Source organism: Lithobates pipiens, unplaced genomic scaffold (genome assembly GCF_037356315.1).
Source record: "Lithobates pipiens isolate NorthernLeopardFrog02 unplaced genomic scaffold, aLitPip1_a1.2 Scaffold_13, whole genome shotgun sequence".
In the NCBI taxonomy this organism is placed as follows: Eukaryota; Metazoa; Chordata; class Amphibia; order Anura; family Ranidae; genus Lithobates; species Lithobates pipiens.
In genome coordinates, this window is record NW_027507718.1 from 268,792,242 (window position 1) to 268,936,420 (window position 144,179).

At 46.4% G+C, this 144,179-nt stretch overlaps 1 protein-coding gene across 1 annotated transcript; it reads right to left on the minus strand.

Moving 5' to 3' along the window:
- Positions 1-15,305: 15,305 nt before the first annotated feature.
- On the minus strand, positions 15,306-101,962 carry LOC143974843 (alcohol dehydrogenase 1-like). Its single transcript, XM_077476598.1, has 9 exons — positions 101,878-101,962; positions 80,464-80,565; positions 62,520-62,661; positions 58,181-58,268; positions 57,104-57,323; positions 53,850-54,110; positions 20,846-20,981; positions 18,890-19,031; positions 15,306-15,481 (listed from the first exon to the last, which is right to left on the minus strand). The coding sequence occupies exons 1-9, from the start codon at positions 101,893-101,895 to the stop codon at positions 15,451-15,453; spliced, it is 1,140 nt and encodes a 379-aa protein (XP_077332724.1). The 5' UTR covers positions 101,896-101,962; the 3' UTR covers positions 15,306-15,450.
- Between the last annotated feature and the right edge of the window lie 42,217 nt (positions 101,963-144,179).

Consider the following 144,179-nt stretch of genomic DNA (forward strand, 5'->3'; position numbering starts at 1 on the left):
CTTCCGTGAGAAAAAGTGGCGTTTGGGGACCTGCCACTGAGGAACCGCACATTGTACAAACTCACGGAAGGGGGCCGAGTCTACCAACTGAAAAAGCAGCAGTTGAAGTGCTAGCAATTTAGCCAAGCTAGTATTCAACCGCTGGGCATGTGGATGGCTGGGAGTGAACTTCTTTCACCGGTCCAGCAGCTGGGGCAGGGACATTTGCCTGCTATAATCGGACGTGGGTGTACCGCTAGCAGAGTTCCCGGAAGCACTTGGCTGTGACACACCTAATTCTACACCTTCATTCCTCTCAGAGCAGGTTTCAGAGAGGACTGAAGGTCTAGTGGAGTTGGAGATGCCAGCTGATGAGGAGCAAGGAGAGGTCCGCTTTGTTCTTTGGTGTGGGTCTTTGAGGTACCCTTGCCAACGAGCTGCATGGCAGGTCAACATATGTCTGGTCAAGCATGTGGTGCCCAAGCGGCTGATGTTTTGGCCACATGAGATACGCTTGAGACATATGTTGCAAATAGCAGCGGTGCGATCTGATGCACTCGTCTCAAAAAAGGCCCACACCAAAGAACTTTTAGAATAACGCGCAGAGGCAGCGCTCTGCACAGGCGGAGCTCTGCGGTGTGATTCAGTCGGTGTGCTGCCCCTAAGCTGGCCCCCGGAGGGCATCCTGCCTCGTTGGACATGTGCCTCCTCCTCCTCCTCTCTCCTTCCAGGCACCCACGTGGAGTCAGTGCCCTCATCATCCCCTCCCTCTTCATCGCTGTAGCAAACCTGGCAGTATGCTGCAGCTTGTGGAACATGACTGCCAGATTGCTGTCCTTCTTGAGCATCCCCTCTCTCTGCGCTCACGCTACTGCCTTCCTCTAGCTGAGTGTCATCATCAGAGCCCATAAAACACTGGGCATCCTCCTGGAGCATGTACCCAACACTGTGCTCAAAGAGTTCAGGAGACTCCTCAGGAGGACGTGGTGGGTCTAGGGAAGGAGTCACTGATGATGACATTGAGAGGAGGGAAGACGATGCGTTGGCAGCTGCTTTGCTAGTACCCTGAGACTGGGTGAAAGAGGATGAGGAGGATGAAGAGGGCTTGGTCATCCACTCTACCAAGTCGTTGGCATGTTGCGGTTCAACATGTCCAGCTGCCGAAAAGAAGGACAAGCGTGTCCCATGGCCACGTGCTGATGACAATGCACCACGTCCACGACCAGCACTGTTGTCTCTAGACACAGAGCCTGCTTGCCCTCTTTTATCGGCTCGCGCCTGTCTGCCTCTCCTTGCTGGCCTTCCAGACATGGTAATGGCCTGAAGGGAGTTGGGTAAAAAAGCAGTTGGGTAGTGTATATTGTGCTAGAGGCACACAACACCCACTAACTCCTGCAGATGCCTTTATTATAGAACACCAGAGATAAAGGGGTATATACAGATGTATACTGTGCTGTGCTGGAGGCACACACAACTTCCAATAACTCCTGCAGATGGCAAGTGGGCTCAAATAGAGAAGAGCTATGTAGGTGGATATAGCGGTATGTACTAACACTACTGACTGCAAGCTCTATTATAAAAGATAGATCACTAGCTATATAGGTGAGGTGAATATAGCGGTGTATACTGCGGTCAGGGCATGCAGACAATAACCACTACACAACAGCAAGATCGAAAATCAGCCGAAAACGATCGGTGTGTACTGTGTTGAAGGTACACAGAACACCCACTGCTTCAGACGCCAACACACTACACAAGGCCGCCGCGCTGGCGGCCTTATATAGTGTGGGGCGTGCACTACAGCCTGAGCTATGATTGGCCACAGGCATCCTGCCTGTGGCCAATCATGGCTCTCCTCGTTGCTGGCGCTGCGATTGGCCAAGCATGCGGGATCACAGTGCATGCTTGGCCAATAATGAGCCAGCAATGCACTGCGCCATCGTAGTGCATTGTGGGCTGTGAGCGCCACGCGAATTTGGCGCGAACGGACCAAAATGTTCGGACTTCGCTGAACGGACGAACAGCCAATGTTCGAGTCGAACGTATGTTCGACTCGAACACGAAGCTCATCCCTATATGTGTGTGTATGTATGTATATATAGTATATGTGTGCGTATTATGTGTGTGTTTATATATATGTGTGTGTGTTTACATGTATGTATGCACATTTTATGTAAAATGCTGTTCCTCCGAAAAGCGATCCATGCTCAGATTGCTTTTCAGAGGCATTTGGCAGCTGGTAGAGAGGCAATATGTTGCCTACTGACCACCTGTATTAACCCCTTAAATGCATCATCACTATGCTGCAACTGCATGCAATGCACACAGTTGCAGGGGGGTTGCAGTGCAGCCCCATTCACCTAGGCATATACTTCAAGGGTGCCCAGACTGGAAAAAGAAACACAGACATAGAGGAACCGATCTCTCCATTTTCCTCCTGCAGCCGCTGAATGCCTGTGGGAGGGAGAGGAGGAGAAGCGGGGGGAGGGGGGGGGGGTGAAGAGAAGAAATCTGTTCCTTTATATGCAGCCACCCACTTGTGACTGGGCCCTGCTGTTCCACCATTGGGCTTGGAGAAAAGCGCTTTGTCCGGAGGTCGGGGGCATCCATGGTTTCTTGCATCGGGGCCCTGAGGGTTCTAGTTACGTCACTGCAATGTAGGAATTGCTCCAAGGACCGATTGGCTCGTTCTATGGCCCCATTAGACTGTGAGTGTTGCGCAAAAGAAAAAGCAAGCTAAATTCCCAACCATGCACAAAAGGCCTGCCAGAACCGGGATACAAACTGACTACCCCTGTCGGAGACAATCACCTTGGGTAGCCCATGTAAGCAAAAGATCTCCTGAGCAAAAATTTAAGCCAGTTCTTTAGAAGTGGGCAACTTCTTAAACAATGGTACATTTTCGAGAACTTGTCAACCACCATAAGGATAAGTGTGTTGCACTGGAAGTTGGGTAACTACACAATGCAATCTATAGACAGGTGGGTCCAGGGCCTCTCTCCGTTGGGTATGGGTTGTAGGAGGCCCACTGGAAAATGTTGCGGGGCCTTACTTAGAGCACACACGGAACAGGCAGCTACAAAGGCAGTTACATCAGCACGTAGACAAGGCCACCAGAATTGTTGGGAAATGGCCCAAAACAGTTGATTCTTCCCAGGGTGGCCAGCAGCCTTGGGAGAATGTCTGGAGCATGACAGTATGGAAAATCTCTGGGACAAAAGAGCGATCACAAGGTTTCTCAGTAGGAGCATGGACCTGAGCAGCAAGAATTTTGTCACCAAAAGGAGAAGCGAGACTGGTGAGAACCATAGCCTGAATACAATCAGGAGGAATCACAGGAACCGGAACCGACTCAATCTTGGAAGTGGGGGAAAATTGTTGTGACAAAGCGTCAGCCCTTACATTATTAGTACCAGGTAAGAATGAGACATTGTAATTGAAACTTGACAAGAAAAGAGCCCACTGCGCCCTACTGAGAGAGGGGCATTTAGCCTCAGACAAGAATGTGAGATTCTTATGGTCAGTAAGAATGAGAACCCACACAATGGTACCTTCGAGGAGATGTCTCCATTCTTCCAGGGCTAACACTCATTGAAAGTCATTGATAAAAAAATAAAAAAAAGCGTGGGGCTCCCCCAAATTCAATTACCAGGCCCTTCAGGTCTGGTTTGGATATTAAGGGGAACCCCACGTCAAATTTAAAAAAAAATTGACGTGGGGTTCCCCCTAAATATCCATACCAGACCCTTTATCCGAGCACGCAACCTGGCAGGTCACAGGAAAAAAGGGGAGGATGAGAGAGCGCCCCCCCTCCTCAACCGTACCAGGCCACATGCCCTCAACATTGGGAGGATGCTTTGGGGGTCTGTGACCCCTCAAAGCACCATGTCCCCATGTTGATGGGCACAAGGTCCTCATCCCCACAACCCTGGTCAATGGTTGTGGGGGTCTGCGGGTGGGGGGCTTATCAGAATCTGGAAGCCCCCTTTAACAAGGGGACCCCCAGATCCTGCCCCCCGTTTGAAATGGTTAGGGCCTACCATTTCACAAAGAAAGTGTAAAAAAGAATTAAATAAGACAAACACACTTTTGAAAAATTCCTTTATTAAAAATAAAAAAAATAAAAAAAAGATTCCAGCGGTGGTAATCCACTCTTGCTATCCAGAGATGGATGATCATCTCTCCGGGGTCCAGCGATGGCTGATCTGATCGAGCGATGGGTGATCTCTCCCTTCAGTCCAGCGCAGCGCAGGCCATCTGTGCATCCTCTGTCTCCACTGTCGGAGACACTGCGGGATGCCGGCGGCCTGATGTTTCTTACAGTATATGAGGAGGGCAGTGCCACCCGTCACCTGACCCCGCCCCACTCTGATGCTAGTGGGGAAAGCTGGGCTTCCCCAACGACATATGGGTGACCCTGCCCCCCTCTGATGTAACGGAAACCTGTGACTTTCAATGACTTTCAATGAGTGTTCTCTGTATTAAGGGAGTCGACAATTCATTATAGCCGTAAGTGATTTTAAAGGCCTTTTTTTCTGCAGAAATGACACTTTGTGCAGGGACAGTTCTAAGCACGGGAAACATGCGCCCCTTCACAGGCATACTATAGACACCCCCCAGGTACGAAATTTAAAGGAATATTACACTTTTATTGTTTCACTATTAATCATTATTAAAATCACTGCTCCCGAAAAAACTGCAGTTTTTAAAACTTTTTTTTGCATTGATCCATGTCCCCTGGGGCAGGACCCAGGTCCCCAAACACTTTTTTAGGACAGTAACTTGCATATTAGCCTTTAAAATTAGCACTTTAGATTTCTCCCATAGACTTGTACAGATTGTTCCGCGGCTTTTCGAATTTGCCGCGAGCACCCCAAATTATTCACTGTTCGCTGAACAGGCGAACAGGCAATGTTCGAGTCGAACATGAGTTCGACACCAACTCGAAGCTCATCCCTAATAAAAGGTAAAGTAGGATCAGCATGTGACAACACAAGAGCAGGAACAAAGGCAGCCTTGAGACACTCAAAGGCCTTAATGGACTCCGGAGACCAACTCTGTGGGTTACCGTTCTTTCTGGTCATATCAGTCAGGGGCTTGATCACGGACGAGAAGTTACGAATAAACTTCCGAAAACAATTGGCAAAGCCAAGAAAATGCTACAGAGGACTTAAAACCACAGGTTGGGGCCACTGTAGGACTGCTGAAAGTTTCTCTGGGTCCATCGAAAAACCAGCAGCGGAAATGACATAACCCAGGAATTTAACCTGTTCACAATGGAATTCGCACTTCTCCAATTTACAGTAGAGATTGTTCTCAGTTTCTGAAGCACACGACAGACATCTAAGTTGTGGCTCTCCAGGGACTTAGAAAATATGAGGATATCATTGAGATAAACTACCACACAACCACACATAACTGCAACAAATCTTGGAGAACACTGTTAACACATTTCTGGAAAACTGCCAGAGCGTTACAAAGGCCAAAAGGCATTACGAGGTACTCATAATGGTATTAAATGCAGTTTTCCACTGGTCAACCTCCTTTATCCTCACAAGATTGTATGCCCCTCTCATATCAAGCTTCCTGAAAACCGTTGCTCCCTTGAGGCGCTCAAATAACTCCGTAATCAATGGAATCGGATAGGCATTCCTTTTTTTTTTTCTTTTTAATCTAAAAATTTTTTATTTCGTTTGCAGATTCATTGCAATATGGTTCATTTCCATACATCTTATTCATAATGATAACCAACAGCATAAGCACCTCAACATTTTCATATTACTCCCTTTATTGCTTCTCTTAACCCATTGTTCACCCTGCATTTGTTCCTAGTAATCTGTCAGCCACTAGTTCCACCAGGGAAAGTCCCAGGAAATCCAGCCACAGTGCTCACAATTTCTCAAATGTATGCGCACTGCCCCTGTGCTGGTATATCAGCTTTCCCATTCTTAATACTGTACCAATATTGTCAGTTTATTCTTTTATGGTTGGGGGGGGGGGGGTCACAGACTTCCAGTGTGTCATAATCAATTTTCTGTCTTGAAATAGAACTCTATGTAAAGCCTCTCTGCCGTGCCCCTCCAATTTGTATTCTTCCAGAGTACCCAAAAGGCAAGCTCTCGGGTCCTGTGGAAGAGTAACTTTTAACACTGAATAAACAGTATTCACTTTGGGTCTCTGCAAATGTTCCAGTTTGATCCTAGGGGGTCTATTTTTCCAAGTGAGGCTGTGAAAAATGGTGTTTACTATACGGAATATCTTCAAGGGGATAACCATGGGGGTATTATGGAGGAAATACAGTAGTTGTGGCATGAGTATCATATTTATTAGATTCACTCTACCCGCAACTGACAGGAGGAGGGAGTTCCAAGTTTTAACTCTTTATCTAAACTGCTGGAGGAGGGGGGAGATATTTAAGTGAATATAGTCACTTGGCCTAGATGTGATCTGAATCTCCAGGTATTCCCTGTCTGTGTGTCATCCCCATCCAGTAGGAGCAGAGAGGATTTTGACCAGCTAACCAGAAAATCCACCGAATTTGGATATGGTCGACGTGACCTCCCGAAGGAAAAGTTCAATGTCTCCTAGCAGAAGCAAGGTGTCATCAGCATATAACATGACTTTTTCTTGCATGTTGTCATTGCAGAAACCTGTGATGCGCTGATTGGCCCTAATCTCAATTGCCAGTGGTTCAATAGCTAGCGCAAAGAGGAGGGGGGACAACGGACAGCCTTACCTAGTACTCCTCCTCAATGCAAAGCCCCTAGACAGGGAACAAAGAGCCTGAACAGCGGCCTGGGGCTGGCTGTAGAGAAGTTTTACCCATGAAATGTAATTTGGCCAAAACCCAAATTTCAGTACTATCGACCATAGATATTCCCAGTCTGTACTGTCAAGCACTTTGGTGGAGTCCAACGATAATAGCGCTCTACTGCCCATGTTATCTGTCTTTGACTGAATATTTAGAAACAGCCTTCTTAGATTAACGGCCGTGGATTTAATGGGCATGAAACCTGCCTGGTCATCAGGCACAATAGATGTGATCACACCATTCAGCCTGATCACACCTTAGCTAATATCTTGACGATGCTCTGTAGCAACGAGATCAGGGCGGTATGCCCCTGGATCCACTGAGTTCTTAGCCGGCTTAAGCAGTAAAACTATGTTCGCCTTGGACATTGAAGGTGGAGGAATCCCTTCCACCCATGATTCATTAAGGACTTTTAGTAAATGTGGCAATAGCTCTTCAGAATAATGTTTATACACCTCCATGGGGATCCCATCCTCCCCTGGAGCTTTACAATTAGAAAAGGTCTAGACTGGCACCTGTAACTCCTCTACTGTAAGTGGGGCCTCCAGCTCCGCTCGCTGACCTTCAGTCAATTTAGGGAAATCAACCTGTCTCAGGTACTGATCTAGGTCCTCTGGGGTGTATGCTGTGCCAGGGCTGTATAGATTCTTGTAAAAACTAGCAAGTTCCTGCATGATCATCTCAGGTTGGCGTAGTATGTTGCCCGCCCTGGCCCTAATAGCTCCTATGGCGGGCGACCTTTGATGAGAGTTCGCAATCCGTGGCAAAAAGCGGCCGGTTTTCTCATCCTCCTCAAAGAAAGCCTGTTTTGCAAAAAACCTCTTCTTTTTGGCCCAGGAGGAAAGCAAATGCTGATAGGAGGAAAGATCCACCTGCCAAGCCTCCCTTGCCGAATCTGAGGGGTCCGCATTAAACATTTGCTCCATTTCCTGAACCCTGGATTCCATCTCTGCTTTAGAGGAGGTGCGTTTAACTCTATTAATTTCAGCCACCAGAATTCACCTCAAGTATGACTTGAAGGCATACCATTCCATTGCAATTGAATCATTAGGATTCTGGGTGTCAGAGAACTCATGCATGCTCCCCACTATCCCCTCATGTGAGAGGAACAGTTTCAGCCAAAAGGCATTACATTTCCAGGGGGCTTTAAGTAACGTAGTCATTGGAGCTACTAGGATCCGTCTTACCAATGGAAAGTGGTCAGATACACTACGGGGCCTGTGTATTATGTCAGTCACAAATTGAGAATGCTCAAGTTACCAACCCCTGGGTCTATTCTAGATAAACAGCTGTGTGATTTGGAAAAACAGGTAAACTGTCTGAACTCGGATTGCGGTGCCTCCAGATATCCACCCAGACCACCTCTTGCAACAACTGTGCCAGGGGAGTTCCCCTGGAGAGGGCAGAGGGTCTAGGGCTCGGGTGTCTATCCTCGACTGGGTTTCAGACAGCAATTGAAATCTCCTGTCACTAGCAATGGCACATCAGGCCTGCCGTCCAAAAATGCAAGCAGGAGTCTGAGTACCGCTGCCGTGAATGGCGGAGGGATATAAATACATGTCCTTCTGTGTCTATGACACTGTCAAATTCCTGGTAGTTCAGGGCATCATGGATCAACACGTTCACCCCCCTGGAGTAGGAGGTATGCATGGAATGGTAGGCCTTCCCTACCTACAGGTACCTTAAAGAAGCTCACAGTCTCTGCTGTCAAGTGAGTTTGCTGGAAGCAAAGTACCCCAGAAATATATTTCTTCAGGCACATGAGAATCAGAGTGTGCTTCAAGGGGGAGTGCAGTCCTCTATTTTTCCAAGAAATTATTGGTACCCCCGCCATATACTCAAATTAAAAAATTCAGGTGGCAGGGTAAGTATGGATGTAAGTGTGCAAGGGTTCCCATGTGCCAGTGCAATATTGACTCCTGCATGGTTGGGTTCAGTAAGGGTAACTGGGTATGCACAAACTTGTTTCTTCTGCTGTGTTCCATTGTTGGTGAACTGTAAGGCCGCGTACACATGGGCGGACTGTTCGCCCAACTTTGTTCGTCAAACAGTTTGATAAACAGTCCGCTCAAAATTTGCATGAGCGGACTTGACTACACACGATGAACGAACAGTCCGCTGAAACCGTGCGCGATGACGTGAACGGCACGTACGACGGGACTAGAAAAACGACGTCCTATACACTGCAATGCAACCTTCGGCGTGTAAATTCTTTCTGAGCATGCGCGAGACTTAGTTTGACGAACAAGCCTACACACGAGCGGACTGTCCGCTCAAACCAAGTTTCAGCGGACAGTTTTACGGGATTTCCGAAAAACTTTGTTCGTCAGACTGTCCGCTGAAACTGTCCGCTGAAGCCCACACACGAGCGGACTGTCCGCTGAAACACTGTTCAGCGGACAAAGTTGGGCGAACAGTCTGCCCGTGTGTACGCGGCCTAACTGATAAAAGAAAGGCATTTCAAAACTGTAAACCTTCCTGTGCTGCAAACTTCGCACACTGCCAACAGGGCAGCTTTAACACTCTCTGGGACATTCGATCGCCCATTTTTGTCCAAGTTCAACTTCAAGTTGAAGGCAGAGATCATTTGGGCTGGACGGCTTAAGTAGTCATCAACAGATGAATCACTGTGGAGCGATAGGAGCTGGCAATTAGTAATTGACAGCTGAGTGGCCAGCTCAGAGAAGGAAGTGCTGAGCCCAGCCCTGACAGTATTGTGGCTGAAATGACAGAGAGCTGGAAGCATCCCAAGCTAAAGAGGGGATACCCAGAGCATTTACCTCTCACCTGATCTGCCAGCAGTGCAGAGGCCACCATGTGGCCCACATCTCTCATTTGCCATCATTCAACCATAGGCATTGTGTACTACTCCTCCTCTGTCTCCAGCCTCAGCCAGCCTGCAGGGACCATCATCAGGAGACAGATTGCGTTTTAGGACATCTGCCAAGCATTGTTGTGGTGAGAGACATTTGACCACCTTTATAAGTATTGAACTTGTTGCTGTCCTGAGGATTTGCTGCCACAAGTAGAGTTCTGCCTAAAGGGAACTGCATTGCTCTTCCTTTATTCTTGGATTACAAATACCTTCACTTGGAGGATGAGCACTACAAATTTTGGGTTCCCACCTCTGGAATGCTTTTGTATCTACAATCCCACTGACCAGTGGGTAGAAAATATGCCACTGATAAATGCATTTTTTTGTATCCTGCAATGCTTTACTGCTGTGGTTGTTTCATTAAACAGGATCCCCCCCCCCCCCTCATCTGCCCTGTGCAAGACCATACAAGAGCATTTAAAAGGGAATGAATGTTAAATACCTTGTTATAACTTTGCTTCTGTGTTGCTAATGGATTCACCTTGTCATTTTTTAAACTGTTTTATCAGCACTTCCCTTACAGGGGCAGTAGTGAATCTCTAGCGCTTACCTAGTGTTACTGACTAAAGTGAAGCTAAAATCTAAAATAAATAAATATTCTAAATGTAAATAAATAAAGGCTGAGATAGCAGCTCAATCTAAAGTGTACTGAAATTGAATAGTAAATAGTGATGAGCGCAACCTCAAAATGATGTGATGGTCACTAACAACAATACCAGTAAATGATAATAAACATTAATATATATAAGTGATGAATAAATCACAGGGTAATTGATGAAAAGTTCAAAATATTGAAATAAAACGTGGTCAATCAAAAAGGGAAAGATGCTGTGTATAATTCAAACCAAAAAATCCTAAATGTACACTAAGGCCGCGTACACACGCGCGGACTGTTGGCCCAACTTTGTCCGTCCAACAGTTTGAGCGAACAGTCCGCTCAAACTTAGCATGGACGGACATGGCCACACACGACGGACGAACAGTTTGCTGAAACCGTGCGCGATGACGTGAACGGCACGTACGACGGGACGAAAAATACGACGTCCTATACACTGCAATGCAACCTTCCGACGTGGAAATCCTTTCTGAGCATGCGCGAGACTTAGTTGGCCGAACAAGCCTACACACGAGCGAACAGTCCGCTGAAACAAGGTTTCAGCGGACAGTTTTTCGGAATTTCCGTAAGACCTTGTTCGGCCAACTGTCCGCTGAAACTGTCCGCTGAAGCCCCACACACGAGCGGACTGTCCGCCCAAACACTGTTCAGCGGACAAGGTTGGGCGAACAGTCCGCGCGTGTGTACGCGGCCTAAAGCTTGCAGTTCATATGTCAAGTAAAAAGCTTCTTATAAAGTGCCTTTTGCAGAGCTCTGCATCCTGGGGAGCAGACAGGTCTGGTGCGTTGGAGATAAAGACTTACAGTGCCTTGCGAAAGTATTCGGCCCCCTTGAACTTTTCAACCTTTTGCCACATTTCAGGCTTCAAACATAAAGATATAAAATTTTTATTTTTTGTGAAGAATCACCAACAAGTGCGACACAATTGTGAAGTGGAATAAAATCTATTTGATATTTTAAACTTTTTTAGCAAATAAAAAACTGAAAAGTGGTGCGTGCAAAATTATTCGGCCCCTTTACTTTCAGTGCAGCAAACTCACTCCAGAAGTTCAGTGAGGATCTCTGAATGATCCAATGTTGTCCTAAATGACTGATGGTGATAAATAGAATCCACCTGTGTGTAATCAAGTCTCTGTATAAATGCACCTACTCTGTGATAGTCTCAGGGTTCTGTTGAAAGTGCAGAGAGCATCATGAAGACCAAGGAACACACCAGGCAGGCCAGTAATACTGTTGTGGAGAAGTTTAAAGCCGGATTTGGATACAAAAAGATTTCCCAAGCTTTAAACATCCCAAGGAGCACTGTGCAAGCGATCATTTTGAAATGGAAGGAGTATCAGACCACTGCAAATCTACCAAGACCTGGCCGTCCCTCTAAACTTTCAGCTCAGACAAGGAGAAGACTGATCAGAGATGCAGCCAAGAGGTCCATGATCACTCTGGCTGAACTGCAGAGAACTACACCTGAGGTGGGAGAGTCTGTCCATAGGACAACAATCAGTCGTACACTGTACAAATCTGGCCTTTATGGAAGAGTGGCAAGAAGAAAGCCATTTCTCAAAAATATCCATAAAAAGTCTCGTCTAAAGTTTGCCACAAGCCACCTGGGAGACACACCAAACATGTGGAAGAAGGTGCTCTGGTCAGATGAAACCAAAATCGAACTTTTTGCCCACAATGCAAAACGATATGTTTGGCGTAAAAGCAACAGAGCTCATCACCCTCAACACACCATCCCCACTGTCAAACATGGTGGTGGCAGCATCATGGTTTGGGCCTGATTTTCTTCAGCAGGGACAGGGAAGATGGTTAAAATTGAGGGGAAGATGGATGCAGCCAAATACAGGACCATTCTGGATGAAAACCTGTTGGAGTCTGCAAAAGACCTGAAACTGGGACGGAGATTTATCTTCCAACAAGACAATGATCCCAAACATACAGCAAAATCTACAAAGAAATGGTTCACAAATAAACGTATCCAGGTGTTAGAATGGCCAAGTCAAAGTCCAGACCTGAATCCAATCGAGAATCTGTGGAAAGAGCTGAAAACTGCTGTTCACAAACGCTCTCCATCCAACCTCACTGAGCTTAAGCTGTTTTTCAAGGAAGAATGGGCAAGAATTTCAGTCTCTCAATGTGCAAAACTGATAGAGACATGCCCCAAGCGACTTGCAGCTGTAATCGCAGCAAAAGGTGGCTCTAAAAAGTATTAACCCAAGTGGCCGAATAATTTTGCACGCCCCACTTTTCATTTTTTTATTAGTTAAAAAAGTTTCAAAAATCCAATAGATTTTGTTCCACTTCACAATTGTGTCCCACTTGTTGGTGATTCTTCACAAAAAATAAAAATGTTATATCTTTATGTTTGAAACCTGAAATGTGGCAAAAGGTTGAAAAGTTCAAGGGGGCCGAATACTTTCGCAAAGCACTGTATCTTGCTGATGGACTTTTGGACCAATAAGAACAGATGGCAATATAAAAAGAAGTCACCAAACCAATTGCCTTTCCTTTTCTGCTTATTATATGTGCCACCGATATTTTGACTGATCATCATTACCATTGCTGCTTACCCCGCGGATCATTATTCGAGCCACCAATCGGATGAAAGGATGACTGGGTGGTTGTTATCAGGATATCTGAATGTCCAGGAGTTCGTTTTATGCTTTCTTCAGCTGCCGATGAGCCACCGATCGGATGGAGGCCTGACCGGACGATCGTATCTGGAGATCTGAATGCCTGGGAGTTTGTTTCATGCTGTTTTTAGCTGCCGATGAGGTAAGCGCTCTGTGAGCTCATTATTTAAGGATGATTTCATGAGAAGCACTTTGCAAGAACCACTTTACAAGAAGCACTTTATAATAAGCTTTTTACTTGACATATGAACTGCAAGCTTTATTGTACATATAGGATTTTTTTGGTTTGAATTATATACAGCATCTTTCCCTTTTTGATTGACCACGCTTTATTTCAATATTTTGAACTTTTTTACATTTACTTGGATCATCAATCACCATGTGATTTATTCATCACTCTTATATATATTAATATTTATTATCATTTACTGGTATTGTTGTTAGTGATCATCACATCATTCTGAGGTTGCGCTCATCACTATTTACTTATTCACTTCCCTTAAAGGGCTTATTCCTGCTTGAATGATTCCCATTTAATCACTACTGGTGTGTCTGTGAGTTGTCCAGTCCAGTTAAAGACAGGCCACCAATGGGAAAAGCAGGAAGAATCTAACAATCTAGCAGCCTCTTAACCGGTTCCTGACCAGCGCACGACGATGTACGTCGACAGAATGGCATGGATGCGCAAATTGATGTACCTGTACGTCCCTTTTAAATTGCTGCTGTGCCATCATGTGCGCACGCCGCCACGAGCTCCGTGAGTAGGGTCGTGGGTCCCACGAACTCGATGTCCATGTGGATACCTGTGATCGTCTCATGGAGAGGAAGAACGGGGAGATGCTAATGTAAACAAGCATTTCCCCGTTCTGCCTAGTGACACTGTCACTGATCACCGCTACCTGTAATCGTGAGCGGTGATCAGTCATGTTCCACACATAGCCCCTCCCCCCAGTTAGAATCACTCCTTAGGACACACTTAACCCCTGCAACGCCACCTAGTGTTAAACCCTCACTGCCAGGAATCAGTGCATTTATATAGCACTGATTGCTGTATAAATGACAATGGTCCCAAAAATGTGTCAAAATTTTCCTATTTGTCTGCCATAATGTCACAGTCCCAATAAAAATCGCTGATCGCTGCCATTACTAGTAAAAAAAAAATATTAATAAAAATGCCATAAAACTATCCCCTATTTTGTAGACGCTATAACTTTTGTGCACACCAATCAATAATATAAACGGTTATTGCCATTTTTTTTTACCAAAAATATGTAGAAGAGTATGTATCAGCCTAAACTGAGGAAAAAAAGAATCTTTTTTATATATTTTTGGGGGATATTTATTATAGTAAAAAGTAAAAAAAGAATGTGTTTTTTCAAAATTGACACCTTTTTTGTTTATAGCACAAAAAAGAAAAACCGCAGAGGTTATCAAATACCACCAAACAAAAGCTCTATTTGTAGGGAAAAAAGGATGTCAGTTTTATTTGGGAGCCACATGGCACGACCGCGCAATTGTCAGTTAAAGCGACGCAGTGCCAAATTGTAAAAAGGGCTCTGGTCTTTGGCCAGCCAACTGGTCTGGTGCTGAAGTGGTTAAGGAGTCAGCGTTGGTCCAGGATCCTCTCCAGACTATGACTGAAAAAGCAGCACAACACCACACATAAGGCCATTCGTATTTTCTCCCTTTCTTTGAATCCCAACTCCAGGTGCCCCCAGAGAGGACCACCTTTTACACCTCCCAGATTTTTTTCTTCCTCTTTGGTATTCTCTTTGCAGCAGGTGACCCTCGGCTGATGCAAAGAGCAGCGCCTAATAACATTGGCACCATTCTCTACATCAATACACTGTGAGTTCAAGGATCCGTGCTCTTCGGAGTTGATTGATAATGGACATCTGAAGACATCTTATGGCAGCTGAAGAGATACTGTGAGAATAGTGTGTGTTCTTTGCAAGCAAGGGCTCAGAGTACTATCCCCCCTTCCCAGCCTAGGTTCTGATGTGAGGGGTTCCAGGTGGCTGATATCAAGTCGAATTTGACTGCTTGAGGTGAACAAGTGCATATTTCCCTAAAATTCTGCAATAGGAGTGATTGGTAAACATGTTTCCCATTGTGGAAGTACAGCGTGTTTGTGTGTTTCTCTTTGCTCCTGGCAGCTGAATGTGGGGCAGGGTGGCAAATAAATGAACTTATATACATTTAATGAGTGTGTGGAATTCATCTTTCATTTTATTTTCAAATTTGCTTATTTATAATCTATTGTTCTAAAAGGCATACTTGGTAGCATAAAAACAGACACAATTAAGTTTAGTTCAAATTCATAAGCCTTATTTATTGTCAAAAGATAGCTTTATATCAAAGAATAAAATGATTTCATCTTGATTAGTACAGAATATTCACCAAATACCCTAGAAAAGTAGTATGAACCCAAAGATAAAAATAAAATTTTGGTGCTTCAATTAAATTTAAATGATGAGTAGATGACATTGTAGTTGTGAAGAATATCCACAGGACAGCAGGTGTTATAGTTCTTCCTCTACTTATCCATTATAAGGACTGTACGGATGCTGTAAGATAGTATTTTAATATTATATTAGCATACTTCATTTTGCCTTTAAATATTTAGTAAATGTTGTGTTCCTTCAAACAACCCAAAAGCTTACCTTTGTTACAGGTAGGTTCATTTTAACACAAGGTTTATTAAAATAAATTAATTTGAATTGATATTATTTATTGATTAACCACTTAAGGACAGAGCCTCGTTTTGAGATTTGGTGTTTAAAAGTTAAAACAGTGTTCCAACCGCAATTTTTTTTTAAAAGTCAGCAGCTACAAACATTGTAGCTGCTGACTTTTAACCTCCCTGGCGGTATGATTATTTCAGATTTTTGATGCTGAAAGCGGTACAATTATTTTGCATGGAAATAAGGCGTTTTATATTGTAGGCCTGTAATTCTTAGGAATAATTCACTTAAATCTGTCCAAACAAGAGTCTAGTAGACGTCCCAGGTATGATAAAGTTTTAAAAACAAAATCATAAATTATAATATAATAAATATAAATAATTATAACAAATAACAATATGATAATAATAATAATAATAAATATTCAATAATGTAATCAAATCAAAAACAATGAAATTTGCTTAGTTGCAGAATTGTCACTGTCATTACGTTAAGTGTTTGATGACGGATATCCCCACAAATCACTATCGCTCAATTCTGCAAGTGATTCTAATTTATTATTGCTATTTTCTAGCTGGTCTAAAACCACTTTTGATGTAAAGCAACGGTTTTGGTTGCTATGGATAATCTCCAGTTTCCAGGCAGAAAGAACAGTATTTATAATATAAAACTGCATGCAAGGCATTGGACAGACCATTAGGGACAAAAGATATGTGAAATAAATTGATACAGTAATGTAACCTGTAAGATTACAGTGTACTATATATGTATTGTGTGTTTTACTTTTTGAATGTGGCGCCCTTCTCCGTCCCCATGCATCGCAACGCTCGGAGAGAACGGAGCTCAGCTCCATGATAGATCGAGCGGAGGATGGCTCGTGCAGGGAGACATCGCAGGATCCTGGGGACAAGGTAAGTTTGCTGTACCTGGATCCTGCGATGCAATCCCGAGTGTGGCTCGGGGTTACCGCTTTTGGTGCTGAAAATCCACCCCAAGCCACACTCGGGAATACCGTCAGGGGGGTTAATAAGGACACTTACCTGTCCAGGGACCCCCTTGATGTCGGCCCCCTGAGGCTGATCCGTCCTTGCGGCTTCACTGCCCGTTTCCTACTGTGCATGCAGGAGTTGCGCAGCGCTTTGTAAATGGCCGGCTGTCTTTTGGGACACTCACATGGGGGCTCGCTGAAGAAGAGGATATGGCGTCCTGAGCCGTAGACCAGATGGATCATAAATACAGGCTGTGCTTAATAAAAAGGTAAGTTAGAAGAAAAAAAATGATTTTTAACTAGCCGTTTAATGAGCAGTGGAGAAGTGGTCATTCATTTAAGACCACCTTTCAAAAGTGGGTGGAACGCCGCTTTAAAATCATTTTTTTTCTACAAAATGACTAGAACCTCCAAACATTATATATTTTTTTTCTAACAGAGGAGGTCTAGGGCTAGAATTGTTGCTCTCGATCTAACAACCGCGGCGATACCTCAAATGCGTGGTTAGAACCTCACTTTCATATGCGGGAGCTGCTCATTTATGCGTTCGCTTCTGCACACAAGCTCGGTGGGAAGGGGAGCATTAAAAAATGTATTTCTCTTATTTATTTTATTTTTTACTTTTACACTGTTCTTTTTAACATCCCTTGTAATAGAAAAAAAGCATGACAGGACCTCTTAAATATGAGATCTGGGGTTAAAAAGACCTCAGATCTGATATTGCAATGGTATGGAGCCGAGCGGGGGCCATCTTCCCCTCAGTCAGCTGCATACCACAGACCGAGAAGGATCTGATCACCTCCACCCCTACCGACGGCTTAAGCAAGTGGCGGAGGGCACCGGAGCGCGGTGGGAGGGGGGGCCCTCTCCCGCCACCGATAAAAGTGATCTTGCGCCGAATCTGGGTTTATGGCAGCAAGCTGCTGCCATAACAGCGATTTTCCTCTTCAACCAGCCAACATATAACGACGGTTGGCAATCGGCAAGTGGTTAACTCAATAGACTGAAAGAATAATTGTTTAAAACATGCTAGACTATAACCACAGTGCATCAGACTTACTATACAGTAAAACCTTGGTTTGAGAGTAACTTGGTTTGAGAGCGTTTTGCAAGACAAGCTAAATTTTTTAATACATTTTGACTTGATAAAAGAGTGATGTCTTGATACAATTAGTGTCATGTCACAACTGAGTATAAAAGAGAAGAGAGGTGCCTCTAAGTGTAGCAATACGGTTACATTTAATGAAGGTACAACATTTAGCAACATATTGCTACACTTAGAGGCACTGCTCTTTCTTTTTTATACTCTGTAGCTCATGCTGGATATTGCCTCTAATAACCCTTGTGGGGGCTTCCATTTGTGGGTGGCCATTTTATGGTTACACAACCTGGTCACATTGCTATAATCTTTTTATATGGACTATAAACTGAAGGACTTATTAATAAATGGTTGTGGAACAAATCATTTGAGTTTCCATCATTTCTTATAGGAAAATTAGCTTTGATATACAAGTGCTTTGGATTACACGCATGTTTCTGAAACAAATTATGTTCACAATCCAAGGTTTTACTTTACCTCTCTATATCTCTCATTTCCTCTTTTTTTAAAAAATATAAACTTGAGTCTATTGTCATTTTAAGATACAATCAATGCAAAAATAAAATTCCAATGATTTTTTTACATTAAAGTGGCATTAAACCCAAACACTCAAAAATAATATATTGCAGTTTGCCAAACCTTAAAAATGTTGGCTGCCTTCATATTGTTTTTTAAGCTTTTTACTTTATTTTTTGCCTGACTGTAACACACTTTCTTTTTTTCGTGTCTCCAACTTAAGTGGAAGATTATACTTTCAGTTTTGTGCCTTTTGAGTTAAAGTTTTTACATAAATAAATTATTTCTGTAATGCTTTAACTGCCACTTTTGCTGGTCTATTGCAAAATAACTGATTTACTGGCAGGATCAACAGGTGAAAATAAAGGAAAGAAATCTAAAAAAGAAAACAAATGCAGTCCCAACTTCTAAGCATTAGTATGTTGACATATAATATTTTTATTTTTGGGTTTAATACCACTTTAGTTCTTTGACAATGGCAACTAAAACAAGACAGTACTATATTTGCATGAATAGTCGTAAAAAATCACTAGCTTACAGAGCTAAATAAAGTTCTTTTTGTTACCTCCTAAGCTGAGACAACTGAATTTAAGAGCCACAAAGGGATTAGTTTAATGTTAATTATTATTTGTACATATGATTGTCATGATTTCTAACAAGAAAAACTCCATATTAACAAACTGCTTACCATTTCCCCTGTCTCATGAGGTCAAAACCCTCATTGATCTTTTCAAAGGGCAACTTGCATGTCACCAGCTTGGAGAGGTCAAATTTCTTGGCATGTATGGCATCTTGTACTAAGCCTGGGAATTGCAAGGGGGCCTTAAAATCTGTAAATGAAAGAAGAAAAAGAAATTGCTAGAATTCAAGTCCAAGGTCTTCAGTGTGCATACAGTGATTCCTCGGTTAACAAACGCTCCTGTTCAGGAACAACTGGGTTCACGAACAGAAGAGTTCACAAAAATGTTCTTCGGTTCACGAACATGGGTACGGCTACCTGCCCTGCTCTAACACATTCATATTGAGAAGAGCAGTACAGGATGAGAGTCTTAGGAGAACCTGTCCACTCAGATAGGGGTTTCTGCCCCCTGACTACCATGAGGGTTGGCTCACTTGATTGGGAATCACGTAAAAACAGTTAATATGAATTCTACAACTTTATCACACCCTCAGATTATCTTTTCTTGGATTCACAGTGCTGTTTTCTGGCACCTAGATTAGTCGTTTAAATTGGGGTTTGGGATTGTTTCAAACAAGGATTAACCACTTGCCGACCAGCGCACGACGATGTACGTCGACAGAATGGCACAGGCAGGCAAATGGGTGTACATGTACGTCCCTTTAAATTTGCCGCCCTGCCATCGGGAGCGCGCCGCCGGCGGCGCGCTCCCGCGCTGGTTGGGACCCCCGTGAGTCCGGTCGCGGGACCTGCGGACTCGATCGCCGAGGGCATCCCCACGATCGTCTCACGGAGCGGCCGAATGGAGAAGTGCCGTTGTAAACAACATTTCTCCATTCTGCCTAGCAACTAGTGACGCTGATCTCTGCTCCATGTGATTGGAGCAGAGATCAGTGTTCACTAAATGAAAGCCCAACCCCCCACAGTTAGTAACACGCCCCTAGGAACACTTAACCCCTACACTGCCACCCACTGGTTAACCCCTTCACTGCCAGTGTCATTTACACAGGAATCACTGCAATTATATAGCAGTGATTGCTGTATAAATGACAATGGTCCCAAAAATGTGTCAAAAATGTCCGATGGGTCCCCCACAATGTCGCAGTCACAATAAAAATTGCTGATCGCCGCCATTACTAGTAAAAAATTAAATAATAAAAAATTATTAATAAAAATGCTATAAAACTATCCCTATTTTGTAAACGCTATAACTTTTGCGCAAAGCAATCAATAATCGCTTATTGCGTTTTTTTTACCAAAAATATGTAGAAGAATACGTATCGGCCTAAACTGAGGGAAAAAAATTTGTTTTTTTAGATATTTTTGGGGGATATTTATTATAACAAAAAGTAAAAAATAATGCGTTTTTTTCAAAATTGTCGCTCTATTTTTGTTTATAGCGCAAAAAATAAAAACCGCAGGGGTGATCAAATACCACCAAAAGAGAGCTCTATTTGTGGGGAAAAAAGGACGTCAATTTTGTTTGGGAGCCACGTTGCACGACCGCGAAATTGTCAGTTAAAGCGACGCAGTGCCGAATCGCAAAAAGTGGTCTGGTCTTTGACCAGCAAAATGGTCCAGTCTGAAAGTGGTTAAATTGGGGTTTGGGATTGTTTCAAACAAGGATTAAAGAGGGGCTATATCTTTTTTTTTTTCTTTCTTTTTAAATGTACACATGAAAGAGGTCAGCTTAATGTAAAAGACTATGTAATATATGCTTAAAATCCTTTTTTTTGTACATTCATTTCGTAATTTTACTGTATATATAGAAAAAAAAAGTTCAGACTGGAGTAAACTGATTTGCATTGAACCCTATGGAAAAATTTGCCTTGGTTCACAACCAATTTGATCCACGACCGATGGTGAGTCGTTTCACAAATTAAGTTTGCGAATCGAGGTACCACTGTATATATTTTAACACACAGTAAACTGTATTCAGAATGTTGTAAAGGGTAAGTGTTTTACCTCCCAAGAAGGCTCCTTGTAGTGAACGTCCAGTTAGCAGCCACATTACATCTACAACAAGCCTATCTGTGGATTTGGGAACTCCAATGATATTCGCAGATCCATAAGAACATTGAGTGGACAGAATCATAGATTCCTAAAAAAAAGTGCCCCAGTTAGTTACACTCTTTATTAGCTTATTATTAGTTCATTATTTAAATGTATTAATAATTGGCTAATTATTAGATCATTTATTATTTGAACCTGAACATTTTTTCTACTTATATTTTGCCTTTCCTGCTAGTACATTTTTTTAAATAAACCTTTGCTTTCATGACATACCTTATTTTGAACCCATTGATATGATCACTTGGTCTCTTTGCTTTTCTATGCTATGCAGGTAGATCATGGTTGGTGGGAGGGGTCAACAGGGTGCTATAGCTAGCTTCCTGAAAAGATCACAGCACCATGTGTCAGTACTTCTCTCTCAAGTGCCTCAACTCAGATGCATGCATTGGGTTGGCAATGGAGTTAGACAAAGGTAAAATTCCTTGATGGGTGGATGTCAGTGAGTGTTCAGTGAGAAGTGAGTGTTCCTAGGCAGACTGCAATACATACAGACACACACTGACCCTATTATATGCACTTTTAAACATCTTTACCAACTAAAACTGCATATATAATAGTTTGTCTGTAATTCTGTAATTGCATTTTAACCACTTGACCACTGGGCACTTAAACACCCTTAATAACCAGACCAATTTTCAGCTTTTGGTGCTCTCACATTTTGAATGACAATTACTCAGTCATGCAACACTGTACCCATATGAATTTTTTGTCCTTTTTTTCACACAAATAGAGCTTTCTTTTGATGGTATTTAATCACTGCTCGTTTTTTTTATTTTTGGTGCTATAAAAGAACAAAAATTCTGTAAAAAAATGAATTTTTCTTCGTTTCTGTTATAAAATTTTGCAGATTAGTAATTTTTCTTCATAAATTTTGTCCAAAATTTATACCACTACATATCTTTGGTAAAAATAAGTACAAATTGGTGGATATTATTTGTGAAAGTTATAAAGTCCACAAGCTATGGTGCCAATATCTGAAAATTGATCACACCTGAAGTACTGAGGGCCTATTTCAATTTTTGAGACCCTAACATGCCATAAAATTACAAATACCCCCCAAATGACCCCTTTTTGGAAAGAAGACATTCCAAGGTATTTAGTAAGAGGCATGATGAGTTTTTTGAAGTTGTCATTTTTTCCCACAATTCTTTGCAAAATCAAGATTTTTTTTCCTTTTTTTTATTCCACAAAATTGTCATATTATCAGTTTATTTCTCACACACAGCATATGCATACCACAAATTACACCCCAAAACACATTCTGCTATTACTCCCGAGTATGGCGATACCACATGTATGAGATTTTTACACAGCGTGACCACATACAGAGGCCCAAAATGCAGGGAGCGCCATCAGGCGTTCTGGAGCACCCAGGCTAATTCTGACATTTCTCTCCTACATGTAAAAATCATCATTTATTTGCTAGAAAATTACATAGAACCCCAAAACATTATATATATATATATATATATATATATATATATATATATATATATATATATATATATTTATTTTTTTTAGCAAAGACTCTAGAGAATACAATGGTGGTCGTTGCAAATTTTTATCTCACACGGTATTTGCGCAGCAATTTTTCAAACGCGTTTTTTTGGGGAAAAAACAGTTTTGTGCTTTAAAAAAAACAAAACAGTAAAGTTAGCCCAATTTTTGCATAAAGTGAAAGATGAAGTTATGCTGAGTAAATAGATACCTAACATGTCACTCTTCAAAATTGCACATGCCCGTGGAATGGCGCCAAATGTCGCTACTTAAAAATCCCCATAGGCGATGCATTCCTTTTTTTTTACTGGTTACATGTTTTGAGTTACAGAGGAGGTCTAGGGCTAGAATTATTGCTCTCACTCTAACGTTCACAATTATGCAAAAAAAGCCGCGCTTATGGGATAGGCCACAATCGAACAGTGATATATATGAATATTTATATACCCCCAAAACCTTTTTCTCTTAATAATTTGTTATTAATTACGCAAAATATAGAAATGTAATTATTTTTATGAGGTTGCTGCCTCCCTGAAGACCACAGGCTGCATTGACCAACCTGGGTTTGAAAGTTAAATGATTGTTGTGGGCTGCTGGCGCTACCTCAGACTGGTATTAAATCCGAACCTGCCTTAACCATTTATTATACCTAAGGGCTATATATATATTGCACCCGTGTTTAATATTATATCCCTATTATTGTGATTAAACCAAAAAAAGGTTTTTTTTTTCCTATATCCTTGATCCAACCAAATGTGACTATACACTACTTATGTTAATTACCATAGATAAATTCACTAGGTTCATCACTTATTTCAATAAAGAGCTAAACACAAAAACCATAACCAAAACACAAAAAATCAAAAAGACCAAAATAATATTCAAACTATTCTGTGATGGTGAAACAAATCCCCATATATGGGAAGTATAACATCTATACCTCCACCGCACGTGCACAATCCTTGTGCTAATTATTATTTATACTGTAGAGACCCCCAAACCTTAATAACTAGATTTAGGTGTACCACCAAAAGAAATCATAAAAAATGCAACCTTATTCAAAACGACAAAGGTTATAAATAAAAAACAGAAAATGTGTAAAAATAAATGTGAGTAAAGACGTGCACAATCCTTGTGCTAATTATTATTTATACTGTAGAGACCCCCAAACCTTAATAACTAGATTTAGGTGTACCACCAAAAGAAATCATAAAAAATGCAACCTTATTCAAAACGACAAAGGTTATAAATAAAAAACAGAAAATGTGTAAAAATAAATGTGAGTAAAAACATATAAAAATATATAAAAAATCATATATATAGTCCAAAGATAGTCTTTTTTCAGGTATTCCCAGATGTACAATTATTTCACTTCAGGAAACAGAAAGGTAACTTTTGTGATTATGCCTGCTTATTGGTGACTTCCGTGCTCTTTCCCCCTCAAGGGTCCCCACTCACCGAATCCACTCACCCCCTAGGGGGTTACACGCCTGTAATCTGTATTCCACTTAATTGAGGATCCCACTGCTTGGCTCTGTCTTCAACAGGTCCTCTCCAGGTTTTTTAGAGGAGATGGGAGAAAAAATCCTTTTGTCCGCCGGTAGTTCCTGTGCGGTGGAGGTATAGATGTTATACTTCCCATATATGGGGATTTGTTTCACCATCACAGAATAGTTTGAATATTATTTTGGTCTTTTTGATTTTTTGTGTTTTGGTTATGGTTTTTGTGTTTAGCTCTTTATTGAAATAAGTGATGAACCTAGTGAATTTATCTATGGTAATTAACATAAGTAGTGTATAGTCACAAAAAAAAACCTTTTTTTGGTTTAATCACAATAATAGGGATATAATATTAAACACGGGTGCAATATATATATAGCCCTTAGGTATAATAAATGGTTAAGGCAGGTTCGGATTTAATACCAGTCTGAGGTAGCGCCAGCAGCCCACAACAATCATTTCACTCTAACGTTCACGGCGATACCTCACATGTGTGGTTTGAACACCGTTTCATATGTGGGTGGGGGCTTACATATGCGTTTGCTTCTGCGTGCGAGCACATGGGGACAGGGGCACTTTACATTTTTATTTTTAATTTTTATTGTTCATTTTACTTTATTTATTTTAGTTTGAATTTTTTTTCCCCAAAAATACATTTTTGATCACTTTTATTCCTATTACAAGGAACGTAAACATCCCTTGTAATAGGAATATGGCATGACAGGTCCTCTTTACAGTGAGACCCCACATCTCACCTCTGGGCTGGGAAGCCTGAAATAAAAATAAAAAAAAAATAAAAAGATTATGGCTTTGATCATATTGCAGGGTATCACCGAGTATGGCTGGGTATCTCCGAGTATGGCTGGGTATTGCAGGGTATCTCCAAGTATGGCTGGGTATGGCAATTTATGGCAGGGTATTGCAGAGTATTGGCGGGGTATTGAAGAGTATTGGCAGGGTATTGCAGAGTATTGGCGGGTATTGGCTGGTATTGCCGAGTATTGGCGGGTACTGGCTGGTATTGCAGAGTATTGGCGGGTATTGGCTGGTATTGCAGAGTATTGGCGGGTATTGCAGAGTATTTGCGGGTATTGCAGAGTATTGACTAGTATTGCAGAGTATTGGCTAGTATTGCAGAGTATTGGTGGGCATTGCAGAGTATTAGTGGGTATTGCAGAGTATTGGCTGGTATTGCAGAGTATTGCCAGGGTATGGAGGGGTTAAATTCGGTGAGCAGTGATGTGGGCACTGCAGATGCAGCCCACAGCGCTGCTGACACCGATCTCTTTCCCCTCCGTAACATGACGGTTTGTTTACAAGTGATCACTCCGTCATTTGATGGAGGGAATACCTGTCAAACGGCCGCGATGAGTGGCCGTTTACCGTGATCCTTGATGTGCCGGGTCCACTGGACCCTGCGGTCACGGATGCCCTCGTGTGCGCACCCCAGGGTGCGCGCGAGAGCAGAATTCTGGGAGGCTGTTAATTAACGGCCTCTCAGAGTTAAACAACCTCCCTGAAGCCATTAATCGGCTATGGGCGGTTGTTAAGTGGTTAATTGCTCTCTCCCAAACAGCCAAAATACCATCCCCTTTCCTCTCCCATCACTCCATTAGCTACTGTATCAGGACTGAAGAAGATACCAGGTACATCCAGGTAGGGAGGAGCATGTGACTCACACGCATTCTGCACTGGCCTCTTTATAGTCGCGTCGTACATGGTTTACGTCACCTCGTTCTGAACCATCGGATTTTTCGACAACTTTGTGCGACCGTGTGTATGCAAGACAATTTTGGGCCAAAATTTGTCGGCAAAACTCCAACGAATTTTGGCATCGGAATGTCCGACCATGTGTACAGGGCATAAGTGTGTGCCGCTGGGAAGAGGGTCATCAAGGTGAGCCCATGTTACGCCCTACACAGGCAAAACATAGGTTCACCTTAAATGGTCAATCATCTGAACCTGATATTTCAGAGAAAAGTCACCTAATAGTTTTCTTTTTTACACTTCTATGGTGTTCAGATCATGACTATAGTATGACTGATGTACCTCAGCTGCTGTACCAACCACCCAACTCCATACCTTGCCCCTTCCCATTAAATGAGACCACACCTTCCTTTTTGGAGTATTTAGTGGCCGTAGCAGCCTCTTTATTAATCAAAATAATAATTTAACATGTAACAAAAATATCAACAAAACATAATTTAACTTCAAAACCCCGAGCGCGTTGGTCATCTGCAGGAAATTCCCCCTCCCCACCCCATTAGCATATCGATCCAAAACAAGCACTGCAGTAATATTCCTTTAACTAGGCCTCAAGCTGACATGCTAGCTCAAAGACACCCAACTCTTACCGCAGTGCACCCATTCACCATCTGCCATATCAACCCTCACTATATGGCATATCATCAACGAGCCCATATCTCCAATGGGTCCCGCATCAACTTCTCTGTGGGGAGGGGTTATCTTCCTGTACCTGCATCGACCAACACCCGCCAACCGATACGACATCCAACACCGTAAACCTGAAAAAGAAAATGAGTTAGCCTGTCCTCCCCCCCTAAAGTCTCCACTATAACCACTCCGTCCAATGTAAGGGAGGGAGGGTGGGAACTTCCTTTCACCAACTGAACGCTGGGGCGTAGAGCGCGCACGCATCCTCGCACTGACTCCGCCCCCCAGCTGTGTCAGCCAATCGATGCCAGTCCACTCTTCTCATGCCAGCCCTGCTCCTACACTTCGTTCGTATACGGGCTGTGATTGACTATAGTATGACTGATGTACCTCAGCTGCTGTACCAACCACCCAACTCCATACCTTGCCCCTTCCCATTAAATGAGACCACACCTTCCTTTTTGGAGTATTTAGTGGCCGTAGCAGCCTCTTTATTAATCAAAATAATAATTTAACATGTAACAAAAATATTAACAACACATAATTTAACTTCAAAACCCAGAGCACGTTGGTCATCTGCAGGAAATTCCCCCTCCCCAACCCATTAGTATATCGATCCAAAACAAGCTCTGCGGTAATATTCATTTAACTAGGTCTCAAGCTGACATGCTAGCTCAAAGACACCCAACTCTTTTACCACAGTGCACCCATTCACCATCTGCCATATCAACCCTCACTATATGGCATATCATCAACGAGCCCATATCTCCAATGGGTCCCGCATCAACTTCTCTGTGGGGAGGGGTTATCTTCCTGTACCTGCATCGACCACCGCAAGCAAGGATAACACCTTATCCTTGTGAGTACCGCCACATCTTCAAGGCATGCTCCACCCCATCCTGTATGCCCAAAGCCCAAAAATCAGTGCCCACATCAGTGAGGTGCACACCATCCTCTTTTAGGTACCGCCACGTCTCCACCTCCAACTCCAAATGCCAACCCCCCATTGCGTACCACAAAACGACTGACCTCCTGATTAATCTTTCTGCGGGCCTTGTTAATTTTGTCCACAGACCTGGCAAACCGCCACTTGGTTCTGGCTATAATGTCAGATCACACTATAATCATGTTGGGGAAGGCCGCCCTAAGTCGCAAGAAATCATATTTGATGTCCCGCGTAACATTCAACTTGGTGCGGAGGCCCAAATCATTGCCCCCTGCATGTAACACTAAAACTTCCGGGGCCCTGTCAAACCCCGCAAAAGGCACACTTCGTGCAACATTTTGCTCCATAGCATGCCTGGAAACCCAAACCATTTTACACATGCCTCAAGTCTGGATATCCCCAACTGTCTGCCCTCTGGCCTAACATCACCCCTCCTGGCTCCCCAGCAGACGTATGAATGGCCCAAAATCTAGACCAATCCTGGCGCTGCATCTGAAAGAAAGTAAAAACACATACCCAAATCACAGTAACTGCACATGTGTAACACAGACCCATGCCAACACGTCCCCTAGCTCCCCCGGCTAAACATTCACCAACTCAGGCCGCACATAAGATTTAAACCTCCGAGACTCCCAGCAGCCAATCCTCTTAACTGCCTCCTCGTCCAAACCCCACCTTACAGCCTCCGTCGCAGCCCCAATCTGGAAAGAGTGTGAGGAAAACTTTTCCCCTTCCAAACCCAATGGCATTTCCGAAAGACCCCTATGAACTGGTATCTCGATAAAAACTCCCCATTCCCATGTGTCAACAATGGGCCCGGACAATCCGGCCGAGCGTTCAAAAATTCCCTCAAAACCAAGACCGGGCAAAGCTTGCACTCAGGAATCGCGAACACCATGACCTCCTTTCCTTTGCCCTCCTGATCCGTCTTTGATCTCCGTATCCGCATGCGCACCCGGTCATCCCCGCAGTACACCTCATCAAAAAACAAACCCCCCAGCCCCTTCTTAGAAGGGCTGACCAATTCCCCTATATGAAAAGCACCAAAAAACGCCAACACAAACGCGGCCCTGAATAACACTCTCTCATAAACCGAAAAACACACCACCCCCAACCGACTACAAAGTCTACCCAACAACTCAAAGGACACCGGTCTCCTGTCATCCTTCACCTGTCTCCCCTTCCGATAGCCCTTCAGAGCCTGCCTTACCCAAAAGTCTTTGGTGAAGTCCTGCTCCCCTCTCAGCTTGAACCAAAAAGCCAAACCGGCCAATTTCTGCCCCATTCGGGAAACTGAAACCCCCTGCTCCATGTTCCGGGATACAAAATAGATCACCATCAGCCGCCTGTCCCGCACGTTCGCTCCCAGCTGTAACCCCAACGCCTCCCATTCCGCCCATGTTTTCTCATACGCCGACCAAGTGCCCCCACTCACCGACCGTCTGATCCAGTCGGAGGTTCGTCCAATGCAATCTTCCACAACTCCTCTGGGCAGGGTGACCCATGAACGTCCGCCGACGGCGCTAGCTCCCGGAATCTGTCCCACTGAAAGCGAGACAGTGCGTCAGCCACAACATTCTCCACCCCAGGTAAGTGCACCACATGTATAAAGATGTTCAATTGCATGCATCGCAGTACCAAATGTCTCAGCAGTCTAACCACCGGCGGCGGCGCCGCCGACACCCGGTTGAGGACCTGCACCACACCCAAATTGTCCACATGGAAGCGAACCTTCCGATCCCGGAAGGATTCCCCCCAAAGTTCCACTGCCAGTTTCACTGGAAAGAGCTCCAACAGCACCATGTTCCGCAGCAACCCCCCATCTTTCCATGCAGTGGGCCATGGGCCCGCGCTCCATTTTCCTTGGAAATAGGCCCCGAAACCCGTGGACTCCGCCACATCCGTGTAAAGCTCCAAATCAAAGTTACTCACCGGCCCGGCCATCCATAGTGCCCGACCGTTAAAACGTTCCAGGAACACGGAAAACACATGCCAAATCCATAGATCCTCCCGATGATCCTTCGACAGACTCACAAAGTGTCTCGGAGAATCCACCCCCCCCCCGTACTGGCCGCTAGCCTCCTACTGAAGACCCTACCCATGGGTATTATTCTGCATGCGAAATTCAATTTTCCCAGCACAGACTGAAGAGTCCTGAGCTGCACCTTCCGCAAGCCCACCAACCCCCTAATCTCCGCCTTCAGCGCTTCCAACTTGTCTGCCGGCAAGCGACACTCCATTCCCTCTGAGTCCAATACAATGCCTAAAAAACTGATCACCGTCGTCGGCCTTTCGGTCTTCTCTGGGGCCAGAGGGATACCGAAACTCCGTGCCACCTGTTCCAGCGTTGTCAAAAGTACTGCGCAAAGTGCCGACAAGGCCGGACCCACGCACAGGAAATCAGATAGTGGATGACCGAATTCACTCCCGCGATGTCTCTGACCACCCATTCCACAAAGGAACTGAATTTTTCAAACAGCGCACACGAGATGGAGCATCCCATGGGCAGGCACCGGTCCACATAGTATTCCTCCCGCCACCGGAAGCCCAAAAGCCAAAAACTCTCGGGGTGCACCGGAAGCAATCGAAAAGCCGCCTCAATATCCGTTTTAGCCATCAACGCCCCCCGGCCATAACGCCTCACCCAAAACACAGCCGCATCAAAAGACATGTAGGAAACCGCGCTCAGCCGGGGGTCGATGGCATCATTCACCGAACCCCCTTTCGGGTAGGATAGATGGTGGATTAAGCGATACTTACCCGGTTCCTTCTTAGGAACCACCCCCAAGGGCGATACCACAAGGTCCGGCATGGGTACATCCGAGAAAGGGCTCGCGATCCTCCCCAATGACACCTCCTTCCGCAGTTTCTCCGAAACCACTTCAGGATGTAGCATGGCATCTTTCTATCGGCCGATTGACTGGAAGCCCCTGGTCCACCGGCCCCTCCCTGTAAAAACTGACTCGTAGTCCTCGCCGACGACATAAGGCGCATCCACAAACTGATATCCTTATGATCCCAGCGAAGAGCAGGTCGAATCGCCCTCCTTTGCTGAAACTGCTCATCATACCGCAGCCAAGCCAATCCCCCGTAGACTCTGTGTGCCTCCCCTATCGCACCCAAGTAGCAAAACAGAGCTGAACAATGCTCCGGATTCTTCTCTCCTATCACGCTGGCGAGAATCGCAAATGCCTGCAGCCAATTCGGGAAGGTCTGAGGGATCAACCGGTACCGTCTGTTCTCCTCGTCCTCCTTCTTGTTGTCCTCCGGCTTGACCCTATCGAGGTTGAACTTTTCCAGGGGCAGCAGAGAAAATATCTCCACGTATTCCCCTTTCCATATTTTTTCCCTGACCTCCTGTTTCAAATGCGCACCCAGCGGCCCCTCAAAACACACATACACCTCGCATCTCGCTGCATCCGCTAACCTGACTAGGTCCTGTTTTTTGCCCGCGTCCCCTGCTTTTTCCCCCGTGGCGCCAGCTGGTGCCCCATGCCTGGAGCCGTGACCACCCCGGCCGCAGCCGGTGGGGTCGTCCCAGCTGCCACCCCCCATCCACTGGCGGTGCCGCACCCGCAGCCCCTGACCCGCCCGCAGGCCCCGCCGTACCCCGGGCACGGTCCCCCGGAGCGGTCCACGCCGTCCCCGGATGGCCCCCCCCCCCAGCCTCCAGTCTGCCGACTAGTTCCTTAAGTCCCGCCAGGAGGCCCGCTAGCCCCCCATCCGCCGGAATGCTGTCTCTCTCTCACTGTGCCAGATGCGGGGCAAACGGGGCAGCATCCCCCCGCCGCGGGCAATCCCCAGTGCACCCTCCTCCCCCTCACTACCCGACCCCCCCAACCAACCCGCCCCAATGACCCCTGAATAAAATCTGACTTACCGGGCCGCCTGGAAGAATCGCCTCCAGCCGCCGAACCTTCACCGACCGCTGACGGAACGCCACTCGGTCCCTCCTCCGCTGACGACGACAGTTCGCCTTCCGACCGGTCCTGGTTAGCCGCTCCATCCCTTGGCGACATCCGTCCACAGGGCCCCGCCTGGGCTGCTGACGAGGTGCGCTTGGGCCGTCCTCTGCTCTGCCCCGCCACCGACTTCTGCACCGCTTTCCCCCAGCCTCTTGGTCCCACTTCCGCAGCTGCTGGCAGACTGTGGTGCGGCGGCCGCCGCCCCACAGGAATCATGTCATCCACCACGTGCGCATTCCTCGAAGCCGCTGTGTACTGCCTCCGACGGAGTGGCCCCATCCCCACAGCTGCGCTACGAGAAGGGCCCAGAGCATCTTCGCAGCGGACCGCCGCGCTGGTGGAGGCCATCGCCAGACCGGCCACCGGCCTAACTGAGCTGCGCCCACCCTCCCATCTGCGCCCAGAGGCCTCCTCTGCCCTCCGGGCTGGCCGTTTTGCGGGCGGCTCGTGGGGGGCGGGGCCAGTGTTCCCCGCATGGCGAATGGGTGGAGCCCTGGGGGAATCAGGGGAGAATCGGGCCGGCGGTCGGAAACGCTGCGCCCAGGCTGATCCATCCCCCTCCATCCTCGTTCCGTCCCGGACCTCCCCGAGAGCCGCCGCCACCTGTTCGTGGAGCCACCGCTCCCCGTTCGCCGCCGCCGCGGCCCGCAGCTGATGGACAAGCTCCCCTAGAGACGACGCCACCCTGCCTGGTGAACTTCCTTTCACCAACTGAACGCTGGGGCGTAGAGCGCGCACGCATCCTCGCGCTGACTCCGCCCCCCAGCTGTGTCAGCCAATCGATGCCAGTCTGCTCTTCTCATGCCAGCCCTGCTCCTACACTTCGTTCGTATACGGGCTGTGCTTTACAATTCTGAGGTCTGTACTCATGCCACAGCCATTATGTGAGGTACTACCTTACTTGATAGAACCAGAACTTCCAAAACTCCAAGGTATATGGATAGATCCTGAAAGTATTGGAAGGAGCCATAGGGTTGATTTACTAAAGGAAAATAGACTGTTCACTTTGCAAAGGTGATTGGGTCTTCCTTGCGAAGTGAAATTTCACTATGTTTACTAAGCTTTGAGAGAGTTTTCCTTGCAAAGTACAATTTCCTTAGCAAAGTGAACAGCCTTTTTGCTTTTAGTAAATCAATCCTATGGCTTTAGGAGCTCTCAAGCCACATACAGTGACTCAGCACACTGCACTCAGTCTTTATACTTTTAAGTTAGCCAATCCTTTAATATAAACAAATATGGAAGCAATTTAAATATATGCCTGCAATATAGACCCTGTATAGTAATTCCCAGTGTAATCTTTGTCCTTGTGAAAATCCTTTGTAATAGATTTCACTCATTCTGCAACTTTTATTTTTAAATATCAAGTGGGTCTAAGTACATAGCTACAGCAAAAAATAATTTGTGCAAATTTCTAGAAAAGGGTTTAAATAGCTTTTCATAGTTAAGATAAATAAGTATTATTGTATTGTGTTCTTCCTCTACAGTAATTATACTATAGTCATATAATAACTACTGCAGTAGCATTTATCAAAATCGAACATTTAGACAACTTCTTTGTCTTCAACAATCCAAGACGTCTTTTGCAGTGACAACCTGCCCATAGGGGGCAGAGGGGCGCAGCCCCCCCCCCCAAAAAAAACTACTCGTCATAAAAAAATAAAAAATAATAAATAAAAAAAATAAAATAAATAATGGTACTTTAAGTGTGCATGACATGCTGCAATCACAAAAAAATACAAAAATAAATAAATAATGTGTATGCAGGGAGCTGGACACACCACTGCTATGGGAAACATGACGTGTTTCCAATCACGTGATTGCAAACAAGAGGCTTTATTGGCTTCCTTTAGAAAGTCCTCGGAGCGCTGAGATCTGCACCCAGAACACTCCTATAGCATTGTTCTCCGCAGTGGTTAGTGACTGGTGGGTTTTGTGCCTTTGCATTCGGTTTTTCTGACTCATCCCGGCTGTCTGAATATGGATGACAGGCGACTTGCTGTGAGAGCTGTGAATATAAGAAGGGGGGAGAAGGGGGACATCTGTTGTAAAGGAGGACCCTGATGGGGACATCTGCTGTAAAGGGGGACTCTGATGGGGACATTTGCTGTAAAGGGGGGCTCTGATGGTGACATCTGATGCAAAGGGGTGCTCTGATGACATCTGCTGTAAAGAGGGCTCTCATGACATCTGCTGTAAAGGGGGCTCTGATGGGGGCATCTGCTGTAATGGGGTGCTCTGATGGCAACATCTGCTGTAAAGAGGGGGTCTGATGGTGACATCTGATGTAAAGTGTGCTCTGATGACATCTGCTGTAAAGAGGGCTCTGATGACATCTGCTGTAAAGGGGGCTCTGATTGTGACATCTGATGTAAAGGGACACTCTGATGGGGACATCTGCTGTAAAGGGGGACTCTGATGGGGGCATTTGCTGTAAATGGGGGTTCTGATGGTGACATCTGATGTAAAAGGGGCTCTGATGGTGATATCTGCTGTAAAGGGGGGCTCTGATGAGGGCATCTGCTGTAAAGGTTGACTCTGATGGGGACATCAGCTGTAAAAGGGAACTCTGATGGGGACATCTGCTGTAAAGGGGCATACCTGCTGTAAAGAGGACTCTTATGGGGACATCTGCTGTAAAGGGGGACTCTGATGGGGACACCTGCTGTAAAGGAGGACTCTGATGGCGACATCTGATGTAAAGGGGTGCTCTGATGACATCTGCTGTAAAGGGTGGTCTGATGGTGACATCTGATGTAAAAGGGGCTCTGATGGTGATATCTGTTGTAAAGGGGGGCTCTGATGGGGGCATCTGCTGTAATGGGGTGCTCTGATGGTAACATCTGCTGTAAAGGGGGGCTTTGATGGTGGCATCTGCTGTAAAGGGGGCTCTGATGGTGACATCTGATGTAAAGGGGTGCTCTGATGACATCTGCTGTAAAGGGGGCTCTGATGACATCTGCTGTAAAGGGGGCTCTGATGGCATCTGCTGTAAAGGGGGCTCTGATGGGGACATCAGCTGTAAAAGGGAACTCTGATGGGGACATCTGCTGTAAAGGGGCATACCTGCTGTAAAGAGGACTCTTATGGGGACATCTGCTGTAAAGGGGGACTCTGATGGGGACACCTGCTGTAAAGGAGGACTCTGATGGCGACATCTGATGTAAAGGGGTGCTCTGATGACATCTGCTGTAAAGGGTGGTCTGATGGTGACATCTGATGTAAAAGGGGCTCTGATGGTGATATCTGTTGTAAAGGGGGGCTCTGATGGGGGCATCTGCTGTAATGGGGTGCTCTGATGGTAACATCTGCTGTAAAGGGGGGCTCTGATGGTGGCATCTGCTGTAAAGGGGGCTCTGATGGTGACATCTGATGTAAAGGGGTGCTCTGATGACATCTGCTTTAAAGGGGGCTCTGATGACATCTGCTGTAAAGGGGGCTCTGATGGCATCTGCTGTAAAGGGGGCTCTGATGACATCTGCTGTAAAGGGGGCTCTGATGACATCTGCTGTAAAGGGGGCTCTGATAGCATCTGCTGTAAAGGGGGCTCTGATGGTGACATCTAATCTAAAGGGGACTCTGATGGTGACATCTGCTGTAAAAGGGGGCTCTGATGGGGACATTTGCTGTAAAGGGGAGTTCTGATGGTGACATCTGATGTAAAAGGGGCTCTGATGGTAACATCTGCTGTAAAGGGGGGCTCTGATGGGGACATCTGCTGTAATGGGGTGCTCTGATGGTAACATCTGTTTTAAGGGGGGCTTTGATGGTGACATCTGATGTAAAGGGGTGCTCTGATGACATCTGCTGTAAACGGGGGTCTGATAGTGACATCTGGTGTAAAAGGGGCTCTGATGGTGATATTTGCTGTAAAGGGGGGGGCTCTGATGGCAACATCTGCTGTAAAGGGGGGCTTTGATGGTGACATCTGCTGTAAAGGGGTGCTCTGATGACATCTGCTGTAAAGGGGTGCTCTGTTGGTGACATCTGCTGTAAAGGGATGCTCTGATGACATCTGCTGTAAAGGGGGGCTTTGATGACATCTGCTGTAAAGGGGGCTCTCATGGTGACATCTGATGTAAAGGGGGGCTCTGATGGGGACATCTGCTGTAAAGGGGTGCTCTGATGGCATCTGCTGTAAAGGGGGCTCTGATGACATCTGCTGTAAAGGGGGCTCTGATGGTGAGATCTGATGTAAAGAGGGACTCTGATGGAGACATTTGCTGCAAAGGGGGGGCTCTGATGTGACATCTGATATAAAGAGTGGCATTAATGGGGACACCTGCTGTAAAGGGGGACTCTGATGGTGACACTTTCTGTAAAAGAGGACTCTTATGGGGACATCTGCTGTAAAGGGGGGCTCTGATGGGGACACCTGCTGTAAAGGGGGACTCTAATAGGGACATCTGCTGTAAAGGTTGACACTGATGGGGACATCAGCTGTAAAGGGGAACTCTGATGGGGACATCTGCTGTAAAGGGGCATACCTGCTGTAAAGAGAGACTCTGATTGGGACACCTGATGTAAATGGGAACTCTGATGGGAACACCTGCTGTAAAGGAGGACTCTGATGTTGACATCTGATGTAAAGGGGTGCTCTGATGACATCTGCTGTAAATTGGGGTCTGATGGTAACATCTGATGTAAAAGGGGCCCTGATGGTGATATCTGTTGTAAAGGGGGGCTCTGATGGGGGCATCTGCTGTAATGGGGTGCTCTGATGGTAACATCTGCTGTAAAGGGGGGCTTTGATGGTGACATCTGATGTAAAGGGGTGCACTGATGACATCTGCTGTAAAGGGGGCTCTGATGATGACATCTGATGTAAAGGGGTGCTCTGATGACATCTGCTGTAAAGGGGACTCTGATGACATCTGCTGTAAAGGGGCTCTGATGGTGACATCTGATGTAAAGGGGGACTCTGATGGTGACATCTGATGTAAAGGGGGGGCTCTGATGGGGACATCTGCTGTAAAGGGGGGCTCTGATGTGACATCTGATATAAAGGGGGGCATTGATGGGGACACCTGCTGCAAAGGGGGACTCTGATGGTGACACTTTCTGGAAAAGAGGACTCTTATGGGGACATCTGCTGTAAAGGGGGACTCTGATGGGGACACCTGCTGTAAAGGAGGACTCTGATGGGGGACACCTGCTGTAAAGGGGGACACCTGCTGTAAAGGGGGACTCTAATGGGGATATCTGCTGTAAAAGTTGACTCTGATGGGGACATCAGCTGTAATGGGGAACTCTGCTGGAGACATCTGCTGTAAAGGGGCATACTTGCTGTAAAGGGAGACTCCTATTGGGACACGTGGTGTAAATGGGAACTCTGATGGGGACACCTGCTGTAAAGGGGGACTCTGATGATGACATCTGATGTAAAGGGGAGTACCTGCTATAAAGGGGGATTCTGATTGGGACACCTGATGTAAAGGGGAACTCTGATGAGGACACCTGATGTATAGGGGGATGCTGATGGGTACACCTGTTGTAAAGGAGGACTCGGATTGGGACATCTGATGTAAAGGGGGGTACCTGCTGTAAAGGAGGACTCTGATTGAGATACCTGATGTAAAAGGGGACTCTGATGAAGACACCTGATGTATAGGGGGATGCTGATGGGGCATCTGTTATAAAGGAACATCTGATGTAAAGGGGGGCACCTGCTGTAAAGGGCAGGGGCGTAACTATAGAGGGTGCAGCAGTCGCGACCGCAACCGGGCCCTGTGATGTAGGGGGCCCATGCAGCCCCCTCTACATATGGCCGGCAGCAGCATAGGCAGCTAGGGGTACCAGTGCACCATGCACCATGCACACAGGTGGCTGGAGGTGGAGGGTGACTAGCAGAGCTCCATGCTTGACTATCGCACTGGCTGCTCTTTAGTTGTGCATTCCCTGCATGACCTGTGTCCCCGGCCGGCTCCTCAGAGTACCCCTCTCCTGCTCCATGCATTGCCCCTCAGTCCGATGTCTGTTCTCCCCAGCCAGAGTCACGCCCCCCCCCCCCCCCGAGTCCGGTCTACACTGCACTACATACTTCTCCTGAGCAAACAAACTTTAAGCACACAGATGCAGTACAGCCCTATGAGAGCCCCCCGGGGGACACTGCAGGCTTGTCTGCCAGCCCCCCTCCTCCCCCTTCATACACAGATGATGAAAGGTCTTTCTGGGAGATATGCTGATCGCCCGTCCAACACACTGGATGGAGCTAAGGCCAACATGGATGAGTGCGCGGCCTACAGCTTGGTCATGGTGAGTGAGAGGACCCCATCCCCCACACACTATTACATACCCCCTCCATCTCCCCCTGGGGACAGGGACCCCCACCTCCCCTGGGGACAGGGACCCTTTCTCACCTGGGGGCAGTAACTTCATCTGCCCTGGAGAAAAGGTCCTCATCTCTTCTGGGGACGGGGACCCCATCCTGCCTAGGGACAGTCCCCCAATGGGGCACCTAAAAATGTAAAAAAAATAAATAAAATAAATGACTGATACCAGTGGTGGAACTACAGGGCTCACAAAGGTCATACCTGTGACCACGCCCTGGAGTTCCACCGCCGGACTCGAAGGGAAGGGCCCTGGCTGGGGTTCAGGGGGGCCCTTCATGGTTTCATGGTTTCTTGCATCGGGGCCCTGAAGGTTCTAGTTACGCCACTGGTAAAGGGGGACTCTGATTGAGGCATTTGATGTAAAGGGGGCTCTGCTGAGGACAACTTATATTTGGTGTTTTTTTTCTTTTACTTGAAATGTGGATGTGATTGGCCTACTGCAACAGGCACAGAGAGGCCGCATATGATGGGAACAGTGAGACTGCAATTGATGGTCACAGTGAGGCTGCATATGATAAGCACAGTGAGTCTGCAATTGATGGGCACAGTAAGGCTGCATATGACGGGCACAGTGAGACTGCAATTGATGAGCACAGTAAGGCTGCATATGATTGCCACAATGAGGCTGCATATGACGTGCACTGTGAGGCTGCATATGACGGGCACAGTGAGGCTGAAATTGATGGGCACAGGCTGCATTTGATGGGCACAGTGAAGCTGCAATTGATGGACACCGTTTTATCTAGCAATAATGATATATAATCACCTGATAAATGGCTATTTACAGTCCTGCATTACTAACAGTTTTTCAGTTTCTGTGGAACCCCCAAAACATTTTCAGCACCAGCCGCCACTGTTCTTTTGTCTAAAACAATCCAAGAGGTCCTCTTGTTTCAGACAAATAAGTTGTCTGAACGCTATATTTTGGTACACGCTATTATAAGAGATGTAACTACTGTATATGTTTGGGATTAATTTCCCGTTCTGATTTTAATCTTTGAATATATATATGTTTTTGTTCCATAGATGTTTTATTGAAAAAGACAAATTGTACAAATTACAAAACATTAGGCTGCAAATAGTAGTTAAGGCAGCTTACAATAGAAGACACATAAAGCTTCCAAATGAATTCAGAAAGAGCATGTCTGCAACATGTTAACTAGCTTAACAAACAATCCGCTAGGGAGCATAATAAGCCTAAGGTCAAAATAGTAAGATACAACGAACAGAAAAATAAGAAGCATTATCACTTAATGTTTGCCTCACCCATTAGGCCTCAAGGGAGCCCCGGAATGACACGTACTGAAGGGGAGGGGTAATGGAGGGACGGGCATGACCGGGTGCCTAGAGACACCAAGACAGAGGATAGGTGGAGGAAGAGAAACACGCAAGGGGGAGGAGCCATATAAAAGGGGGGCGGAGCCGGAACGGGACCAGTCTCGAGGGGAAGACATCAGAGGAGGCAGTTTTCCAGCGCTGCTCCTCTCTGGGCAAAATGGCGGCGATCGAGCACGTGTTGGAGCGGCTGCGGGCTCAAGCGGAGGTGCGGGGTTCGGAGTGGCTAACCGAGCAGGTGGAGCGCTGGATGGGTGAGACGGAGGCAGGCACGAGTAGCGGGGAGCCGGTGCTGCGGGCCCGGAGGTCTCGGCCTCCGGCGCGCTTTTCGCCGGGACCCGCCCCTCGGCCACCTCGTGATCGGCGGAGCCCGGGGGCGGACAGGTCGGTCCCCCCCGCAAAACGGAGACAGCAGGACGATCGGGGCCTGGGGCGGTCTGCACGCCGCCGGCCTACCCCGGGGGGCGGGGCCACGGGCCAAGATGGCGCCGGCTCCCCGCCGTCCAGCCCGGCGACCGTTCGCGTGGGGGACCCCTGTGGGGGGCCCTGCACGAGCAGGGGGACAGCCAGCGGTGCGGAGGGTTCTGCAAGACGGACAGAGTCGGCCTACAGGGGGGCACGGGCGGTGGGTGGGGGGCGCCGGGCGGATGCGGGCTTACTTGATGGACAGACTGGAGGACTGACGCCCAGGGGTGGTGCGGGGGGGCGCCCTAGGTCTGGTTCACTACGCCAGTCTGGGAGCAAGGCCCCTGTGGTGAAGGATCTTCCCAGCCACCTGCTTACTGCGGCCTCTGGGAGCGGATCGCCCAGGGGGCTTCTGGCGCCTGCGGAGAGGGAAGAGGAGGACCGGTCGGAGGGAGAACTGTCCGCTGAAGACGACGTGGTTCCCCCGGCGGTGGAGAGCGGCAAAGGGCTGCGGGACGTGTTCCTGGTCGGCCCGGTAAGTCAGTACCTACTGTTTTCTCTGATGTTTTGCAGGGGTTGCTGGGGGTGGTGCAAGGGGCGGCTGGTTCAGCGGCGCCTCCGGCGCCGCTGGGTGGGGTGTCGGTGGCGGGGTCGGGTCAGGTGGACCCGGGGCCCGCGCCGCCCATGCAGGGTTTGTTGGAGGGATTGCGGGTTTTGGTGGACAGGTTTGGGGGGGATGGGGGATCTCCTGCCCTGACGGCGCCTTGGGGGGCTGGTAAGGTAGCGGGGGCGGCGGGGGTCCCGCCGGCTGCGGGTGGGGAACCCGCGGCGTCCGCAACGGCGGTGCCGGTGGTGGGCGGGGGGTCCGGTGGGGAGGAGGCGGCCGCGACACCCAGCCGTACTGATGTGGTTCGGATTGGGGATGCGGCGCGTTGTGAGGTGTACGTCTGCTTCGAGGGACCGCTCGGGGCGCACCTGAAGCCGGAGGTGCGGGAGAAAATTGCAAAAGGTGAGTATGTGGAGATATTCTCGCTGCTCCCACTGGAAAAATTCAATTTGGATCGGGTCAAGCCCAATGACACGAAAAAAGACGATGAGGAAAAGAGGCGTTATAGGCTGATACCGCGTACGTTTGCGAATTGGTTGCAGGCGTTCGCGATTTTGGCGAGCGTCATCGGCGAAAAGAACCCCGAGCACTGCTCGGCGTTGTTTTGCTATATGGACGCCATTGGGGAGGCACACCGGGTGTACGGGGGGGTGGCATGGCTCCGGTACGACGAACAGTTCCGGCAGCGGAAGGCGGTGCGTCAGGAGTTGCGGTGGGATCACAAGGACATCAGCCTCTGGATGAGGCTGATGTCCTCCGCCCGGGCCCCGCCTCAGTTTTTTCAGGGGGGGGCCGGGGGTACACCCTCCTCAGGACTGTCGGCCGGAAAGAAGTGGGGGGTGTGCTGGTCTTTTAACGAGGGTGCCTGCAAGTTTGGAAGTGCGTGCCGGTTCAAGCACGAGTGTTCCGGCTGCGGGGGGGCTCACGCCCTGTCTCGCTGCTTTAAAAGGGGAAAGCGTCCCGGCGACGCTGCTAACAAGAGGGAAGACGCCGGTGAGGGTGGAAAGGATGCTTCCTTTCCTAAGTAGGTACCCGGACAGGGTGGCTGCGCGGCTGCTGGCCGAGGGGTTCCGGGAGGGTTTCCGGATTCCCTGTGACTTGAAGGTGGTGCCGCCGGTGGCGCGAAACCTCAGGTCGGCCTTGCAGCACCCTACGGTGGTGGACGAAAAGTTGGGGAAGGAAGTGGCGCTGGGTCGGATGGGGGGGCCGTTTACGGTTAAGCCGTGGGACTCGCTGGTGGTGTCCCCCTTGGGGGTTGTCCCCAAGAAGGAGCCGGGCAAGTTTCGGCTCATACACCACTTGTCGTTTCCAAAGGGGGGTTCGGTCAATGATTTCATTGACCCGGACGTCTGTGCGGTGTCGTATACGTCATTTGACGCGGCTGTTCGGTGGGTGCGGCGCTACGGCCGGGGAGCGCTCATGGCCAAGGCGGACATTGAGTCGGCTTTCCGGTTGCTGCCGGTGCACCCGGACAGTTTTCGATGGTTGGGTTGTCACTGGCGGGAGCAGTTCTACGTGGACAAGTGTTTGCCTATGGGCTGCTCCGTTTCTTGCTCCGTGTTCGAGCAGTTTAGTTCGTTCCTGGAGTGGGTGGTGCGGGATGTTTCCGGCATTGAGTCAATCATTCACTACTTGGACGATTTTCTCTGCATCGGCCCCCATGCCTCCGCTGTGTGTGCGATTCTCTTGTCCACGTTGCAGCACATCGCAGGCGTTTTTGGGGTGCCATTGGCGGCCGAAAAGACGGAGGGCCCAGTGGGGGTGTTGAGTTTCTTGGGTATAGTGATAGATTCGGCGGCTATGGAGTGCAGGTTGCCGGATGACAAGTTGGCGGATTTGCAGCGGGCGATTCGGGAGATTCAGGGCCGTCGGAAGGTTCAGCTGACGACCTTGCAGTCCTTGCTGGGCAAACTGAACTTTGCGTGCCGCATCATCCCGATGGGCCGGGTGTTCTGCCGGCGGCTGTCGGCGGCGACGGCGGGGGTGCGGGCGCCCACGCACTACATTCGGTTGACGGAGGAGCACCGGGATGACTTGGGGGTGTGGCATGATTTCTTGTCCTCCTATAACGGCAGGGCGGTGTGGATGTCGGGGCCGGTGAGCAACTTCGATGTCGCATTGGTCACCGACGCAGCAGGGTCTACGGGCTATGGTGCGTTTTTCCAGGGCAGGTGGAGTGCGGAACCTTGGCCGCGCTCGTGGAAGGAAGCGGGTTTCCTGGGTAACCTGGTGTTGCTGGAACTCTTTCCGATTGTGTTGGCTCTGGAGCTGTGGGGGGAGAGTTGCAGGAATTTGAAGCTGCGCATCAACTGTGACAACATGGGTGTGGTGCAGGTGGTGAATCGCATGTCTGCCTCCTCCCCTCCTGTTATCAGACTGTTGCGCCAATTGGTCCTTAGGTGCCTGCGTTTGAATGTGTTTTTGTATGCTGTGCATATACCTGGGGTGGAGAATGCCTTAGCTGACTCCCTGTCTCGTTTCCAGTGGGACAAGTTCCGGGAACTGGCACCTGGAGCGGAGGCAGTCGGGATTCCGTGCCCGGGGTGGATTTGGGCGCTGCCCTTGGAGTCGCCGCGGGCTGGATACGCAGGTCTGTAAGTGGGGCTACCTGGACGGCATACGTGAAGGTATGGCGGGAATGGCAGGAGTTGGTGCGAGAGGTGGACGGAACTGGGGGAGCCGGGGATGGGCGCTTGCTGGCACTTTATTTTGTGGTCCGGAACGTGGAGAGTGGGCGCTCGGCGGCAGTGATCGATCGGAAACTGGCGGGCTTGTCATTCCTTTTTAAGTTGTTGGGGTCGGAGGATTGGTCAAAGGGTTTTTGGATACGGCAGATGCTGAAGGGTTTTCGGAAGCAGTCGAAGAGGGGGGACACGAGACGTCCGGTGACGTTTGGGGTCTTGGTGGCCATTTGTGGTACATTGGTTTCGGTTTGCACGTCTCCGTTCGAGGTGCGGTTGTTCACGGCGGCCTTTTCATTGGCCTTTTACGGGGCTTTTCGGATTGGGGAGTTGGTCAGCCCGTCCCGGAAAGTTCCTGGGGGGCTGGGGGATCATGATGTTCGGGTGGCAGGATCAGTGGTGGAGATAACTCTTAGGCGTTCGAAGACGGACCAACGGGGTAGGGGTGTGAACATTTGCTTATTCAGTTTGGCAGGGTCACAGGTTTGCCCGGTAGAAGCGGTTCGGAGTTACCGAGCGGTTAGGCCGGGGAGTCCGGGTCCATTCCTTGTCCACGCGGACGGGTCTTTCCTGTCCAGATTCCAGTTCGTGGCGGTTTTCCGGCGAAGTTTGGCGCTTAATGGTTGGGAGGAGTCGGAATATGCTTCACACTCCTTCCGCATCGGGGCGGCCACAGAGGCGGCCCGGTGCGGGTTGGATGAGGCGGCGGTACGAAGGATTGGTCGTTGGGAGTCGCGTAGGTTTAGGTCATACGTTCGACCTCAGTTAGCGGTTGGGCGGTCCAGGGAGTGGGATGGCCCTTAGTTGTATTCCTGGTTGGTTGGTAATACGGAATGCGATACAGGAACCGTTCCTGGGACTGATGGAGTTTTTTCCACGGGGGTAGGGTTGGGATCTCCGTGGGGTGGTAAGGGCAGTGGTTAGTGGTTTTGCTGTGGGGTTATTGTTTTTCGGGGATCAGCAGGTTTTGGTTTCTCGTTTCAGATGGAGGTTCACCGCGCCTCGTTTGGATCGTGGGCCACTCCTACGTGTGTTGGGGGGCCAGGAGAGGAGACATGAGACCTGCGGGGAGGCAACTGGGGATTTCCAGGGCAGAAGCGGAATTGCGATGGTTGGGGATACCAGGAATGCGGTGGGAGAGGGTGGTGAGTGTGGTTGAAAGGTTCGTGTGGCTGCATGGGCCCCCGGATGTGTTGGTTCTGCATGCTGGGGGGAATGACTTGGGAGCCCGGAAAGTCCGGGATTTACTGAATGACATTAAGGCGGATTTTCTGAAGCTGCGTGCTAGGTTTCCCAGTACGATCCTGCTGTGGTCGGATATTGTCGCCCGGACGCAGTGGAGATGGGCAAGGTCAGTGGCCAGCATTCAGAAGACGAGGATCCGGGTGAATAAGGTGGTGGGGAGATTCGTGATTCAGAATGGAGGGCTGGTGATTAGTGATGGACGAACTTCCGACGGGACGTTTCGCGAACGCGAAACGCGAACGGACACAAACGTTCGCGAAAACGACCGTTCGCCGCGGGCTCCATTGACTTCAATGGGAGGCGAATTTCGCAAACCTTTAGGTCGAATTTGCGGCCACGGGGTAATTATTAGGGGGTAGCACGTAGTCCCACCACCTGGACAATAGCATAATACATGTATGAGGTGAATTTGGGATCGATAACTACAAGCATTTTTTTTTTATTTGGGAAATTGTTCTGACAATTCAGGACTATGGAGCTAATGAAGGCAATGGAGGAGAGGGAAGGTCAGGGACCAGGGTAGGCAAACAAGAGGGTGCAGGAGATACAGAGCACTGACAGCAGCACCGTAATACAGAGCACTGACATCAGCACCGTGACATACAGCGCTGACAGCAGCTCCGTGACATACAGCGCTGACAGCAGCTCCGTGACATACAGCGCTGACAGCAGCTCCGTGACATACAGCGCTGACAGCAGCTCCGTGACATACAGCGCTGACAGCAGCTCCGTGACATACAGCGCTGACAGCAGCACCGTGACATACAGCGCTGACAGCAGCTCTGTGACATACAGCGCTGACAGCAGCTCCGTGACATACAGCGCTGACAGCAGCTCCGTGACATACAGCGCTGACAGCAGCTCCGTGACATACAGCGCTGACAGCAGCTCCGTGACATACAGCGCTGACAGCAGCTCCGTGACATACAGCGCTGACAGCAGCTCCGTGACATACAGCGCTGACAGCAGCTCCGTGACATACAGCGCTGACAGCAGCTCCGTGACATACAGCGCTGACAGCAGCTCCGTGACATACAGCGCTGACAGCAGCACCGTAAGCAGCCCCAGGAGGAAGTCAGCACAGCACAGGGATGGTGTGATCCCCTCATAATAAGAACCCCCAGGAGGAAGTCAGCACAGCACAGGGATGGTGGGAGCCCCTCATAATAAGAACACCCAGGAGGAAGTCAGCACAGCACAGGGATGGTGGGAACCCCTCATAATAAGCAGCCCCAGTAGAAATATGACACCGCTCAACCTCTTCAAAGAGGAGGGTAGGGGCATATAGTACGGTGTGCTTTTTTGGGTCAGGGAAGTGAGCCAAATGAATTAAGAAGGTCTGTGTGCTTGATTCCAAAAATTGTTTATAGACATATACATGGTCTACTGATCACATGTGTTGAATTCCTCCGAGATCCATGCCTCATTCATTTTTAGAAATGTGAGGTAGTTAACACTGTGGTGAGCTAGGCGAGTACGCTTATCGGTCACAATCCCCCCTGCTGCGCTGAACGTCCTTTCGGACAGGACACTGGATGAGGGGCAAGCCAACAGTTCGATTGCAAATTGGGCAAGCTCTGGCCAGAGGTCAAGCCTGCCCACCCAGTAGTCTAGGGGTTCATCACTCCTCAGAGCGTCCACATCGGCCGTTAACCCAATGTAGTCGGACACCTGACGGTCTAGGCGTTCCCTGATGCTGGATCCGGATGACACCTGTCGATGGGTCGGCTGAAAGAATGACCTCATATCCGAAGTCACCAACACATCTTCAAACCGGCCTCTTCTTGCAGGCGCTGTTGGATTGGTACCCGCAAATCCTTCTCTGGGAGTGGGAATTGCTCCTCTGCCAGCGCACGCAAAAGCAGAATGCAGCATTTCTCGAAGCAAGGCCTGGAAGTGCTGCATTCTGACAGCCCTCTGCGACGGCGGTAACATTTCCGCCATTTTGTGTTTGTACCGGGGGTCTAAGTACGTTGCCACCCAGTACTGGTCCTTGACCCTCATGCTTTTTATACGGGGGTCCCTATTAAAACACTGGAGCATGAAGGCCCCCATTTGCACTAAAGTGGAAGCGGTGTGGTGGCCTGGCTCCTGCTCATCATCCAGGATAATGTCGTCCTCTTCATTCTCCTCTCCCCATCCTCGCACAACAGGGATCCCAGAAAGGTTTAAAGCATGCTCTTCTTGCTCCTGCTCATCCGCCCCGGCACCATCCTCCTCTGACTCCTCATCAGACTCCTGTTGTTGACTTGTCTCAGATAGAGTAGCCCCCCCTGGGAATTCATCCAGCATTGCGACTTCCTCATCTTCCCGCTCCTGCTCCTCCACAGCCTGATCAATGACACGACGCAATGCACGCTCCAGAAAGAAGGCATAAGGTACCATGTCACTGATGGCGCCATGGCTGCGACTGACCAGTTTGGTGATCTCCTCAAATGGCCGCAGAAGTCTGCATGTGTCGCGCATGAGCAGCCACTGGCGCGGTGAAAAAAAACCCAGCTCCCCAGAACCGTTTCTTTCGCAGAGTTCATACAGGTAGACGTTAACTGCACGTTTCTGCTGGAGCAGCCTATCAAGCATATAGAAGGTTGAGTTCCATCGCGTCGGGCAATCGCAAATAAGACGTCTGACCGGCAGATGGTGTCGCCGCTGAATGTCAGCAAGGCGAGCCATGGCCGTGTAAGATCTTCTGAAATGGGCCGAGATTTTCCTTGCCTGCCGCAAGATGTCCTGGACCCCAGGGTATTTGACAAGGAATCGCTGCACGACCAAGTTTAAGACGTGTGCCATGCACGGCACGTGCGTGATTTTGCCCTGTTTCAATGCGCTAAGCAGATTGGCACCGTTGTCACACACCACTTTACCAACTGTCAAATTGAGCGGTGTTAGCCACTCATCTGCCTGTGAACGCAAAGCTGAAAGGAGTGCCGGGCCAGTGTGGCTCTTTGCTTCCAGGCACAACAGACGCAGCACGGCATGGCAACGTCTCACCTGGCATGTGGAATAGGTTCTGGGGAGCTTGGGCGGTGCAGTGGAAGAGACGCTAGCAGCGGAAAAGGAGGAGGCAGCTGAGGAGGAGAGGGAGGAGGATGGAGTAGGAGGAGGAGAAGAAGAGTCAGGCCTGCATGCAATCCGTGGCGGTAAAACCAAATCTACACGGGTGCCACGGGTTACATGCTTGACGGCCGTCAGAAGGTTCACCCAGTGGGCAGTAAAACTGATATACCTTCCCTGCCCGTGTTTGCTAGACCACGTGTCTGTGGTCAGATGTATCTTGGCACCGACACTGTGTGCCAGAGATACATTCACTTGCCGCTGAACATGGCCATATAGCTCTGGGATGCCCTTCTCTGAGAAATACTTCCTTCCTGGGACCTTCCATTGTGGTGTTCCAATGGCCACAAATTTGCGAAAGGCCTCCGAGTCCACCAGTTTATATGGCAGTAGTTGGCGGGCTATGAGTTCTGACAAGCCAGCCGCCAACCGTTGGGCAAGAGGGTTATCCGGCGTCATCATTTTTTTACGCTCAAACATTAGGCCCACGGAAGCCTGCCTTTTTGCAGAAAAATGTGAGCTTGGCGTGATGGAAGGTGGAGTGGAGGACAATTGTGAGGAGAGAGGAGAAGGAGAAGTAGAAGACGAGGCTGGACGGTGAGAGCCTGCAGTGTGGCTTTGTGTGTTCCGTTGCTCCCACTGGGCTCGGTGATGGCTGCTCATGTGCCTTCTTAAGGCGGTCGTCCCTAGGTGAGTATTGGGCTTACCGCGACTAACGCGTTGACTGCAAAGATTGCAGATGGCAACGCTATTGTCAGCAGCGGACACGTTAAAAAAAGCCCACACTGCGGAGCCATGTGCCGGTGTCCTGGGAGCGCCAGATGTGACCGTACATGGTCGATGACTCGCTCCTGATACATTTGCAGTCTGCTTTGTCCCTGCTGTGCAATGTAAGTCATTGCTGCTTCTCCTCCCTATCTGCTGGTCCATATCTCCCTCTGAACTCCCCTCCTCTTCCTCTCTTGTGGGCACCCACGTGACATCACTAGACACGTCATCATCAACGTCACCTTCCCCACCGCTATAAGTAGAGTAGGCAGCAACACCGGGGACCAACCTCCTCCTTGGGCTGATCTGGGTACTGGCGTCAGACTGCTGAGTAGCGCTTGTTGCTACCTCCTCTTCCTGATCCAATACCAAGAGTGGCTGCGCATCAGAAATGTCCTCTTGATATGGATCGGAAAATAATTCCAGTGACTCAAGCGGAAGGTATGTGGTGGTGGTGGTGGTGGTCGTGTTGTTGGTGGTAGTGTCTTTGGGGGTGCACATAGCAGAGAGTGAAGAAGAGGGTGCAGATCGAGAGGATGAGGAGGGTGCAGAAGAGTAAGGCTGAGCGAGCCACTCAACCAAGTCTGGTGCATCCTTTAAAGTAATTGAACGCACCTTCTGCAACTTCCCACTTTGGCTCAAGCCTGTTGCTCCTGCCCTACCCCTACCACCCCTGCGGAAGGGCCTGCCTCTTCCTCTGCATGTCATTTTTTAAATGACCCTGTGACAAAACTCTTAGTCCCTATACCGCTGAAGGACTGCTGCAGTATAGGTGAGCGGTCAGCAGTGGTGCACGTCAACCCTATCTATTGTGGACCTATAGCGGTCCTTACAGAACAGCAGACTGTACCGCACTCAAGCCTATGTACCGTAGCACCCTATACCAAGTTACCAGTCCTTATAAGAACTTTTGTGGACCAAGCAGGTTGTGTATTAGTGTTTAGCAGACTGTACGTCAGTCCCTATACCGCTGAAGGACTGCTGCAGTATAGGGCAGCGGTCAGCAGTGGTGCACGTCAACCCTATCTATTGTGGACCGATAGCGGTCCTTACAGAACAGCAGACTGTACCGCACTCAAGCCTATGTACCGTAGCACCCTATACCAAGTTACCAGTCCTTATAAGAACTTTTGTGGACCAAGCAGGTTGTGTATTAGTGTTTAGCAGACTGTACGTCAGTCCCTATACCGCTGAAGGACTGCTGCAGTATAGGGCAGCGGTCAGCAGTGGTGCACGTCAACCCTATCTATTGTGGACCGATAGCGGTCCTTACAGAACAGCAGACTGTACCGCACTCAAGCCTATGTACCGTAGCACCCTATACCAAGTTACCAGTCCTTATAAGAACTTTTGTGGAACAAGCAGGTTGTGTGTTAGTGATTAGCAGACTGTACGTCAGTCCCTATACCAATGAAGGACTGCTGCAGTATAGGGCAGCGGTCAGCAGTAGTGCACGGCAACCCTATGTATTGTGGACCGATAGCGGTCCTTACAGAACAGCAGACTGTACTGCACTCAGGCCTATGTACCGTAGCACCCTATACCAAGTTACCAGTCCTTATAAGAACTTTTGTGGACCAAGCAGGTTGTGTGTTAGTGTTTAGCAGACTGTGCGTCAGTCCCTATACCGCTGAAGGACTGCTGCAGTATAGGGCAGCGGTCAGCAGTAGTGCACGGCAACCCTATGTATTGTGGACCGATAGCGGTCCTTACAGAACAGCAGACTGTAACGCACTCAGGCCTATGTACCGTAGCACCCTATACCAAGTTACCAGTCCTTATAAGAACTTTTGTGGACCAAGCAGGTTGTGTGTTAGTGATTAGCAGACTGTACGTCAGTCCCTATACCAATGAAGGACTGCTGCAGTATAGGGCAGCGGTCAGCAGTAGTGCACGGCAACCCTATGTATTGTGGACCGATAGCGGTCCTTACAGAACAGCAGACTGTAACGCACTCAGGCCTATGTACCGTAGCACCCTATACCAAGTTACCAGTCCTTATAAAAACTTTTGTGGACCAAGCAGGTTGTGTGTTAGTGTTTAGCAGACTGTGCGTCAGTCCCTATACCGCTGAAGGACTGCTGCAGTATAGGGCAGCGGTCAGCAGTGGTGCACGTCAACCCTATCTATTGTGGACCGATAGCGGTCCTTACAGAACAGCAGACTGTACCGCACTCAAGCCTATGTACCGTAGCACCCTATACCAAGTTACCAGTCCTTATAAGAACTTTTGTGGACCAAGCAGGTTGTGTATTAGTGTTTAGCAGACTGTACGTCAGTCCCTATACCGCTGAAGGACTGCTGCAGTATAGGGCAGCGGTCAGCAGTGGTGCACGTCAACCCTATCTATTGTGGACCGATAGCGGTCCTTACAGAACAGCAGACTGTACCGCACTCAAGCCTATGTACCGTAGCACCCTATACCAAGTTACCAGTCCTTATAAGAACTTTTGTGGAACAAGCAGGTTGTGTGTTAGTGATTAGCAGACTGTACGTCAGTCCCTATACCAATGAAGGACTGCTGCAGTATAGGGCAGCGGTCAGCAGTAGTGCACGGCAACCCTATGTATTGTGGACCGATAGCGGTCCTTACAGAACAGCAGACTGTAACGCACTCAGGCCTATGTACCGTAGCACCCTATACCAAGTTACCAGTCCTTATAAGAACTTTTGTGGACCAAGCAGGTTGTGTGTTAGTGATTAGCAGACTGTACGTCAGTCCCTATACCAATGAAGGACTGCTGCAGTATAGGGCAGCGGTCAGCAGTAGTGCACGGCAACCCTATGTATTGTGGACCGATAGCGGTCCTTACAGAACAGCAGACTGTACTGCACTCAGGCCTATGTACCGTAGCACCCTATACCAAGTTACCAGTCCTTATAAAAACTTTTGTGGACCAAGCAGGTTGTGTGTTAGTGTTTAGCAGACTGTGCGTCAGTCCCTATACCGCTGAAGGACTGCTGCAGTATAGGGCAGCGGTCAGCAGTAGTGCACGGCAACCCTATGTATTGTGGACCGATAGCGGTCCTTACAGAACAGCAGACTGTAACGCACTCAGGCCTATGTACCGTAGCACCCTATACCAAGTTACCAGTCCTTATAAGAACTTTTGTGGACCAAGCAGGTTGTGTGTTAGTGATTAGCAGACTGTACGTCAGTCCCTATACCAATGAAGGACTGCTGCAGTATAGGGCAGCGGTCAGCAGTAGTGCACGGCAACCCTATGTATTGTGGACCGATAGCGGTCCTTACAGAACAGCAGACTGTACCGCACCCAAGCCTATGTACCGTAGCACCCTAGACAGACCAAGTTACCAGTCCTGATAAAGAGCTTTGTGGAACAAGTGAGTTGTGAATGATTAGCAGACTGCAGCAGAAGGGCAGCAGTCAAGTATAATATTCTTTCTATATTTGGAAGAAAGAATATTATACGTGTACAAGCCTATTACCGTACCACTGATACCAGTCCTGAAAAGAACCTTTGTGGAACTAATAGTAACAGCAAGTCTTTAAAATTATCCTCACTGCCTGACACACTGCTTCCTGCCTGTCCCTATACAAATTGGCAAAAAAGAGTAGGCTGGAACGATTAGCTGGAACAGCTCTTTTGTGGACCTGATAGTAACAGCTAATGATGATGATGATGATGATGATGAAGAAAGACTAATCTGGCTGAGCTGTCCCTAAAATAGCAGCATACAGCGCTCTGTCCCTTTATCTAAACTGACAAAAGAAACTCAGGCTGCTGACCTAACACCTATACCAGTCCTGAAAAGAACTTTTGTGTACCAAATAGCTAGCGTTTTCTCTGTCCCTACTCCACACAGGATCCTTTCCCTACAGTGACAGAAGAAAGAATGTAAAATGGCCACCGGATCGGGTGTATTTATAGGTTAGGGGGAATGTCCAAGTGTCCATGAGCTGTCATGTCTCAATTGGTTGTCCTGTAACACATGATAAACGTGTCACGAAAGGTTAAAGTTCTTGTATACATTAAACACGTAAGTCCGCCGGGGCGAACGACGGAAAAAGGCGTTCGAACCCGCGGACGGCGAAAGTCGGAAATTCGCCGCGAAACGACCGCCGGGCGAACCGTTCGGCCATCACTACTGGTGATCAGGCACAGGGAACTGGAGTCCAATGTGGGTCTGTACCTAAGGGGGGATGGGGTTCATCTCACGGATGTCGGGATTGACCTGTGGTCTTTGGGTTTACAGGGGGGGGATCCAACAAGCTTTGAGGGTGTGGGGTTGCCCTCAAGGGTAAGGTGGTCACCCTTTTCAGGCTGTGGCGTGAGATTTCTGGTGGTCTTTGACGGTGGCGGTAAAACAGAGGTGATATAAAAGGGTGGGGGGGGCTCATTGGTATTATGGGCCCCTCAGTTGTATTCCCGAACGGTGGACGGAATACTGGGAGGTTTTTCACTGCAGGAATTGTTTGTCTCTGAGCGGTCACAGCGTGAGGCCTGGTATGGTAAAAAGGTAAAGCAGTGAGGTTGGTGTTTTTGGAATTAAAGTGGGTCACCGTCAGAGATCACCAGACTGGAGTTGATAAAAGTTGTTCAAGGTTTTGGTTTACAGTTGTAGATATATATTTATATATTTATATATTTATATACATATTTTGGAGGGAGTAAAATATTTTGGTTATGTTTAATAAAAGGCTGTTGTGGCCATTTTACTCCAAAGAAAAGGTGTGGTCTCATTATTATAGATATATAAGGGCTGGTATGGGACATTATTGAGAGGGGGACTGTTGGGCTACGCAGGTCAAGGGAGCCCCGGAATGACACGTACTGAAGGGGAGGGGTAATGGAGGGGCGGGCATGACCGGGTGCCTAGAGACACCAAGACAGAGGATAGGTGGAGGAAGAGAAACACGCAAGGGGGAGGAGCCATATAAAAGGGGGGCGGAGCCGGAACGGGACCAGTCTCGAGGGGAAGACATCAGAGGAGGCAGTTTTCCCACCCTCCCTCCCTACTGGATAGCATGTTTGGGTATGAGTTGTTGGTTTGATTGCTGGTGTTTTCGTTGTGTTTGTTTTCTGTCTTTCAGGTGCAGTGGGCTGTTCGTCACAACAGTGAAGTCGGCCCTTTGGGGGGCTGCTGCGTGAGATTTCTGGTGGTCTTTGACGGTGGCGGTAAAACAGAGGTGATATAAAAGGGTGGGGGGGGCTCATTGGTATTATGGGCCCCTCAGTTGTATTCCCGAACGGTGGACGGAATACTGGGAGGTTTTTCACTGCAGGAATTGTTTGTCTCTGAGCGGTCACAGCGTGAGGCCTGGTATGGTAAAAAGGTAAAGCAGTGAGGTTGGTGTTTTTGGAATTAAAGTGGGTCACCGTCAGAGATCACCAGACTGGAGTTGATAAAAGTTGTTCAAGGTTTTGGTTTACAGTTGTAGATATATATTTATATATTTATATATTTATATACATATTTTGGAGGGAGTAAAATATTTTGGTTATGTTTAATAAAAGGCTGTTGTGGCCATTTTACTCCAAAGAAAAGGTGTGGTCTCATTATTATAGATATATAAGGGCTGGTATGGGACATTATTGAGAGGGGGACTGTTGGGCTACGCAGGTCATGCACACTGGACTTTATTAAAAAAGCCAGTAATGTTAGCTGTAGAAAGCTGTATTTGTAGAGTGAGTTTTTAGCATCTTTAGGCATTTTTTAGTTGTAATTTTTTTTTCTTTTTTTCTTTTAGAAAAACTATAACTATAAAAATGATGATCAATGCTAAATAGCCACGTTGTTCAGCGTGCTTAAGCTGTTTTCATCTTTTTTCAGAGTTAAAGCTGAAAAACTACTCTTAAAACCCACTAGTTCTGTTTTTTCCACCTAGAAAACATGCCTGCCAAATATTGCTGATAACAGCCTATGTGTGCATGGACACATAGGATAACATGATGGAGACGTTATTGACTGCAGGAAAAAATGTCTGAAGCCAAAAAAACAGCAGCTGTAAAAACATCCAGTGTGCATGAGGCCTTACAGTCAGCTCTTTCTATATTTTAACCATGTAATAAACGGAATGAAGGTTTTATAAATGTTGTCCTCCCTGGTACCAGTAAAGTCCGTAGGCTCTTTTTTGTGCTTTGATTACGTTTTATACGGATAAAGGAATGACAAGCTAAAAAATTTCCTATATATTTATCTCTTACCATGACATCAACTTTGCCAATGCATTCAAATCCATAGTCTGCTCCTCCTTCAGTCATTTCCACAATAACTTCATGGATTGGTTTGTCACTGTCATTTGGATTGAGGCAATCAGTACATCCCAATTCTTTAGCTCTGCTAAATTTGGTTGGATTGATGTCTACACCAATTATCCTGGAAGCACCAGCAACTTTGCAACCCATGACAGCAGACATTCCAATTGCACCCAAACCAAACACAACACATGTGGTCCCTGGTTTCACCTAGGAAAGAACACAGTCATTCAATTTGTATTAGGGTACTGTATGAGGATTATACTCTGAAATATGAACCTTAATTATAATAGCTATGGCTATTTTACCTGTTGAGAGGACTATTCAATAAATCCTACAGCTTGAAAATTTCGATTTCTTTCTTGTAACGTCACAAGATCTGTAGATTTTAGAGTTTCAATTTTACCAGCCATAAACAATTAAGTAGAACTGAATCATCCATGAGCCAATAGATTTGCTTAGGGCTTGGTGGATGTCCAGGGTGACTAGCTACAATGTGTATGCTCCTGTAGTAAACCAAGGGGATAGAACAATTGATCAAAGCTCTGCACATGCCTGTTTCTTCATAAAGGGGGATACACTTATAGAAAGCTGATGTTTGGTGGGGCCATGACAGTGCAGACAATCCAAATGGGGTTGATATGTGCATACTGCAGTCCTTATCAATGCTAACTAAAGAAGTTGTGGGGGAAAGGGCAACGTTTCCTTGCCTTAGGCCTCATTCTTTCTTAATGCATCTCTGCAGTTACCACTTTGCAGAATGTGGATGTTAAATCTGTGATCATTTTCAATACAATCTTCTGACAGAAATTCTAAGCATCTAAGCATCTTAAACCCAGCACATTGTACTGACTATAATCCTAGGAAGCCATTGCAATTTGTGAAAAAAATTATTTTGACATACCTGTAAATTACATTTCTTGGAGAACAGTACAAGACACAGGCAAAGTATTTATAAACCCTGGGTAATAGGCTTGTACCTTCAGATGACGGACAATGGCAAAGCTGTTGAGGACCTGCCCCATGCCTCACTCTATTAGTCTTCATTTTTGTAGCAAGCCGTGAAGAGTAACCAAGGAACAGAGGGTGTGTCCTGTCCTGGTTGCCAACATATGAAGTTTACAGATATGTAAATGTATATCAGGATGCAGGCATTGTATTCATAGACCCTGGGACATCCCCAAGCAATGAATTAGATGGGGTGGGTAAAACACAGGCAACAGAAATGTGCAACAGGTCCACACAAAAAGAATTGACTAACCCAACAAGATGACAGATTGCACCAGAATGGCTGTAGAATGAGGACCTCCTTAGAGGTGGCATTACATGATTGAAAGAGGGGTAGGCATTTGACATAGATGATCTGTTCAGCTGGTGCTGATGGGAGGAATACAGAATGTCACTAGGGAGAATCTGGGAAGGAGACGTTTTTTATGGTTTGGCACTTTAGAAGAACCCCTGATAAAAAGGCTTTTGCCTATTTGATGACATAAAAGGTGTACTGCCCTGTAATAAGGAAGTTTGTAATAGTGCTACACTATTTTCAAGAGGAAAGGAAGGAATTCCCTTTATGGTGGTGCCAGAGATGTCAAGAATATCAGAGGCTTGGAGGCTGCTTGGAAGGGAGAAGGAAGGGAACCGTTGTGGGGAATTGATACTGTATTGATATCGTACGGATATTGTTTTGTTTATAAAAATGGCAAGATATGGTTATTAGAAAGTGTTTCTTATATATAATTATTATTAATAACCCATGTACTGTATTTTTTGCAAAGAAATAAAGAATTAAAAAAAAAAAAAGGAAGTTAGTCAAAAAGAAGAATCTACCATGGGTATTAATTGATACATTCCATGGCTGAGCTCTTTTGATGTACAGACCCTCGGAGTGTACAAAATGGTGAAAGGAGATTGGATTTGAATTGTAGCTAAAGGATCTACTCTGAACAATCTCAGTTTTGAAACCTATTTTTTGTACACCTAGAGAAAAAGGATAGGGGTAGCCCAGGTCCTATAACAAGGGTGTAAGGTACAGATCTGGGACAAACTGAAAAGGGTCTAGTTGAAAGGAAATGCATATCATGAAAACATACCATCATTGTAGGTGATCAAGAATTTATGTTTACATTCTAATTAGGGCTTGGTGTGCTTGGCGAGTTAAAGAATCTCAGGGAAGATAACCTATGCCTAGAAATGGTTAATATCCACGACCCATAAAGCATGAGGGTTAGAAAGATATATAACATTCCTTGGTAATTCGGAATTGGGAATGTATAGGAACCTTGATTGCTTAAAGTTTTTTGGTCTGTGAGCAAGGATAAACAGGGCTGGGTTTAACAGAGACCCTGGGAGGTAGTACCTAACTAAGGGCTTTTATAGATGAGTAAACTTACTGTCATATGATACCCAAGACCTCTTTTTTCCTTTTTATGGGTAGAGAATTCTATCTGCATCAAGAAACATGCATGAGTTTGGAAAGGTTTACAGAACCATGAAATACATTGCAAACATCATCTCTGTTAAAACAGTAAAGGTCATAAATACAACTTACACCTATTTTACATGTCTACCCTGCTGGTCCCTGTAAAGGTGGGCATACACCAGAAGGGTATTTAAGTTCTGGGTGCCATATGGTTGGACTACGACCCTGGAGTTTTTTTAGCACCCTGCTGCTAACTCAACATGTTGCACCAAATGCCAAGGTCCCACACAGGATCCAGTGTCCAAAGCAATATGAAATGCCGTCCCAACAGCAAGGGGTCTGGGTACAGCCCCCAAGGTTTTACAAAGATTGCAATGTACGGATGCAATGTTTCTATTGTTAATCACTAGAAAACAATAATTAGTTGACTGAAGTTTCTGAAGTTAAAATAATAAGTTATGAGGGATTTCTTCATAAGGAAGAAGTGTCATCTGAAGTGTTACTAGTGTTATCTATGGACATTTGTAATAAACTAAAGACTCATGGAATGAGGAATATAAGAAGGTGCCCCAGGGTGTGAAGTCTTCAAGAGCTTTGCCAGTATCCAATGACCTGAAAACACAAGCCTATAACCCAGGGTATATGAATATTATGCTTGTGTCTTGTACTGTACGAATACTTTCTTTTGACCTCCTGAAGCTGTCTAAAGTGTTCATCTTTGTTGAATATTTCATAACACGTCAATCTGTAATTTGCAATATGGAATATATTTACTCAAACTTACTTTGGCAGTGTTAAGTACTGTTCCGTAGCCACTGGAGAATCCATAACCAATAAGGGACACTTCATCCAAATTTGCTTTTGGATCAATCTTAACACATGCAAATTCATCCACACAAGTGTATTCTGTAAATGTACTGCAGGACATGAAGTTGTGAATCTGTTTTCCATTGATGGAAAATCGGGTGGTTTTGTCAAGCATGAGCCCTTTGTTTTTGCCAACACTGTAATGAAAACATTTAATAATGGTTTATCACAATTTTTGTTCAGCTTATTTGCATCTTATACTTTGATAGACTGAAAAGATAAAGTTAGCTAAGCAGCTGCCTTCCATTTTGTTAGGACTAGCCTGTAACTGGATCATTACTTGTGTCTTCAGGGGATACCTTTTAGGCAAAGATCATGGGAAAACATGCACTGGCCTGGTAGGAGCATGACTTCCACTGGAGATAAGGGCAATTCTATGCAATTCTGCACTAGCAGACAACCCAAATCTTGTTTGGTAACTTATGGGACCTACACCACTTCACCTAGTAATATGGCCATCACTGCATCCACCACATTTGTATAGGGAATACGACACTTCCACTGCCTGATATATTTTTTGTGCCCCTCACTTATTTAAAAGAAAAACCATTGGGCAAAAAGTTCGTAGATGGACGCAACTGTGACGGTCTAGGAATGCCCCACCCCCAAAACAAAACAAAACAAAACTTATTGCCCTATTGGGGCTAACCATGGTTCACGGAAGATGCAAGTTATAAACAATAGTATTTTGCCCATGAAGGTTCTCTTTTATCAAGATCATTACATAGATATTAATTAGTCGCATTCAACTGAACTTGTTCTGTAAACGGATTTTTTAATCGAGCCAAGTTTCTCCTTCAGTTTAGATGAGTGTCAAGAACATAATTACAGGTTTTCCATATTTTGACAAACAAGTAATTAAAAAGTACACAGACTCAAAGATCATAGTAAAATGTCCTGTCAAGGTGAAGAGTATACTATATCAGTTGTTGTTGCGTCTAGTTGTGTATCTCCAGAATGAAGAAAAATATAAATAATTAAAAAAAGAATTTACTCATTGTTTACACAGAAGTTGCTGTCCTCATGCAAGCAGCTTTTACACTTCATACACATTGGACCGCACAATGCAATAACATGATCTCCTGTAAAAAAAAAAAAAAAAAAATAAGTATCTTGCAATAACGGGACCATCTTTTTGAGAAAAAAAAAAGATTTAAAAGATTCCCAGAGAGTTGAGGTTTTACTTTCAATAGTTTTTATTAGAGTTTTGAAAATCACAACACGCGTAGGAAACATACAAAGATCAAGTTACAGTAGGTAACATTTAGTACAATATTAAATGGAGAGTCCGGGTAATGTTGTGTCTGGCAAGACAATCCGTGGAGTAGGTAGATGCATAAACTTGAGGAAACAGTATGAAATGTGCACTGTAGTGCCAGCTCCGGGGAGTAACGACATCTTAAAGATGACAGTCAGAGCTTGGACCAAGCCTTATATCAAACAATTGACCAAAATATAGATGGGCAGGGGACAACAGTCCAAATTCCCATGAACTAAGTACAGGGGAGAACAGAGGGATGAGACCCCCCCACCGCCCCCAAGGGGATCTAGCTGTGGAAGGGAGAGTCCCAGCCCCCCATCATCCCCCATGTACTGTTGACCTTGACACAAGTGTAGTTCCACTAGCACTACAGTAGAATGAACATAGAACCAGTGAATTCAGGGTGCCAAGCATATAAGGGATACAGGAATTCCTAGCACCGAGGAACAATCCTTCACCCCCTGACAAGCGTAAAGAGGAGGTATTGGACAAAAGAGCAAGGGAAAGGGGTACAAAAGCAGAGAAGGACAAACTCCGGTGCGTGGCTTTTGCACAAGAAAAGGAAAGACAAGAGAGGAAAAGGAAAGAAGGAGGGAGAGGAAGGGAGGGAATGGGGTGCGAAAGGAGTGAAGACAAGGGAGAGGGGGGAGTAGTTCCAACCGGGTCATCCAGAGTGTGTAGTCAAGGGGGGGCCATGCCAGGGACAAGAGAGATGTGGCAATATTTTGCCCATGGTTCCCGGATGCATTAGAATATGTGGGTTTTGTCCAGGGTAAAGTTGACTAATTTTTCTTGTGTCATGATCCAGGAGATTTTACGCTTCACTGCTGCGATCAGGACTGAGGATTTCTTCCAATGGGCCGCAATAGTGGTTTTGGCCCCCAGCCAGATAAATAAAATTAAAGCCTGGGAGTATTAGTCTATCTTATTTATTTTGAGGTTGAGAAGGGCTATCTCTGGTGTTTGGGGTACCTGGACCGATGTCACCTTACGTATCAAGTGGAAAACCTTATTCCACAAACATCGTATTCTCGGGCAGGACCACCAAATGTGTAGCATGGAACTTGTATGGTTACAGTTCCGGAAGCACAGTGGTGATGCATTTGGATAGAACTTGGCTAAGAGGAAGGGAACCCTATACCACCGGGTAAGTACTTTAATGTTTGCTTCAATTATTGAGATGTTTCAGATACTTTTGAATGATCGTTGGAAGCATGAAAACCATTTATCTTGGTCCCAAGAAATGTCTAGATCTCTCTCCCAGGAGACTACGTAAGAGGGCTTAGAGATCACCGAGGCTAAAGAGGCATATATGATGGAGATCCCACCCCTCTGATCCATGGCCTCCGCACACCAAGATTCGTAGAGTGTAGCTTTAGGGGGAGCCGACCTGTTAGGCCAAAGTGAGCGAAGGAAGTGTAATAATTGTGAGAAACTGAACCGCTCAGAGGACGGCATTTGAAGTTTACTTGTACAGTACGCCTCTGAAATGGGGCCCGTGGATATGAAGTAGTTCCCAATCCTAAGTAGGCCTTTGTTGAGCCACCAACTAAATGCTAGAATGTTCATTCCCGGGGGAAAAGAGGGATTGTGGAACATATGTGTTAGGGGGCGAAGGGGTCATACGAGAGCCGTATGTTTGTGTAATTGATCGCACAAAGCTATTGAGAGTTGAGGTTTTTAAATAGTGTCTACAATTTGTTCTTAGGAGGCCCACAAGTCTTCCATGCTGCTTTCCCACAATTGTTTTAGTTTGATAAATAGCATTTGAGCTATCTCATGTGTGGTGAAATTTGTGGATCAGTGGCTTACTGTCAGGGGTTGCAAAGGTCGAAATTGAGACCTGGCCCATGCTCCAGGGGGGCCAGTATAGCCACCCTGTCACATTTGATTTTGCTGGGGCGGGGGCAATTATAGGATCTGATCCCCTGTATAGCTCAGCCTACAGCAGCTGAATGCCAGCTTCTCCTACTCTTCCTTCCACTACTTTCAGCTGCATACAGGAGATCAGTTCCTTGCCCCCTGCCACACCAATCACCCTGTCTGTGCTCTCTACACTGATTGCATGTCTGTGTCTGTTGACTGGGCCCCTGTGTGCTCCCACCCCCCTCTCACAGCTCTGCCTGCTTCCCCCTCCCCTCTGTTTACTATGCTTTCACTTATAAATGAACAGGAAAGCTGTGCAGAGCTCTTCATGTTCATTCATGCTGTGCAGCTGAGACTGCAGAAAGTAACTGGGGAATGTGTTTCCTTAGTCCCTTTCTCTGTCTTAACAGTGAGACTTCAGGGACCTATTTAGACCCCTAAAATTTCACCAAAGCCCTCCCCCCTTCCCCCAGAAGTATTATGAAAAAAATAAAAATTGCAACAAATTAAAAAAATATATAATTAAAAATGTAAAGAATGATAAAAAAAAAACTAAGGGCCCATTCAGGCGGGTTCGCTGGGTGGTACATTTGTACATATTTTCCTTCATTAGGACTGCCACGCTGATGTCTGTACTGCTACTGTTATTGTTTTTATTACTTTTCCATGCTATTCCAATGAACCCTGTATATAAAGATAAAGTCACTCAAAATAAATATACCCTGATGAAGGAAAATATGTACCAATAAAAATTTCCAAAACATGTCGGGAAGCACGCTACAAATCTTCATGGACTGACCTCAGCTTGACTCTGGCAGTGGCTAGATTATTAGCCTTTGGGTTTTATATATATATCTATGTATAATTAATTATACTACTTGGACCCCTTCTTGTCGACCATATACAGGTATGTGACCTCACTGAAGTGGGCCTTTACCTCATATCTGCATACCTCTGGATAGTGCGCTTCCAGCACCAGGATCGGGCTCCCACTGTGAGCGCCAGGTCTTGTACTAATTTTTGGGACCCAGGACTCCTGGTCCAGGGTCACCGCGTTGCTTTGATAGCCTCTGATTGGCTATTGCAGTGATCAGTCACTGTGTAGCCCATCCATGTGTTTCATTGTTCTTCTGAATGTAGAGAAAGATACATTGTATCTTTCTCTCCTTGTAGAAGATAAAGATGTAAATAAAAGTGTAAAAAAAAAAAAAGAAATGAATTAAAAAATAAAGAAACAAAATAGGTAGATCAAAATTTGATCTGGGTCAGTGCCAGGGTTAGTGTTAGGGTCAAAGGTTTAGATCAGGGTCAAATGTCAGGGTCATAAAGCAGGGTATGTATATTTTAGGTAGGATTTTTTTATTTTTAAATTACTGTCAGTGTGTTTTAGATTAAAAAAACGAAATGCGCACCACTGTTTCTGAGCCCTACTATGGGTACAAACAACAACTGACATAAACACATGTGGTTTGTGTTGTTCTTTGGTGTTAAATTATTATAATAGCAAGAAATACTGTATACAGCTACATTTTCTTTCCTATTTTGGACCAGTTTTCCATTGATAATAAACTAAAAATGAGGAGACATCCATTACTATTTACCACCAAAAGAAAGACCAATTTGTCCTGAAAAAAACAAGGTATAATTCACCAGGATACACAATGTAGTTGTGATGATATGTACAGTTTTACTGTACAAATGTCAAAGTTGCAAAATTGTGTTCCAACATTAACATTTGTTTTACCCTCGGTCACTAAGGGTTTAAGGCTTGGCACAAAGTGACATCAGCAGCCACATCCCCCCAAAACTTAATTTTATTAAAAAAGGGACAGTTGTGAGTCAGATGGGAGATGGGAGACAAGGAGAGTATTGTCCACATTGCAAAAATGCATACTGTTACTACTGCCAACAGAGGAGCATAGAAAATTTCACTTTTTACCTACATTTTTTAATGCCTATTACTTCCTATCATTGTCAGTGGACTGTATCCTGTATATTTTAAAGTGACTGTTTTTTGATGATAAAATTAATCTTTTGTACTTAATAAAAGTGGCACTTGGTTGCCTTTTATATACTTCATTACTCCCATTTCTGCCTTAAAAGTCCAAGGGGGCAGCTCTTATTGCACCTGTTGCGTGTTCTCTCTTTCAATCTAATAAAATACATTATAGTATCTGTGAGTTATTTTAAAGGTAATTGCAGATACCTGGTTTAACCTTTGTTACTCCTTCTCCGATACTCTCAACAATTCCAGCTCCTTCACTGCCCAAAATAACAGGAAAATTTAGGCTGGCCATATCGTCTGAGAGGGCAAGGTCATCAGTTTCAGCGATTCCACTGGCAAAGATCTAAGAAATCAAACACATCCATCATAAAAATTGTTCATATATTACATACATTATATACAATGTACCTAACAAGCATGTACGTCTGGGCCTGATTTACTAAATGCGACTTAATGTGAATGCAAATATCTAATGGCATGTAGAGGAAACTCTAATGTTTCACACTTCCCTGTGCATGCTTTACAGTTTAGGTTTTAGGCTTATGTAAATCCAAGCCAATTGAAAATTCATAAAAATTCAATTAACAGTAATAAAAGAAAATTGAGAATTTTAAAACTTTCAATCTCATTGGGGAAAATATCCTACCGTCTGTGTGGGTGACATGTCTCATAGCAGCCAGCCCTGTTGCACAAATCCCTACAGTTGTACCTGTTTTATGACTGACCCTGAATCGGATTCTTAGCCCTTGTACACACGGTCGGACATTCCGACAACAAAATCAGTCAGATTTTGTCCGACGGATTTTGTCCGAAACTTGTGTTGCATAAACACAGTCGGACAAAGTTGTCGGAAAATGTCATTGTTCAGAACTTGATGATGCTATTTCATTACAACGGGACTACGTTCAGGCTAGTAGCCAATGGCCTTGGTCTAGGAAGTTGATCTGAGCATGCGTGGCACTTGGTCTGATCGGAACTCTCTGCAAACGATCGGATGTCCGATTGGATCATGTTGTCGGAAAGTTTTATAGCCATTGGAATATCCGACCGTGTGTACAACGGCTTAGACAGGAAGAATGCACAACAAGGAATCATGTGACAGGAGGTTGCACTACCACCCATTAGTATTATTAAAAATATGCAGAATCTGTTATAAAACATTGTATCATTTCCAGGTTAAAGTCCATCTCCAGCCAATTGTTTTGCATTTTTAGGCTTCAAAGGCATTTCCCTTCCTGAAGTGGGATCATTTGAACCCCAAAACCCACTGGCTTTAATAACATACAATTTAATCTGAACTCTACATGTTCCGGTATTGGCACTTTCTTCCTTGCACACCCAGGGCAAGAAAAATGAGAGCAGGTGGTTTATGGTGCTATGCAGCACACGTTGCTTTGCCTAGTTTATACTATATATATATATATATATTTATGGCCCAGAGCCCTCTGACCGATACGGATAAGGATGACAAACAAGGATAACACAAAACTCGCTTACTTGAACCGGACCTGAAAGTGTGCCCTGGCCTAACGTAGGGTATACCAAAATAAGGGGGCATACCCTTGATAGAGAAATGAGTAATGAATGAAATGAAAATGAAATGGAGTGAAATGAGTACTCGCCCGGGAGTATAATGCTTGAGAAATGCCCTGACAGGGGATGGGTGGGTGGGTATCGCGCACCGGAACCGACGAGGGAGCCAGGCGAACGGGCTGGTTATATACTCCACCGGGCTCCACCCATAATTCCAGGCCACCATACTGGCCTTTCCATTTATGGCCCAGAGCCCTCTGACCGATACGGATAAGGATGACAAACAAGGATAACACAAAACTCGCTTACTTGAACCGGACCTGAAAGTGTGCCCTGGCCTAACGTAGGGTATACCAAAATAAGGGGGCAAAAACATACAGGTAGGGAATGCCTTTATTGATTCGAGTTTGTTACTGGGTGAGCTTGATGAAGGCCTGGGCCATCTCTACTTGCGGATTGGGTATGTAACGGGCGAAGCAGGCGGATTTCCACCTACCCAACTTTTTGATGATGTGGACCGGGACCCCTTGGCGAGAGGCAGTTGAAGCTGCTCCGATCCGAAACGAATGTCCGGAGTAGTGAGCCGGATCGAGGTGAAGGATGCTCAGGAGTATCCTGACATGCTCCATGAACTGGGCTGCGTTCAGTGGCTTACCGTGGAATGGTAGAAGCGGGCCAGTTCCTGGTTGATCGGCCAGAAGGGTCAACAAGCGGGTGAGCGTGGCGACCGGGCACCAGCGGTTGTTAGTTTTATAAAAATGTATGTCCGTCCCCGGGCCAAGTTGTTGCGTCTTGGACACTGCTATATGCAGGATGAAATGGTCTCCGTGCCTGACCAGGTGGTGCTTGCATAGCGTGCGAGCTGAGGGGCTACTGGAGGTAAACTCGCCTGGCCGCAGGAAGCCGTAGAAGGCCAGGTGTATGGCTGCTTGTATAATGGTACTAGTGTGGAGTCCGAAAGGTGCAGTGGCCAAAATATCGGACATGTTTCTGAAAATGTCTCCTGTGATAGGCAAGCGTTTGAGGGAGGCCGCAGGCTGGCGTTTCTGGATGCCACGCATGACGGCCCGAATGGCGTGGAAAGTGAACAAGGAGGGTTCAGCGGGGTCCTGGAGGGACGTAAAATGTTGTACCCCGGCCAGGTATAGTCGGATCGTGTTGACGGATAGCGCCAAGTCCGAGTGGCAATGGGCAACGAAGGCCAGAACTTGCTTGACCCGGGAGGTCTCTGTGGAGTGAGACGTTAAGAAGCGGTTAAAGGCCCTCCAGGCTGTTTGGTAGGCCTTGCGGGTATTGTCTGCGAGGGAGTGATTGATGAGTTGAGTCGCGGCTACTAGGTGAGGGGTTAATCCAGGGTCAGTTGAGACCAGTCCGGGATAACTGCTGACGTTGGTCCGGCTCCGGGCACCTGATCAAAAAAGGAAACTAAGTTAAAGCGGGAAAGGGCGTCCGCTGCCCGGTTACATTTACCGGGGATAAAGGCACAATGGACATTAAATTGAAACAATAACGAGAGCTGGACCAGTCGCCGCAGGAAGGACATAATCTCCAGAGACTTGGACCTGCCTTTGTTAATGATTTCCGCAGTGGCGAGATTGTCCGTTGAAAAGGTCACTGTTTGACCGGACCAACTGCGGCCCCACGTATGGGCAGCGGCTACGATGGGGTACAACTCAAATAGGGAGGACGTCTCGGTGAAGCCCGGAATAGCCAGTATCTGAGGAGGCCAAGGGGCTGCAAGCCAGAGGTGGCCAAAAATTGCCGCAAAACCCGTGGAGGCCGCTGCGTCGGTCACGACCTGCGGCGATGAGGAGGACACGGAGGGAATGAAGAGGGACACGCCATTCCAGGACGTCAGGAATTCTTCCCACATGGCAAGGTCTGCTACAGCTGCGGGGTCCAGGCTGAGGATATGCTCCGGGTCTTGTGAATGAGACAGTAGGACTAACAGGCGTGATATGAAAGCGCGACCTTGAGGGATGATGCGCATGGCAAAATTAAGCATACCGAGAAGGGACTGTAACTGCCTCTTGGTACAAGTTCTGGTGCGGGTGAAGTCCCTCATGACCGACCTGATGCGGCTTAGTTTATCCGGGGGAAGGCTGGCCTGCATAGTGCTGGTATTTAAGCTGACCCCGAGGAAGGTGATTGCCTGCGCAGGGCCCTCTACCTTGTGCTCAGCAATCGGGACGTCAAGATTATTGAAGACCACCCTTAGTTTATCCAAATCCCCTGGAAGGGAGCCAGGTGACTCGACCAGCAGGAAGTCATCCAAGTAGTGTATGACTCCCTGGCACTGGGCTACGTGCAGCAAGATCCATTCGAGAGCCTGCGCAAACGAGTCGAAGAGCCAGGGGCTACTCTTGGACCCGAAGGTCAGCTTAGTGGCAAAATAGTAGAGCTCCCTCCATTTGATGCCATGCCAGCACCAGAGAGATGGATGGATAGGAAGGAGCTTGAAGGCGTCCGAGATATCGGCCTTGGAGAGCCATGTACCTGTGCCTGACTTGAGAATGGCCTGGATGGCCATGTCTACGGACGCGTATTTGAGGGAGAACTCCTCGGAGGGGATAAGAGAATTAAGACTGGGGACAGAGGAAGAATAAGGCGCTGACAAGTCGTAGACCAACCTAAGTTTATTTGAGAACTTGCCCTTGACAAGCCCAATAGGGCTGACTCGCCAGGTGTTAAATGGGGGCTTCGTGAAAGGGCCTATGATGAAATTCCGGTCTAGTTCTGCCTGTAACAGCTGGTCGATGGCCTGTACGTCGGTGGCTGCTGACCGCAGGTTCTGGCACTCGTGTGTGAGGTGAGGGAGGGAAATAAGTCCTGTATGAAAGCCCTGAGTAAAGCCCTGGACTAGGTAGGTGGCAAGTGAGGGGGTGGGGTGATTGGCGAGGTAGACACCGAGCCACGACACGTTGACCCGGCTCAGTCATGATTTCCTAGCCTGCTTAAGCTCGCACATGAGCCTGGGATGAGCTCTATTACACCGTGAGCATACATGGAGCAGCCTGCACTGGCTGAAATTGCACGACCCACTGTTAAAGTTGTTACAGATGGCTGCGCCACCCAAGGTCTTGACCGGGCGCCCCAGTTTATCTGTCTGAGGCAGGCGTGCCGGTGCTGGTAGGGCCTGGGCAGAACCTGAGGTCGATGGACCGTCTACAGGCGGGGTTGCCACCGAGCTGGCACACCAAGTCGCGGTGTGAGTAGCTGACTGGCAGATGGCACAAAGAGGAGACCGCAGCCCTGCGAAGTGTCGGCAGAACAACTCGGTGTCCAAGGCACTCCAATCCGTAGGTAACTGAAATTGAGAGAGCCTGGCGGCCGCCTTAGCGGAGAAGGAGCGGTGATAGTCATAAAAAGCGAAACCGCCGTATTTGTACCCCAGGTCGACTACTACGTGGAGGTAACGATCCAGTTCCTCCCTTCTGCCGGGGGAGGCCGAGCAGATGACATCCCTCAGCATGCCGAAGGCCAGGGTGAACTCGGTGACTGACAGCTTTCTGTCCAGCCTGGGGTCTTTGGCTTTGAGGACCACCGACACGTCCCCCCAAGTATAAGCTTTATTTTCTGCCAGCTCGTGAATGGATATCAGTAGCGAGGCCAGATTGACGTCCTTTCCCTCTAGGATGTCCTTCCTGATGTTGGCTGATATTAAATGGGAAGGGTACACTACTGGTGTACACCCGGGGGTACCTGCGCTGGTGTTCTCCACTGCTTGTGAAGCTGGTATAGGAGGAGAAACGACTGGGCGGGTCTCGAGGAGGGCCACCCGACTCTGAACTTCTGACATTGAGGTCGTCAGGGATGACACCAGCGTGTGAAGCTGCGTGATGGAGGCCGCGATGGAGCCCAGGGAGGCCTGCTGGGCACTATCCTCAACCGCGGCTGGGGGAGGAAAAAGGAGCCTGAAGAGCTCGGCCTTTCTGGCTGTAGCTGGGAAGGGTACACCCCTACGCCTCAACTCGGCCGTCAGCCTGGGGATGGTCCATGTTCTGAAGGACCTTTGGCTGCCGCTCTCTGAGAAAAGAGACGGAGACAACGGAGCCGTGTAGTCCTCGCTGCCAGCCTGGGACATGGTGGCAAAATCCGGGCTTGGTAAGCTTTATTAATCCCTGGGACCGGGTTTTTCTCCTATACGAAACCTAAGAGGGTGACATGGATTACAAGACTCGTAGGAGACTCCTAAGCAAACTTTTTTTTTTTTTTTTTTTTTTTTTTTTTTTTTTTTTTTTGAGAAGGGTACTACCGCTTGTGGGCGTTTCCCTTCCCGAAGATTCTCTTACCTAAGGAGGCACCGTCCGACCCGGTGCAGGTTGGACCTACTGAAAACTCGACTGATCTGAGGAGATGAAGGTAAGTTTGTATGAGACTCCTATGCCTGCAGAGAGATGTCTAGCTAAATCGTGGAGGTAAGACTGGAAAATGTGAAGAAAGACATAACTGAAACGAGCTGCATAAATGAAACGAGCAGACAACCGAATTTAGAATAATGTGCGTATGGCGACAGAGACGTGACTTGGTTGCGTCGTAGATGCAAAATTTCCTTTTCCCTTCCCCGTTTTTTTTTTTTCCACGCAGATGCGCATAGAACGTGGGGTTTAAGCGGAGGTGGACCCGCCACGTGGAGCTCAGGCGGAGGTGGAGCCTGCCACGTGGAGCTCAGGCAGGGGAGGGGAAGGGGGGGGGATCTGCCGCGTGGAGCTCAGGCGGAGGTGGAGCCCGCCACGTGGAGCTCAGGCAGGGGGGGGAGGGGGGGCCTGCCGCGTGGAGCTCAGGCGAGGGGTGAACCCTGCCACGTGGAGCTCAGGCAGGGGAGAGGGGGGGGGGGATCTGCCGCGTGGAGCTCAGGCGGAGGTGGAGCCCGCCACGTGGAGCTCAGGCAGGGGAGGGGAAGGGGGGGGGATCTGCCGCGTGGAGCTCAGGCGGAGGTGGAGCCCGCCACGTGGAGCTCAGGCAGGGGGGGGAGGGGGGGCCTGCCGCGTGGAGCTCAGGCGAGGGGTGAACCCTGCCACGTGGAGCTCAGGCAGGGGAGAGGGGGGGGGGGGATCTGCCGCGTGGAGCTCAGGCGGAGGTGGAGCCCGCCACGTGGAGCTCAGGCAGGGGGGGGGGAGGGGGGACCCTGCCACGTGGAGCTCAGGCGAGGGGTGAACCCCGCCACGTGGAGCTCAGGCAGGGGGGGGGGAGGGGACTTTGCCGCGTGGAGATCAGGCAGGGGGGGGGACCCTGCCACGTGGAGCTCAGGCAAAAGGGGGGGGGGGTACTGAAATGAGGCGTGCAGCTGGGCGCACCAGAACGAATCGATGCATGAGGAATGCGATGAGATTCGAATTGGAGCGTAATAAGTGACAGAAATGATATGCCATGACAAAGAAAATTAAATGATCCGACATCACCGACTGACATGATTGAAGTGACTGCAATGATTGACATGAAAGGAAATGACATGACGGACATAGTACAAACGGTATGATTTTTTTTTTTTTTTTTTTTTGGTTTTTGAACAACCTGAGATTGACATTGCCCGGACTGCTCAATTTAGCGCGACAAGCAGACGGCTGTGATTTCGAGATGGTTCGATCGGTTCGAACACAACAAGAGTCATTCGGTTTAGCAACGACGTGCTACGAAACGAAGTGCCAGTTGGCACGAACGACATGTATCGAAAAGGTGACAACGACTTCTACGAAGAAGGGGTAGTGACAGTGAGGTACCGAATACAAGTGTCGCGGTTAAGCCGTTCGTGTGACCTAGAGTGAGTGGTTCGTGAGTTCAGGAATCTAATTTTCGTGACTTTAATAACACATGAAACGAAAAGGGTGCCGAAGCCCTACCTGCGACAGCCGGCCCAGACGTGTTGTACGACAACGAAACTTTCGATTAGAGTATAGCGACTCAGACGGCGACCGGACGGACGCTGATGAACGACAAGGTTTTGTCGACACGAGGCGGACGAAAACGTAGGAACTCACGAACCCGGCTCACTGTAAAGTCTCGTGGATAGTCGGCCCTTGATTTCTGACGTATCAGATATCGCGCACCGGAACCGACGAGGGAGCCAGGCGAACGGGCTGGTTATATACTCCACCGGGCTCCACCCATAATTCCAGGCCACCATACTGGCCTTTCCATATATATATATATATATATATATATATATATATATATATATATATATATATATATATATATATATATATATATAAGAAGGCCAGTATGGTGGCCTGAATTTATGGGAGGAGCCCAGGGGGGTATTTAACCAGCCCGTTTGGCTGTGTTCCTTGTCGGTTCCTGTGCACGATATCTGTTACGTCAGAGATCTAGGGCTGACTATTCGAGATTATACATTGTGAGTTCTGTGTTCGTGAGTTCCCGTATTCGTCAGTCCCGTCTTCGTGAGTTTGTGTTATGAGTCCGTCTTCGTCAAATCCGTGTCTGTGAGTTAAGAGTTCGTGAGTTGTCGTTCTTCGAGATTCGCAACACTCGAGTCGTAGTTGTCGTACAACGCATCTGGTTCGGCTGTCGCGGGTAGGGCTTTGGCTCCCATTTCTCATTTCATGTATTTTATTGTGTCACTAAACTGCAATGTCCAGAGCTCATGAATTACTCACAAACATTTCATAAAACGTATACCTCTCATTTCGCATGTGTTCGTTACCAAACATCGGTTGCTCCTATGCTTCACAGATGTTTCGTAGTCGCTCGTCTGTCGTGACACATCGGTCGATGCCGCATCGGGCACTCATTTTGCAAACATTTCATTTAATTCGAATAGTTTCTAATCATTTCTAATCGTTTCAAATTGTTCGCACCGTTTCTAAAGTCGCGAGTCGTTGCTCATCGTGTCAAAATGTTTGTAATAATTTTGAATCATTTGTAATCATTTCCAGAAAGCTTTCAAATAATTTCTAATCATTTCATTCATTTCTGTCACGTACCACGCTCCGATTCGAATTCAGTCGCATCTCCGATGCACCGATTCACTCCGATGCCCCAGTTTTCGGCCTCATTTCAGTACATGCTTCAGAGACAGATTCACTCGCAGGTTCAGGTTCAGTCACTGATTCTTGTCTTTATCATGGCACATCATTTCTTGTCACGTATTACGCTCTGGTACGAATCCAGTCACATTTCAGGAATGCACAGATTCTCTCCGGTGTGCCCAGTTGTTTGGCCTCATTTCAGTACATGCTCCAGAGACAGGATTCATTTGTCAATCGTAGGCTCACTCTCTGAGTCTTGTCTTTGTCATGGGTATCATTTCTTTGTCACCTATCATGCTCCGATATAAATATAGTCACGTCTAAGCACTAAATTAGTCTCAGCGTTCCCCAGGACAAGCCACATTTCAGTACATGCTCCAGAGTCTGTTTTGTGCTCAGTCGAAAGCTACGGCATGGCGATCTGGGCCTCTGTCATGGCAGAATTATTCATTTCATTGTCAGGTACTGCGCCCCGGTTCGAATCCAGTTGTGCCTTGCAATGTTCCGATTCGTCCTGGGGAGCCTTGGTTATTGGCCTCATTTCACTAATTGCCTCATTTCAGTACATGCTCCAGAGTCCGGTTCGTTGTCAGTTGCAGCTGCGACACGACCGAGTCGTGCTTCTGTCATGGCAGATGTTCATTTCATTCAAGGCAACATTTCATTGTTTGTTTATTTCATTTCATCTCATTTCATTTCAACTCACTGCCGCCCATCAAAGTCACCTTATAGTCAATTATCTGTGACAGGTATTTGGAACTTTCAACAAAGTTTTGCCTTTATATTTATAGGTCAGTCGAGTTTCAGTAGGTCCACCCTGCACCCGCTTGGACGGTGCTTCACTAGGTAAGAAAAAAAAAAGGCACATGAGCAGGAGTGTTCACTGCGTTTAGGTATGTATACCATTAGGGAACACTAGCTAGTCTTGTAATCTATGTCACCCTCACTAGGTTCCGCTCAGTGATCTTCAACCCCGAGGACCAGTCGGCACACCTAGGTTTAGGACAACACTACCATGTCCCAGGCCGGCAGTGAAGATCTCACGGCCCCGTTGTCCCCCTCTCCAGTCTCAGAAAGTGGCAGCGTGCAGTCCCTTAGGGGATGGACAATCCCAAAATTGACTTCTGAGTTGAGGCGTAGAGGTGTGCCCTTTCCCGCTACAGCCAGGAAAGCAGAGCTCTTCAAGCTTCTCTTCCCTCCTCCAGCCATGGCAGGATCCAGCACCCAGCAAGCTTCCCTGGATTCCATTTCTTCTGCCATAACACAGCTCCACACCTTGGTATCATCCCTGACCACCTCAGTTTCCGAGGTCCAGAATAGAGTGGCACTCTTGGAGACCCGCCGGCTCGTTTCTCCCCCTGACCCTGCGGTAGCCAAGGCAGTGCCTACTCCTTCTGCAGGTACCACAGGGTGGAGTTCCGTGGTGTACCCTTCCCACTTGGTCCCAGCCAATGTCAGGAAGGACATCCTGGAGGGCAAGGACGTCAACCTCGCCTCCCTGCTCATCTCCGTCCATGACCTGGTGGAGAATAAGGCATACACGTGGGGTGGGACGTGTCTGTAGTCCTTAAGGCTAAAGATCCCAGGTTGGATAGGAAGCTGTCAGTGACGGAGTTCACATTGGCCTTTGGCATGATGAGGGATGTGATATGCTCAGCCTCCCCCAACAGGAGAGAAGAGCTGGATCGGTATCTCCATACCAGGGTAGATCTGGGCTATAAATATGGGGGTTTCGGCTTCTACGACTACCAGCGCTCCTTCTCCGCCAAAGCAGCTGCCAGATTCCTACAGTTCCACTGACTGGAGCGCCATGGATACGGAGTTTTTTTGTTGCCACTTTGCGGGCCTTCATTCACCCCTCTGCACAATCTGCCAGTCAGCCACCCACACTGCCACTTGGTGCGCCAACACGACATCTGCTCGTCCCTCTGAAAGTCCCTCTACCTCCGGTGCAGTTCAGGGCCAGTAGGCCCCTACACGCCTGCCTCAGACAAATTTGGGCGCCCAGTCCGGACCGTAGGAGGAGCAGCAATCTTCAATAATTTTAATTATGGTTCCTGCAACTTTAGCCAATGTCGTCTGCTGCACATCTGTACCCTTTGCCAAAGGGCTCACCCCAGGCTCCTGTGTGAGGTCAAGCAGCTAAAGAAGGCATGACTAAGCTGGGTCAACATCACATGGCTTGGCTTCTACCTTTCCACACACCCCACTCCCTCCCTGGCCACCTATCTCATTCAAGGTTTTACGGAGGGCTTCCACGCTGGTCTCATTTCACTGCCTCACATGACCCATGAGTGCCGGAACCTTCAGTCGGTGGCCACAGACGAACAGGCCATAGACCAGCTCCTGCAAGTGGAGTTAGATCGGGACTTCAGGATAGGCCCGTTCACCCAGCTCCCCTTCAACACATGGAGAGTCAGCCCTATTGGGCTTGTAAAGGGCAACTTCTCCAATAAATTACGTCTGGTGTACAATTTGTCAGCGCCTCATTCTACCATCCCCAGTCTGAATTCACTTATCCCCTCAGAAGAGTTTTCTCTCAAGTACGCCTCCGTGGACATCCAGGCTATACTCAAAATGGGCGCTGGCACCTGGCTCTCCAAGGCTGATATCTCAGATGCCTTTAAGCTCCTTCCCATCCATGGCATCAAATGGAGGGAGGCGTATTATTTTGCCACCAAGCTGACCTTCGGGTCTAAAAGCAGCCCCTGGCTCTTCGACACATTCGCGCAATCGCTTACTTGGATCCTCCTACACAAAGCCTAGTGCCAAGAGGTCATCCGTTACCTGGACAACTTCCTCTTGCTCACCCCCCGGGGACCTCGATAAGTTGAGGGTGGTGTTCAGGAATCTTAATGTCCCTATTGCGGAACACAAAGTCAACGGTCCAGCTCAGTCCATCACCTTCCTTAGGGTTAACCTGGACACCTGCGCCATGCAGGCCAGCCTCTCCCCAGATAAACTGGCCCGCATCAGGGCAGTTCTGCAAAACTTCGCCCACTCCAGAGGATGCACCAAGAAACAGTTGCAATCCCTTCTCGGGATGCTCAACTTTGCTATGTGTATCATCCCCCAGGGTCGTTCCTCCGTGTCCCGCCTACTGGTGTTCCTATCCCATACGCAGGATCCCGAGCAGGTCCTCAGCCTCGACTCTGCAGCGATAGCGGACCTCTCTATGTGGGAGGAGTTCCTTTCATCCTGGAATGGTATATCATTGTTCATTCCCACCGTGTCTTCCCTGTCACCCCAGGTAGTGACAGACGCAGCTGCTTTCACAGGCTTCGCGGCAATTTTTGGCCGTCTTTGGTTCGCAGCTCCCTGGCCACCTCAGATACTAGCTATACCCGGCTTCCAGTGGCGGCCCGCCCATAGGGGGCGCCCGGGCGCCGCCCCCCCTCCCCCTAGGTGTAAAAAAAAAAAAAGTAAAAAAAAAAAAAAAAACGGGCCCTTTAAGACATAAAAAAAAAAAAAATGTCATTTAACAATTTAACATAGTGTACTGTGGCGCCGGTCACAGTGCACTATGAGAAGCGCCACGTCGATGCAATCACAAGATTGCATCCATGGCGCTTCATTTGCGGGTTAAAAAGCCGCCTTGCGGCGCACTGCAGAACGCCGACTAGCTTCCGCCCGTAAAATCACTGTGATTCTACGGGCGGGAGCATTGTCATTCTTAGACAGGCAGGTCACTTCCGGCTTTCGGCTGCTTCACGAAACCCGGAAGTGACGTCGGCAGCTCCGTTCCTCAGCCGGAGTGGAGCTGCAAGAAAGTGAGGCAGGAGGTGAGTCACCGCATAAAGGCTTTCTAGTTTCTACTTTTTTGAGAATGTTCATGCATTTAGCTGAATGAATGGAAAAAAGCTTTCACAGTCAGAAAGGTTTCCCCAGGCCAGGCGACTTTTGCCGTGGCCAATCAGAGAATGAGCTCTGAAGGGGGAACTCCACGCCAAATTTCTGAAAAAAAATTTGACGTGGGTTCCCCCTCCGAGAGCATACCAGGCCCTTAGGTCTGGTATGGATTCCAAGGGGAACCCCCTACGCCGAAAAAACGGCGTGGGGGTCCCCCCCAGATCCACACCAGACCCTTATCCGAGCACGCTACCCGGCCGGCCAGGAACGGGGGTGGGGACGAGCGGGCGGCCCCCCCTCCTGAGCCGTACCAGGCCGCGTGCCCTCAACATGGGGGTGTGCCTTGGGGGAGGGGGGCGTGCGGCCCACCCCAAAGCACCTTGTCCCCATGTTGATGAGGACAAGGGCCTCTTCCCGTCAACCCTGGCCGTTGGTTGTCGGGGTCTGCGGGCGGGGGGCTTATCGGAATCCGGGAGCCCCCTTTAATAAGGGGGCCCCGGATACCGGCCCCCCACCCTATGTGAATGAGTATGGGGTACAATGTACCCCTACCCATTCACCTGTGAAAAAAAGTACAAAAAAAACACGTAGCTCTTTTGCTAGCGGAGGAGCCCGGCTTTCTTCCTCGCCGCCGGCCTCTTCTTTCGACTTCGGGGGTCTTGTCCCCCTCTTCGGTTCTTCTGCCGGGCCACCGCGCCTTCTTATAGCTCTTTTACAGGCGGTGGCCCGGTCTTCTGTCGCCGCCGCCGCCCATTCTTCTTCTTCTTCTTCTTCTTCTCCAGGAGATGTTGACTCGACGATCTCTCCGGCCGGAATGCCAGGGACGCGCTGCGCTGCCACTTATATAGGGACAATGGGGCGGTGTCACATGGGTTGATGTCACATGGGTTGGTCACATGGGTTGATGTCACATGGCGACAGTCCCAGCATCCTCCGGGACTGTGACATTGTAAGGGGGCGGGGTCACCATGTGACATCAACCCATGTGACCAACCCATGTGACATCAACCCATGTGACACCGCCCCATTGTCCCTATATAAGTGGCAGCGCAGCGCGTCCCTGGCATTCCGGCTGGAGAGATCGTCGAGTGGCGGCGGCGGCGACAGAAGACCGGGCCACCGCCTGTAAAAGAGCTATAAGAAGGCGCGGTGGCCCGGCAGAAGAACCGAAGAGGGGGACAAGACCCCCGAAGTCGGAAGAAGAGGCCGGCGGCCAGGAAGAAAGCCGGGCTCCTCCGCTAGCAAAAGAGCTACAAGAAGATAGCGGAGGAGTCCGGCGAGAAGACCCCCGAAGACGGAAGACCCCCGGAGCTGTGCAATAAAATATTTTAACCCTGTGTTGTGTTTTTTTTGTACTTTTTTTCACAGGTGAATGGGTAGGGGTACATTGTACCCCATACTCATTCACATAGGGTGGGGGGCCGGTATCCGGGGCCCCCTTATTAAAGGGGGCTCCCGGATTCCGATAAGCCCCCCGCCCGCAGACCCCGACAACCAACGGCCAGGGTTGTCGGGAAGAGGCCCTTGTCCTCATCAACATGGGGACAAGGTGCTTTGGGGTGGGGGGCTCAGGAGGGGGGGGGGGCGCCCGCTCGTCCCCACCCCCTTTCCTGGCCGGCTGGGTAGCGTGCTCGGATAAGGGTCTGGTATGGATCTGGGGGGGACCCCCACGCCGTTTTTTCGGCGTAGGGGGTTCCCCTTGGAATCCATACCAGACCTAAGGGCCTGGTATGCTCTCGGAGGGGGGAACCCACGCCAATTTTTTTTTCAGATTACATAAGGGGCGTGGTTTATGAGAAGTGGGAGGGGCCAAAATGATGGGCGGGGCCTGGCGCCCCCCCCCCCCCATCCAAAAACTTCACCAGCCGCCACTGCCGGCTTCACCAACACATCTTCCCTTTTTGAGCTGTACCCTATAGTAGCAGCAGCACACCTCTGGGGCCACAGCTGGACTGGTCAAACTGTGGCCTTCACCACAGATAACCTTGCCACAGCAGAGATCATAAACAAAGGCAGGTCCAAGTCCCTTGCAGTTATGTCCTTCCTGCGTAGGCTGGTTCAGCTGTCGTTACAGTTCCAATTCAACATCTTTTGTTTGTTTGTCCCAGGCAAGGGCAATCTTGCAGCAGATGCCCTCTCCCGTTTTAATTTCGTTTAATTTTTTGAACAGATGCCCGGAGCCGAGTCGATGTCAGCCACTATCCCGGCCTGGTCTCAGCTGACCCTGGACTAGCTCCACATCTTCAATCAGCAACCCAGCTCATCAATTCCTCTCTCTCACTCAACACCCTCAAGGCCTACCAGACGGCCTGGAGGGCCTTCAATAAATTCGTTTCACGTCATGGCAGAGAGACATCCTGCGTCAAACAGGTCCTTGCCTTTATCTCGTACTGCCATACTGAGCTTGCGCTGTCCCACAATACCATCCGGCTGTACCTAGCCTGTGTCCAACATTTCTTGTCACTCCAGGACCCCACGAAACCCTCATTATTTACGTTCCATGCTGTACGGGCCATCCTACGTGGTGTTCAGAAGCTCCAATTATGGGAGATATCTTTAGGAGTATGTCAGATATCCTGGCTGCATCACCGTTCGGTCTTCTCCCTAGTATGGTCTTGCAAGCGGCCATGTATCTGGCCTTCTACGGGATCTTACGACCTGGAGAGTTGACCTGTAACAGCCCCGCAGACCGCATGGTATGCAAATGCCACTTGGTCCGCTGCGAAGACCATTTCATTCTACATTTAGCGGTCTCTAAAACACAGCAAGTAGGCTCAGGTACAGATATCCATTTCTATAAAACCAATAACAACTGGTGTCCAGTCACTACACTCAGTCGGCTATTGTCATTACTGCCTGAGCAACCGGACTCTAGTCCACTTCTACCATTTCATACCAAGCCCCTGAACACCGCTCGGTCCATAGAACACATGAGAATACTTCTTCGTAACATTAATCTCAACCCTACTCAGTACTCCGGACACTCATTCCGTATCAGGGCAGGTTTAACAGCATCTAGCCAAGGGGTCCCGGACCATGTTATCAAAAAGCTAGGCAGGTGTTAGTCCGCCTGCTTGGCCCGCTACATTCCCAATCCGCAAGTGGAGATGGCCCAGGTCTTTGCCAAACTTACACAGTGACTAAACTTAAGCCAATAAAGAGCTATCCCTACCTGAATGTTTTTGCCCCCTTATTTTGGTATACCGTACATTAGACCAAGGCACACTTTCAGGTCCATTTCAAGTGGTAAGTTTATGTTAACCCTGTATGTCATCCTTATCCGTATTGGCCATAGGGCTCTAAATAAGAAGGCCAGTATGGTGGCCTGAATTTATGGGAGGAGCCCGGAGGGGTATTTAACCAGCCCGTTCGGCTAAGTTCCTTGTCGGTTCCTGTGCGCGATACCCACCCTTTTTAGGGCATATCTCAAGGTATTCATACTCCTCACAAGAGTACTCATTTCACTTCATTTCATATTCATTTAATTTAATTTCTCATTTCTTATCTAGGGTATGCCCCCTTATTTTGGTATACCGTACGTTAGACCAAGGCACAATTTCAGGTCCATTTCAAGTGGTAAGTTTATGTTAACCCTGTATGTCATCCTTATCCGTATCAGCCATAGGGCTCTAAACCATAAATATATATATATATATATATATATATATATATATATATATATAATTATTTATAAGGAAAGTATTTATGTTCATTTGGTAATTACAAAATATATCCCAAGGTAAGAATCTTTAACTGCTAAACACATCAATGGGCACAATACACTAAGCAATATTTTACTGCATCTGCGTATGCAGTAAAATACGCACATACGCACAACGTTTACAAATAAAATTCACAAAGAACCCCTCCTTAAAAATCTTGCATGTGTATATATCTTTCCAAAGTAAGCCTTAAATACAGTATGAAATCATGCGGTAAGTTATAGCAAGCATCTATTTGATAAGGATGCTTTTCCAAAAAGTGTAATTTAGTCATGGCTATTATGGTGTGGCTTCTCTGTGTTGAGGGCTCAAGATACCCTATAAGTTGTGTATAAAGTTCCATGATAAGTGGCTAGGATAACATGAACTGCTTGGATACGCTGAACATCTTCAGGGTATCAGTATCAGTCAACTGATCCAGCAGTGTGCACTCTTTCCTTTAACCTCCCTGGTGGTATGATTATTTCATATTTTAGGTGCTGAAAGCGGTACCATTATTTTGCATGAAAATTTGGTGTTTTATATTGTAGTCCTGTAATTCTTAGGAATAACTCACTTAAATCTGTCCAAACCAGATCCAAACCAGAGTCTAATAGACATCCCGGGTATGATAAAGTTTGAAAAACTAAATCATAAATTATAATATAATAAATAACTATAAATAATTATACCAAATAATAATATAAAAATAATAAAAATTATTCAATAATGTAATCAAATCAAAAACACTGAAATTGCTCAGTTCCAGAATTGTCACTGTCATTACTTTTCAGTATTTAATGACGGGTCTCCCCACAAATCGATATCTCTCAATTCTGCGAGTGATTACAATTTATTATCGCTGTTTTCTAGATGGTCTAAAACCATTTTTGATGTAAAGGGACAGCTTCGGTTGCTATGGACAATCTCCAGTTTCCAGGTATAAAGAACAGACATCCCGAAAGAGATGCATGCAGGACACTGGGCAGAACACTAGGGACAAAGGGGATGTGAAATTATTACATACAGCAATGTAATCTTACATTATACTGTATGTAATGTGTGTGTTTCATTTTTTGAATTTGGCGCCGTTCTCCATCCTCGTGCATCGCAACGCTCGCAGGGAATGGAGATCGGCTCCGTGATAGATCGAGCGGAACACGGCTCGCTCGTACAGCGCGGGGGGGGGGGGGGACATCGCTGGATCCAGGGGAGAAGGTAAGTAAACCCTCGCTGCATTCAGCGATGTGGTCCCGAGTCTGGCTCGGGGTTACCGATTTTGGTACAAAATCTCCACCCCGAGCCAGACTCAGGAATACCGCCAGGGGGGTTAAAGGGACCGCTTGAGATCTTCTCCTCTTCTGCACTGCTTTAAATTACAGAAGACTGGATTCAAAGAGCTCCATCATCTTTGCTTCATCTCTTTCTGGAGGCTGCTGTCTGCCAGCCTTCAGAAACAACTCCTTACTAAAATCTAGCTGACACTTGCTCCAGCTTACACTTCCCCACCTATTTTTCCAACACTTCCAACTGACCCTTTTGACCCTGATTGGGCTTTTTTCTAGACCTCTACGAATAAGCCCAGTCTGGGTGAAACGTGTCAAGGGGGACATGGCTTAGGGTGGTGATTTTGTTTGAAGTCGGCTACATTCATTTAACCTAACAGGATGACTTTCATAGAGTGTGGTTTTGCATTTTGATCTTGCTATATTTGCTGAGCTGAATGAGCTTTGTTAACACCCGGAGCAGCAGAGGACAAGAGAAGCAAATCTGGGACTTGGAGTGGTGCCATTTCTTTTTTCTTTGAATTCTCACAGGAACTGATGACCAACAAACTGCAATCATCCCCAGTAAACACACATCAGTAGGCTCATTTTTATAATGATTTATATGTCACCCTCCTTGGCATTTTTTTGAGAAACTTTCAACATTTTACTTCTTTTTTATCTATCCATGTTGCCATGACAGTTTCATAACATCTTGTGGAAGTTTGACTGAAAGAATAAGTGCATGGAGAGTATTTATATATTTATTTATGTATTCATATAATCATCATCATCATCATCATGTTACCTTAATTCGAATTTCAAATGCTTTGGGTGGAGCAACCTCTATTTCTTCAATTTTCAGTGGTTGATTGAATCCATAAAGAACTGCAGCCTTGCTTTTGATAGGCTAGAAGAAAAATATCAAAAATATCACATTTATCTATGTGAATTATAACAAAAAAGACAAAATATTATACATTCCCTAAAAAAAAAAAGAAAAAAAAAGAAAAATGGTGATTAAGTATTCTGCAAAACAGACAGAAACTTTTTCCAACACTCTTCATCAACCTGTCCCACGTCGTCCCCTTGTAACGTGCCCTAGAGCCTTACTCCAAGTCATCTAAATTAAAATTATTGTAGTTTATTATTATTATTATTATGATGATCATTATTATTATTCTTATTATTGTTATGATTAATTCAATGTTTAATTAGGGAGGCCCTAAAATTGTTCTACCCAAAGATCCCTTTGCTGACTATGGGGGTCATTTACTAAAGGAAAATCCACTTTGCACTGCAAGTGCACTTGGAAGTAAAGTCGCTGTAGATCCGAGGGGGACATGCAAGGAAGATAAAAAAAAAACAGCATTTTAGCTTGCACATGATTGGATGATAAAATCAGCAGAGATTCCACTCATTTCAGATCTACCCCTTAAATTTAGAGCGACTGCACTTTCAAGTGCACTTGCAGTGCAAAGTGAATTTGCCTTTCGTAAATAACCCCCTATGTCTGCCACTGGATATTTACATCAGATTTTTATTTGAGGTTGCTTTACTAAAACTTGAGTGCACAATCTGGTGCAGTTGTATATCATATCATCAGCTTCTATCTTTAGCTTGCTCGGTAAAGCTTTGACAAAAAGTACCTGGAAGCTGATTGGTTTCTATGCAGAGCTGCAACAGATTTTGCACTCTTGAGTTTTAGTAAATCAGCCTCATTGGGTAGGAACAAGCATGCAGTCACAGCTGTCATTAGGTAGTGATGGCGAAATCTGAAAGAGTGCCCTGGATCCTGAACCTTTCAAACACAAGTCATATATATGTATATGTATATACACACACACATTAGTAAGTTTCCAGTGCATGTAATGGCATGCTGTATTCTGATTACATTAGCTGTCCTTAAATAACCTCTAGTTGTGACTGTGCAAAGTGCCTGAAAGAGTTATCCACACTAAAGTAAGCACCACCCTTCCACTTTTCCAAGCTGTTTCCATGCCTGTCTAATAGTAGTAGTGTCTAATAGTAAGCTGGCAGAAAGCCACGCGCTGCATAAAAGGACTCTAGTTACTATATAAGTGGTAAACACATTCCATTTCATGTAGATGTTGGACATAAAAGGGTTTGCAGATAACATTAGCCATTCTAAAATCTTTCTCTGCTTTACTGAGAGTTTTAAATTAAACCAAACATTCTTAGATTTGTATAAATTCTTACTGAAAGAAGCCTTGTGACACACCAAAGCCTAATTATATAAAACAGCAAAATCTGGACATAGGCATTTGAAGTGTTTGGACAAGTGCACACAATCTAAGACCTTCCAAGCATTCGTGTTTTTGTCTATGGCAGGTTCAGGAAACAATAACAGCTCTGACATACTGGTAAAAGTATGAGCATATTGAAAAACTTCTGTGTTGATGCATTACAGAGCGTCTGTTGTAGATCATAAGCAGGGAAAAAATTGGGGCCCATACTTTGATGTTGATTTACTAAAGGCAAATAGGCTAGTCACACTGCAAGGGAAGTTGCACTTAAAAAAGGAATTTTCCCCAGAGCTAAATCAATGAGGTGAAGCTCTGTTGACTAACATCATCCAATCATGTGGGAGCAAAAATTTATTTTTTTTCCTTGCATGTGATTGGGTATTCTTTACAAATAACATTGCACCTGATTCAGTAAGCCTTGGGTCAAATTCCCTTGCAAAGTGCAACTGTCTTGCAGAGTGCACAGTCTGTTTGCCTTTAGTAAAGTAACCATCTTTAAAGCATTTTTGACTATGGTCCTCTGGGTGAGCTGGCACCCACCACAATGTGGTATGAGTTGTTTTGTTGTTGAATCACCTCCTTTTCCAGTTTGCACCCATGGCTAGTCCATGTGGCTAACTCTGATTGGGGATGGAGGTATATATGGTTTGGTTTACTAAGGGCAAATAGACTGAACACTTTGTATGGGGATTTTCCCCAGAGCTTAGTGAATGAGGTGACCACCATCCAGTCATGTGCAAGCACAATTCTGTCTCTTTTATTTTTCTTGTATGCAATTAGGTATTATTTGCAAAGTGAGAATTTTCTTGGACTGTGCTAAGTAAACAGTGTTTTGCCTTTGCTACGTTAACCTCACAGCCTTACTCTGCACCATGATTAGAATGGAGGTGATTCACTAAAGGAAAATAGGCAGGTCAATTTGCAAGGCACTTTTCCTTTAGCTTAGTGAATGAAGTGAAGCTCTACTGACTTCCATCATCCAATCATGTGCAAGCAAACATGCTGTTTTTTTTTAACTTTCTTTGCACATTGGGTATTTTTTACAAGTGAATTTTACAACATTCCCTTGCAAAATCAAATGTCTCTTGCAAAAAAAAAAAAAAAAAAAACTGCCTATTTACCTTTAGTAAAAAGTAAAACAACCCCAATGTGTTCATTGCGACCTATGCAATTTAATAAGCTAGGCACATAGGGGTTGATTTACTAAAACTGAAGAGTGCAAAATCTGGTACAGCTCTGAATGGAAACCAATCAGCTTTCAGGTTTTATTGTCAAAGCTCAGTTGAACAAGCTGAAGTTAGAAGCTGACAAGCACAGCTACACCAGAGTTTGCATGCTCCAGTTTTAGTAAATCAACCCCATAGTTCTTAACCTGTGATTTATATCCTGTAATGAGTATAATATATAGGGAGTATATAGAGACCTTGCTAGAAACAGAAGTAATAGTAGTAGTAATAAAGTCCATCTCTATGTCAATGAATCAAAGTTCCTTTTTTTTTTTTTAAACTGCTAGTTTTATTAAGAGATAGGCTGAATCAATATACTAATTAGCTGAAATTGTAATATGTACAGCATGATAGTAGATAGGGAAATGGTTAAACATGTAGGAAATACACAGCCAGTAAATGTTCCACAGCCTCCCTGAGAAGCAAATACTGTAGAAACCTATACCTTTAAAGTATATTTGAGTTTGTTTTAAATTTTTGCCTTCTGTTTTCTTACTCAAAAAAAAAAGTCAAATTAATTCTCACCTTCTCTATGCTTCAGCACAGCCCTCTGCTCCATTGTTAGGTTAATGGCCAGCATCATACAACCTGTTTCCTGTAAAGCTAGGGTGTCATGGACACCTCTTGGGAATATATCTGACCTGAGTTCACAGGAGAAAGGGGCTCAAATCAATACTTAGTCTCCTATTATTTGCAGTATTCTGGATTGACCATTGTAGGATGAAAGAGGAAGCGGAACAAGACCCCTTCACCATGACTGGTTAGAAGACACAAGGAAGATACCAAAAAGGTGTGTATGTTGATAATTTAAATACAAACGACTGTAAGGGGGAGGGGATCTGTGGGAGGGGGATGTACCCCAACCTGGAGATGGGCTTCAGCATGCATGCCTGACTGCACCTCAGTAGAGATGAACGACTTCCAAACGGGACGCTTTGTGGAGGCAAAGTTCTGTGAAATTTCGACAATTCAGGACTCAGGAGCGCATGAAGGTAATGGAGGAGAGGAAAGGTCAGGGTAGGCTATGAATAGGGTAAGGAGATGATCACCAGCACCGTGATATAGAGCACTGACACCAGCACCGTGATATAGAGCACTGACACCAGCACCGTGATAGACTGCACTGACACCAGCACCGTGATAGACTGCACTGACACCAGCACCGTTATAGAGTGCACTGACACCAGCACCATGATAGAATGCACTGACACCAGCACCGTGATAGAATGCACTGACACCAGCAGTGTGATAAACTGCACTGACACCAGCACCGTGATATAGAGCACTGACACCAGCACCGTGATAGAGTGCATTGACACCAGCACCATGATAGAGTGCACTGACACCAGCACTGTGATATAGAGCACTGACACCAGCACCGTGGTATACAGCACCGGCACCAGCACCGTGATATAGAGCACTGACACCAGCACCGTGATATAGAGCACTGACACCAGCACTGTAATAGAGTGCACTGACACCAGCAATGTGATATAGAGCACTGACACCAGCACCGTGGTATACAGCACCGACACCAGCACCATGATATAGAGCACTGACACCAGCACCGTGATATAGAGCACTGACACCAGCACCATGATAGAGTGCACTGACACCAGCACCGTGATATAGAGCACTGACACCAGCACCGTGATATAGAGCACTTACACCAGCACAGTGATAGAGTGCACTGACACCAGCACCGTGATATAGAGCACTGACACCAGCACCATGATAGAGTGCACTGACACCAGCACCGTGATATAGAACACTGACACCAGCACCGTGATAGAGTGCACTGACACCAGCACCGTGATATAGAGCACTGACACCAGCACCGTGATATAGAGCACTGACACCAGCACCGTGATAGAGTGCACTGACACCAGCACCGTAATAGAGTGCACTGACAACAGCACCATGATATAGAGCACTGAAACCAGCACCGTGATAGAGTGCACTGACACCAGCACAGTGAAATAGAGCACTGACACCAGCACCGTAATATAGAGCACTGACAACAGCACTGTGATAGAGTGCACTGACACCAGCACCATGATATAGAGCACTGACACCAGCACCGTGCTAGAGTGCACTGACACCAGCACCGTGATATAGAGCACTGACACCAGCACCGTGATAGAGTGCACTGACACCAGCACCGTGATATAGTGCACTGACACCAGCACCGTGATATAGAGCACTGAAAGCAGCACCGTGATAGAGTGCACTGACACCAGCACCGTAATATAGAGCACTGACACCAGCACCGTAATATAGAGCACTGACATCAGCACCGTGATATAGTGCACTGACACCAGCACATTGACATAGAGCACTGACACCAGCACCGTGATAGGGTGCACTGACACCAGCACCGTGATATAGAGCACTGACACCAGCACCGTGATAGAGTACACTGACAACAGCACCGTGATATAGAGCACTGACACCAGCACCGTGATAGAGTGCACTGACACCAGCACCGTGATAGAGTGCATTGACACCAGCACCATGATATAGAGCACTGAAACCAGCACCGTGATAGAGTGCACTGACACCAGCACCGTGATATAGAGCACTGACACCAGCACCCTAATATAGAACACTGACATCAGCACCGTGATAGAGTGCACTGACAGCAGCACATTGATATAGAGCACTGACACCAGCACCATGATAGAGTGCACTGACACCAGCACCGTGATATAGAGCACTGACACCAGCACCGTGATAGAGAGCACTGATACCAGCACCGTCACAGAGTGCACTGACACTAGCACCGTGATATAGAGCACTGACACCATCACCGTGATATAGTGAACTGACACCAGCACCGTGATATAGAGCACTCACACCAGCACCGTGATAGAGTGCACTGACACCAGCACCGTGATATAGAGCACTGACACCAGCACTGTGATAGAGTGCACTGACACCAGCACCGTGATATAGAGCACTGACACCAGCATCGTGATATAGAGCACTCACACCAGCACCGTGATAGAGTGCACTGACACCAGCACCGTGATATAGAGCACTGACACCAACACTGTGATAGAGTGTACTGACACCAGCACCGTGATATTGAGCAATGACGCCAGCACCGTGATAGAGTGCAGTGACACCAGCACCGTGATATAGTGCACTGACACCAGCACCGTAATATATAGCACTGACATCAGCACCGTGATAGAGTGCACTGACACCAGCACATTGATATAGAGCACTGACACCAGCACCATGATAGAGTGCACTGACACTAGCACCGTGATATAGAGCACTGACACCAACACTGTGATAGAGTGTACTGACACCAGCACCGTGATATTGAGCAATGACGCCAGCACCGTGATAGAGTGCAGTGACACCAGCACCGTGATATAGTGCACTGACACCAGCACCGTAATATATAGCACTGACATCAGCACCGTGATAGAGTGCACTGACACCAGCACATTGATATAGAGCACTGACACCAGCACCATGATAGAGTGCACTGACACCAGCACCGTGATAGAGAGCACTGACACCAGCACCGTGTTAGAGTGCACTGACACCAGCACGGTGACATAGAGCACTGACACCAGCACCATGATATAGAGCACTGACACCAGCACCGTGATATAGAGCACTGACACCAGCACTGTGATAGAGTGCACTGACACCAGCACCGTGATATAGAGCACTGACACCAGCACTGTGATAGAGTGCACTGACACCAGCACCGTGATATAGAGCACTGACACCAGCACCGTGATATAGAGCACTTAAACCAGCATCGTGATAGAGTGCACTGACAACAGCACCGTGATATAGAGCACTTAAACCAGCACCGTGATAGAGTGCACTGACACCAGCCCCGTGATAGAGTGCACTGACACCAGCCCCGTGATAGAGAGCACTGACACCAGCACCGTGTTAGAGTGTACTGACACCAGCACCGTGATATAGAGCACTGACACCAGCACCATGATAGAGTGCACTGACACCAGCACTGTGATATAGAGCACTGACACCAGCACCGTGATAGAGTGCATTGACACCAGCACCGTGATATAGAGCACTGACACCAGCATCGTGATATAGAGCACTGACACCAGCACCGTGATAGAGTGCACTGACACCAGCACCGTGATATAGAGCACTGACACCAACACCGTGATATAGAGCACTGACACCAGCACCGTGATATAGAGCACTGACACCAGCACCATGATAGAGTGCACTCACACCAGCACCGTGATATAGAACACTGACACCAGCACCGTGATAGAGTGCACTGACACCAGTACCATGATATAGAGCACTGGCACCATGATAGAAAGCACTCACACCAGCACCGTGATCGAGTGCACTGACAATAGCACCGTGATATAGAGCACTGATAACAACACCATGATCGAGTGCACTGACACCAGCACTGTGATATAGAGCACTGACACCAGTACCGTGATAGAGTGCACTGACACCAGCACTGTGATATAGAGCACTGACACCAGCACCGTGATATAGAGCACTGACACCAGCACCATGATAGAGTGCACTGACACCAGCACCGTGATATAGAGCACTGACACCAGCACCGTGATATAGAGCACTGACACCAGCACCATGATAGAGTGCACTGACACTAGCACCATGATATAGAGCACTGACACCAACATCGTGATAGAGTGCACTGACACCAGCACCGTGATATAGAGCACTGACACCAGCACCTTGATAGAGTGCACTGACATCAGCACTGTGATATAGAGCACTGACACCAGCACCGTGATAGAGTGCATTGGCACCAGCACCGTGATATAGAGCACTGACACCAGCACCGTGATAGAGTGCACTGACACCAGCACCGTGACATAGAGCACTGACACCAGCACCATGATAGAGTGCACTGACACCAGCACCGTGATATAGAGCACTGACACCAACACCGTGATAGAGTGCACTGACACCAGCACCGTGATATAGAGCACTGACACCAGCACCATGATAGAATGCACTGACACCAGCACTGTGATATAGAGCACTGACACCAGCACCGTGATAGAGTGCATTGACACCAGCATCGTGATATAGATCACTGACACCAGCACCGTGATAGAGTGCACTGACACCAGCACCGTGATATAGAGCACTGACACCAGCACTGTGATATAGTGCACTGACACCAGCACCGTGATATAGAGCACTGACACCAGTACCATGATATAGAGCACTGGCACCGTGATAGAAAGCACTGACACCAGCACCGTGATAGAGTGCACTGACAATAGCACCGTGATATAGAGCACTGACAACACCATGATAGAGTGCACTGACACCAGCACTGTGATATAGAGCACTGACACCAGTACCGTGATAGAGTGCACTGACACCAGAACTGTGATATAGAGCACTGGCACCAGCACCGTGATAGAGTGCACTGACACCAGCACCGTGATATAGAGAACTGACACCAGCACCGTGATATAGAGCACTGACACCAGCACCGTGATAGAGTGCACTGACACCAGCACCGTGATATAGAGCATTGACACCAGCACCGTGATAGAGTGCACTGACACTAGCACCGTGATATAGAGCACTGACACCAAAACCGTGATAGCGTGCACTGACACCAGCACCGTGATATAGAGCACTGACACCAGCACCTTGATAGAGTGCACTGACACCAGCACTGTGATATAGAGCACTGACACCAGCACCGTGATATAGAGCACTGACACCAGCACCGTGATAGAGTGCACTGACACCAGCACCATGATATAGAGCACTGACACCAGCACCGTGATATAGAGCACTGACACCAGCACCATGATAGAGTGCACTCACACCAGCACCGTGATATAGAACACTGACACCAGCACCGTGATAGAGTGCACTGACACCAGTACCATGATATAGAGCACTGGCACCGTGATAGAATGCACTGACACCAGCACCGTGATATAGAGCACTGTCACCGTGATAGAATGCACTGACACCAGCACCGTGATATAGAGCACTGGCACCAGCACCGTGATATAGAGCACTGACAACAGCACCGTGATTGAGTGCACTGACACCAGCACCATGATAGAGATCACTGACACCAGCACCGGAATAGAGAGCACTTACAGCAGCACTGATACCAGCAACTCGCTGCTGGGCCCCAAAAATATGACACCGCTCAACCTCTTCAAACAGGAGGGTACGGGCATATAGTACGGTGTGCTTTTTTTGTACAAGGAAGTGAGCCAAATGTATAAAAAAGGTCTGTGTGCTCAATTAAATAAATCGTTTATAGAGATATACATGGTCTACTGGTCACATGTGTTAAATTCCTCCGAGATCCATGCCTCATTCATTTTTATAAATGTGAGGTAGTCAACACTGTCGCGAGCTAGGCGAGTGCGCTTATCGGTCATGATCCCCCCTGCTGCGCTGAACGTCCTTTCAGACCGGACACTGGACGAGGGTCAAGCCAACAGTTCCATTGCAAATTGGGCAAGCTCTGGCCAGAGGTCAAGCCTGCCCACCCAGTAGTTCAGAGGTTCATCACTCCTCAGAGCGTCCACATCGGCCGTTAACCCAATGTAGTCGGACACCTGTCGGTCTAGGCGTTTCCTGATGCTGGATCTGGATGAGACCTGTCGATGGGTCGGCTGAAAGAATGACCTCATATCAGAAGTCACCAACACATCTTCAAATCGGCCTCTTCTTGCAGGCGCTGTTGGATTGGTGCCCACAACTCTTTCTCTGGGAGTGGGAATTCCTCCTCTGCCAGCGCGCGCAAAAGCAGAATGCAGCATTTCTCAAAGCAAGGCCTGGAAATGCTCCACTCTGACAGCCCTCTGTGACGGTGGTAACATTTCTGCAATTTTGTGTTTGTACCGGGGGTCTAAATACGTTGCCACCCAGTACTGGTCCTTGATCATTATGCTTTTTATACGGGGGTCCCTGTTAAAACACTGGAGCATGAAGGCCCCCATTTGCACTTAACTGGAAGCAGTGCGGTGGCCTGGCTCCTGCTCATCATCCAGGATAATGTCGTCCTCCTCGTTCTCCTCTCCCCATCCACGCACAACAACAGGATCCCAGAAAGGTTTAAAGCATACTCTTCTTGCTCCTCCTCATCCGCCCCGGCACCATCCTTCTCTGACTCCTCTTCAGACTCCTGTTGTTCACTTGTCTCAGATAGAGTAGCCCCCCCCCTGGGAATTCATCCAGCATTGCGACTTCCTCATCTTCCCGTTCCTGCTCCTACACGGCTTGATCAATGACACGACACAATGCACGCTCCATAAAGAAGGCATAAGGTACCATGTCACTGATGACGCCATGGCTGCGACTGGCCAGTTTGGTGATCTCATCAAATGGCCGCAGAAGTCTGCATGCGTCACGCATGAGCAGCCACTGGCACGGTGAAAAAAAAAACAGCTCCCCAGAACCTGTTCTGCCGCAGAGTTCATACAGGTAGACGTTAACTGCACGTAAGATCTTCTGAAATGGGCCGAGATTTTCCTTGCCTGCCGCAAGATGTCCTGAACCCCAGGGTATTTAACAACAAATCGCTGCACGACCAAGTTTAAGACGTGTGCCATGCATGGCACGTGTGTAATTTTGCCCTGTTTCAATGCGCTAAGCAGATTGGCACCATTGTCACACACCACTTTACCAACTGTCAAATTGAGCGGTGTTAGCCACTGATCTGCCTGTGAACGCAAAGCTGAAAGGAGTTCCGGGCTAGTGTGGTTCTTGGCTTCCAGGCACAACAGACGCAGTACAGCATGGCAACGTCTCACCTGGCATGTCGAATAGGTTCTGGGGAGCTTGGGTGGTGCAGCGGAAGAGACGCTAGCAGCGAAAAAGGAGTCAGCCGAGGAGGAGAGGGAGGAGGATGGAGTAGGAGGAGGATAAGAAGAGGCAGGCCTGCATGCAATCCGTGGCGGTAAAACCAAATCTACACGGGTGCCACGGGTTACATGCTTGACGGTCGTCAGAAGGTTCACCCAGTGGGCAGTAAAAGTGATATACCTTCCCTGCCCGTGTTTGCTAGACCACGTGTCTGTGGTCAGATGTATCTTGGCACTGACACTGTGTGCCAGAGATACATTCACTTGCCTCTGAACCTGGCCATATAGCTCTGGGATACCTTCTGTGAGAAATACTTCCTTCCTGGGACCTTCCATTGTGGTGTTCCAATGGCCACAAATTTTTGAAAGGCCTCTGAGTCCACCAGTTTATATGGTAGTTGACGGGCTATCAGTTCTGACAAGCCAGCCGTCAACAGTTGGGCAAGAGGGTTATCCGGCGTCATCATTTTTTTACACTCGAACATTTGGCCCACAGAAGCCTGCCTTTTTCCAGAAAAACGTGAGGATGGCATGATGGAAGGTGGAGTGGAGGACAATTCTGAGGAGAGGGGAGAAGAAGTAGAAGAGGCTGGACGGTGAAAGCCTAGAGTGTAGCTTTGTGGGTTCTGTTGCTCCCACTGGGCTCGGTGATGGCAGTCATCCCTAGGTGAGTGTTGGGCTTACCATTTGGCCCACGGAAGCCTGCCTTTTTGCAGAAAAACAATTGTGAGGAGAAAGGAGAGGGAGAAGTAGAAGACGAGGCTGGATGGTGAGAGCCTGGAGTGTGGCTTTGTGTGTTCCGTTGTTCCCACTGGGCTCAGTGATGGCAGCTCATGTGCCTTCTTAAGGCGGTCGTCCCTAGGTGAGTGTTGGGCTTACCGCGACTTAGGTAAGGCTGACCGCAGGGCAGCCTGTGTTTGTAGGAGGAGTCAGGCTGCATAAAACCTGCCCTCCTCTGCCTCCTCCTCTCGTGGACACCCGCTCTCGTTTCGGCTCGTCCGGCTCCATGAGAGGACATCTGTTTGTTTCTCCCTCTCCTGGCGTGCTGCCGGGGGAGGGGGAGGTTTGTCCGGCTCCACGAGAGGGCTTTCGTTAGGTTCTGCTGGGTTTTTGATCGGTGGCGGGGGTCGCTTCTCCCGCCCACCTCCTTTCTCTCAGTGGTCTTCTTCTGCCGGGGGAGGGGGGTCGTCCGCTGGGGACTGCGGAGAGCCGCTTCTCCCTCCTGCCTCCTTCTCCCGGTGTTCCGCCGGGGGGAGGTGGGAGTATGCTTCACCTACCAAGGGGGGGGGGGTTTGTCTGCAGGTAGCTTCGGGGGAGCCGTTTCTCCCGCTTCCCCCCTTCTTCCGGTGTTCCGCCAGGGGGAGGGGGAGGACACGCTAGCCTGCCGAGCGGGGGGGTTGTCTGCGGGTGGCTGCGGGGGAGTCCCTTCTCCCGCCTGCCCCCTTCTCCCGGTCTTCCACCGGGGGGAGGGGGAGTATACTTCGCCTGCAGAGGGGGGGTTTGTCTGCGGGTGGATGCAGGGGAGCCGTTTCTCACGCCCGCCTCCTTCTCCCTGTAGGAGGGGGGGCGGGGAGGTTAGAGACAATTCAACCTTGTTAGTCCCTATGATGGACAGCTAATATAAGTCATTTTCTTAACCACTAGAGATCCGCGCTATAGTCGAATGACGGCTACAGTGCGGACCTGCTTTGCCGGGACTACGTCTATTGACGTCGTCCCATGCACGAGCGGCCTGCGCGCCCCCTGAGGGGCGCGCGCACCGCGCTCTGTGATTGGCGAGTCTATGAGACTCGCCTGATCACGGATCTGAGCAAGGGGTTGATCCCGACCCCTTACCACGTGATCAGCTGTCAGCCAATGACAGCTGATCATGGGACAAAACAGAGCCGGTAATCGGCTATTTTTCCTCCTCGCGCTGACAGCGCGAGGAGAGAAAAAAAAAGCCGATCACCGGCGGCCGTGATCGGGACATCACGGCCAACTTATCAGTGCTCACCTGTCCCCTGCCAGTACCAGCCAGTTATTAATAAAAGTGCCACCCAGCAGTGTCACCCATCAGTGCCCATAGTGCCATACATCAGTGCCATACATCAGTGCCCGCAGTGCCATACATCAGTGCCCACAGTGCCATACATCAGTACCCACAGTGCCACCTATCAGTGCCCCCAGTGCCACCTATCAGTGCCCACAATCTGCCTCAACAACAGTGCTGCACCTCAGTGCCACATATCCCCTCCGCCTGAGCTCCACGTGGCCGGCCTCCCCTCCCCTCCCCGCCTGAGCTCCACATGGTGGTCCCCACCTGCCTGAGCTCCACGTGGCGGTCCCCCCTGCCTGAGCTCCACATGGCGGCTTTCCCCCCCGCCTGAGCCTGAGCTCCACGTGGTGGGCCTCCCCCCGCCTGAGCTCCACGTGGTGGTCCCCCCGCCTGAGCTCCACGTGGCGGTCCCCCCGCCTGAGCTCCACGTGGCGGCCTTCCCCCCGCCTGAACCTGAGCTCCACGTGTCGGGCCTCCCCCCGCCTGAGCTCCACCTTTGCGGGCCTCCCCCCGCCTGAGCTCCACATACTATGTGCTATTTACGTTCTTGGGCAATTTGCGTTCTTTTGCTATTAATATTCTCGTGCCATTCATGTTCTCGTGCTATTTTACGTTCTTGCGCATTTTATGGTTTCTCATGCGATTATGGTCTCATGCGATTACGGTCTCATGCGATTACGGTCTCATGCGATTTCGGTCTCAGGCGATTTCGGTCTCAGGCCGATTACGTTCTCAAAGCAATTACGTTCTCAAAGCGATTATGTCTTCATGCATTTGCGTCTTCATGCATTTGCGTCTTCAAGCAGTTGCGTTTTCAGGCAGTTGCATTTTCATGCCTTTGCCTTTCATGCAGTTGCGTTTCAAGCAGTTGCATTTTCATGCATTTGCGTTTTCATGCAGTTATGTTCTCGTTTCGTTTTACGTTCTCATGCAGTTATGTTCTCGTTTCGTTTTACCTTCTCATGCAGTTATGTTCTCGTTCATTTTACGTGCTCATGCAGTTATGTTCTCGTTTGGTTTTACGTTCTCATGCAGTTATGTTCTCGTTTCGTTTTACATTCTCATTCGATTTGACGTTCTCATGCTTTATGTTTTCACGCACGTTTCTTACTCGTTTTTTACGGTTTCACATGCAATTTCATGCAGTTGATGTTTTTCATGAAAGTTACGTTTCTTACGCAATTTTGTTTTTCATGCGATTTGGGTCTCTCATGTGATTTACTTTTCTTATGAAGTTGGTGTTTCTCATACAATTGACGGTTTTCCATGCAATTTTACGGTTTCTCATACAATTGCATTTCTCGTGCGTTTTGCGTTTCGCAGGCAGTTGACGATTTTTAAACGATTTACAGTTCTCACGCATTTATGGTTCTCATGAATTTAGGGTTCTCAGGCATTTTACGTTTCTCATGCAATTTACGTATCAGATGTAATGTACGTGTCTGTTGTAATTTACGTGTCTCATGCAACTTCTTGTGTTTCCCATGTTTCTGACGTTTCCCCATGTTTTTCTAGCATTTTTCTGACGTATTCCCATGGTTTTGACGTATTCACGTGTTTCCTGTGTTTCCTTACGTGTTTCCCATGTGCCGCACGTTTCATGTCTTATGCCTTTCATGTCATTGCCCTTGTGTAATTTCATGGTTCTCTGGCATTTTACGTTCCTCATGCTTTTTACGGGTCGGATGTATTGTACGTGTCTGAGGCTATTTGCATGTCTCATGCATCTTCTTGCGTTTTCCCATGTTTCTTTTGTTTCTCGTGTTTTCTTGCCTTTTCTTGTGTTTCTTACGTATTCCTATATGCCGCATGTTTCATGTCTTATGCTTTTCTTGTCATTGCCCTTCGTTTGCTGCTTTTCTGTTAGCTGGTGCTTGCATCCAGGGTCTGTCACGTTTACAGGTCCTTACGGGCTGAGGTTTTTGTTATTGATTGATTGTCGTCCCACAATCTTCTCGCCTGTAGTCCGTACGTCATACTTTACGTTCACCTTTATACCTCTTATACTACCCACCACGGTCTGTGGGTACTTTAGCCCTGAGTGTTCATTTTCATTTCCTGTCTTAGCGCTGCAGGTTGCTCGGGCTCACTTCTGCATACACTAGGGTGGTGTCATTAGGGTCACGTTCATGCGCTGTTGGTCCTGTCATTTCAACACCCACGTCCTTATATTTAGCAGATACCAGGGGGTCTGGTTATGTCATGAGTAGGTGGTCTATCATGTTCTCTGGTTGTTTCACACAGCTGGGCTGTCCTTATTCTTCCACCGCGGGTTACGCATCCACCGCGGGTTAACAGATTGAGGTGATCGTTTTAATTGGCTTGTTCGGTGGCAAGTCTCCTCGTCTGTTTTTTCACCACTCACATTACTTTTTAACTCCCATTTCTCATGTGGTTTGTTCTTATGCAGGTAAGTTTTCATGCAAATTGTTTCTCGTGGAATATTATGGTTCTCATGCTATGTTACGTTCTCTGGCTATGTTACGTTTCCCTCTCGTGTCCCCAGGTTTCCCTCTCGTGTCCCCAGTGTCCCTAGGTTTCTCTCATTTTTCCTAGGTTTTTATCGTTGTTTCATCAATTCACGTTCTCATGTAAACTGCGTTTCTTATGCAGATGGTGTTTTCTTGCAGCCTCAGTTCTTTTGCTGCTCTCGGTTGTATCAGCTCACGCTACTCATGTTTCCTGTTCAGTCAGGTTTCCTTCACGCAGGTTACATTTTTGTCACAGGTTAGATTTGTCTCATGTCACTGCTTGGCATGTTTTTCCGGTCTAGGTTTCCAGTCCTGATGGTTAACATCCAGTTCCTACTTGCTTTTCTGTTTCCTTTTGGCCTCTTCCAGCTCATAGCAGACCACAGCACTTTCAGGTCGGATCGAGTTGAGTCTCACCATTTCTGGTTGGGTAACCGATCAGGTTGGTTATTTTCGGCACTTCCGGTTGAAGCCATCCTCAGGGGATCCAGCAGAGTAGTCCCCCAACTGTGCTCATCCGACTTCCTATTGTGGGTCTTATTTCCGTGACATATCTGTCATACTCTCAGGTCTCCTTGTGCGTTGGTTACCAGCCTGGTGCTCAAGGCAGGGCTATAGCTGTTTTGTTTTTCCTAGGGCCAGGGGGAGTGGTGCTTCTGGCCCAAGGTCCCGCTTACTTTAGTCAATCAACTGATTTGTACCCTGGCTTTCTGTTACATCTGCATGTTCGAGATTCAGCTTTCGGGGGTGGCTCTGTTATCAGGTTCTTGAAGCCTAGTAAGGTGTGGTGCTCAGGTTGGTTTATACCAGCTTGTGTGTTACATTTGCCAAACCCTAGGATGGTCCTCTGCTGCCTTTCCTAGCGCTCCCCCTTTCTGCAACTAGGTTCATACTTTCGTTGCCGCCACCCCAGGTTAAATGTCAATTCACAGTGTAAACTGGTTGTTAAAGCTTTCATCCTACTGTATTTTTTGCCCCCTTTTAGGCATACTGACAACGTGACCCCGGCACACTTCAGGTCTATGTTCTTTGTTGCTCTTTGTTCCTTGCCATACTATCCACAGATTGACTCCGAGTACAAATGTGTTGACTGCAAAGATTGCAGATGACAACACTATTGTCAGCAGCGGGCACGTTAAAAAAAGCCCACACTTCGGAGCCATGTGCCAGCATCCTGGGAGCTCCAGATGTGACCGTACATGGTTGATGCCTCGCTCCTGATACATTCGCAGTCTGCTTTGTCCCTCCTGTGCAATCTAAGTTCTTCCTGCCTCCCTATCTGCTGGTCCATATCTCCCTCTGAACTCCCCTCCTCTTTCTCTCTTGTGGGCACCCACATGACATCACTAGACACGTCATCATCGATGTCACCTTCCCCACCGCTATAATTAGAGATCTCGGAGTAGGCAGCAACAGCGGGGACCAACCTCCTCCTTGGGCTAATCTGGGTACTGTCTTCATACTCCTGAGTGGCAGTTGTTGCTACCTCCTCTTCCTGATCCAATGCCAAGAGTGGCTGCGCATCAGAAAAGTCTTGATATGGATCGGAAAATAATTCCTGTGACTCAAGCGGAAGGTATATGGTGGTGGTGGTGTTGGTGGTAGTGTCTTTGGGGGTGCACATAGCAGAGAGTGAAGAAGAGGTTGCAGATTGAGAGGATGAGGAGGGTGCAGAAGAGTAAGGCTGAATGAGCCACTCAACCAAGTCTGGTGCGTCCTTTGATGTAATCGCACGCACCTTATGCAATTTGCCACTGTGGCTCAAGCCTGTTGCTCCTGCCCTACCCCTACCACCCCTACGGAAGGGCCTGCCTCTTCCTCTGCCTGTCATTTTTTAAATAACCCTGTGATAAAAGTCTCTAGAGAAGTGTAGTATGTATGTGGAAGAAGGTATATAACACCCCGCTTCAATCTGTCGTTTTTGGGGGCCACTGGTCTATCCCACCAGTTATAATACTTTTTTTTTATTGCGTTTGTCACTCTTTGTAGTATTGCTGCAGAACCGCTCAGCAGTCACTTTTTTATACGTGTATTACACACCTATATACTGCACACCAAATAGTACACCTATACCAGTCCTTAAAGAGGGATTCCACCTAAAAAAAAAAATATTAAAAGCCAGCAGCTATAAATACTACAGCTGCTGACTTTTAATAAATGGACACTCACCTGTCCCGGGTTCCAGCGATGCCGGCAGCCGAGGCCGATCGATCGCTCGGCTCTCGGCTGCTGCTGTCACCATTCTAGGTGAGGGAATCAGGAAGTTAAGCGAATCGGCTTCACTTCCCGGTTCCCTACTGCGCATGCGCGAGTCGCGCAGCGCAATAGGAATTGTCCGCGCTGTCACTGGGACCCGCGTGTGTCCCAGCAGACAGCGTGGCAGGACAGGAAATGACATAGACTCCCATGGGAGTCTATGCCCGGAAGTGGGTGTAAATACCTGTCATTGACAGGTATCTCCACCCCCCTCCCCCCTGTAAGGTGCCAATTGTGACACCGGAGGGGGGGAGGGTTCTGATCAGCGGAAGTTCCACTTTAGGGTGGAACCCCACTTTAAAAGGACTTTTGTGGACCTAGTAGCTAGTGATTTGCAGACTGTCCCTCAGTCCCTACACTGATAAAAGTCTGCTACAGAATAGGGCAGCAGTCAGCAGCAGTGCACCGTAACCCTATATATTGTACACCTATACCAGTCCTTACAAGGACCTTTGTGGACCTAGTAGCTAGTGATTTGCAGACTGTCCCTACACTGATAAAGTACTGCTGCAGAATAGGGCAGTAATCTGCAGCACAGCCCTGCACCAGCACCCTATATATTGTACACCTGTACCAGTCCTTACAACAGGGGTGCCCAGCCTTTTGATGAGCGAGGGCCATCAAAGCGACTTGGTAACCGGTTGCGGGCCAAAATAATGTAATGGGCGGATGACAGGTCTGTATCTACGCTGTATATGCAGAACGGATATGGACACAGCCCATGCTACTCTATGGGCCCTCCAATTCAATGTGATGGAAGGGGATGGTTCCCCTTCTGCGTTTCTTTTTTTTGCATATCGGATTGAAGGTAAGCAGGGGTAAATGGACATAGAGGTGAATAGAGGGTCCGATTGGGTCCTAAGGCTGCTTTCACACTGATGCGCCACGTGCACCTCTGGCTTTCCAGCAGGTTAGCTGCACTTTGCCATAGATATCTATTATATCCTGATGGTATAGTGCACGTTCTGAAAGCGCACCAAACCCACAGGTAATAACAGTCTATAGCTCAGTGCAGGTAACCCGGAGGTGTAGGATTAGTTTAACAGCAGCCAAGTAACCACTGAAGAACAGATATGCCCATATATACACTGATTTCAGTAGCAAACACACCTTTAATAACAGTCTTCCATTCAGTTTATCCCGACTATTGCTGTCCCAGGCAGAATGCATTTAGTATTGATTGTGACAAGAGCTGGCGCTATACAGGAAGCATCAGCTTATGCGGCGCTTCTTGCTTTCTCTACCCCCGGCTTCAGTTACAACACTGATGCTCTGGGATGACGGGTTGACAACCTGCGACCTGGGCTTGTCAAACCACCATCCCAGAGCAGGAGGTCACGGGCCACATCAGAGGGCTCCGCAGGCCACATGTGGCCCCCGGGCCACTGGTTGGGCACCCCTGCCTTACAAGGACCTTTGTAGTAGCTAGTGATTTGCAGACTGCCTTCAGTCCCTACACTGATAAAGGACTGCTGCAGAATAGGGCAGTAATCTGCAGCACAGCCCTGCACCAGCACCCTATATATTGTACACCTATACCAGTCCTTACAAGGACCTTTGTGGACCTAGTAGCTAGTGATTTTCAGACTGTCCCTCAGTCCCTACACTGATAAAAGACTGGTGCAGAATAGGGCAGCAGTCAGCAGCAGTGCACCACAACCCTATATATTGTACACCTATACCAGTCCTTACAAGGACCTTTGTGGACCTAGTAGCTAGTGATTTGCAGACTGTCCCTCAGTCCCTACACTGATAAAGTACTGCTGCAGAATAGGGCAGTAATCTGCAGCACAGCCTTGCACCAGCACCCTATATATTGTACACCTATACCAGTCCTTAAAAGGACCTTTGTGGACCTAGTAGCTAGTGATTTGCAGACTGTCCCTCAGTCCCTACACTGATAAAAGACTGCTGCAGAATAGGGCAGCAGTCAAGTATAATATTATTTCTATGTTTGGAAGAAAGTATATTATACGTGTATAATTTAAAGGACCTTTGTGGACCTAATGGTAATAGCTAGTGATTAAACTGACTGTCCCTGCTGCACACAGTGTCCTGTCCCTACACTGACAAAAGACAGCTGCAGAATCAGTCAGCAGTGCACTCAGCAATCACCAGCACAGCAGGGCACCAGAACCCTATATACTGTACACCTATACCAGTCCTTAAAAGGACCTTTGTGGACCTAATAGTAATAGCTAGATAGTGATTAAACTGACTGTGCCTGCTGCACACAGCGTCCTGTCCCTACACTGACAAAAGACAGGCTGCTGCAATCACCAGCACAGCAGTGCATTGAACCCTATATACTGTACTACACCTATACCAGTCCTTAAAAGAACTTTTGTGGACCTAATAGCTAGCGATTTGTGTCACTACAGTCTCTCCCTGCTGTACACAATGTCCTGTCCCTAAACTGACATAAGACAGAATGTAAAATGGCCGCCAGATCAGGTCTATTTATAAGGTAGAGGGAATGTCCAATTGTCCATGTGCTGAAATGTCTCAAATGGCTGTCCTGTACCCCATGATGGATGTGTCATCATGGGTCAAAGTTCTTTCACACTGTAAACACATATGTCTGCCGGGCGAACATCGGCAATAGTCCGCCGATCGGGCGAATCGCGAACACGCAAAATTTGCCGCAAACCGACCGCCGGGCGAACAGTTCGGCCATCCCTACACCTCAGATATCTGGGGCCCCGCTTATCTTAGGGATGTATTCGAATTACATATACAAAGCAGCTTTTTTGTCAAAAGTGTTTATTGAGATTAGTGTTTCACTATAGAGTTTGTAAGTTTAAAATCATCTATGGATACCATCATTTTGACCATTAGGGCCTGTCCACACCAGAATTTGGTGCAGGAAATCTGCATTCCATGTGAGTTTCCCACACTGTGCTCAAATCGCCCAGAAACTCAATATTTTTGGTGCAAACAAAATCAAAGAAATTGAGAAACAATAAAGACTTGAAATGGACAATATTTTTTGTCACTTTTGGAGGTCAGTCACTAAATATTTGGAGGTAAAATAAATTAGAACTTTAGTGCCTGAAAAAAAAAATTATGAACAGGCAAATTTTTATTAGTGAAGAGACAAACTATGCCTTATACTATGTTTCATTACTACCTTACTTATCATTACTTACCTTACTAACACAAATAATACATGCAAATCTTACACCACCATTCATAAATTTCAAAAATTTAAATAGTGTATATGTGAGGATGTTACAAATAACAGCAAACCGTCACATCATCGTGTCAAATAATACTTATGATGGTTTGCAAATAGAAAAAAACACCTCAAAGATGCAGTGGGTTGATTTACTAAAGGCAAACAGATTGTCAACTTTGTAAATTAAGTTGCACTTTGCAAAAGGAATTATCCACAGAACTTAGTGAATGAGGTAAAGTTCTGCTGATTTCCATCATCCCATTGTGTGCAAGCAGAAATGCCTTTTTTTTCATTTATTTTTTAATGCATTTGTACGTGACTGGGCATTCTTTGCAAAATCAAATTTCACCATAGCCACTAAACTCTGAGGAAATGTCTATTTGCCTTTAAAAAGCAACCCCATTAAGTATAAGAAATACAAAGCATACACAGCGACACCATTTCATATTTCTTGTTATGATTACTAATTATCTTGTCTAAATTTGATAACATGCAAGGATTAATACGAGTTATTTATACCCCTGTGGCCAGAAACTTCGTTTATGTTGAATACATAGACAAATGCTATGCAGCCACCAGTAATTATTTCAACATACTTTAGCATGCATTTCATATATATTAATTATTATTCCTCATTTTCAATTCATTCTTACAACAAAATGCAAAGAAAGATTCATTTAGTTTTAACTTTGAAAAAAGTAAAATTGTATCTTCTGTCTATGAGTGTATTTGTATGAGTGTTAAAAAAAAATTCTGAGAACAATGACAGAATCCATGCTCAAACAGTCATAGAATGTTTACTATAAAAATGATGATTAGCAAGTGAAATAAACAGCATATGGTATTGATTATTCAAGTACACATTTTTACTTCCATATCAGTATTTTATAATGGATTATGCCACATAATATTCATGAGATAATATCTAATTAAAGGGTAACTTACCTTTCCAACAGTTGACATTTCTGCTCAGTTACAGAGTTCTCTTGAGTGATAAAGACTATTTCCAGGTTTTGTCCTCCTGTCAAAACTCATGTGCTTTCAGTGTGAACCAGGCTCAGCTTAAATAGGGGCCTTCCTTTCAGTTTGATTACACCCCTTTAAATAGGAATGGCATAGCAGCAAATATGTAAATGCCCTCATACAGATGTGATCATGTCCTATACTATTTCATTTTTGGTATCATTTTTGCAATGTCATTTTTTTCTTATCATCGTGGACTATAATATTTTATAAAAAAATATCATGGCTGTATTCCTGATTAAATACCTGAATGTTAAGGAAATACACAAGCTTTGTAGCATGAATGTTTTTTTTATGTCATGTAGAGTAAACACCATAATTTTGTCAGTTAATGTTGTTCCCTGCAGTGATTTAAAAAAATGCCTTTTTTTCTGTAACTTTACCTCATTACAGTTCATTTAAAATAAAGATTTTCTGATACGCAGTTATAAAATCTACATACAGAAAATATATTTTAATTTTCATGCATAAAACACTGTCTTGCTTGCAACAATTGTAAGTGTGTAATTAAAATGGTCAAACCTAATCTGTGTTTCATGTGGTTGTAAGTTTTTTCCAGTTGTAAAAAAAAAAAAAGCATTATATTTACAATTTTAGGTGCATTCTGAATGTTTTACTCTGTATTTTAATATTTATTTTGTTTGTTAACATGATACATTTGCTATGTATAAACACAACAAATTGTTTGCAACTGTGTTCATCTAATAAAATGTAGTACTTACCAAAGAATTTGTAGAACATTATAGGTTGTCTCAAGAAGCAGCAAAACAGTTGTTATCTCCATTGTAGCAGACCACCATGCACTAAACCCTCTAACAGATCAGACCAATAAATTAAATATCACTTCTCTGACTCATTTATGGTTATGTGGTAATTTGGGCTAGAGCTATTGATTTTTATTTGCAATTATAAATAATCATGCAGTGCTCCCTAAGATATATGATCCTATGTAAAACTGAATCACTATGCAACACAAAGCTCTATACAAAAAAAAAAAAAATTATATATATATATATATATATATATATATATATATATATATATATATATATATATATATGTATATCTATGTATATATATGTGCATATATATATATATATATATTTATGGTTCAGAGCCCTATGGCCGGTACAGATAAGGATGACAAACAGGGTTAACACAAACTTACCACTTGAAATGGACCTGAAAGTGTGCCTTGGTCTAACGTACGGTATACCAAAATAAGGGGGCATGCCCTAGATAAGAAATGAGGATTAAATTAAATGAAGATGAAATGAAATGAAATGAGTACTCTTGTGGGGAGTATGATGCCTTGAGAAATGCCCTAAAAAGGGGATGAAAACGTTTTCACTTTCACACCTCTCTTGCCCCATCATCAGTCTACCTCACATCATGCATTTTCACTTCACCTATCACATCACCACACCCCATCCCTCACCCACCTTCTTTTCACTGTCAGCTAATCCCTCTTATAATCAATATAACTAACGAATAAATTACGCCATGCTATGTATAACTAGTTTAATTATTTTATAATATGAATCCATTAATGACCAAGTAATAATAAGCCTACAGCTGCCAAGCACTTCTATATACTCCCTCTAATATTATATTATTTAATGACGACTTACAAAAAGTTTTTTTGCATGTCCATCTGCAGGTGTTTTACACCCCATCCTCCTCTCTGGGTCCCAAAACGTGGCCCCCTGTAAGCTCAGTGGACTATGCACCCACCCAGAGGGCGCGGGGGGGAACATGTGGCAGCGATGGGATCACTGGACGGCTATAATCCTGCAATGCCGGTTTGTGCGACACATCCTCATGTCCTCACCCACCCATTGGTAATTATATCTCTATATGCATGGAGATATAATTTTGCTTAATTTGAAATACTATACCTATATATATTTTTTATATTGTCCAAAGTCTTTAATTAGATATTTTGACACTTCCCTAGAATATAAATCCCCCTGAAGAGACCGGAAATCGCAAGGGTTGAAATGCATCAGGGTTTTTCATGTGGATACATATGTTACGAATAGTGATGGACGAACTTCCGACGGGACGTTTCGCGAACGCGGACCGCGAACGAGGCCGACCGTTCGCGAAACCGAACGTTCGCTGCGGGCCCCATTGACTTCAATGGGAGGCGAACTTCGCCAACCTTTAGGTCAAATTTGCAGCCACAAGATAATTATTAGCTGGGCAAACATAGTCCCACCACATGGCCAATGACATAACACATGTATGAGGTGAATTTGGGATTGATAACTACAAGCATTCCTTTTTTATATAGGAAATTGTTCTGACAATTCAGGACTGTGGAGCGCATGAAGGCAATGGAGGAGAGGGAAGGTCAGGGACCAGGGTAGGCAAAGAAGAGGGTGCAGGAGATGATCACCAGCAGGGTGACATACAGCAATGACACATGCACCGTGATAGAGGCATCTGACAACAGCACCGTGATAGAGGGCACTGACATCAGCAGCGTGACATAAAGCACTGACATCAGCACCGTGATATACAGCACTGACAGCAGCACCGTGATAGAGAGTACTGACATCAGAAGCGTGACATTAAGCACTGACATCAGCACCGTGATATACAGCACTGACAGCAGCACCGTGATAGAGGGCACTGACATCAGAAGCGTGACATACAGCACTGACATCAGCACCGTGATATACAGCACTGACAGCAGCACCGTGATAGAGGGCACTGACATCAGAAGCGTGACATACCGCACTGACATCAGCACCGTGATATACAGCACTGACAGCAGCACCGTGATAGAGAGCACTGACATCAGCAGCGTGACATACAGCACTGACATCAGCACAGTGATATACAGCACTGACAGCAGCACTGTGATAGAGAGCACTGACATCAGAAGCGTGACATACAGCACTGACATCAGCACAGTGATATACAGCACTGACAGCAGCACCGTGATAGAGAGTACTGACATCAGAAGTGTGACATTAAGCACTGACATCAGCACCGTGATATACAGCACTGACAGCAGCACCGTGATAGAGGGCACTGACATCAGAAGCGTGACATACAGCACTGACATCAGAAGCGTGACATACAGCACTGACATCAGCACCGTGATATACAGCACTGACAGCAGCACCGTGATAGAGAGCACTGACATCAGCAGATGTGACATACAGCACTGACATCAGCACCGTGATATACAGCACTGACAGCAGCACCGTGATAGAGAGCACTGACATCAGAAGCGTGACATACAGCACTGACATCAGCACAGTGATATACAGCACTGACATCAGCACCGTGATAGAGAGTACTGACATCAGAAGCGTGACATTAAGCACTGACATCAGCACCGTGATATACAGCACTGACAGCAGCACCGTGACATTAAGCACTCACACCAGCACCGTGATATACAGCACTGACAGCAGCACCGTAAGCAGCCCCAGGAGTAAGTCAGCACAGCACAGGGGTGGTGTGATCCCCTCATAATAAGCAGGCCCAGGAGAAACTCAGCACAGCACAGGGATGGTGTGATCCCCTCATAATAAGAACCCCCAGGAGGAAGTCAGCACAGCACAGGGATGGTGTGATCCCCTCATAATAAGCAGGCCCAGGAGAAACTCAGCACAGCACAGGGATGGTGTGATCCCCTCATAATAAGAACCCCCAGGAGGAAGTCAGCACAGCACAGGGATGGTGTGATCCCCTCATAATAAGCAGGCCCAGGAGAAACTCAGCACAGCACAGGGATGGTGTGATCCCCTCATAATAAGAACCCCCAGGAGGAAGTCAGCACAGCACAGGGATGGTGTGATCCCCTCATAATAAGAACCCCCAGGAGGAAGTCAGCACAGCACAGGGATATCATAAGCAGCCCCAGTAGAAATATGACACCGCTCAACCTCTTCAAAGAGGAGGGTAGGGGCATATAATACGGTGTGCTTTTTTGGGACAAGGAAGTGAGCCAAATGAAGAAAGCAGGTCTGTGTGCTTGATTAAAAAAATAGTTTATAGACATATACATGGTCTACTGGTCACATGTGTTGAATTCCTCCGAGATCCATGCCTCATTCATTTTTAGAAATGTGAGGTAGTTAACACTGTCGTGAGCTAGGCGAGTACGCTTATCGGTCACGATCCCCCCTGCTGCGCTGAACGTCCTTTCGGACAGGACACTGGATGAGGGGCAAGCCAACAGTTCGATTGCAAATTGGGCAAGCTCTGGCCAGAGGTCAAGCCTGCCCACCCAGTAGTCCAGGGGTTCATCACTCCTCAGACCGTCCACATCGGCCGTTAACCCAATGTAGTCGGACACCTGAGGGTCTAGGCGTTCCCTGATGCTGGATCCGGATGACACCTGTCGATGGGTCAGCTGAAAGAATGACCTCATATCCGAAGTCACCAACACATCTTCAAACCGGCCTCTTCTTGCAGGCGCTGTTGGATTGGTACCCGCAAATCCTTCTCTGGGAGTGGGAATTGCTCCTCTGCCAGCGCACGCAAAAGCAGAATGCAGCATTTCTCGAAGCAAGGCCTGGAAGTGCTGCATTCTGACAGCCCTCTGCGACAGCGGTAACATTTCCACCATTTTGTGTTTGTACCGGGGGTCTAAGTACGTTGCCACCCAGTACTGGTCCTTGACCCTTATGCTTTTTATACGGGGGTCCCTAATAAAACACTGGAGCATGAAGGCCCCCATTTGCACTAAAGTGGAAGCGGTGTGGTGGCCTGGCTCCTGCTCATCATCCAGGATAATGTCGTCCTCTTCATTCTCCTCTCCCCATCCACGCACAACAGGGATCCCAGAAAGGTTTAAAGCATGCTCTTCTTGCTCCTCCTCATCCGCCCCGGCACCATCCTCCTCTGACTCCTCATCAGACTCCTGTTGTTGACTTGTCTCAGATAGAGTAGCCCCCCCTGGGAATTCATCCAGCATTGCGACTTCCTCATCTTCCCGCTCCTGCTCCTCCACAGCCTGATCAATGACACGACGCAATGCACGCTCCATAAAGAAGGCATAAGGTACCATGTCACTGATGGCGCCATGGCTGCGACTGACCAATTTGGTGATCTCCTCAAATGGCCGTAGAAGTCTGCATGCGTCGCGCATGAGCAGCCACTGGCGCGGTGAAAAAACCCCCAGCTCCCCAGAACCGTTTCTTTCGCAGAGTTCATACAGGTAGGCGTTAACTGCATGTTTCTGCTGGAGCAGCCTATCAAGCATATAGAAGGTTGAGTTCCATCGCGTCGGGCAATCGCAAATAAGACGTCTGACCGGCAGATGGTGTCGCCGCTGAATGTCAGCAAAGCGAGCCATGGCCGTGTAAGATCTTCTGAAATGGGCCGAGATTTTCCTTGCCTGCCGCAAGATGTCCTGGACCCCAGGGTATTTGACAAGGAATCGCTGCACGACCAAGTTTAAGACGTGTGCCATGCATGGCACGTGCGTGATTTTGCCCTGTTTCAATGCGCTAAGCAGATTGGCACCGTTGTCACACACCACTTTACCAACTGTCAAATTGAGCGGTGTTAGCCACTGATCTGCCTGTGAACGCAAAGCTGAAAGGAGTGCCGGGCCAGTGTGGCTCTTGGCTTCCAGGCACAACAGACGCAGCACGGCATGGCAACGTCTCACCTGGCATGTGGAATAGGTTCTGGGGAGCTTGGGTGGTGCAGCGGAAGAGACGCTAGCAGCAGAAAAGGAGGAGGCAGCTGAGGAGGAGAGGGAGGAGGATGGAGTAGGAGGAGGAGGAGAAGAAGAGTCAGGCCTGCATGCAATCCGTGGCGGTAAAACCAAATCTACACGGGTGCCACGGGTTACATGCTTGACGGCCGTCAAAAGGTTCACCCAGTGGGCAGTAAAACTGATATACCTTCCCTGCCCGTGTTTGCTAGACCACGTGTCTGTGGTCAGATGTATCTTGGCACCGACACTGTGTGCCAGAGATACAGTCACTTGCCGCTGAACATGGCCATATAGCTCTGGGATGCCCTTCTCTGAGAAATACTTCCTTCCTGGGACCTTCCATTGTGGTGTTCCAATGGCCACAAATTTGCGAAAGGCCTCCGAGTCCACCAGTTTATATGGCAGTAGTTGGCGGGCTATCAGTTCTGACAAGCCAGCCGTCAACCGTTGGGCAAGAGGGTTATCCGGCGTCATCATTTTTTTACGCTCGAACATTAGGCCCACGGAAGCCTGCCTTTTTGCAGAAAAACGTGAGCTTGGCGTGATGGAAGGTGGAGTGGAGGACAATTGTGAGGAGAGAGGAGAAGGAGAAGAAGAAGACGAGGCTGGACGGTGAGGGCCTGGAGTGTGGCTTTGTGTCTTCCGTTGCTCCCACTGGGCTCGGTGATGGCTGCTCATGTGCCTTCTTAAGGCGGTCGTCCCTAGGTGAGTGTTGGGCTTACCGCGACTAATGCGTTGACTGCAAAGATTGCAGATGGCAACGCTATTGTCAGCAGCGGACACGTTAAAAAAAGCCCACACTGCGGAGCCATGTGCCGGTGTCCTGGGAGCGCCAGATGTGACCGTACATGGTCGATGACTCGCTCCTGATACATTTGCAGTCTGCTTTGTCCCACCTGTGCAATGTAAGTTATTCCTGCTTCTCCTCCCTATCTGCTGGTCCATATCTCCCTCTGAACTCCCCTCCTCTTCCTCTCTTGTGGGCACCCACGTGACATCACTAGACACGTCATCATCAACGTCACCTTCCCCACCGCTATAAGTAGAGATCTCGGAGTAGGCAGCAACACCGGGGACCAACCTCCTCCTTGGGCTGATCTGGGTACTGTCGTCAGACTGCTGAGTAGCGGTTCTTGCTACCTCCTCTTCCTGATCCAATACCAAGAGTGGCTGCGCATCAGAAATGTCCTCTTGATATGGATCGGAAAATAATTCCTGTGACTCAAGCGGAAGGTATGTGGTGGTGGTGGTGGTGTTGTTGGTGGTAGTGTCTTTGGGGGTGCACATAGCAGAGAGTGAAGAAGAGGGTGCAGATCGAGAGGATGAGGAGGGTGCAGAAGAGTAAGGCTGAGTGAGCCACTCAACCAAGTCTGGTGCGTCCTTTAAAGTAATTGAACGCACCTTCTGCAACTTCCCACTTTGGCTCAAGGCTGTTGCTCCTGCCCTACCCCTACCACCCCTGCGGAAGGGCCTGCCTCTTCCTCTGCCTGTCATTTTTTAAATCACCCTGTGACAAAACTCTTAGTCCCTGTACCAATGAAGGACTGCTGCAGTATAGGGCAGCGGTCAGCAGTGGTGCACCTCAACCCTATCTATTGTGGACCGATAGCGGTCCTTACAGAACAGCAGACTGTACCGCACTCAACCCTATGTACTGTAGCACCCTAGACCAAGTTACCAGTCCTTAAAAGAACTTTTGTGTACCAAGCAGGTTGTGTGTTAGTGATTAGCAGACTGTACGTCAGTCCCTATACCAATGAAGGACTGCTGCAGTATAGGGCAGCGGTCAGCAGTGGTGCACCTAAACCCTATCTATTGTGGACCGATAGCGGTCCTTACAGAACAGCAGACTGTACCGCGCTCAACCCTATGTACTGTAGCACCCTAGACCAAGTTACCAGTCCTTATAAGAACTTTTGTGGACCAAGCAGGTTGTGTGTTAGTGATTAGCAGACTGTACTTCAGTCCCTATACCAATGAAGGACTGCTGCAGTATAGGGCAACAGTCAGCAGTGGTGCACCTCAACCCTATGTATTGTGGACCGATAACAGTCCTTATAGAATAGCAGACTGTACCTCACTCAACCCTATGTACTGTAGCACCCTAGACCAAGTTACCAGTCCTTATAGGAACTTTTGTGGACCAAGCAGGTTGTGTGTTAGTGATTAGCAGACTGTACTTCAGTCCCTATACCAATGAAGGACTGCTGCAGTATAGGGCAGCAGTCAGCAGTGGTGCACCTCAACCCTATGTATTGTGGACCGATAGCGGTCCTTACAGAACAGCAGACTGTACCGCACTCAACCCTATGTACTGTAGCACCCTAGACCAAGTTACCAGTCCTTATAGGAACTTTTGTGGACCAAGCATAGTTTGTGTTTACTATTTTTGTCCCGCTGCATTTTTGTATTATTTAGCAGCACTTGCACTTTCTTCACTCCACTGGTTGTTTTATTATATATTGATACATTTTCTGTTTTTTATGTACTTAGATTTATTTCACGTTTAGCACTTAGTGGCGCGAGGGTCCATTTTTCACATTCTATATTTTGACACATTTTTCCTTTGCTGCCACTATGGAAGTGTTCACTTTTTTGGAAAATAGAAATATTAACTTGGATGAAATTTTTTCACATAACAAAGCACGTAATTCTGATCTTGACAGTCTTATGAGAAAGTTAGGACACCATATGGAGAAAAAGATTAGTCTTTGGTGGGATACCATTACCTTTGATCAATATATTAGAGAAAATATTGCTCCAAGACGCATCAGGTGGGAGTTACCACCGAATGATGGTCTGATTGATAAAGAATCTATGGAGGAGTGGTTCGAATTTTTTAATAGTAAAAGTGTTGAATGTGTCAAATTTTTACTAAAAAGAAAGCAAAGAAAGGCTCACATGATTGAAAAACAGATTGAGGAGATTAGGAGTAAATTAGAATCGCATAAGGAATCGCCAGAATTTAATAAAATGGCTACACAGCTGAATAAAGACCTTATTGCTAAAGACTTAGGCCGCGTACACACGGGCGGATTGTCTGTCCAACTTAGTCCACTGAACCGTGTTTCAGCGGACAATCCGCTCGTGTGTGGGCTTCAGCGGACTTTTTCAGCGGACAGTCTGACGGACTTTGTCTTTCGGAATTTCCGTAATTTTGTCCGCTGAAACTTGGTTTTGTCCGTCCAAACTTGGTTTCAGCGGACAGTCCGCTCGTGTGTAGGCAAGTTGGACGAACTAAGTATGGCGCATGCTCAGAAAGGGTTTACACGGCCGAAGGTTGCATTGCAGTGTATTGGACGTCGTTTTTCTAGTCCCGTCGTACGTGCTGTACATGTCATCGCGCACGTTTTCAGCGGACTGTCTGTTCATCGTGTGTGGTCAATTCCGTTCATTCAAATTTTGAACGGACTGTCTGTCGGATTGTCTGACGGACTTAGTTGGGCAGACAATCCGCCCGTGTGTACGGGGCCTTAGAGGTTCAACAACGAAAAATGAAAAAATATCATTGTGATATTACAGATTATAAAGCCAATAAAGTATTCAAATGGCAAGGTAAACTAGAACCAATTATTCCGGAGTCTACACAATCTACTCCAGAAAGAGAAGTAAGAATACAAGATCCCACATCTTCTCATGTTGCCAATGGTTTAATATGGGAAAAACAAAACAGTAGATTTGAAACAGAGAAACCTCCTGTTGCACATCATAACAGAGGATATCCTGAGACGCAGAGAAGGCATGATTCATCTTATAATAATCAATATACCACCCCAGTCCCATATGACAACCATACATATGGGGGAAACTATACACAACAGACCCCTAAAAAAGGGTGGAAAAAACCTTTTAAAAAGTTTAAGAAACCATACTAAATAATTGGCACCAAAGAGATAATAGAAGACCTTCATATCAACATGACCATCAGGGAAGAAGGGATAGAAGTCCCATACCAACGTCCAATCGATATGAACCTATTAGAAATTATCCGGAACAAAACTATTATGAGCATTCTTATCATAAATATCCTCGAGACACACAGGATCATTTTTTAGACCGAGACAGGAGAGACTACTCCCCGAGAAGACCACAGGAGACATATTGGAGGAGGGATTCGCCTGGAAGAAGACCACCACAGGAACCGTATCACTCCCCCACAAGAAGAACGGAGAATGAAAGAATACGAAACAGCCCAGAACGAAGAGAGGCTGCAGAGCGGGAAAGAGAATCCAAACGCAAAAGAGAGTGATTGGAGAAGGAGTTATCAATTTGAGCGATACTCCCATTTCCCCTGAAGAACTAGCCGTCCTGGATAAAGGTCTCAAATTTGCTCCTGCGAAAAATCTGAATAAGTTTGACACGTACATTGGCATCCAAAAATATATCAGAAAAATTAACATTAAAAAGTACATTATGAATAATCCTATTAAACCCAGTACTAGAGCATTGAATGAGCCTAATCCTACACAATTCAGTATATTACGCAATAATTCAGTATTTAATCCACAAGTTAGTGGTAATCAACATATCGAAGTTTTTAAGAAACTGGTGTTGGATGATGTGCATACCATGAAAATTAAAAAAGTATTCGACCCAGGATATATTAAAAAAGGTATTAAAACATTAACACAAAGGAAAGATATTGTAGTTCGGCCGGCCGATAAGGGTGGTGCTGTTGTTATACAATCTAAAAAATCATATCTAGAGGAGTTGGATCGACAACTGCAAGACAGCAACACATACATCAAACTTTTGGGTAACCCTACCATGAAGTATAAAAAGGAATTGGAACAAATAATTCATCTAGGAAGTAAGAAAGCTATTTTAAATAAAAAAGAAAGCAAATATCTTTTCCCTGAATCATGCAGAGTACCAATTATATATACGATTCCGAAGATACATAAAAATAGAGATAATCCACCTGGCAGACCGATCGTTAATAGCATCGACTCTCTTACTCCGAGATTGGGGGAATATCCAGACTTTTTTATCCAACCAGCCATACAGAAGACTAAAGCGTACCTTAAAGACACGAAACATACACTTCAACTATTAGAAACTGTAACTGTCTTAGAAGGAAGAACTTTGCTTGCTACCGCAGATGTTTCTTCCTTATACACCATTGTTGCGCATCATGAAGCATGCTCTGCTATCAAATGGCTTTTGAGAACCTTCACCACATTAAGCTGTCAACAAAGGAAGTTCCTGATAAAATGTTTAGACTTTTGCCTAAAACACAACTTTTTTTGGCATAATCAAATTTATTATAGACAGGCTATAGGGATAGCCATGGGCGCTAAATTTGCGCCAAGTGTTGCAAATGCTTTTATGGCCCATTGGGAGAAAGAAGCCATATATAAAAATACACCAGCAGAGTTAACCTTATATAAAAGGTATATTGATGACATCATTATAGTATGGAATGGTAACCTTGATACTCTAGAAGAATACTTTACAAAACTAAATGTGAATGACAAAAACATCCATTTAGAATGGAAAATACACGATAAAAGTATTGATTTTTTAGACCTTAATATTTCCCTGGATAAAAACAAGATTATCACGAAAACGCATTTTAAGAACGTTGATGCCAATAGTTATATTTCCATCAATAGCTGCCACTTTAAGCCATGGTTATTTAACATACCCAAAGGACAACTGGTTCGAATTAGAAGAAACTGTAGCAAAATTGAAGATTATCTGGAACAAGCTGATCTAATTGCTACCAGATTTAAGGAAAAAGGATATGATGATGCCTTTATAAGAAAAGAAATTGAATACGTTAAAAGTATGGATAGGTTCAAGATGCTTGAAAATAACAGCAAAGACAAAAATAAATTCAATTCTGAAGTTCCTTCGATTATACTGGATTATAATGTACAACACAAAGAAATCTCCAGGTTGCTGAGTCGACACTGGCATATACTTAAGAAAGATAAAGATTTGGGCAATATTTTGCCGGAAAAACCTAATATTATTTATAAAAGGGCTCCCACGTTGAGAGATATCATAGCTAAATCCGTGGTTGAACCACCTCCTAAAAGAGATTTTACTTTTTTTACTGGGAAAGGTTTTTATCCTTGCAAAAATTGCTTCACATGTCGACATGCTAAAAAATTTCAAAATAAAAGAATTGATTTTACTAGTACCATTACTGGAGAAACGCACGTGATACGTGATTTTATTGGATGCCATACGGAAGGCGTGGTATATTGTCTACAATGTAGTTGCAAATTACAGTATATTGGAAGAACAAAAAGAGCACTCAAAGTAAGACTTAAAGAACATATACAGAATATTTTAAAGGGCTTTCCACAACACAGTGTCTCCAGACATTTTGATCTAGTCCATAATAGGGACCCCTCCCATCTAGAAATTTGGGGTATCGAAAGATTTAATCCTTCATGGAGGGGTAGCCACAAAATTAGAACCATTAGTCAGAAGGAATCTAGATGGATTTTTACTATGAGATCTTTTTATCCTGATGGTTTAAATGTCGATTTTGATCTTAATTGTTTTTGAAATAATTTTTAAATTTTGAATTTTATGCATTATATTGTTTACATATCTTATCCCCTTGTGGGAATTACTATGATAGGACATATTGATGTAAAGTCCTGCTCTATTTCCGGTATGTCATCATTTTTTAGTGATTCAATTTGGTGAATATTTTGGTGGTTTTATTTTTATATTTTATCATATCTACTATTTTTATTATATCTTTTAATAATATTTTTATATATTTTAATCATTTTTTTTGTTGAGTTGGTACTGTCGCTATTTATATTCTATATTTTTATTATAGTGACGTAGCACTTTAAATGGCTAGGATATATTTTTTATCCATATTGCCATTATACCTCTATTTGTGTATCATGACATTCACACATTGATGTTTACTGCCTTTTTTTCGTATATTTTAATATAGGCTATTAACTGTCAGATACATATATTTCTTTTTTCATTTTTTCTATTTTTATGTGTTGTTTTTAAATTACTGGTATTTAATATTCCGTTTGGATCTATTGTTCCTTAATGGGAGAATATGTATTTCCTTTTACATCACTTATGAGTATTAAGATGGCCGTGGAACTATTTCCGGTCTAAAATGGTGGTATATACACTTCCTTTTTACTATCTAGGAGGAGCAAGATGGCGGAGTTACTACATCCGGCCTATATTATTTTTTACCTCTTTCAAAATGGTCATTCGGACACTTCCGGTTCCGTTCGTTTCCGGTTTCTTCGTATATAAGTATATTACGAACGGTCTATCATTATCCCCATGAAGAAGTCACGTGGTATGACGTAACGCGTAGGGAGTGGCCGTATGACAAACCAGAAGTAGCGTAAGACTGGCGGTACATGCCAGATCTCTATCTGTTTGAATTTCTTTTTTAAATGTGAGAGTCTATTGCTTTCTCTTAATAAACTTGTTTAGTTATTGAAACCACTACACGATTGGAGTCCCCTCTCTCTCTCCCTTCTCTCCTCCCCTCTGTGTTCTTTTTAAGTTTTATACCACGGAAATACAAGTCTACAGCTGCAGTATTACATACAAGAGGTGGAAATGGCCCTCTAGTGGCAGAAGTGTATACTACATGCTTAATCTACAATTCCTTGGTTATTGTACACAGAGAAGTAAAGGAGAAGTTTTTTGGGGTTATCTTCATTTTGCCTGATTATTCCATCTTGAGGTGAGAGTTCTGAGAGCCTGGATTTATATATTTTGGAACATTGGGTCCCGTTCTTTCTCTTGTTTTTCACCATATACCTTCACTCATCGGTGTGTCTACTTATATGATTTTTTATTGACTCTTGTTTTTCATATAATTTATATTTATCATCCATTTTTTCAGTGGCACGATTTGCGCAGGACTCTTTATTTTATTCACCAATGAAGGACTGCTGCAGTATAGGGCAGCAGTCAGCAGTGGTGCACCTCAACCCTATGTATTGTGGACCGATAACAGTCCTTATAGAATAGCAGACTGTACCTCACTCAACCCTATGTACTGTAGCACCCTAGACCAAGTTACCAGTCCTTATAAGAACTTTTGTGGACCAAGCAGGTTGTGTGTTAGTGATTAGCAGACTGTACTTCAGTCCCTATACCAATGAAGGACTGCTGCAGTATAGGGCAGCGGTCAGCAGTGGTGCACCTCAACCCTATCTATTGTGGACCGATAGCGGTCCTTACAGAACAGCAGACTGTACCGCACTCAACCCTATGTACTGTAGCACCCTAGACCAAGTTACCAGTCCTTATAGGAACTTTTGTGGACCAAGCAGGTTTTGTGTTAGTGATTAGCAGACTGTACTTCAGTCACTATACCAATGAAGGACTGCTGCAGTATAGGGCAGCGGTCAGCAGTGGTGCACCTTAACCCTATCTATTGTGGACCGATAGCGGTCCTTACAGAACAGCAGACTGTACCGCACTCAACCCTATGTACTGTAGCACCCTAGACCAAGTTACCAGTCCTTATAAGAACTTTTGTGGACCAAGCAGGTTGTGTGTTAGTGATTAGCAGACTGTACGTCAGTCCCTATACTGCTGAAGGACTGCTGCAGTATAGGGCAGCGGTCAGCAGTGGTGCACCTCAACCCTATCTATTGTGGACCGATAGCAGTCCTTACAGAACAGCAGACTGTACCTCACTCAACCCTATGTACTGTAGCACCCTACACAGACCAAGTTACCAGTCCTGATAAAGAGCTTTGTGGAACAAGTGAGTTGTGAATGATTAGCAGACTGCAGCAGAAGGGCAGCAGTCAAGTATAATATTCTTTCTATATTTGGAAGAAAGAATATTATACGTGTACAAGCCTATTACCATACCACTGATACCAGTCCTGAAAAGAACCTTTGTGGAACTAATAGTAACAGCAAGTCTTTAAACTGACCCTCACTGCCTGACACACTGCTTCCTTCCTGTCCCTATACAAAGTGGCAAAAAAGAGGAGACTGGAACGATTAGTGGTTACTGGAATAGCTCTTTTGTGGACCTGATAGTAACAGCTAATGATGATGATGATGATGACGACTAAACTGACTCTCCCTGTAGCACACACCGTCCTGTCCCTTTCTCTAAACTGACAAAAGACACTCAGGCTGCTGCAAGAATCAGTAGCACAGCAAACCTATATACACCTAACACCTATACCAGTCCTGAAAAGAACTTTTGTGTACCAAATAGCTAGCGATTTATCTCTCCCTACTCCACACAGCAACCTTTCCCTATAGTGACAGAAGAAAGAATGTAAAATGGCCACCGGATCGGGTGTATTTATAGGTTAGGGGGAATGTCCAAGTGTCCATGTGCTGTCATGTCTCAATTGGCTGTCCTGTACCCCATGATGGATGTGTCATCATAGGTCAAAGTTCTTTTACACATTAAACACGTAAGTCCGCCGGGGCGAACGACGGCAATAGGCGAGCGAACAAGCGGACCGCGAATGGCCGAAATTCGCCGCGAAACGACCGCCGGGCGAACCGTTCGGCCATCACTAGTTACGAATACAATTGGCAAACCATGCCTGTACATAGAGTTTTTTTGCTATGAGTGCTGTTCCATGTTTGTTTTTGTCGCACTACCTATATGGATGATGTATTATTGTTCATTTGGAATTACTATTGTCTGTTAAATAAATGATTTTTTTTACATCAACTATTTTCACACCAACTCTCTGCTGCTAAAAAAAACCCATGTGGAAATTCCCTGTGTTTTTTGTATACTTATGGGTTATGCAGCTTTGGGGGCTCCCTTATTGTGTTATTTTTTCCTTTTTCCACTGTGATCTTTATTTGCTCAAATATTGTGTGGCTGGGATGGAAAAAATCAGCACAAAATAACACAACATTTTTTCCATTAATTAACCATATTTATTATGCTTACACCAAACCACTGGATAGTAAAGTTTGGCCTCATACTCCCTAGTGATAATTGTTACACTTCTTTGAATTCAGTAAGATCCTCAATTTATTATGATTTTACCTTTGTTTGCATGAGCATCCATATAGTGAATGGGATCTGGAAATCAATGTACTTTTGTTTACAGAAGGAGGCAGAATATTTTTCTGCACCCTTTAAAGTATCTACTTGAGCTGTTTTTATACATGTTTGGGTGTAGTTTAGGATAAAGTATATAACGTATGTGCTATGAATTGATTATTGTGACTTCTGTTTATGTGCTATGATTTATTTAATGAGACTTTTGTTTTTGTGTTATTTAGTGATTTTTTTTTCCTTCTTGCTAGATCAGGAAGCAGTCTCATATGTCTACAGAACACTGACAGTACCACTGGCCTAGGGTTGGAATACCTTTTGTTCTTTGTAAGTCTGACATCAGTGATGCATACAGTGTAACTTCCCCATGTCTCTTCATAGCCTATACCGAATGGCTCACAATTTAATCATTTGAGCATTCATTACACATGTTATAAATTTGAAAAAAAAGAAAGCCTAAAGAGATTCCAATTATGTGCCTTTTTAAAATGTATTTCAATTTAGCTCTTTTATTCACATCATAATAGGAGTACCAGCCAAATTGCTGGGCACATTATGCAAGGTAATATCTCTGACATGCATTTTTTTAAGTTAAATAAAAACATAAAAAATAAAAGTATACCACCCAATTCTAATCTTATAACAACAAAGGATCAGCACTGTGAACTTTTGATCTGTGGTGTTCACAAAAAAGTATGTTAAATTAATGTGCAATATAAATTAGCAATCATTTGAAAAATAGGAAGCAATCTGATGCAGAAAGTTCTATTGAAAAGAATGGCTCAGTTAATATTTAACATCAGATTTTTAACCTCTTGAGATCCGGGCTATAGCCGAATGATGGCTACAGCGCGGACCTCCTTTGCCGGGACTACGTCTATTGACGTCGTCCCGTGCACGAGCGGCCTGCGCACCCCCTGAGGGGCGCACGCGGTGCGCTCTGTGATCGGCAAGTCAATGAGACTCGCCTGATCACCGATCCGAGCAAGGGGTCGATCCCAACCCCTTACCACGTGATCAGCTGTCAGCCAATGACAGCTGATCATGTGACAAAACAGAGCCGGTAATCGGCTATTTTTCCTCCTCGCGCTGACAGCGCGAGGAGAGAAAAAAAAAGGCGATCACCGGCGGCCGTGATCAGGACATAAGTCCTGATCATGCCCAGTGTATCAGTGCCCACCTGCCCCCTGCCAGTAACCCCCAGAGCATTAATAAAGTGCCACCCAGCAGTGCCACCCATCAGTGCCCATAATGCCACCCAGCAGTGCCATACATCAGTGCCCACAGTGCCATACATCAGTACCCACAGTGCCACCTATCAGTGCCCACAGTGCCACATATCAGTGCCCACAATCTGCCTCAACAACATTGCTGCACCTCAGTGCCACATATCCGTGCCCATCAGTGTCATCTACCAGTGCCCATCAGTGCCGCCCATCAGTGCCCAGCAGAGCCACCTATCAGTGCCACCTATCAGTGCCCATCAGTCCCATCTATCAGTGGTACCTATCAGTGCCCCTTAGTGCCACCCATCCGTGCCACCCATCCGTGCCACCTATCAGTGCCGCCTTATCTGTGCCCATCAGTACTGCCTTATCTGTGCCTATCGGTGCCACCTTATCTGTGCCTATTAGTGTCGCCTTAACTGTGCCTATTAGTGCCGCCCATCAGTGCCCACCAGTGCCGCCCATCAGTGCCCACCAGTGCCACCCATCAGTGCCCACCAGTGCCGCCTCATCAGCGCATTTCAATGAAGGAGAAAATTACCTGTTTGCAAAATTTTATAACAAACTATTAAACATGATTTTTTATTTTATTTTTTGCATCTTTTTTTGTTTGTTTAGCAAAAAATAAAACTCCCAGCTGTAATTAAATAACACCAAAAGAAAGCTCTATTTGTGGGAAAAAAATGATAAAAATTTCATTTGGGTACAGTGTTGTATGGCCGCGCAATTGTCATTCAAAGTGCATCAGCGCTGAAAGCTGAAAATTGGTCTGGGCATGAGGGGGGTTTAAGTGCCCAGTAAGCAAGTGGTTAATACTAGGGTATTAGGCAATATGTGTTAGAAAAAGTTAAATTAGAGGTAGACATTAGAGGTAGTTATTTTTCTAGAAAAATAGAAAAAATTGCATAATTTCAGTATTTTAGCTCAACATATTTAAGGTGAAATGTTTTGTACATTTTTGTTTCCTAATATGTCAGTTATTGTTTGAAGGGTATAGTGAAATATATGGGTAAATCCAAAAACATATATGGTAACCAGTTCTTATGCGCTCTAAAGTGGCTATATTATATAACCGACATTGAACTAACCTTGTCCGATTGTACTTTTTGTTAAACCTAAAATTTCACACCTTAGATTAATTAGATTTTTGTTGTTCCACTAGTTAATAGGGATTAGTCAGCGGTCCGAGTAGATTGTATGTTTAACTCGAACATCGGGTGTTTGTTTGTCCTAAAAGAAACCGAACATATGGAGCATTCACGAGAAATTTGAGCGCCACCGAGCGCCCCATAATGCACTTCGAGATCGCAGTGCAGTTCTGTATGATGATTGGCCAAAGCCTGCATGCTTTGGCCAATCACAGCACACTCTGCATTTGGCTAATCATGGCTCAGGGGGGCTAAGTCCACGCCCCACACTATATAAGGCTGCTTACATAGCGGCCATGTGTAGTGCTGTTGGTGCAGACAGAGAGATAGCTTGAGTATGATTAAGCAGGCAGGTACCAGAAAAGGATATTTGCTACATAATAGTACAAAATGTCTTTATAACAAAACAAATTAAAAATGTTTATACATTTGAGTAAATCCAAAATTATATAGCTCGGATCAACTTGACCACTTATTTGTTTTTACAATAGATCGCTGTTGCTAATAACTCAAGAGGTCGACACGTTTTGCATTTGTGCTTCCTCAGGACATTATTTTCTTGACTATAAAAAGAGAGCCTGTTAAGAAAGGTAAGGGAAATAACATAGTTTAATTAGATGAGACAATGCAGCATGTCAGTTTTGCAAATAAATCCCCATATAAATTTACATAGAGATAAAGTGTATATAGGGGACCACTCACATATAGACGGGAACCCCTAAAGTGGAGTGCCATGTGTCATCAGGGGGTGCTAGATACTATAATATCTATATAATACTTACTGGGAGTGGAAGCTCACAGGAAGATAAAAAAAAAGAGAGAGGGTAATTCACTGCACTCAATATATATTGGAAGGTAGAATCACTGGTTTCAGTGTAACCTCTAATAAATCCGAACAGAGTACACAATTAGTATTCCAAAAACTAGATCAGCCTTACTAAAGTTCCCACCATGAAAATATAACTCAACAGTATTTCAGATGATGGTTGATAGTGATATAGTGGCGAGGGTTTAGGCTGGTCACTCCTTGCACAAAGTGTCACGCCGGCAACAAGTGTTTGGCACTTGTACATGGGTACTTCTTCTTCTAACAAGACCACCTGTCATCTTCACCATCTCCTCACCATGCCTTCTCTGCTCTACTCTTTCAGGTAACTGCACTGATCTTCCCTGCAAGACAAAGTCGCTCTACCTGTCTGCGATTTCCCACCTGACTCTTCATACCCTCTGGTAAATGCACTGATCTTCCCTACAACACAAAAAGTCATTCTACCTGTCTGCGATTTCCCACCTGACTCGTCATATCCTCTAGTAACTGCAAAGACTCCAGTCTTCTCTTAAACACTGGACTACATTGGCTAACTGAACTTTAATTTTGCCTTACTAAAAATTTGAAACTACTGTCTATGCTTGACATCACACCAAACACCGGCCCTCCCATACCCAATTCCCAACGCCAAAATTGGCCATCTACCTCCTCCAACAGTAGTCGTAACTTCAACCTTCTCATCTCAATTCCCCTGATTCCACAAGTCGGCCGCCCTCTTTCATGTGCCCTCTGGAATGCCTGTTCGGTCTTCAACAAACTAGCTTCTGTCAATGACTTTTTCTTCATCCCTTAATCTATTTGCTATAACCAAAACTTGGCTCCAGGAATTCGACACTTCCTCTCCAGCTGCCCTGCCTCACAATGGCCTCCCCTGGACTCACTCTACCAGACCCACTGGATGAAAAGGAGGTGGTGTTGGACTTCTCCTCTCCCCACAATGTACCATCCAGGTACTTCCCATACGTCCCTCTCTTTCCCCCTGCTCTTTCTAAATGCACTGCATTTGTCTTTTCTCTCCAGCTTGTCTGAGAGTCGCAGTCATTTATCAGCCTCCTGGATCAGTATCATGCTTTCTGGACAAATTCTCTGCATGGCTACCCTACTTTCTCTCATCTGAAGTGCCTGCCATCATCCTAAGTGACTTTAGCATTCCAATCAATGTTAATACTGCTACCATTTCTAAACTACTTAACCTAACCTCCTCTTTTAACCTAACACAATGGACACAAACCACCACTCACTCCAACGGCAACACTCTTGACCTCGTATTCTCCCATCATTACACTCGCTGCAATCTCTCTAACACACCCTTTCCTCTCTCTGATCACAACCTTATCCGTTTCACACTCTCCTTGTCTCCTACATCCCATGTTGCCAACCCACAAACCACTACCGTCAGAAACCTTCGCAACCTCAACCCTTCCCTTCTTCACTCTGCTACTGATGGCCTTTATGACAAAATCGCCTTTATGACAAAATCGCACCCCTGCCCTGCCCAGACCTAACCACTTCCATCTACAACACCACATTGTCATCCTCCCTAGATATATTTGCTCCTCTTTCTATGCACAGAACCAGGCCCCATCTGCCACAACGCTGTCAAACAGATGACATAGAAGTCTCAAGAGACACAGCTGTGCTCTTAAGCGAGCATGGCGTAAATCTAAATCCCTACAAGACTTTACCCTCTACAAATCTACCCTTCTCAAATACAACTCCTGTCTCCACACTGCTAAACAAACCTATTACAACACTCTCATCAAAACGCTCTCATCCAAACCTTGTCAACTCTTGTCTACCCTTACTTCACCCCCACTGCCCCCACCCACAAACTTGCTTACCGCTCAACAGATTGCCAACTATTTCAATAGCAAAATTGACACAATTCACAAAGAGATATCCAGCATTCAAATTCCTCCCTCCCAACACATCGGGTCCAACACCACACTCAATACTCTCCTCCTGTTGCCCAGTTACCACAGATGAAGTTGATAAACTCCGCACCATGGCCCACCTCACTAACTGCCCCCTGTCCCCGCTCAATTACTGCGATCACCTTCCCACTCTATCCTAAACTCCCTAACCCACATCTTCAACCTCTCCCTCTCCTCCGGCACCTTTCCTTCCCTGCTCAAACATGCATTGGTTATCCCCATACTCAAAAAACCCTCACTAGACCCCACTTGTTTGAATAACTGAAGACCCATATCCCTGCTCCTGTTCGCCTCCAAGCTCATTGAACGCCTTGTCCATGACCGAATGAGTCACTACCTCATGGACAACAACCTTCACGACCCCGTACAGTCTGGCTTCCACCCACAACATTCTAATGAAACTGCCCTACTAAAACTCACCAATGACCTACTAACTAACTGCTAAAACCAATGGGCACTACTCCATACTCATACTTTTAGACCTCTCTGCTGCCTTTGACACAGTTGACCACCTGCTCCTCCTCAGCAAATTACACTCCCTTGGCCCCTGTGATTCTGCTTTTCCTGGTTCTCCTCCTACCTATCTCAGCGCACTTTCAGTGTTTACAACTCCATCTCCTCCACTCCACTTTCTCTTTCTGTTGGGGTACCCCAAGGCTCCGTCCATGGGCCTCTCCTATTCTCACTCTATACCTCGTCCCTGGGCCAGCTGATAACCTCCCATGGCTTCCAATACCACCTCTATTCTGACGACACCCAGATCTATCTCTCCTCTCCTCAACTTACCCCCTCGATTTCCTAACGGATCTCAAACTTACTGAATGACATATCGATATGGATGTCACACCACTTCCTCAAACTCAATCTTTCTAAAACTGAGCTTGCTATATTTTCTTCCTCACGCCCCCCACCCCCCGTGACTTCACCATTAATATCAACAACACAACCATTGGTCCCTCCACACATGCCAGGGTCCTGGGTTTAATCCTTGACTCTGACCTCTCCTTCAGCCCCCATATCCAATCACTGGCTAAATCCTGCCACCTTAACCTCCTCAAAATCTTCAGAATTCTACCCTTCCTGACTAATGACACCACAAAGCCACTTATTCACTCCTTGATTATTTCTTGCCTTGACTACTGCAACTCTCTCCTTAATGGCCTATCCTTAAGCAGGCTACTGCCTTCAGTCTAATATGAATTCGGCTGCTAGACTAATACACCTCACTAACCGATCCGTGACTGCTGCTCCTCTCTGCCAATCCCTTCACTGGCTCCCGCTACCCCACTGTGTAAGATTCAAAATGCTAATCATAACATACAAGGTCATTCACAACATTGCCCCCATCTACATCACCAACCTCATCTGCAGATATCGCCCAAATCGCCCCCTAGGGTCCTCCCAGGACCTCCTGCTCTTTAGCTCCCTTGTTACCTCCTTCCATGCTTGCCTTCAAGAATTCTCCAGAGCCTCTGGAACTCCCTGCCCCAGTATATCCGATCAGCCCCTACCCTGTCCACTTTTAGGAGATCCCTGAAAACTCAATTATTCTGGGAAGCTTATCCCACACCAACCTAACTATCCCCGAGCCAACCCCATAAAATCATTCTCTGCAGCTATTACCTTTTGTACCATCCCTCTCTTTAGAATGTAAGCTCTACTCGCAGGGCCCTCCAGTACCGATTGTATTGAACTGTACTGTAATTGTGTTGTCCTCCCTATACATTGTAAAGTGCTGCGTAAACTGTTGGCGCTATATAAATCGTGTATAATAATAATAATATAGAGATAAGTATATAGAGATTAAATATACAAAAAATAATAAAAAATAATAATAATATGTACTCAAATATTTATAATTACTAAACAATCAAGTAAATTCAAGATGGGAAAACAATACCGTCATATGGCATGGCAATAGATAGCAAGCTTACCAGCTAGCTTGTATCGCAAACTCTAGATAGGGTCGGATTAACCTCCCTGGCGGTATGATTCAGTCTGGTTTTAGGTGCTGAAAGCAGTACAATTATTTTGCATGGAAATTTGGCATTTTATATTGTAGTCCTTTAATTCTTAGGATTAACTCTCTTAAATCTGTTCAAACCAGAGTCTAGTAGACATCCCGGGTATGATAAAGTTTATAATATAATAAATAATAATAAAAATTATTCAATAATGTAATCAAATCCTAAAACACTGAAAAAGGGACACTTTTTGGTTGCTATGGACAATCTCCAAATTTCAGGCAGAAAAAACAGTATTTATAATATAAAAGTGCATGCAGGGCACTGCACAGACCACTAGGGACAAAGGGGGGTGTGTATTTTTTAATACAGTACTGTAATCTGTAAGATTACAGTGCTGTGTGTGTTTCGTGTCTTTTAACTTTTTTGAATTTGCCGCCGTTCTCCGCTCCCGTGCGCCGTAACGTCGCAGGGAACGAAGCTCGGCGGCATTCGGCACTGTGAATCGAGCGCAGGACAGCTCGATCACACAGCGCGGAGGACATCGCTGGATCCAGGGGACAAGGTAAGTAACTCTCCCTGTGTCCTCCCTGCATCCAGTGATGCGATCCCGAGTCTGGCTCGGGGTTACCGCTCCTGTTAGTAAAATCACAACCCGACTCAGGATTACCGCCAGGGAGGTTAACTATATGGCAAACATCTCTCGTCAAATTCCATTCCTAACCTTCATCCAGAAAGTCTACACATAGATACACATAGGTACAGTATATCCAATAAATCAAGTGGACTACTACCATGCAATATTTAAATTATACAAACTAGCCTGATATCAATAGCACTCTCCTCCATCCACTTCCACTAAGCAGCACAGCAACCTCCATTACTGCTAGCCACCCTAACCTGATCTTTATAAAGGGTGGTTTTGGCACCTAAACTGCGTCATAATTGAAATTGGTGTCAGGTGTAGATCACAGGAGATAATTTCTGACTTAACAGCATTCTAATACAGCTCTTAGCCCTTGTACACACGGTCGGAGAATCCGTCGGAATGTGTCCTATCGGACCGTGTTGTCGGATAATCCGACTGTGTGTGGTAGGCATCGGACTGATTCCGTTGAAATATCCATCAGACCTAATTTTCCAACTTGTTGGAAATATTTTCCGACCAACTGGTTCGATCGGACATACTCCGATCATGTGTAGAGAATTTTGATCGGACCAAGTGCCACGCATGCTCAGATCAAATTCCTACATCAAAGCTATTGGCTACTAGACTGAACGTAGTCCCATCGTAACGAAATTCCGTCATCACGTTCTGAATGATCGGATTTTTCGACAACTTAGTCCGACCGTGTGTATGCAATTGTTTCGGACAAGATCCGACAGGCAAAATCCGACGGACAAAATCCGACGGATTTGGTTGGCAGAATGTCCCACCGTGTGTTCAGGGGCTTAGACATTGCTCAATTATCGCGTATGGTCCTGCGCATGCACCGCGCAAAACTCGGTCTAAATTAGGAATGAAAGTATGCACATGCTCTCGTCAACTAATCACATACAGAAAAACAAAGGCTGTCAGATCAATAACGGCTAAAAGAAAGCAAGCATCATTCGACTGTGTCACATCTCCCTTATGTGTCAAACCTGTCCATACATCCATATATATAATATACTGTACCAGCACCAAAATAGTACAGGATTTATATTCAGTCAGACTAGACCTAATTTAGATGACAAACCTGAAGGAAAATCAATATACCTATGTAGTATTAAAATAATTGAATGGGAGTCCCCATACTCCAACTACCTCAACACCACCACCTTGGACACAAAGGGAGCCACAAAATGTTTTTGCAACCATCCTGCTTCCAGACTGTAACCATCCGCAGGGTCCCATTTGAATAAAAATAAGAGAAAAACACATTGACTTAGATTGCATACAAAGACTACACCATTATGTACACTGAGATAGCAATTATAATAACACAAGGGAACTATTGTTTATTCTTGTATTGGTTATTGAAATTACATAATACTGTTCATTTATCTAAAATCCCTACCCATGCAGAAATATTTACATTGTTTTACTACCAATATATTTCACTTATAATTCATAAGGCAATCTATTGGTTTGATAAGGAACAAGACACACCGAAACATATGTCTACATACAAGTTGGAAAAAATGTTTTTCCTATATGATATAGGCACAAAAATCCCTTTGGGAACGCATGGAGTTTGGGACTCTCAGGATCCTGCAATTGGACTACCGCAAAAAGGGTTTGTAACTTAGGACCTTGTTGAGGCCTGGTGGGCAAGTGGCATTTAGTTTATAAATCCATTTTGCCTCACGTTGTAATCATTTCTTGTCTAAGTTTCATCTCCTTGGGTCTTCAAAAACCCTCTCAAGGACTGTAAACTGAACCATTGATGTATTATGGTTATGTTGAAAGGCTACATGCCTAACAATAGGTGTGTATAATAGATTTTTTCTAATATAGTAAATATGGTCATAAATTCTCTTCCAGAAATTCCTGATTGTCTTTCCAACATAGAATGATCCACATTTACAGAATGCAATATAAATGACACCTTTCGTTTGACAATCGACATAATAATCAATGTTATGTGTATTTCCATTTGGTAGAGTGAAAGATGCTCCTTCTACAATCCAATTGCAATACTCACACTTACCACATTTGTGCATGCCCTTCTTAGATTCAGTAGTAATTAGGGGTTCTTGAACATGGCTATGGACCAATTGGTCCTTAAGAGATTAACATTTATTATATGTGAGCTGGGGATGATCCCCAATATATTTCCTCAAAATATCACTGGTTAAGAAATGACAGTGTCTGTCCAATGTTTCTTTCACCATGCAGTGCTTATTTGAATATGTGATAACAATTCTCACAGTATCTAGCTGTTTTCCCAAACAGTAAATCATGTCTGGTTTTCTGACATGCTTTGTTATAGGCTTTCTTTAAGGTAGTTTTGGCGTAGCCTCTATCTAACAGCCATGATCTCAACGCTTTGGATTTCCTCTTGAAATCTTCTTCATTGGAACAATATCGCCTAATACGTAGGTGCTGTGAGTATGGTATACTTCTGATTAATGGTTGAGGATGAGCACTGGATGCATGAAGTACTGTATTTCCTGCCGTGGGTTTCCTATACAGTGAAGTGCCCAGTGTTCAATCTCCCTGTTTAAAAATGTTCATATCCAAAAGTGATATTTATTACAAATCTTAATGCATGGTGAATTTGAGATTGCATGCATTGTGCGCCAATTTCTCCATAAACACTAGCAGATCTAGTTCACTCTTACCTGTACCTGCACACAATGCTGGACAGGCATATAGACAAGGATTCAAAGGATTCATCTGCAAACATTGTACATTCCCACCCCCCCCCCCCCCCCCGGTACAGGTTGGCATATGATGGGGCACAACTTTCCCCATCGCAACCCCCTGCACCTGGAGGTAGTGGGAACCATCAAAGGTAAATACATTTTTAGCCGAAATGTGGTGCAACAATTGCACCACAAAGGCATTATGGGGCTTGGTCACTAAATCCATCTCATCAAGGAAAGTTTCCACCACTGATATCCCATGTTGGTTCGGGATACTGCAGTATAATGCCTCCGCATCAATGGAGACTAATATACTGTCTGGTGGTATGGTGATGTTATATCATTTTTTCAATAGATCCATAGTATCCTGGATGTATGATGTGTGTTCCAAAACATGGGGTCGCAGAAAAATGTCTACCAAACGACTCCCCTTCTCAGTTTTAGCACCTATTCCCAAGATAATTGGGCATCCGGGAGGTTTTTTAATGTCCTTAAGAGTCTTGGGTGGGGAATAAAAAGATGGAACTCTTGGATAGGGTACATTTAAAACCTCAAAGATCTCTCTAACATTATTTCCATTTGTAAAGGCATTGCTTATGTTTCTGTTGTATTCATTATTGAATTCATATATGCTTTCTTCTGGAATAAGGACATATAAATCTCTATTTGAAAGGATATCGAGACACATTTCCAGATACTTCCTCTTAGCCATCACCACTACATACCCACCTGTATCCGCCATTTTTATGGTTATCTCACTATTATTTTGTAACTAATTAATGCCTGCTGTTGCTCAAAGGTGATATTATTGTCATGAAGAGTAGTACTGAAGTTAATTTTTTTAATATCAGAGGTAACCTGGGACAAAAAAGTCCAAAAGGATTCGTTTTCAAGGGTGGGAATTGTGTCGATTTTTTGCGGAACGTGGGATTTTCTGTAGGGGACTGTGTATGAGGGGAGACCCCCTGTTCAGAGCCATCCATAGCAGCTTAATTTTCATCCAATAGATCCATAAGATCCTTGAGGGCCATAAAGTTTCTTACTGTGAACCCTTTCTACTGTTCACATTCAATCATTTCCTGTTTTCTCTTTTTCCTTTCTTTATCATACATATATTTATAAATCAACCTTCTCACAAAATGATTCAACTCTTTTACCACCTCAAAATTATCCACCCATGAGGCCGGGCAAAAACTAACCCATAAACCCAAAACTGTAGTTTGAACTGGGGACAGTACCTTGGAGGATAAATTTATAAATGTATAACCTGAAGTATCATTATTTATTTGCTCTTGTAAGCATACAGATCTAGATTGTGGGGGGGAATATAAGACCTAGTCACCCCTCTTAAATTAATCTTTAAATTAATCTGTTCTACACCAAGTGACCCATCACCAACCATACTATCTGTGCCTGCATCAGAGTCAGAGTACTTATCAGGTACATGATCCTTAAGTTTCTTTCCCTTATCACCACCATTGTGACCATCACCAGTAGTGTACCTTTTCCTAGATCCTCTGTGTCTTCCTCTTCCAGATGGCTGTGAAAAGTAAGAAAAACGTGAAAATTGTGAAGCATATGATGAGTCTGAATCAGTGTCTTCTGTTTTATATGATTATAGCTCTTACATGTACCCTTATAGCTTCCCTGATGGTTTCTAGTTTTCTTCCCACCCCGTTGTGGCCATCTATAAGCATATTTACCATTGAATGCCATCTTGTCTCTAATAAATGTAATATCCTTTTTATAAATCAAATCTTTGTTAAATTTATCTAGATGTTATTTTAACAGTTTATCCTTTTTCAGAAATGTTGAGTGTGCACACAGGGACGTGTTCTGTTTTTGGAATTCAATGATTTCATCGTCCAAATCTTTGATGAACTTATTGTAACGTTCAATTAAGCAAGTCATCATTTTCACTGTACATTCCTGCAAGTTAACTTCCCATTGATTTTTTTAGTATGGTATGGATATGTGTGGATTTTGGGGGGACCCCACGTTTTTTCTTTTTTTTTTTTACATTTTGGCATGGGGTTCCCCTTAAAATCCATACCATACCTGAAGGGCCTGATATGGACGGGGGGGGGGGGGGGGCATTGTATACAGGAAGGGTGGTGGGACCAGTGTAGGAGTTTTCTCAAATTAGTTATGGATGGAGGAGTGTTGGAGCAGTGCAGGGACTTGACCTCGGTGTATAAAAAGGGTGGAGGCTCAGTGTCAGGGTCTTCTGAAATTAGTTATGGGTGGAGTAGAGTTGGAGCAGTGTAGGGACTGGATCTCTGTGTATAGAAGAGGAGGTGGGACCAGTGTAGGGGTCTTTTCTTTTTCTTTTTATTTTAAATTGTAATTTTTATTGAGAGAAGTTTTACATTATACAGAGACATACATGACTGACAATAGGTAATGGATGTCTGAAACATAGCATATTGAAGAGACAGGTAGAACACCATAATGACTACAAGTATAAAATGGCAGCCAAGGAAAAATAAAATAAAATAAAACAAAACACAAAAAAAAACCAGAACAGATAAAAAAAATGACATAAAATAATATTAAAATAAAAGGAAAAGCAGTGGGGCCATCATATATTCCATAAGGCAGAATTTGGGGTTTTGGACTGGTGCTTCAATAACATGACAACTATCTGACAAAATGACAAAAGAGGGCTTCATACCACTATAGATTCTCTCAAGAGAGAAGGTAGGCTTCGAGTAGCCGTTAGGCCAATAGAAAAAGACTTACAGTACCGACATGATACGAAACATTGGGGAGCAGGAAGTTTAGAGAGCGCTAAGGGATAGCTAATGACCGGGTGGCTAGGGGCACTGAGGGTGAAAGAGGGAGCCCAAAGGTCGAGGCATCCCAGGGGGCCCAAATCACGTCAAACAGGTCAATCCTATCCTCCACCATAGATGTCAAATGTTCCATTCTGCGTATGTCCTTGATGGTTTGTATCAGCTGAGCCTGGGTTGGGGGCTGGGTAGATAACCAGTTAGAGGGTATAGCTCTTTTAGCTGTGAGCAGAACATAGGAGGCTAATTTGTTAGCTGCCTTTCCCAACTCCGGGAATGGAAGGCCTAGGAGAAGGTGGATAGGGTCCAATGAGATGGAGGTGGCGAAAATCTGCTGGAGCATGTGTGATACCATGGACCAGAAAGGAATGATCAGAGCACATTGCCAGAAGATATGATAATGTGTTCCTTTGGTTTTCCCACATCTCCAGCATATGGGAGAGAGAGAGGGGTCATATCGATGAATAACCTCGGGGGTCCTGTACCAGAACAGTAGGACTTTATATGCTGTCTCTCTCTGTGCCACGCATCTTGAAATTTTAGAGGTTGAGGACCAAATTCTGGACCATTGTGGGGGAGTGGTTTGTTGATGTGTGAGCTGCGTCCATTTGTCCATGTAGGAATGGGATAGGGCAGTGAGAGAAGACCTCTCCTGAAGTATATGATAAATACTAGAAACAAGCTTTGCTTGGTAGGGGCCTTGGGAGCAGAGCAGCTCAAAGGGCATTGGTGTGGTGAGGGAGAGAGAGGGGGAGAGAGTCGAAAAGTAATGAGTTATCTGGAGGTATGAATACCTCAAGTGGTTTGGGAGTTGGCTGTCAGATTGAAGGGCCGAAAAGGGTTTAAGTTTATGCGTGACAGGGTGAACGAAATGGTGAAGTTGGAATAGTCCCTTTTTAGCCCAGGGAAACATACGAACATGCGAGAGACTATCAGAAACTAGGGGGTTAAAGAGCACATTAGAGAGGGGGGACAGGGCGATGATAATGTGAATTTGGAAGAGCAGGAACGCCACAGTCTGAGTGTGAACAACATGAGACCCAGGCAAAGGCCCAGTAGCCTGAGGTCCCCCATTGTCCCCGGCGACCACACCAAGGAGCAAGGATGGGTCGGAAAGAGGGAGCCCATCTCTATCTCAGTCCAGCGATTTGGGGGTCTCAGACAGGACCAAGACACTACCGGGCACAGATGAGACGCCAGATGATATTTGTAGACGTCTGGGGCTCCCATGCCCCCCTGATCCTTGGGGGAAAAAAACAACCGAACCGGCCACTCTATGGGCCCTGCCATTCCAAATAAATTTAAAAAACCAGCGCTTAAGTAACTTTATCTGTGACATTGGGATGGGGACAGGTAAGGTTTCAAAATAATATAGCAGTTTTGGCATGATTGACATTTTTAGCACATTAATACGGCCTATCCAGGACAGAGGGATGGAGGTCCACAGGGAGAGCATATTGTTGATAGACTTGAACAGTGGGAGGTAATTGGTCGAGTAAAGGGAGGAGTAAGACGTCGTTAGCTGAACCCCAAGATATTTGAGGAAAGCTGTGCACCATCGGTAGGGGGATGTATCTTTCAGTTGCAAAAGTTCCTCCGGGGGACATGGAGGGGGAGGGCCTCCGTCTTTGCTGTGTTGACCTTATAGCCTGATAGGGAACTAAATTGAGTGAGTAGCATGCAAGGAGGGGAGGGAAATGTGCGGTCTGGTCAGAGTAAGGAGGACATCATCCGCAAATAAGGATAATTTATACTCCCTTTGCCGCATGGGTACTATAAGGATTAACAAGTCTCCATTTTGTTATACTGTCATCCATTTTAAAACTTTGTATGACCAAGCTAGAATTCTAATTACTTTTGACATAAATGCTTGCTATTTGGAAAACATGCTGTTTTCCTTGAATGCCCTTGGCCGCGACAGTTTGTACAGAGAAAGCCAAGATATGCAACTATCTTATATTGTCTCTGACCTAGAACGTCTGGACCACAGACTATTAGCACAATATTGTTGAATATTGTTGAATATCGTAGTCTTATTCTTATCTCGTGAAGGTTAATGACGTGCTTTGCCGTGAAGACAATTTCTGCTTATTTTGCTTGTTCTGTCAATAAATCTGTTACTAGGAAAAGCTTGGTGTATAGCTACGAGCGGATCCCTGATTGGCTACTCCACAGGGCGCCACCCCAACTGTTTCAGCATATAACCTGTTGTATTCAAAACATTAAATCGTAATCATTATTCGCATACATCTCGTGTATGAGTTTTGGTTATCTCACCGGTGAATGGGACTCCCAAGTACATCCAGACCACGGCCTAGGAAAGATAGGAAGAGGGAAATCGAGCACCTAACAGAGCAAGGACCTACCTTTACAGCTGGTACCAGAAGTGGGGTCATCGATTCGGCAGGTGAGTGACTACTGATTTATTTACCTTATTGGTGAGGATCTTTTGGTGTCACTCATACTGCCGCGGTGACCGCCACGTGCGGGACCTGTATTGCTGCTGTGCCTCCGCGGTGGGCTAGGCTGGCCCATCGGGAGAAGTAGAGGGCTCGTACCTAAAAAAAGAGAGTCCGGCTAGGTTGGCCTGACTTAAAACTATTAAGTAAAATAGTTTAAAAGAGAGTCCGGCTAGGTTGGCCTGACTTAAAACTATTAAGTAAAATAGATTAAAAGAGAGTCCGGCTAGGTTGGCCTGACTTAAACTATTAAGTAAAATAGATTAAAGAGGAACATTACAGGGAAGGGAAGCAATAGATTGCGCCCTCCCCACATAAGGTCGGATGTTCAAGGGACGCCCGAAGGGTAATTTGATCAAATCAAACACAGTGCACATTTTATCTAGTCATGTAAAACGATTGTATGTGATTTAGTTGTTCATATTTTTCATTTTATCTGGTCATGTAAAACGATTGTATGTGATTTAGTTGTTCATGTTTTTCTTTCCAGGTTACGTAAGTATTTCAAACTTGCCTTTTCAATAGTTTTTTTTGTATTTTGCTGTTCTTTCAATGTCTTTACCTTGTGATCCAGATTGCTGTGAAATTGTTAACCCTTGCCCTCACTGTACTGTTGGTTTATTGTTTCTTAAACAAATTGATATCCTGATATTGATAGCCACTCGCCCAGGGGGATATTCCACTAGACTAGGAGAACGCCCCGTGTACCCCCAGGACGAAACATCTCCCGTTGTCACGCTAGTCAGAATAAACCTGCATAGCCCAGTCAGTGAATCCCACCTCCTTGCTTTACATTCCCTGGAAGAAGTTCAACAACAGGTGATTCATGCCACTGGCTGCTATCACCTCTGCCCCCTTACTAAGCATCTCATAACACCCCCCCATAATGGGGAATATTGTAGGCAAAGACGGGACCCCTTATGAACAACCTACTCCCTATCAGTATGTGCAGACTATAGTGCCCGGTCCCTATGTAGAACCATTTTGGAGTCAGGTTAGGGAAAGGTGCCAGCAATTAGGGATCCATGATATAGGTCCCGCGGGCCCCTGCAACACAGAAGATTGGCATGTAGTAAAAAAGATTTGTCAGTTACATAAGCACTCATACCCCCCCGGGAAGTGGGATGTAGATTACATGAAAAAATCTTGCAAGATATGGGAAGCCCCTCTAAAAATTTATAAAAAAAAGCATGCCAAAAATCATGCCCTCACAGAAGGAAAACCAATACCCTCGGCCCCTATAACTACACCCCTGAATGCCCCAGAAATACCCCCTCCTTATGTCCTTGTCAAAACTGACGAGGACGAGGTTGCCCAGGCCTTGGCCATCTACCCCAGCCTTGGGGTAGACATGGCTGCCATATCCGCTGCACTGTACAACGCCTCCACCCCGCACCAAAGACAAAAGAGACAGGGAGGGTCAGGAGTACCAGGACCAAGTGGAAGCTGACGAGAGGGCGAGGGAGACCCCTGAGCAAAAAGACTTTAGGGAAGAGAAGGAACGGTTTGCCCTTGAAGTAGAGGCAGCCAGAGCTAAAATAGAACGGGGACATAGAATTTTGAGGGAAGCCCGAGCCGCCCTAGAACAAACAAAACGAGAAACAGAGGGAGACCCGGACCAGAGCCCGGGAACCTCCCAAAGCAGTGATCCCACTGAGGGAGAGGCTGTAGTCCTGAGTCCCGAAGACAATAGGGCCATGGAAAAACTCTCTAAGATGGGGGTGGTCACCAGGAGTAAGGTCAAAATCAAGTTGGCTACTGAGAAACCACTACCCGTACCCATACCAGCGCCAGGACCCATTATCTCACCTATGGCCACCCCCGTAGTTACTGACGAGGATGATGAGGACACCCCCGATATTAAGGCCCCCCTTATGACCATAGGTAACACAGAAATTCACCTACCCCTGCCCCTAGGCACACTGACAAAACTCAAAGAACTCTGTCCATCCCCCAGAAAACATCCTAGGGAAGCTGCCACCTTCCTGTTGCGCCAGTGCGCCGGGTCAAATCTGGACCCGATTGATCTTGAGAGTATAATACATATTCTAGACCCCGACTGCCCCGACCCCCCCAAAGGTAAAAGACCTGTTTAATGCCCATGTCCAGGGAAAAGGGGGCTGGCCAGATTTCTGGAAAACCCTAGGACAACATTGGAGCACCCTTTACAAAGGGGTCACAGCTCTGCAAGATCTGGTCCAAACAAAACAAGCCCCGAAGGAAAAATTCTATGATTTTTGCACCCGAGTATACAACCTCTGGAAAGCGGTAGATGGGGCGGATGGGTCCCTTTTTACCACTACTGTAATGGCCGGAGGGGAGCCAAAAGTAGTACAGCTGCTAAAATTAATTAACCCCAAATGGGCTACCCAACCCCCGGAGGATTTCATGTCAGACACCCGCTCCAGGGAAACTTCCGGGGTTTTTGAACAAAAAGGGGGGTTATTTTACAACACATTTGAACCCTCAACCCCTTTAATGGCACTCCAACCATATGCCCCCACTCGAAGACCAGAATATGCCCGCCAACCACCAGACCAGGGTTGTTTCAACTGTGGTCAAATGGGACATTGGAAGTCCAATTGTCCCTACCGTAGGGGCCAGACGGGACCTTGGGGGAAGGGAAATGGACGAAGGCGTTACCCTAACGCCTTTCCTTCAACTCCACAACATCAACGTACCCCCACTTACCAAGGACCAGTGTCAGGCCCCAGATATCACCAGCCCTATCAAGGACCCCAAGGACCCCCCTCCACCTAACAATGCCGCCCTTCGTGTTCCACCACCCCCACCAGCCCCTATTCCCATGCAATGGCCTGCCACCCAACCCTCAAGCAGGACATAGGGCTGCCTGGAGTATGTCCCTTCCCTCAGCCTGGTATGTTACAATGTGTCCTGGAGGAGCCTACCCCAGGTGATCCTGGGTGTAGATGGAAAACGCATTTGTTTTCTCATTGACACTGGTGCCACCTCTAGCTCCATCAATGATGTGACCTTTGACACGCCACAATGTTCTGAGGGAAGCTCCATAGGTATTAATGGGACTCCTGTTACCCACCCTATCACCCCACCCTTATCAGTAACCACCCCGGAGGGGGTGCTACTTTGCCAACAACGGTTTGCCATCCTGCCCCAATGCCCAGTCTCCCTGATGGGAAGGGATTTAATGTCCAAACTGGGAGTGGTGATCAAATTTGATCCACAGGGAGCAGTAACTGCCAGCTCCGCACTCTGCGACTTACAGGGCCCAAAGAGACAATCCAAAAAAGGGTATTTTGTACTCTTACCTGCCTCCCTGGAAACCCATGCTATTTGGGCAGAGAATAACGCGAGTGTAGGTTTCATCCCATGTACCCCTTACACCCCCCAAATGCGCCCAGACTCAGTACCTGTTTTTCAAAAACAATATGCACTACATTCTGACAAAATTGAGGGGATTACACCCCTCATCAATAGGTATGTAGCCATGGGCATCCTGACACCCGTCATCAGCTTATGGAACACCCCCATATACCCAGTGAGAAAGGCAAGCGGGGAATGGCGCTTGGTACAGGACCTCAGGGCAGTCAACAAAATGGTGGTTCCCCTCCCCCCTCTGGTCTCAGACATTGCCTTTATTTTTTCTTGCATACCGGCAAACTCTGTGGCCTACACAGTAATTGACTTAGCTAACGCTTTTTTTAGCATCCCTGTGGATCCACTGGCCTAGCCCATGTTTTCTTTTTCTTGGGGGGGGGGGGAGGGGGCAACTGACCTGGACCCGCCTACCGCAGGGCTATGTGGACAGCCCGGCAGCCTTCTCTATGGTATTGAATGAGACAGTCAAATCCTGGCAATCGAGCGCCGGGTCGGTACTCATCCAATATGTGGATGACCTCCTTCTCTGCAGCCCCACCCCAGAAGCTTGTGAAGAAGACTCAAAGAACTTGCTGGATCACCTAGCCAAGGCAGGTCACTTGGCCTCACGGAAAAAGATACAGTGGGTGACCCCTACTGTAGAGTACTTGGGGTGCATCCTCAACAAGGGAGAGAGAAGTGTTTCCCCCCACCGTGCCGCAGCCCTTAACGCTCTGCAGCCACCCAGGGACAAGGCCGCCCTCTTGTCTTTCCTGGGAGCAATCGTCTATTGCCGGCAATGGATCCCTGACTGCTCATTTCATGACTCCATTCTGAGGAGGGCCACGCTCTCCACTGCGCCAAAAGTGGTGGAATGGACGGAGGAAATGTTACACTCATTTAACACCCTCCTCTCCTCTCTTGCCTCCGCCCCGGCCTTAGGACTAGTGGACTACAGGAAAACTTTTTATCTATATTGTGTAGTTAATGGATCTGCCTTTGCAGCAGTTCTTGCCCAAGAGCACGGTAATTCTTACCGACCGGTGGCTTTCCTTTCCAAGAAACTCCCACTCCAGGTCCAGGGCATGCCTGCTTGCCTCCAGAACATGGCCGCATGTGCCATGGCCATCCAAGAGGCCAACAAGTTAGTTCTGGGACACCCCCTAACTGTATACACTACCCACTCAGTCACCCACCTTATCCAAAACCTCAATACACAACATATGACCACCCAAAGAGCCAGCGGGTATGAAATCATTCTTCTAAACACCTCCAATCTGACCATCAAACACACCTCTGACACCTCCCCCATCCTCAGGCTATTACATTCTCTGCTCAAACTCATGAATTATGGTGAACCATCCAAAATGCATGACTGCACAAAAGTGTTGGACCAAGTCACCTCCCCACGAAAGGACTTAACAGACGTACCTCTGGCCGGTGCAGAGGAAGTTTTTGTGGACGGCAGTTGCTCGCGCCCTTCGGATTCCACTTTCCTGACAGGATACGCGGTAGTACAACTCCCAGATCTGGTTCTGGAGGCTAAGCCACTTCCGCCTTCCTCGGCACAGGTCGCGGAACTGGTAGCCCTCACCAGAGCATGTATCCTGTTCACAAATAGGGATGTCAATATTTACACTGATAGTCGATACGCCTTCGGCGTGGTTCACGATTTCGGGGTGATCTGGGCTAACAGGGGGTTTAGAACGGCTGACAACAAAATTATAGCCAACAAGGAGCATATCCTGGCCCTTCTCCAGGCTATACTACTGCCCAAACATTTGGCGATTATTAAAGTCAAGGCTCACACCACCACTGGTAGCTACATTGCCCGAGGCAACGCCCTTGCGGATAGATGCGCTCGAGCGGCGGCAAATTCCTCCACACATCCACCCGCCCCTACCACGATATTTTTCCAACAAGATTTTTCAGCGCCAGATTTCCCCTCAGTTGCAGCCCAAATCCAATCCATGGCCACAGACGCTGATGTACTTTTCTGGGTCGAACAAGGATTGTCCAAAGACCTGAGAGGCCTTTAGACAAATGGAGGGGTCATTGGGATCCCTGAAGCCAGCTCGGCCCTCATCCTTTCCTACCTGCATGGTCCCGGACATATAGGGTCCCAACCCTTGCAACAGCTGTATGAAAAAACTTTCTGCACAGTTAATCTAAAGAACCATGCAAACACCCTAACAAAGTCATGCCTCACATGCGCTCAAAACAACACGCAGGGTAAGCGACATGGTATACACGGCCAGTTGCCCCCACCCCTAGGCCCACTACAGGACCTACAAATAGACTTCACCCACATGCCCAAACAAAAGGGAAGTATCAAATGCCTGTGCGTTATCGTTGACAAATGGTCAGGATGGGTGGAGGCGGTCCCCTGCACTGGGGAAACAGCTAAAATAGCGGCAAGGGCTCTCCTTAATCATTGGGTATGTAGGTTTGGCATACCAGCCACCATTTGGTCAGACCAGGGCCCGGCTTTTACTTCAGATATGACACGAGAACTGGCAAGGTGCCTGGGAATACAGTGGAAACTTCACATTCCCTATCATCCCCAAAGCGCAGGAGTGGTAGAAAGAATGAACAGGAATATAAAGGACAAACTAAAAAAGGCCACAGGAGGAACGTTAAAAAACTGGATAGATTTCCTTCCAGGAATATTGTTCCAAATCAGAACCACCCCCCACTCTAGGACACGTTTGTCACCATTCGAAATCCTAATGGGTGCCCCAGCACAAACACAACTAAAAGCATTAGATGCACAGACTGACATTAACCTATATTCTTTACAGGAAGAGTACGTGAAACATCTGGTAAGTACAATAGAAGAACATAATGAACAAGTTGCTGTCACCTTTTCTCCTCTTCCAACAGAACCTACTCACCCATTCATCCCGGGGGATAAAGTGTTGATCAAGCAGCTTGCCCAACGGAAGCACGTGGGGCCCATCTACTCCGGTCCATGGAACGTGGAGAAGGTCTCCAGGACTGCTGTCCTCACAGACTACATCCCTCAGTGGATCCATGCCAGCAGACTAAAAAAATGCCCCGAACCTCCACCGACTCTAGAACATCCCCAGAGGACACTTGCCCAAGACCAACAGGAGGACGCCACCACCAAAGGGACCCCAGAGACGAACCTACAGACCCTCCAGGAACAGTTTGTCAGAATCTCCCTGGACTTTCCTCCTCCTCCCACCAGCTCGGACTGAAGTCTTTGCAAAAAGAAAGAGACAGGGGCTTAGAAGATCAGTATGTACTACACACCATTTTGCTCTGGTCGATAGTATTGACTTTTGTGGTTTTTTCTATAGTCATGATGACATGTATCATGACAGGGTCATGTGGGTTTACAAGAAGCCCAAAAGGTACTGAGAACCGATCACTAGACAGAAGAGCATTAGTTCCGAGGCCCAGTAATAATAATAATAATAATAATAACAAAGGTTTAGGAGTAATGGTAGCACGGAACGAACTACCCCCCCAGGACAGTAAAACGTTTTCTTTAGCCCCAACAATACCACATCATTTTTTATGGCAATACGCGTTTGGTCAAGTAATGGGAAAAGGGGCACCCTGTTGGGTGTGCTCCCACATGGGAACGGGTAGGAATCAAATTCCAGTAGTGGGAATCCCCCTCCCAGTAGAGGACCTGTTTAACGAGACGACACAAGACCATATGGCCAATATAACGACCAGACCCTCCCCCCTTATTTTCTCTGGTTTCACACAACCCCCATCCTTCTGTTTCCTAAATGGAGCTTGGAAAGAAAACGGGGAAATCCCCAATGGCCAATTCTGTAGAAACACACTAGTAAATCTTACCCTTAGAGACTTAGGGAAGTTTCTGCGGGATGGGACGTTTGACATCCAGGGGTTGAATACTTCCACCATTGGAGATAGTGACGAAAGGATAGGGAACATGTCTTTATATAACATAATGGACTGTGTACTATCATCAGAAACATTTGACGATACTGACCTAAAAGACCGGTTAGAGTCCTACCACATGAATGATACTTTACTAGAGTACAGTAGCACCGCGAGTTTAGGAGATTGGTTATGCCTAGTTGGACTCCGGTCAGGCATATCCCAACCCCCTGATATAATACCAGCACCTCATCTGCCTCATGGATGGATGGTGTGTTGCGGTCTAATATGTCACACCACCATACCTTACCCTCTAGATTCCTCTACAGGTGGTTGGTGCACCATTGCCAGGATGGTACCATATATGGGTATAGCCTCTGACAATCAGTACATCAAAATGACCCCTGCCCATGGGCATTTAGAGTTCGGGAGGGCTAAGAGACAAGTAACATCATGGTGGGAAAAATTAGCCGCCTCCATTGGAAGCCCGGGAATGTGGAATGCCCTAGATAAAATAGATCTTTTTGCTGAAATAATCTCTGGGGTAGTGAACTCTACTTCCAGAGATGTTTCTCTGCTAAACGAAGAAACTCGGAAGATCCGAACTGTGCAGGAACTGATAAAAATGAGGCAGGAACAACTTTTGGCCGCCATCACTGGGATTTGTAACCTCATGGCCAATTCGGAGATGTGTTGCACCTTCATACACAACTTCACCGTTCCTGTGGAAAGTCTGTCGGTACCCGATTATTACGATATTATCAAAAGCCATTCAGCCCAAAGACAGACCCTCCTACAGAAAGCAAAAAACTTGGGAGATGATTGGAACCTTTTCTCGGGTACAGGAGGGTGGTTTGGAGGTATTTGGGGGGGCATACTGGGATTTTTTAAGAAAATATTTCTCGTATTAGTGATGATAGTGTTGTTGATAGTAATGTTCTATGTGATCGCCAAATGCTGCTGCATAGCAGCCTCCAAGGTTTCCCATCCAACAATAGCAACCAAGCCCAATGACGAAGAGAAAGCACTTATGGCTTTTTCCAAGAATGTCTGGTATATCGATGATCGATGATCGATAACTTCGTGCCAAAGTTATGATCACAGGAGGGATTATAAGGATTAACAAGTCTCCATTTTGTTATACTGTCATCCATTTTAAAACTTTGTATGACCAAGCTAGAATTCTAATTACTTTTTACATAAATGTGCTTGCTATTTGGAAAACATGCTGTTTTCCTTGAATGCCCTTGGCCGCGAGAGTTTGTACAGAGAAAGCCAAGATATGCAACTATCTTATATTGTCTCTGACCTAGAACGTCTGGACCACAGACTATTAGCACAATATTGTTGAATATTGTTGAATATCGTAGTCTTATTCTGATCTCGTGAAGGTTAATGACGTGCTTTGCCGTGAAGACAATTTCTGCTTATTTTGCTTGTTCTGTCAATAAACCTGTTACTAGGAAAAGCTTGGTGTATAGCTACGATCCCTGATTGGCTACTCCACAGGGCGCCACCCCAACTGTTTCAGCATATAACCTGTTGTATTCAAAACATTAAATCGTAATCATTATTCGCATACATCTCGTGTATGAGTTTTGGTTATCTCACCGGTGAATGGGACTCCCAAGTACATCCAGACCACGGCCTAGGAAAGATAGGAAGAGGGAAATCGAGCACCTAACAGAGCAAGGACCTACCTTTACAGGTACCCCCTTGATGTCAGGGTGGGATCTGATAGCCTCCGCCAAGGGTTCCAGGCACAGTATAAAGAGGAGTGGGGAGAGGGGGCAACCCTGTCTAGTCCCGTTTGTCATAGGGAAAGGATGGGAAATGAAGGACACTAGTCAGACCTGAGAAGAGGGATTGGAATATAAGGATTGCAGTGCGAAGAGGAAGGGTCCACGTAAGCCAAATCTATTAAGGGTTGCGGACATGTAGGGCCAGCTTAACCTGTCAAACTCCTTTTGGGCATCCAGGCTGAGAATCAGGGCGGGGCGTCGGACCCTGTTCAACATGTCAATAAGGTTTATAGTTCGTCGGGTGTTATCTCCCGCATGTCTGGTGGGAACGAAGCCCACCTGGTCTCTGTCTATTAGCTTTGTCAGGAATTGGGATAAACGGTTGGCGAAGATTTTTGTAAATAATTTGTAATCCGAATTTAAAAGGGCTATATGCCTGTAGTTGTCTGGTAGGGTCGGGTCTTTGTCCTGTTTTGGTATGACCGTGATATAGGAGTGGAGAAAGTGATGGTGAGGTGACTTACCTAGAAGTAGCGAATTATACAGGGTCACTAGGTGAGGTGACAGGATGGGGAGGAAGTGCTTGTAGTAGGAGTATGGGAGGCCATCTGGACCCGGTGCTTTGTGGGAGGGAAGAGACTTAACAGTGTTAGCTACTTCATCCTCTGTAACGGGCGCATTTAGTGTTTGCAAGTCTGTATCTGACAGCTGGGGGAGCTTCAGGCCTGACATGAACTCCTCAAAAGCAGCCACATCAAAAGTAGGATGGTGTGTGGGGGTTAGACAGTTATAGAGTTTGTTAGAGAATTCACCTAACACCTGGGTCATCTTCTGGGGGCAGAAAGTGGGGGACCCATCAGGGAGTTTGATGTGGTCTGGGAAGGCGTAATAGGGCCTTGGGTTGTCTAGAAACCAGCATCCTATGGGGCTTATTCGAGTACTCATTGAACTTTTGTTTAGCCCACAGGATCGATTTGTCTATGTGAGACATGTCTAGGGATTTTATATGGTTTCTTAGGCCAGTGACCGTGCGCAGCCGACCCACCGTGGGGAAGCGCAGCAAAGCTCCTTCTGCTCTATGAAGCTCTAACAGTAGAGAAGATTTCATGAGAGCTGCTTTTTTCCTCAGTGAACCGAGGGCAATACATTGCCCCCGGAAAAAGGCCTTGTGGGCCTCCCAGAGGGTGGATGGGCTAGGCACGGAGCTTTTGTTCAGGAGGAAATATTCAGTCAGGGCCGCCTAGAGTTTAATATTGGTTTCAGGGTGCTTGAGCAGGGACTCATTGAGTCTCCAGTGACATTTCCTGGGGAAAGCAGCTGAGAGGCTTAAATCTAGAGTCAAGGGGGCATGGTCCGACCAGGTTATTGCACCCAGGTCGGACGGCACTGTGTGGGACAGCAAGGGGGCAATAATAAAAAAATATTCCAGTCTAGAGAACATCGTGTGAGGGGGCGAGTAAAATGAAAATTGCCTACCTGAGGGGTGTTTGAGCCGCCATGCGTCAAACAAGTGATGTGTACGGATACGTTTTCTAAAGGAGGTAGCCAGGGAGAGCGAGGCCGGGGATGGGGTGACGTTGAATAGAGATTGCCTGTCTCGGGCGGGAGAGAGCACAGCATTAAAGTCTCCCCCTAGCACTGTAAACGGGGAAGAGAGCTTATGCAGACGCTCCAAGGCATCTGTGAGAACTTTTACCTGACCTGAATTGGGGGCGTAGACATTCATGATCATCATAGGGTTAGAGAGATATGATCCCTGCAAAATGATATAACGACCATGAGGATCCACGTGAGATGACCGAACCTGGAGGGGACATGAGCTTCTTATTAAAATTGCAACTCATGCTTTACCTGAGGGGTCCGATG

Coding starts and splice junctions, on each gene's coding strand:
- LOC143974843 (XM_077476598.1), bottom strand. Junction 58,269..62,519: donor AGTAACAAAGGTTAAACCAG/GTATCTGCAATT, acceptor TTTTTTTTACAG/GAGATCATGTTATTGCATTG. Junction 57,324..58,180: donor AACTTCTGTGTAAACAATGA/GTAAATTCTTTT, acceptor TTTTCATTACAG/TGTTGGCAAAAACAAAGGGC.